This window comes from Gigantopelta aegis, chromosome 9, assembly GCF_016097555.1.
Source record: "Gigantopelta aegis isolate Gae_Host chromosome 9, Gae_host_genome, whole genome shotgun sequence".
NCBI classification, from domain to species: Eukaryota; Metazoa; Mollusca; class Gastropoda; order Neomphalida; family Peltospiridae; genus Gigantopelta; species Gigantopelta aegis.
Window position 1 is genome coordinate 46266381 of NC_054707.1, and position 144179 is coordinate 46410559.

Here is a 144179-nt window from a genome sequence, read left to right on the forward strand (position 1 = left end):
CATTCCTGTAGAACTGTTGATGAGGATACTGTATTATGATTATATTTATTTATTACACTTGGTATTTGGTGGTTATTCTATAGTTATTACAACTTATTAGTCTAGTAACTGATTATTGTTAACGTCTGTAAATTGCATATGCAAGAAATTGTGGGAAGTTATTTCCTGTCATTTTAACGCTTATGGCATTCTGTCTACAAGTGCTTGCCCTGTGAAGGAAACTGGAGTGAGCTAGACTCCCCTCTATGCACGAAGCACAGTTGTACCATAATTACTTGCATACCTTATTTTCAGATGTAAATATAATTTACAAATGCTGTATATTTGTTGAAAACGTTGTGTACAATTATACTAATGGCATTACACAATATTTGTGTATAATGCCTTTTTGCAATTTTGGTTGTTAATATTTTGATAATAAAAGATACTGATTTTTTACAATGTTGCTTTTTCTTCATTAAACGATTCCACATTGTGCTGTAACAGTGTCTGTTCTCTACTTGTTAGAAAGTTAGAAACAGCAGCAACAACAAACAAGAAACATTAACAAGTCCATATCCATGAGGGAATAGTGACTAAATAAGACAAAATTGTATAACCACTGTTCAATTTTAAGGGAGAACAATTTTTGCCATGTATGTTTTAGATGGTACATTATTTTATATGTACAACATGGGCAGATGTAGGACATTTTAAGTAGGGGACCAAGTGCAAAGGGGTACACAGAGCAACTCCTAAAAGGGTTTCACAGGAATCTCAAAGCAAATATTAGTAAGTCATGTTCTGGTGAGAAATGTTTGCATCAGATGAATTACTCAATCTCAGAAAGAAATTGTCTTGGTTCACAAAATTATTAAAAAATAAATAAACATCAGTCACATAATTTGTGTGCATATGCCCATTTATCACAGCAAGGTTGACATTTTGAACCACTTGGTCTATGTCATGCAATTTTACTTGTAAATATTTAAAAAAAATGGATTGGTACACTTTAAAACTTAGCAGTTGATTTCAATATGATTACATTAGGTGATGCAAAACAAAATTGACATATATCTGTTATGACTGCCATATTGGTAGCCATCTTCAATTCAATCAATGATAAATGTATATAGATATATTACAAAATGGATGCAATAATTGATTTCCTTGTGTCTTACATTCCTGTATTTGAAGTACAAATTATTATGTGGGTTAAACAATATAAGATGTGGTCACTTCTTTCTCTTGGTGGTCACTTTTGTATCCATCTTGGATTTAAATGATAATGCAATAACTTGGTTATAAAGTTTGTTATAAATTAATTCTTTGACACTTAAAATATAATCTCTAACATCAAAATATTACCCTTGTTGATGTGAAATGCATTAAATTGTAATTTTCTTCTGGCTGCTATTTTGGCAGCCATCTTGGATTGAAATGATGTTGCTGAGGATGGTTCAAAATGAAATTCTTGACCCCTAACACCTAGTCAAAGAAATCAACAGTTTTGTCATAAGTAAAGAGTATCCACAACATTGTCAGTTCTATTTGGCACATCGTGGATCTCCAGCATCTTTACTAAGATGCAAACATTTTTTTATAAAAAATAAAAATAAATAAACATTGTGAGCACCAACCTGCAAGGTTTGACGAAAAATGAATTTCTTAAATTCTATTTCAGTTTGATCTTTAACCTTGCACTTACCTTGACCACCCTTTCTCACCAATGTTGCCCAATTTAAGAAAATTATTGTCGCCATCGACTAGCCATTCTAAATATTGTTTTAGGATAACAAGTTATCATTTACTAAAAGCTATAAACCAGTACTAACGTCGACAATCAGAAACAGATTGGGTTCTTTAAAAAAACAAATCCCAATTTATCTATCGAAAGGCGTAATTTCGCGAATTTTACGTTGTCGCTTGGACAACATGCAAAATTAATACAGTCGTAACATAATATTTGCAACAGCTATTGCAATACATATGCGTTGCTAAGATTCTGTAATATTCAATAGTATTCATGTGAAAATTTTAAATAAATGTATTTTCACACAAAAAAGTTCTAGTATTTTGAACATTGTCGCCCAAATTCGAGTAATCTACGTTACATTTTCATTTGTTAATTCACTATGCTAATATAACGACGGAAAAAAAAAACGTGACACATTCATACTTCAGAGCTCTAACATCACCGAATCGATGACAAATACACTTGTTACATTTAATTCAAATTATTGTCTCCATATTGCAAAACAGTGTGTAATTTTGAAGAGTTGTGTTAAGCATGTAATCTACGTGACCGCCTATATCGTACAAATGTATAGCGCCAACCACCCACAGGTTTGTGTACGCAATGCAGTGATACCAAGTAATCTAAATGAACCATATATCTACATGTTACATTATTTTAATGTATTACTGGGAGTGTAGAAGCACTTGAAGTAATTTACGTGATGTAATCAACGTTACCAGTAAATGTTAACATTTTTATTAACACGACAGTTTGCCGTTTAATATGAAAGCTGGTATTTGGATGTACGACTATATTGAATCACACTAAACGTAGTAGTCTCCCTTGCCAAAAACACGTGTTTCCTGTGGAGAAAATATTTGCAAGTGACGAAATTTGAAAGCTGATATTAATCAGATGCATCGCACAAATTGTTCAAGATCTTGGACCAAATAAGGTAAGTCAGTGAATAAATGTAATCTTTTCTTAATAATTTAATATATTTATTTTAACACAACCGTACGTTTGTGTGAAATTGTACTATAATGGTTTCAACATAGGCTATCGTTTCCGAGTTTGTTCTTTTTTCTATTCATGATTATAACCGATTAGTCGTAAATAACAGACCAAAGACATTACCTTCGAAATTTTGACTTGATGATTTGAAAATAGTGTCAGACATAATTGCAGGCAGACAATTACTTTGAATATTACTAAATATGTGTGCAATGTATAGGTAACGTAGATTACATATATATTCTAAGTGTACTAAAATAATGTAGTCTTGGAATAAAATGTAATTGTTAGTTGACAAAAATCATATTACTAACAGTTGGCCTTAAGAACCAATGTATAGATATTAACTAACTGTTGAATTTGTCAGTGTGTAGTACTTGTTTCAATGGTAACGTAGATTACATATGTTGGTAACGTAGATTACTGTAAAGGACTTTTTTATTTTCAGGATGGGAAAATCAAGGGCAGAGATTCAGAGAGACTATAGACAGAGAAAATTGGAAAAGGAAGGTGACGGTTATCTAAAAAAGGAAAGAGAGAGAGTACAAACGTATTATGTACCTATAACGGAAAGAAACAACAAAAGATGTAAGAGAGAGGAGAGAGAAGGTCAGAACATGGGTAACAAAACACAGGAAACGATTAAAGGATGCTGAAAAGAACATTTCTGAAGGTGGTTCTAGTCCGTATATCAATGTGGATGTTATTCAGGAGGACGAGATCTCTTCAAGTACAGACCCAGCAAAGGCCAGACCATCCTTAATTGTTAAACTGCCATTTTCTGATAAAAAGCAGAGGACAAGGAAAAGAATAAGTCGTGCCACAGCCAAATCAAGAAGGCGCATCAATGTTCTTACATCACTTAACAATAACTTGATTAAAAAATATAAATGCGTATCGAAGAGATACGAGAGACTAGTTAAAAAGCAAAAAAATGCATCTGCCATTGTAAGTGTAAATTCCCACCCAAATGAACCAGAAATGCAAACTCCTAAAAAAAAGAGTTGTGGCAGAACTTCGTAAACATGGGATGAGTCCAAGGACTGTCCCAAAAAGCATCACCAAGAAGTTGATTTTAGCAAATGTTATTGGTGAAGAAATTAAACAAGCTCGAATATCAAATGGATATAAAGGAAATCAACTGGTTAAAAGGGTTGTATGTGGTGCAATAATAAAGAAATATCGTTTGCAAAATTATCTTGGAAACATGACAGGTTTTAGCCGTAAACGATTTTCAAAACAAAGCAAGGAGTGTAAAAAGAATTCCCCATATCACAAGATTACTTCAGCAACGCCAATGCCTTCAGAAAACGTTGACAACTTTTCTGGAAAGAGATGACAATAGTAGAGTGATGCCAGGAAAGAATGACACGAAAACAGTACATAAGGAAAAGAAACAGAAAAGAGTTTTGAATGACAACTGTTCATATCTGTACCTTAAATTTATGTCGGAGAATACAGTGAAGATGTCACTAGCAACCTTCTGCAGGATGCGACCGAAACATATCATCCTAACACAATACATTTCTCAAAACAAATGTCTTTGTCAAAGACACCAAAACATGGCATTATTATTGAAATCTATGAAATCTTCAGGTTGTAATGTGCCTCTCAGTCCTGATGAATATGGACGCAAGCTGAAGGATCAATCACCTGTAGATTTTCTGAAAGAACTGAACAGGGAGAAGATTGTTTATGGAAAATGGAAGAAGGTGGATATGCCAGATGGAAGGAAGAGGACAAGAATTGTAGAAGAAGAAATAGAGAAAGAACAATTTAGTAAACTTGTCTCAGAACAATCATGCGAGTTCTTGGCACATGCATCAAGGGTCAAGGACCAATATAAAGCCATTTCAGATCTGAAAAACAATTTGCCGAAAAACCACGTTCTTGTTCAAATGGATTTTGCCGAAAATTATAGCTGTAGCTCTCCAGATGAAGTGCAAAGTGCATACTGGAATAGTGTTGCTGTAACTTTGCATCCCGTGGTTGTCTATTTCAAGACAACTCCTGAAGATGGCCTGAAACACAAAAGCTACGTGTTTACCTCGGATGACTTGGGACACAATATAGGGACAGTGTATGCTATCCTGAAGAAGCTAGTTCCTAATATACAAGCGGATTTCGGGCCCATAGATTGGATACATTACTGGACGGACAGCCCATCCTCTCAGTATAGAAATAAAACAGCATTTTATATTGTCTCAGATCATAAATGCTTGATGGGTGTCCCTGCAACATGGAATTATTTTGAAAGTGGACATGGGAAGGGACCATGCGATGGTGTCGGGGGGCACTGCCAAACGCATGGCTGATTTATCAGTAAAGCAAGGCAAAATGAGAATTGAAAGTGCAAGAGAGTTTTACACATGGGGACAGAAGTATCACCATAGTGCTAAGTACATCTTCGTCAGTGCAGAAGAATGTGAAAAAGCTCGTTCAGAAATTACAGAATTCAATAAAATCCTAGTTCCTGTTAAAGGTACACTCCTACTGCATGCTGTGGTGCCTGTCAGTCGTGGAGTTGTAAAAACTCGAGTTGTTTCCTGCTATTGTGCACAATGTTTGGAAGGAAAGTATCATGCCGATTGGACTGTCACAACTGTACATGGTAAACACCAACTGCCTCCACCGGTTAATCCCGAGAAGACAGACCAACTGCCTGCAGATCTTACTCCTGAATGCTCTATTACAGCTGACGTTCCTCCACCCGGTACGTCCTCTGAAAATTCAATTGGAGCCGGTGATCTCTCTGAGGATATGTGGATTGCCTCAATATATAACAACGATTGGCACATTGGATGCGTGAAACAGATTGATGCAGATGATAAAGATTGGCTGGTTACCTTCATGAGACGTGAATCTTCGAGGCTAACCCAAAAACCAACTTTCAAATGGCCTAGTTCCTCGGATGAATTATGGATAAAGTTTGAAGACATCATCTGCGAAATAAATACACCAGAGCCGAAAGGGCGCAGCAAAAGAAGTTTCGAGATCACAGTTGATGAGGCTACGCGAATTTCTGAAGCGTTCAAAATTAGGATGAAAAAAAAATGAAATGAAATGAAATCTACGTTACTGTTGCTTTCTTACAAGCATTACCGTTCAATTAACGTTACATTCAAAGTTAGTTTAGTATTTTTTGTTCGATATATTGTGCTTCATATTATTTTAATAAGAATCCAATGATACATTGCAGTGCACATTTTAAAAGTTCATATTTCTGATGACAACATTCTACTTTATACCTTTTATGTACAGATTATTAAAAAACCCTAAGTTATTTAACTACTCTGAACATGTGACTACATGACAATAGAAAAAACAAACAAATAACTGAATGGTTTAATTAATGAAATATGTTCATGTTCATTGTTTACTATTCACATTGTGTGTTTTGTAATCTATTTTATTTTTATGTATTTTTTGTAATTTACGTTACATAATTATCAATCAGACTTGGTTACACAATTGGACAATGATCTTTTTGGTCTTTGGCTGTGATTGAGTACTTTTTCTAGCAAATACGATGATACACCAAATGCAGTTTCCAAGTAATCAAGTTTTTTGGCATGAGATACATTAAAGATGTATCATTGTAATTAGTAGTGAACAGACTTTAAAATTATCTTTAACACATAGATAGTTTATGTTACTTGATCAAATGCCTTATTGTGTTTAACTAATCAAAATCTATGAAATAACAATAAACAAGTGGAGTATGTCTGATTATATTGTGAATGACTGGGGATAACAGTTACATCAGATAATACCATTGACTGAGGTCACGTAGCTTACCTATAACAGTTTGTAGTGTTGTCGTAGAAGATGTAGAACTTTGAACTTTTTTAGTTCCGAGTTCTGAAATTTCAGATTTTTACCCTCTCAGTATTGCTCTTTTAATAAAATATGTTTTTATAAACATTCTAATGTTTTCCATTTTCATAATTTTGAGCTGTCAATTTGGGCAATATTGGTGAGAAATGGTGTGACTCTAAATGTTTTGTACATTCTTAGGGGTAAATATATGACCAAGTTGGTGCTTTAAAACAGCCTTTCTGGATATTGTCTAAATATTACCTTTGACCTTGATCGGGTAGCCCGCAAAATAAATTGTACTGGGCTAAAGAACAGATGCGCCAAATTTGGTGCTTTAAGCCATCGTGTCACCAAAGCCACTCCGGTGTCGTAACCCAAATAACGAGATCTATTATGACGTCATTCGATTGTTCGTTTCAGTGAACAGATAGGCTGCACCAAAAAAAATATGTTAGTTTATCTATTAAAGACATACGGGATTAATTCTTTTCTTCAACAGCAAGCATGGCCTGTTATGGGCGCATTATCAGCGGCAGTGACGGCAGCCAGTTTTGGATTATTAATGGTGTATAATAAGGACAAAGGGATACATGCTATTACAAATAAAGCGTCCTGTCGAAAACAAAAGATTGACGTAAGTATAATTAACAAAACAAAAACAGTTTCATTTGAAAAATGTCATGTAGCTTACATAGCCTTCAAACATTATAGGCATATGTGTACAAGACGGATAAACATAAACACCCATGATGGACATGGGCGTACATAGGATTTTGAAAAGGGGGGTTCCAATACATAGGATTTTGAAAAGGGGGGTTCCAAAATAGATTGCAGAGATATTGGGCATATATTTCTATGTTGAGTAAATATAATAATGTCAGATATATTAAATTATTTAAAAAAAGCGATTTCAGGGGGGGGGGGGGGGGGTTCGGTCGAACCCCCTATGTACGCCCATGAGGGAGCAAAAATCTTCACATTCGGACAAAAACGAGGATAAAATGAGCTGGCCATTTTTCACCACGTGCATTTCTATCATTCTAATCACAGTCCCTATATCATCCATGTAAAAATGTGTAGTTCTTCATTTGAACCCATTATCTGATTGGTAGTAATGAAAACTTCGATATGAATCAACGTTGTAATTCAGATTGGGGCATTTTTGTTTAATTCTGGCAACAATTAGCATGCCCTTTACCCCCGAAACAAAGTAGAAACAATATGCCTATGATTATACACATTAAACAGACACACGCACGCATGCACACATACTCTCTCTCCCTCTCCTCTCCTCTCTCTCTCTCTCTCTCTCTCTCTCTCTCTCTCTCTCTCCTCTCTCTCTCTCTCTCTCTCTCCCTCTCTCTCTCTCTCCCTCCCTCCCCCCCTCTCTCTCTCTCTCTCTCTCTCTCTGTCTCCCTCCCTCCCCTCTCTCTCGCTCTCTCTCTCTCCCTCTCTCTCTCCTCACATCCCTCCCCTCGCTCTCTCTCTCTCTCTCTCTCTCTCTCTCTCTCTCTCTCTCTCTCTCTCTCTCTCTCTCTCTCTCTCTCTCCTCCCTCCCCTCCTCTCCCTCTCTTCCTCCAATTCAATCTACGCTCTCTCCTCTCTCTCTCTCTCTCTCTCTCTCTCTCTCTCTCTCTCTCTCTCTCTCTCTCTCTCTCTCTCTCTCTCTCTCACACACATATACACACACAGACACCACACACAGGTAAATGCACGCACACAGGTTTGTTCCTAATTCAATCTACGCATTATTATTTTAAATGGCTAATATAATACATGCACGTGCTTATTTATACATTTATTATTAAACTTATATTGCAGATACAAAACCTTAAAAGGTGGAGGAAATATTACTATCGGATCCTTATTGAAACTGTACAAGAGGTAGGTTACTAATATTGCACGTTTTTCATCTCCAAGAACGAATCTATGTTTTAACTACACCCCAGCACAAACATAGAGATCGGCTATTTAGGTGTGAAACTAAGGTAAGTACACTGGCGTAGGAAAGGGTTTTTTTGTTTGTTGTTGTGGGGTTCTTTTTTTTTTGGGGGGGGGGGCACGCGCCCTCTTCCCCCCCCCCCCCACCAACACTTTTCTTGATCAAGTAGCAGCAGCGATATATATGTGTGTGTTCCCACCTTTTGGCACCTTCCTACGCCAGTGAAGTACATCAATCTTAAAGATGCTCTGTCATAGTCGCTAGTGCCATGTTTCGCTCCTTAGTCGTCCGGTAAAATCTTTCCCAAATGTTACATATTTTTGTTTTTACAAGTAAATTAAATTATTTAATTGGATTTTTTGTTTATGGGTTCATACACCATGCAGGCGCGTGTGCAAAAATTTATGCAGGGTCAAATCATGCTCCGAAAAATAATATTTTTCAAAAGAAGAAAATTTGCACCTTAATAAGAACTGTATCGAAGTTGAATAATAAGATACAATATAAATATATCCATTTTTGTTTTAAAATGTAAAGATTATGCCTTGAATTGCATGAACATAAACAATTATGTACAGTGTACTTTTATTTCAAGTTAAAAAAAAAAAACACCCCTCCCCCACAAAACCCCACAAAAACATACAAACAAACCCACAAAAAAACCCCCAAAACACCAAAAAAAAACCCACACACCACCAAAACAAAACATACACCTATATAATTAATTGCAAACTTCATTTTACAATGATCGTCAGGTAACCTGATAGAATGAATTTATGTTGTGTCTCTACAGACATGGCTGCTATTGTGGTGGATGCGCTCAGTGCGTATGCAGGTGGAGGGGGTCGATACCCCTCAATGCTCAAGCAATTTCTTTTTTAATATATTTTCCGGGGGACCATGACTCGTCCACCTTCGCCCACCACATTCCGGACGCCCTCCTGCGGACATTCCTGCACACACGCCTGACGCTATCCAGAGTTTTTTGTTAGACTACATTTATTATTTCTGGTTAAGATCTTCGGGAAACTTGACTATTTATCCCAAGTGGAAGTATAGTATAATGTATTTCTTGAGTTAAGTATGCATAAATTATGCGTTGAATCGATTAATTACATATAAATACAAAAGATAGTGAAATATCGCATGTGCAATTAAAATTCTTCACTTTAATTTCACTTAACGTTTTTAACTTCGCACATTTTGTTTTTAAATCCAGGATATTTTTCAGGGGGTATATATATGTGTATGTATATATATATATATATATATATATATATATATATATATACACACACACATGTATATATATATAAGGGGTAGGGTATATGTATGTATGTATGTATGTATGTATGTATTGATGTATGAATATCTATATATTGTATGTATGTCGAGGTTGACTATTACATACATAGATATTAACGCACTGGCGCAGGGGATAATTAAATCCTTTCTGGCCTCACAAATTGTCCCATGCCGTTGCTGGGACTCGAACCTGTGGCACCGATTCGCCCGCAAATTGCAAGACTAACCACGATACGCTCTGAGCTATCGAAGCTTCCATAAAAAGGAAGCTCTTTTAACTCAACCATATGCATGGGGCCTACAATCTACGCGGTCGATCCCGCTTACGTGTATGAAACAGTGGGCAGACCTGACACTGGCTAGTATGTATTGATGTATGAATATCTATATATTGTATGTATGTCGAGGTTGACTATTACATACATAGATATTAACGCACTGGCGCAGGGGATAATTAAATCCTTTCTGGCCTCACAAATTGTCCCATGCCGTTGCTGGGACTCGAACCTGTGGCACCGATTCGCCCGCAAATTGCAAGACTAACCACGATACGCTCTGAGCTATCGAAGCTTCCATAAAAAGGAAGCTCTTTTAACTCAACCATATGCATAGGGCCTACAATCTACGCGGTCGATCCCGCTTACGTGCATGTATGTATGTATGTATGTATGTATGTATGTATGTATGTATGCATGTATGTATGTATGTATGTATACATGGCTGTAGCTAGGATTTTTTGTTGGGGGGGGGGGGGGCAACTGAGTAGTTAATAGTCTAAAACTCCTTAAACAGTTAAGAAGAGAATTTTCTTTAAGTTTCTATAATGCTTTCCGGATTTTTTTCTGGGCTTACCTCCCCCCCCCCCCCCTCCGCTAGCTACGGCCCTGGTATATATATATATATATATATATATATATATATATATATATATATATATATATATATATATATATATATGCCTACTCTAGTCCGACGCCATATAACCGTAAATAAAATGTGTTGTGTGCGTTGTGAAATAAAACATTACCCATTTCCTGCCTACTCTAACCATTGTTTGACACCCAATAGCCGATGTATTTTGTGGTAGGGTGTCATGAAACATTCATTCATTCATTCATTATATAGGGGCCTAGCTCGAGACATCTCCAACCCTACCCCTTATTGATATTGATATGTGGGGTATAAATATCAATAAGGGATGACCCAGGCCTACTCATGCATGTTTGTACATTATCCGTTTCCTTCAGGTTATCCGTTATTTCAGGGCCGTAGCTAGCGGATAAAATCCGGGGGAAAAGTATAGAAACTTAAAGAAAATTTTCTTCTTAACCGTGTTAGGAGTTTTAGACTATTAACTACTCAGTTGACACCCCCCCCCCCCCCAAAAAAAAAAAAAATATCCTAGCTACGGCCCTGTATTTAAAGCCGCAATCTCACCCTACCCCCATCATGTAACATCGATCGTTTCCTAATGCACAATATAATTAAACACGAGAGAGAGAGAGAGAGAGAGAGAGAGAGAGAGAGAGAGAGAGAGAGAGAGAGAGAGAGAGAGAGAGAGAGAGAGAGAGAGAGAGAGAGAGAGAGAGACACACACACACACACACACACACACACACTGCAGTTTTAAAGCTACTCCGCCTGCATCAGTTTACTGGGCTGCATTTCATGTATAAAGAAATAAAGATTGATTAATTGACTACGTCGCTAAATCTGACTCTGAGTTGGAGCCACTGCTGGGATGCGAACCCGTTACTACGCGAAAGAGACCGTTCTCCGACTGTCGTAATCAGCCGAAACGTTCCGAATGACTCCCACAGCAGAGGGAATCCTTCGCCAGCTCATGTCGTACTTGAATTCCTTATTTGGAAACACACCCATGTCTACAACAAAGATAGCTGGTTTCATATTTCAGGGATTTCCTACAAATATTTTATAACAACATTATTTAAGCCATTTCTCTGGAACTCACAAATTTAATTAAAACTTCATAAACCTATTTTATCCATTAGTTTTATTTTGATAACAGTTTGAAGCGATCGGAATAAATAAACTAACTTGACAAGTGTGTAGTACTACTAACTATACCACCAATTTGATGTATAACAAACATTTAATTATTGTTGTTTTCGAAATTAAATCAAATAATTTATGAATATTCACCACATATTATGGTAATTATTAAATACACACAAAATTGTGAAAATTAATGTTACTACCAACGATTCAAATATATTTATATTGGTGGTTAGTGACTAAGTGTTTAGATAGTAGTACATGTGATTCTACGAGGTCAGTTGAACTGCGGCTGGTCGTAGACAGTAGACACATGTTTTAACGTTTTTATCATCAATTTTTAGAATTTTATAGACCTATTAGATAGTCAAAATGCCTGTCTTTCATACGAAGACGATTGAAAGCATTTTGGAGCCCGTAGCCCAACAGGTAAGCAATTTATTTCCATGTAATTAGGCCGTTCTGCTTCCAAGTAGATACCTTTTCGGTACCTTGCTCAGTCTGTATAGTTAATTTGCACAGATGAGATGCTGTCGATGTTATGACTGTTACATTCAATGATTCATGAATGATGACAAAACAAAATTAATAATCGACCGAGTCAGTGTCAGTGTTTCTGCCAGAAAGAAATTTTTGGGTATGGTACTATGGAATTAAATGCAACCACAGACAATGGGGTACTATTTGGGGCCATTCCCTAGAAAGAAAATGGGTTAAGTTTAGGGTTACGGTTAAGAAAATAACACAGTAATGATCATAAAAGTAATTAATTTTGTCAAAAGGTTAATTTAAAAAAAAAAATATGCAAAAAAGTTTTTGGTATGGCGCAATACCCGTTTTACAGTCTGGCATTAATTTTATTTTATTAAACATGGATTTAGAACATATTATATTTTCAAAATATATATAAATATAAGAATATCTAGACAACACTGGCTTTGAGGGGTGGGGGAGGCATAAGCATACGAGACAGGGAGCAGTTTTGGAGAAAATCATAAAATTTGTGCAAAAACGATAGACACATTTAGGCAAAATGAGCTGGCCTGAACTATTTTTACTATATATTTCCTTCATTTTACCCACAATAATCATTATATTGGTTATTTTCCATGTAAAAATGTATACTATATATAGTGATTCGTTTGCCACCGGATTTAGCCATTTAACAGTATTCGTAATGCTAATACAATATTAATGTTATACAGATTTGGACATTTTCATTGAATTCAGGAAAAAATCAGCCTCCCATCCCCCTAAAAAAAATTGGGGTTGGGGTAGGGGGGCAACCTGTTATAGGGTGACAGAAAAATCTATAATGTTGTGTGGGAAATAAAGGTGTGATTTGTTTTAGTGATGGGGAATGCATGACCCCCAGCTGCCTGGCTAAACCAGTGATAGAAAAGGGGTTGTTGGGTGGGATCTTTTTCAATTGCTAGAGTGTATGTGTAGGATAGAACCATGGTTGTTTTTTGTGCCCCACGTCTGGTGTATCAAAGGCTGAGGTATGTGTTGTCCTGTCTGTGGGAAAGTACATTTAAAAAATCCCTTGCAAGAAACATTTTGTTTTCAAAATCTAGATTAGCGATATTTCTTAGTATTCTAGTTAATTGAAAATTGATTAGCAATTACTGTTTAATGTTTTAAAATTGTGTTGCGATCTCTGAAGCTTGCCAAGTTCCCTGCCTTGCTGCTAAATACAAATGCTAATGGGAAAATGTAGCAGGTTTCCTATGAAGACTGTCAAATGTTTGACATCCAATAGCCACTGGTTAATAACGGGGCTAGTTTTGGTTCCGCAGAATATTTCGCCAAATTACATGTGTCTATGAAATGGCAAAAAATAGTTATTTTCCAACAAAATATTAATTATTTCCTGAAATTATTTCACCAGATTAAAATACAATTCGCCAGTTTTAGAATTTCACAATTGCCAAATCTGGTGAGTGACAGAGCCCTGAATAAATCAGTGTGCTCTAGTGATGTTGTTTAAATGAAACAACCTTTAAACAACATTGAATTCTTGAGCTAGGTACGTGTTATAAAGGTACTGTACATGTTATTTTACAGTGAAAGCTCACCTCATCATATTTTAACATCTACTAAATTCCAAATACACATTCTAATTAAGTCTACATCTACTTAAAATAAGAAATTTGATTAGCTAATCAAATCTGTTTGCAGAAATTTTGGGGATTTCCAAGAGCCTATTAACATATTCATATATGCTACTTCTGGCTGTTTAGTTGAACGTACTTTTAAAATATCACCATTGCATCTTTTTTTAAGCAAAATGTGGGTTCCTCTAAATTTATAATGTAAATTTATGCAGTTTAAAAACATTTGTTTGATATCATGTGTGTGATGCTGACAGGAATTCTGGTAAATAACAGCAACTATGCCGAATTATGAATCGTCGTGATGAGTATTTCACAGTACATGTAAGTGAAATCGATAATAATGGTTGGCATTGTCGTTAATATTAAAACAATAATATACAAAAACTGAATGAGGAGCAACAGTTAAATTATTACATGTGAAAACATTATTTTAATTTGCTTGCCCTATAATTGTTTTATATATCAGTTGACTTGAAACATGATAGTAGTGACCAGGTTTTTGTTAATGCTGCATTTTCCAAAAAATTGTTATTTTCATGAATCTTTTTTAAAATGGATTTATTGAATAGGGATGGGGATAACTATGTTGTATTTGACTATTTGTGGATGTTAAAGTGAAGGACAAGTCAAGCATGAGCCTTATGTGTTGGAAAGATGCATACCTGGACCACCAACATATACTGACACTTTAAGAAATGAAAAATGCATAGAGTTAATAAATGTGATTATTCTTGCTAACTGGGGGAAGCCATTTTGTTTTGTTTTCATTGTGTCCGGTACTCTAGTTTGGGACAAAGTGACGTCATTTCTGCTGTCTGCTCTGCCAATAGTCTTAGTAGTAGGTGCCCATATTTTGGGGAGGTTGTCATATACTGACCCCAATATTTGCCATTCCCACATTAGTCTTTTTTTTACATATATCAGATGTTAGGTTAGCATGTTTTCAAACATATAAAATGATATAAAATGACTAATATCGAAAAACTATATTAAAATACCTCTAAATAATTAACATTTGTAGGACAGTATGGCAGCCATATTTAAAAATGGCCGTCATATTGAAAATTCAAGTGGTTCATTGATTGGATGTGACGAATGCCCCATGGAGATCATCTATGCCAAGTTTCTGTTGCTATCATCATTTGTAAAGTTCTCCCACTTATCTGCTCTCCCAGTAGTGTTATTAGTGGTTGACCCTGTTTTTGTGAGGGGTACTGGTGGGGGGGGGGGGGGGGGGCTACTTCGACCCCTATATTTGCCACACTCACCACCAGAAGCCTGTCTGCATAATGTCCACTCCGGGTGGCATGTAGCTCATTCTGAAGCCAGTGTAAAGCAAGAGAAAGTGAAATCAAACGAGAACACAAAATGAGACAGGACTTAGCATGCTGAGAATGAATAACCCAGATTTTAAAGAAAGAATATGGGTTATTTACAATCTGTACCTTATTGCCATCAATTTGTTATAAAGCATTTGGTTCAGCTCAGTCATTTGGTAAACCATGAGAAGTGGATGGAGTATATATACTTAAAAATTGCAAAAAGAAATCACTACACTATCAAGATGTATATGTAACTTAAGCTGTTGTCTCATTATTAAGGCACGTGTGCTGGAACATTTTACTGGCTGGCTGAGATCGAGCGTGTAAGTGCCCGAGTTATTGGGGGGAGGGGATTGTGAAATCTGAAGTCCTAAAATGCAAGTTCTTGCATTCTACAAGTAAAATTCATTGTGACAAATGCATATTAAAATAATAACAATAATTTGCTTTGAGCAGGAATGGGGGGTCGACCTCCCAACCCACCCCTAAACATCTCCCTGTTCATTTTTTTAAATTCCCTTTTGAAATTTACGTATTTGTTACAATTTAGATGAACCAGTTGCCAAAGACAAATGTTTCATTTTTAAAATATGCTCCTATAAGTTTTTATTATTCACAGATGTTACATCAGTTACTTTTATTGTCAAGTCGGTTACCCAGTTTTAAAAAACAGTTATTAGACAATTCCTTGTAGATAACATTTGTCTGTTGTCATTGTGATCATAGATTACTTGTGCACTACACATTTTTGTATGTAACTGAAAGCTTGATGCTTCAGATTCAGACAATTTTGGCAGGTTCAAAAGACATGTTAAATACAAGTGACTTATTGTGTTGCATCAGTTACCCACACTTTACTTTTGATTATAGTTGCTCTAAGATTGTATACAATGAAATATTCTTTTGACATGGCTTTGACTCGACATTTATTGCAGTCAAAAAGAGTCCTAAGAATTTTATTAAATACTTTCAAAGAAATAAAATAATCAAGATGTTAAAAATTGTCTACATGTTGCGTCAGTTACCGTGGAATTGTCCTGTAATTAAACTGAACATTTCCGTGGTTTTGAGGTGATATATTTTGAGGTCAGCATGTTCGTACTGAATTTGGGCATGATTATTTGGGGCACATTGTTTATCAACTCGACTTTGATGCACTCTAAAGCCCCATGTGCTATCCTGTCTGTGAGATGTTGCATGTATATAAATAATTTCTTAATACTAATGGAAAAATGTAGTGGGTTTCCTCTCTAAGACTATGTCAAAATTGCCTCCAAAAATTACATGCGATAGCCGATGATTAATGAATCAATGTGCTCTGATGGTGTTGTAAAACAACTTCTGTTTGTACAACACTTACTTTTCAGGACTTTTTTTAGCATTGCCTCAAGATATTGAACTGCCATTTTGCGTATATAATTATATACTGTTATACTATAACTTATAGGTCACGTTTTACTTTCGTGTCGATTTATCCATTTTTGAAAGCATTTTAACATGAATTGATTTTTCGTAGAACATTACATAATTCAGTGTTATTATTAATTATTGAATGACCCCAAACTCCCATGTCATTTTGTTTTTGCAAAAACATTTTATTTGGAGAAAACGTATAAAATTTCAGGTTGAGGAAATTATTATATATATATAGGACATGATGTCATGTATAACATGTATACCTAGGGCTGTGTATTGTCTAAATGTATCGATTTGAGCTATCTCTCATATCAGTAGAATATATAATGTGAATGTAATACATACAAACCCATCCCAGTTTAGAGCATTGATCTTTTTTTTCTTTTTTTTTAAAGAGTTAAAAGTTAAGTTTGTTTTGTTTAATGACACCACTGGAGCACATTTATTTATTAATTATTGACTACTGGATGTCAAACATTTAGTAATTCTGACAAATAGTCTTAGAGAGGAAACCTGCTACATTTTTCCATTAACTAGTAGCAAAGGATCTTTTATATGTACAGGATCCCACAGACAGGATAGCAAATACATCAGCCTTTACATGTAATATGTACCAGTCATGGTGCAATGGCTGGGAAAAAAATTTGGGGGGCAGGGGGCAATGGCCGGGGATCGATCCGAGACAGACTGCATCAGGCGAGTGCTTTATCAGTGGATTATGACCTGGAAAAAAAAGAGTGATTCATGTGAGGTTTTTTTACTATGGTTTTCTAACATTTTGGAGCAGAACATTTCAAGTGTGGCTGCTCGGTGTGACAGTTGATGCTATGAGCTTCACCTAAAAAACATGTAGATCACATTAACAGCCAACCCATCCTTGAAGTATTGGATTGGGTTACATCAATTCAGGGATTGATGAAGGTGGGCTTGTAATAATGTGCATGCATGTTCGTGTATTAATCACACGGGCTTGTGAGCATGTGCAGGAAGTAATGCAGGTTTATTCGCTACCGCCAGTAAGCACATGTACAATGAGAAGGAAGGAAACACTCTTCCTCTCCAGTTTATTATCTCTAACCTCTGTCAGCCAACATTTGACCTTTTCATGCATTTCATCTATGGTATACTTTAGCTGAGAATGTATTGTACACACATGTGTGTCATTTATCCCCAGACCATTGTTAGATAATCCCCCCTCCCCCCCCCCCAAAAAGAAAACCCCACACTCATCCCCCTGTCCCCCCAAAATCCTAAATATTTCTTGCAATTTAAGTGGATTTAATATAAACAACAACAACAAACACCACCATCTCCCAACCCCCCCCCCAAAAAAAAAACCCCACCCCACACAAACCCCAACAATAAAAATTAATTAAATAAAATGCTCTGCTTTCATGTGGTGAAAACCTATTTCTTACTTTATTAGTCACGTTGTTTTCTGTTAAATGCCTACTTGATGGTTAAACAAGGTTACATGTACTTAATAAAACATTTAGTGCATAATCTTTTTAAATTACAGTGTAGTATAAGGAGATGGATCTAGTTTAGTTGGTAGAGTGCTTGCCAGGGTGCTTTGGTCGCAGGATCGAACCTCCTCATTGGACCCATTCTCTGATTGTGTTTTTCCCCATCCCAACCAGTGGCTCACGACTGGACTATCAAAGGCTATTAGGCTATTATATGTGCTGTTCAGTCTGTGGGAAGTGTATATAAAAGATTCCTTGCTGCTATTATATGTGCTGTTCAGTCTGTGGGAAGTGTATATAAAAGATTCCTTGCTGCTATTATATGTGCTCTTCAGTCTGTGGGAAGTGTATATAAAAGATTCCTTGCTGCTATTATATGTGCTGTTCAGTCTGTGGGAAGTGTATATAAAAGATTCCTTGCTGCTATTATATGTGCTGTTCAGTCTGTGGGAAGTGTATATAAAAGATTCCTTGCTGCTATTATATGTGCTGTTCAGTCTGTGGGAAGTGGATATAAAAGATTCCTTGCTGCTAATGGAAAAATGTACCAAGTTTCCTTTGTAAACTACAAGTACAAATTACCAAATGTTTGATATCAAGTAGCCGATGATTAATAAAATCAATGTGCTCTAGTGGTGTCGTCTTCTGTGTAGTGTAACATTCAGTCGTGTATGTGTTGAAAAGATATATTTTTGAAAAGTTATATTCACATCTGAGTCATCAGCATAATGTTTCAGTTGTATCTGAAATAAGTGATGTAAATCTGACATTCCACGGTTAAAAACTCGACTACACCCTAGCTGTGTCATAATTATACAGACGTGTGTAGGTGCTGACTTCACATAATGAACTCGTTGTGTGCACACACAAACAGAAGGGAGCATGTTTTATAAAAGCAGGGATAGCTCTATTTGGTGACATTTAGCCATATTGTCTGTGAAACTTCAAAAATTGTGGAAACCCACAGTTATCTTGCAACAAAACTTTAATCATTACAATGTCAGGTGTAGCCCTGGCACTCGACAAATTCTCCAATTGCAAATTGTTTAAGCAACAGGCAAATTTATTTTCAGTTTGGTGAAATAAATACATGTAATAGTTGATATTTTGCTAGAAAATAATTGGATTTCTGCTATTTTAAGTTTAAGAGATAATTTGGTGAAATCGTCTTTGCACCCAGAGATAACCCTGAATGTATTTACAATTCATGAAATTATTTTGTTTTTCAAATTCACATTTGGTAAATTTGACGAGTGATGCATGGTGCTATCCCTGATAAAAGATACTTTAATGAACTTCATATAGTATACTATTTACACTCTTTACAATTACATGATGTACATTTACTAATTAATTAATACAGAAATATTCAGGTTTTCACTCAAGGGATTATCATATCATGTACATGTATGAAATAATCAAAGAATGGTTAGCTTTAATTTAATTTGGACTTTGTAAAACAAATCTGTTATGACTCCTTGCTTTCAAAACAAATCTTTTGGCAATGGTTAGGGTAGTTTCAGATGTAGGGTTAGGATTAGTATTTAGAGCCTTTGATATAGAGGGGTACAGGTCAAATTCTTTCCAATATTTGTTTCCATTTTACAAATTTACTGTATCCACCCCAGCTTACAATACAAGGCATAGCAGGACGAAAACAGCTCACTGTTTGCTTGGATCAGTTCCCAGCTGTGTAGTTTGTGTTTGTGTACTATTTTGCAGGACACTGCCACACAATGAGGGCTTGGCAGCTGTTAAGACTTTTCACTAAGTGACAGTGAGCCCTTTGACATTCTTGCTGCTCAGAAAACACACACACACATACACTGTACAGAGGGTGTGTTAAAATGGACGTGTAAACACTTTTATATGTCACCAGCATGTTCCTGTTTCTGTATCAAGCCTGACAGTTGTGGCAAACAATATCCAGAGGACAGCTTACACGGAGAATGAGCTAATCCTGTCAGTTGTCCAATAATCCAACTGCTAATTATTATTACAGATATGTATAGCAGTCAGGTCAGGTCAGGTCAGGTCAGGTCAGGTCAGGTCAGGTTCCACATGCCCATATCCACTCAAGGTCCAGGCGTGTCCACTCTGGGCCTGATCTCTGGTATGACTAGTGGTCAATCCCTGGGCAGTAGCTCAAATCTTGTATACATTTATATAGACTTTTCAGTGATTTTCTAAAGCACTTGTATTTTAATATTCAGAGTTTTAAAGATGTTATGTCAAAGTTACAATAATGGTGGTTCCTGCCAAAAATATTTTGTTTTAAAACAGTTTATCAGGGGTGGGAATTCTCCTTGGATCAGCTGTTTTCCTCTCATGGAACATTGCGTTTCCTCGCATTTTAATCTTCCTTTCCTCCAAAATGTGTCAGATGGCATAGATTTTAACGTAGGATTTCAAGATAAATTTCCTCTTTTTTATAGTTCACCAATTCCCACCCCTGGTTTATAACGTCAGCTACATGTAAATGCCTATTAAAAAAATACAACTAAATCATTCTATTTACTAGTAGAAATACAATTATTTTAGGGGGGAATCTTGAGAGTGTCACATGCATTAACTATGTGATATCACTGTTTTATGTGTACACATTCAACACACTTAAGTTTACCCAGAATTCTTTGTGGTCAGCTGACAAAAGAAACAATAATGGTGACCATGCTATATTTAGCCACAAATTATTTGGGAAACCCGTCTTGTCATCCACTGCAAGACTTTTTACAATTATTATACTAGAGTTAACTATGGAAAGATTATGCTTGAGATCGATTCATTTGTAGTTATTTATTACAAATAATGTGAAAATAACAAAATATTATACTTTCAACTTTGACATAGGACCTTTAAGCAAATTAAAGTAGAACTTTGTGAATATATACTAGTGGAAAAAAGTAACTGTGTATGGTTATCATGTTGATAAAAAGATAATTTCAAGACATAAAACGATAAAATTATCATATAGCATTATTTATTAGGCAATTAAGCAAAACGTCAATTCATTTAAAATGTCACAGCATCCGACATTTCATCGGTATTGGGGATGAAAGACATGGGGGGTAAAAAAACAGTTCACAAAGTTAATAGCGCGTATGGCCACCGTTTGCGTCGATGCAGGCCTGGCACCGTCGCCTCATAGAGCCTACCAAATTGTTGAAGAATGCCTGGGGAATGCCGTTCCAGATCTGTACTAACGTCTGACCAAGCGCTCTCAACGTCAGCGGCTGGTTAGGCAGTGCACGTACACGACGTTGCATCTCATCCCAGACGTGCTCGATTGGTGCAAGATCGGGTGAGACCGCAGGCCACTGCAACACATCGATGTTCTGCTGTGCTAGAAAATCCATTACCACCCGGGCGACGTGAGGTCTAGCATTGTCATGCTGAAGCGTGATGTGACGTTGTTGTCCTTGCACAAATGGGATGACGTGAGCCTGAATAATGTCGTCACGGTAGCGTACAGCGTTCAAATTGCCATCGATGACCACAAGAGGTGTTCGTCCAGTTGACGTGATGCCACCCCAAACCATGACACTGCCTCCGCCAAATGCACGTCGTTCTCCAACACGACGATACACTCTTGAACGGCCGTCACTGCTGTCCAAGTGAAACCTGGGCTCGTCCGTAAACAGTATACCCGCCCAGTCACGGCGATTAAAGTGCAAGTGTCTTCTACACCAAGCCAAACGTGCTACACGATGACGTCTTAGCAAAACTGAACGGACAGCCGGGCGTTGCGGACGGATACCATGTTCACGTAATCGATTCCGTACAGTTCTGGGATTAATGGCACGCAATCCAGGAATGGTCCGCGCTGTCGATGGCGCATACCAGCCTGGATCATGCCAATTGCGCGAAGGCGGTCATTTTCGTTTAGCCTGGGCATTGCTCTGCTACAATTTTCAACAGAAATAACCTGCTTTTTTGTACCCCCGGTTGGCATGCAATGACCCGACAGTTGAAAAGTCGACAAAAACTTGAAAAGTAACATGTTGGGAGAAAAAAATGGGAAAAACATGTTCATGTCCCAGAAGCAAAACTGCACGTGCAAATACGGCATTGACCCAGCTATTGTGTGGCGGTGCGTTCACTGGTAACATGTACAAAACATCAGGCTAAAATATTGAGCGGTTTTATTTTCATCCGATTTTTTAGGTTACACAGTTACTTTTTTCCACTAGTATATATAAAATTTTGTATTTCATTGCGGTATTAAAGGGCCAAAAACTTAATAAGAAATCAAATAAATACTGTTAGGAATATGCCAGTGCTGGGTGTGTTATGTTCACAAACTGCTTGAAAGCTATCTTCCTTATTATCTCCGATCAACTAACACAGGCACCTGCATTTACAAGTAGGGTACAGCCTTTTCTTAGATAACTTTTTCAAACTCTTTACACGTAAACACAAAATATTATACATTATACTAATCAAGGAATATTTAGTTTTCAATTTTTTTATTATCAGCTATGTTTAACACTTTAAAATTGTGTAAAGGTCTGAAACGTGCATAGTAAAACACGATACGATACTGAACAAAATGTTGCCTGTTGATTGATTGTGCACTTCAAATTATGTTGGAAATGCATAGCAATTGAATGTCATAACAATAATGTGCATCCGAGGCAGATGAGGCTGTTACATGTGTTAAACTTGTTACAACCATTTAGATGATTAGTGTCCTATGACCTGCACACTATGCACTATTACATGTGTTAAACTTGTTACAACCATTTAGATGATTAGTGTCCTATGACCTGCACACTATGCACTGTTACATGTGTTAAACTTGTTACAACCATTTAGATGATTAGTGTCCTATGACCTGCACACTATGCACTGTTACATGTGTTAAACTTGTTACAACCATTTAGATGATTAGTGTCCTATGACCTGCACACTATGCACTGTTACATGTGTTAAACTTGTTACAGCCATTTAGATGATTAGTGTCCTATGACCTGCACACTATGCACTATTACATCATGTGTTAAACTTGTTACAGCCATTTAGATGATTAGTGTCCTATGACCTGCACACTATGCACTATTACATGTGAGAGGCGAGACGTAGCCCAGTGGTAAAGCGCTTGCTTGATGTGCGGTCGGTCTGGAATAGATCTTGTCGGTGGACCCATTGAGCTATTTCTCGCTCCAGCCACAGCACCACAACTGGTATATCAAAGGCCGTGGCATGTGCTAACCTGTCTATGGGATGGTGCATATAAAAGATCCCTTGCTACTAATGAAACAATTTAGCGGCTTTCATTTCTAAGAATGTATATCAAAATTACCATATGTTTGACATCCAACAGCCGATGATTAATAAATCAATGTGTGCTCTAGTGGTGTTGTTAAACAAAACAAAGTTTTAAAAACTATTACATGTATTTGTCTAGATCTGCGTGACAAACCATATTGCCAAATTATTTTTTATTACTAATATTAGTAGTATTAAACTTGAAAAATTGCAGAAACAGTTATTTTCCAACAAAATCAATTATTAAATGAAATTATTTTGTTAAATTAAAATAAAATGTGTCAGGTGTTTTTAAAATTAGCAACTGGCATATTTAGTGAGTGGTAGGACCAGCCCTGTTTTGTTTATGATGAGTGATTATTGTGATTGTGTCAACCATAGAAATAGCCATTCTCAATTGGTATTCACTGTGATATAATGATGGATGATATGGGCAGTAAAACATTCTTTCAGCATTAGTAACCATAGCAGTTTCCATGGATACACGTAACAACGTATATGAACCTCATACTGTGTAGATAGCGCACATGATTACAAGCAGAATTGACAGGCAATAAAAATCATATGTCTTGGTATCTCTCCGTCTCATATTGTTCAGGTGGTTTCAGAAACATGAAAGCGTTGCAGCTATCTGGCGGTTTGGAGGGTCAGTTGCTGTTAATTAAATGACTACCAGCTATCAGCACACAGGGTGTGCACACTGCCATCTTCAAAGGTCACTGCCAAACTAACACAAGTTGGCATGAGTATTGGCCTTGATAGCATTCAGAGCTAATTCTGACAGGCCCAGTCTGTGTTTAACTTGATCCAGGTGTTGGTTACAGATCTCTACATTATATACAATGTTTAGATGTTGAAATGACAGTTCTTCTTGGACTCTGTTAGTACCTGTGTGGGTTATATAATAGCTGATGTGTATGGGCCTTGATAGTGTTCTAAGCTAACTCTTGACATGCCTGATCTGTATTTGACTGGATCCAGGTGCTAACTATACTTTCTTGTGTTAGCTACAGAGCTCTACATATACAGAGTTTACCATGTTGAAATGACAGTTAATTTTGGACTCTATTAGTCCTTGTGTGTGTATTGGCCGTGACATGTTCTTTTTGGACTGTTAGTACTTGTATGGGTTACATAATATTTGGTATGTATGATTTATGTAACCCATACAAGTATTAACAGTCCAAGAAAAATATATCAAATGGGTTACATAATATTTGGTGTGTATTGGCCTCAATATATTCTTGTACTGTTAGTACTTGTATAAGTTGCATAATATTTGGTTTGTATTGGCCTCAATATATTCTTGGACTCATTAGTACTTGTTGGATTGCATTATATTTGGTGTGTATTGGCCCTGTAAGAAAACATTCTTTACACTGCTCACAACACTTGCTTTCTACCTGTTGTGTGTAAAATTGCTGACATTCAGGTTGTATCTTGAGTTAACAGGCTGCTGCTGTCTTCCTGCAGGATGCTAGATAAACATTGTGTTATGGGGTCATGATACCTTGTGTACACAGCCCATGCTGAAATACTATTATTGTGTAGGTTGCCTTGAATGAGTTGGAGGTAGGGGTGGCTTGCATGTAGTAGCAGTGGCATAGGAAGGTGTCAGAAAGTGTGTGTGTGGGGGGGGGGGGGGGGGGGCACATTTTTATATTTACACACTTTTACACTATTATAAAGCAAATATAAAGCAAAATATCTGAAAAGTGCCTTCCTCAAGCTTCCTACGCCAGTGAGTAGTTCAAGTTTGCTTTGTTTAACGACACCACTAGAGCACATTGATTTATTGATCATCGAGTTCAAGATGCACCATCTTAACATTTATGAGCTACTGCAGCTTGGTTGTCCAAAACTTGAAAATAAACCCTCAGTGAGTTAATGAAAACTAACACTTAGTTTGCTAACTCAGATTTGTGTGTTTCAAAAACAGTTTTTAACCAGTTGTTAGCCAACTCTTAGTAAAGGAATTTAACTCAGTTAGTGTTAACCCGTGGCTACATTAAAGGAGAGGACAATTAAGGCATTTGGCCTGGTATGCATATTCAATGATATATAATGCACATTATTGCTTAATATCAATACGTATAATCGTATAGTTAATTAATAAAACGGTTAAATGTGACGGCTATTATATATAACGGGCGCAGCCATTTTGTACCATCTCAGTGAGTACGCCCTCTGGCGAGCTGGTGGTTACGTAATACTTAACATGTAACATCAGGAATGAGCCTTAGAACTAGAGAAACACAATCTACCTGTTTTTTGCGGGATGATAAATAGTCATACATTGCAATGTTCTGTAATAATTCATATCCCAGTAAGCTAGCAATAAGTATATCCAGCACTATATATATTATTTTTCAATATAAAATAAAATACCATTGTCAAAGTGGCTACACAACAAGTCGAAACAATTAACAATGTTTTGCCCATGCATTAACCTATGTACTGAAATGATACACAGTGTTTTCTTAGTTAATTGGTCTATGCTGTTAGTTGCTTCTACCTGTGATTCCTGATTGGCAGGCGTGTATTTGATTGGTAACCAGACGAGCCAATTATATGACACTGTCTATCCACAAAAATACATACCGGTATTGTGGAATATTACCTGTCGCCCCTAAAATTGTAATGGACATGGTTTATTACTGTAAATAGTTCTGTAAAACTATTGATTAAGTAGACTTTTCCATCTAAAACCACAGAACTGACCAATTACGTAGTCACAAAAAAAGAGAAAATTATCACTTGGGTATCGTGGGTTGTTGTTTTTGCTCCAACGTAGCATATCAATAGGCCTAATAGTGTACATTTTTCCTTTGGATTATTAAACAGAGAAAAATACTATAACCCCATTTTGTTCCGTTAATGCAACTTGAAATATATTTAGTTAAATAGTTTATTATATTATTACATCATTTATGCTGTTTTACAAGTCAGGTTGATCAAAGAGAAGCACCTTGTCGAAAATTACTGCTTTTGTTTACACTGTACATACAGGAGATGGTCAGGAGCTGATGTCACTTCGCCCCAAGCTATCCCACCGGACGTCACAAAAACGAAACAAAATGTCTGCCCCCAGTTGGCAGGAATAATCATGGTTAACTCTCAAATTATGCATTTTTCATTTGCTAAAGTGTCAGTATGTGTTGGTGGTCCGGGTATGCATCTTTCCAACACATGAGGCTCTTGTTTGAGTTGACCCTACCTTTAACATAGGTATCGAACAACTGGACAAATGGATCATTGTTGGGTGAACAAAAAAAAATGAAAAGAAAGATTAAATGTAATGTGAACTGTTCTTTTATATTTGTGTGTTGCTTCTTCATACCTGTAGGTGGGTTGATAAACTGCCTGTATCAGTTTTATTACAAGCTGTTCACATCTCATATATGTGTATTCATTTACATATATCTATTACAGTGGTATTTATAAATAAAAGGCTAGCATGGATGTCGGTCACAGTCTAATGTATGTTGTATTTATAATTCATCAGTTTAGTATTTAAAGTGGCTGGGTATCAATCACATATGGGTAATGCTTTTCAACATATATTTTCTATACAAATAACATACTGAAAACTCTCTTCCTCAGTATCTGTTTATGTGTTAGTAACTGTTGCCTAATTGTTGAATGAACTCAAGCATATTAAATTTTGTTCTCTATACTTCACTGGTCAGACATGTAGACTGTAATTTCATTAGATCCGACAAGCTAATCAAGTTTTTCACGGTGATGGACAGCAAGACACCAAGAATGTCTTGTTAAGAAGAGAAAAGCCAGCCGGGTACGGTGAACCCGAGTTGAACTGAAGCAAAAATCAAAGTATTAAATATAAAAATTAAAAGTATTACATATATGTTATATCATAAAGGTATTCCATATATGTTATATCATAAAGGTATTACATATATGTTATATCATAAAGGTATTCCATATATGTTATATCATAAAGGTATTCCATATATGTTATATCATAAAAGTATTCCATATATGTTATATCATAAAGGTATTCCATATATGTTATATCATAAAGGTATTCCATATGTGTTATATCATAAAAGTATTCCATATATGTTATATCATAAAGGTATTCCATATATGTTATATGTTATATCATAGAGGTATTCCATATGTGTTATATCATAAAAGTATTCCATATGTGTTATATCATAAAAGTATTCCATATATGTTATATCATAAAGGTATTCCATATATGTTATATCATAAAGGTATTCCATATGTGTTATATCATAAAGGTATTACATATGTGTTATATCATAAAAGTATTACATGTGTGTTATAACATAAAGGTATTACATATGTTATATCATAAAGGTATTACATATGTGTTATATCATAAAAGTATTACATATGTGTTATATCATAAAAGTATTAAATATATGTTATATCATAAAAGTATTAAATATATGTTATATCATAAAGGTATTACATATATGTTATATCATAAAGGTATTACATATATGTTATATCATAAAGGTATTACATATGTGTTATATCGTGAAAGTATTACATATATGTTATATTATAAAAGTATTATATATGTGCTATATCATAAAAAGTATTACATTTATGTTTTATCATAAAAATATTACATATGTGTTATATCATAAAGGTATTATATTATATCATAGTTACAAGTGCCATATTTTACTGTTTACATTTATTTGTAATATATAACTTCAAATTAATAATTAAATTAATCCCATGTATAATCCTTGCAAATGAAAAACTCTGGTATATCTAATGAGTAATGTGGTCACACACAATATACATTTAAAAAAAAAAAAAAAAATTGCATTCAGGACAACTAGATTCCATACCGTAACTAGATTGTTAATTAACAAATCGTAACAAATCTTAAGAAATCTGCAAATCCATAGAATCTGGCAAGTTAAATTTATAGGGCCATATGATACAGATGAGTTGCACAAAGATAGCATATTTGTCGGCAGAATCTGCCTAGCATAACATTATGAAGTGTTCTTCTCAACTGGATGTGCCCAGTTCCGTTGGTTTATCCAATAAACAAAATGTCTACTCTTAAAATTAAATTATTCAGGTGTAAATTTTTTTATGAGTATATCTGTATATATAGTTGAAAGTATAATGCCTATATTTTAAATTAAAAAGTTATTGTTAAATTTACTATTTGCATGCTAACGTGCTGTGATTCTTTGCAGGTGTCCCGGCTGGTTATTCTCCATGAAGAAGCGGAAGATGGAAACGCGATGCCGGATTTGGCTCAACCTGTACGAGTTGTCAAGCTGGCCGTTGATAACCTAGTCAGAGTGAGTTATTAATTATAACGGTGTTTACTGATAGTGCAAGTGCTATTTACAGTTCCAACTACATTGTTGATGATAATACTGATAAATTACATTGAGACTTCCTTATTGGAATGTAAAAACATGGTTTTTAGTTGCACCTATGGATGTTTACCACAATGCATGTGAAAAAAACTGAAACATAAATTAATTTTTAAATTTTAATTTAAATTGAATGTTTGTAATTATTTTTTGTTTTAAAGTTTAATTTGTTTTAAAGTTTATTTTATTATTATTTTTTAACATGCATTGAGATCAACTATTGGCGACACTGAATATAGTGGGCACAAATTTTAATATCGCAGAATTCTTGTTCCTAGTCTATCCAGTTTTCCACAGCTGATATATCAAAACCCATGGCATGTACTATTGCGCCTGAGATTAAAATAGATATAAAAGATGTCTTGCTGCTGTCTGGTAGGAGTAATCCTTCTTATAGCTGCAGGTTTCTTATCTCACTATTTTAATCAGTCAGGCATTTTTGTAACCATATATATTATGCAATGTATGTTAGAAAGCAAATAGCTACTGGTCTAGGTTAAATTTGAGTTGAGATGTAGTTATACATTTCTTTTCCTTGTTCCCACCACCAACGTAGCCCAGTGGTCGGTGGACCCGTTGAGCTATTCCTTGTTCCCACCACCAACGTAGCCCAGTGGTCGGTGGACCCATTGAGCTATTCCTTGTTCCCACCACCAACGTAGCCCAGTGGTCGGTGAACCCATTGAGCTATTTCTTGTTCCCACCACCAACGTAGCCCAGTGGTCGGTGGACCCATTGAGCTATTCCTTGTTCCCGCCACCAACATAGCCCAGTGGTCGGTGGACCCATTGAGCTATTCCATGTTCCCGCCACCAACATAGTCCAGTGGTCGGTGGACCCATTGAGCTATTTCTTGGACCCATTGAGCTATTCCTTGTTCCCACCACCAACGTAGCCCAGTGGTCGGTGGACCCATTGAGCTATTTCTTGGACCCATTGAGCTATTCCTTGTTCCCGCCACCAACGTAGCCCAGTGGTCGGTGGACCCATTGAGCTATTCCTTGTTCCCGCCACCAACATAGCCCAGTGGTCGGTGGACCCATTGAGCTATTTCTTGGACCCATTGAGCTATTCCTTGTTCCACCACCAACGTAGCCCAGTGGTCGGTGGACCCATTGAGCTATTTCTTGGACCCATTGAGCTATTCCTTGTTCCCGCCACCAACGTAGCCCAGTGGTCGGTGGACCCATTGAGCTATTCCTTGTTCCCACCACCAACATATCCCAGTGGTCGGTGGACCCATTGAGCTATTCCTTGTTCCCACCACCAATGTAGCCCAGTGGTCGGTGGACCCATTAAGCTATTTCTTGGACCCATTGAGCTATTCCTTGTTCCCGCCACACCGGCCTCGGTGGCGTCGTGGCAGGCCATCGGTCTACAGGCTGGTAGGTACTGGGTTCGGATCCCAGTCGAGGCATGGGATTTTTAATCCAGATACCGACTCCAAACAATGAGTGAGTGCTCTGCAAGGCTCAATGGGTAGGTGTAAACCACTTGCACCGACCAGTGATCCATAACTGGTTCAACAAAGGCCATGGTTTGTGCTATCCTGCCTGTGGGAAGTGCAAATAAAAGATCCCTTGCTGCTAATCGGAAGAGTAGCCCATGTTGTGGCGACAGCGGGTTTCCTCTCAAAATCTGTGTGGTCCTTAACCATATGTCTGACGCCATATAACCGTAAATAAAATGTGTTGAGTGCATCGTTAAATAAAACACTTATTTCTTTTTTTTTGTTCCCGCCACCAATGTAGCCCAGTGGTCGGTGGACCCATTGAGCTATTTCTTGGACCCATTGAGCTATTCCTTGTTCCCGCCACCAACGTAGCCCAGTGGTCGGTGGAGAGAGAGAGAGAGAGAGAGAGAGAGAGAGAGAGAGAGAGAGAGAGAGAGAGAGAGAGAGAGAGAGAGAGAGAGAGAGAGAGAGAGAGAGAGAGAGAGAGAGAGAGAGATTTGATAGATAGATACATAGATACATAGATACATACATAGATAGATACATACATAGATACATAGATAGATACATACATACATAGATAGATATATACATACATAGATAGATACATACATACATACATACATAGATACATACATACATACATACATAGATACATACATACATACATACATAGATACATACATACATAGATACATAGATACATAGATAGATACATAGATACATAGATAGATACATAGATACATACATACATACATACATACATACATACATAGATACATAGATGGCAGGTGGTACCAATATTATAGCAATATGATGCTGAATGTGAAGGTAAAAATGGATATATCAAATGCCAAGTTATATACATGTAATATATATGGTTGCCATGGCTAACAAGGCATTAACTAAAAGGTGATTGACATGATGGATGGATGAATTGATTGATCAGTTTGAGGGATAGATGAACTGATTGATCAGTTGGAGGGATGGATGAATTGATTGGTCAGTTGATGGATAGATGGATGAATTGATTGATCAGTTGATGGATAGATGGATGAATTGATTGATCAGTTGATGGATAGATGGATGAATTGATTAATCAGTTGATGGATGAATTGATTGATCAGCTGATGCATGGATGAATTGATTGATCAGTTGATGGATGGATGGGTGAATTGATCGATCAGTTGATGGATGGATGAATTGATGGATCAGTTGATGGATGGATGGATGAATTGATTGATCAGTTGATGGATGAATTGATTGATCAGTTGATGGATGGATGGATGAATTGATTGATCAGTTGATGGATGGATGAATTGATTGATCAGTTGATGAATGGATGAATTGATGGATCAGTTGATCGATCAGTTGATGGATGAATTGATAGATAGTTGATAAATGGATGAATTGATTGATCAGTTGATGGATGAATTGATGGGTGAATTGATTGATCAGTTGATGGATGAATTGATTGATCAGTTGATGGATGAATTGATTGATCAGTTGATGGATGGATGAATTGATTGATCAGCTGATGGATGAATGAATTGATTGATGAGTTGATGGATGGATGAATGGATTGATTGATCAGTTGATGAATGGATGGATGAATTGATCGATCAGTTGATGGATGGATGAATTGATTGATCAGTGGATGGATGGATGAATTGATTGATCAGTGGATGGATGGATGAATTGATTGATCAATTAAGGGATGGCTGAATTGATTAATCAGTGGATGGATGAATTGATTGATCAGTTGATGGATGGATGGATGAATTGATTGATCAGTTGATGGATGAATTGATTGATCATTTGATTGATGGATGAATTGATTGATCATTTGATTGATGGATGAATTGATCTATTAATTGAGGGATGGATAGATGGATGAATTGATCTATTAATTGAGGGATGGATAGATGGATGAATTGATCGATCAGTTGAAAGATGGATGAATTGATTGATCAGCTGATGGATTAATGAATTGATTGATCAGTGGATGGATAGATGAATGGATTGATTGATCAGTTGATGGGTGGATGAATTGATTGATCAGTTGATGGATGGATGGATTGATTGATCAGTGAAGGGATGGATGAATTGATTGATCAGTTGATGGATGAATTGATTGATCAGTTGATGGATGAATTGATTGATCATTTGGATGAATTGATTGATCAGTTGATGGATGAATTGATTGATCAGTTGATGGATGAATTGATTGATCAGTTGATGAATGGATGGATGAATTGATTGATCAGTTGATGGATGGATGGATGAATTGATTGATCAGTTAAGGTATGGATAAATTTAACTATTAATTGAGGGATGAATGGATGGATTGAGCAATCAATTGAGGGACGGATTGATGTTAACACTGCATCAAACAAAAAATTCACACAAAGCTTCAAATAAAAAGTATTAAATTATTTTTTAAAAATCATTGGAAGGCAATTAAATTGTCAATCCTAGAACTTTCCAGGCTAGTGTGGAATGGAGTGATCAATCTCCTTTCCTGATGAAAACTGTATAATAATAACATGTACAGTGTATAATTTACATTTAGTGTGTGAAAACCTTACTCCGTTTTCCTTTTAAATAATGCAATAAACATGTACCAAATTTACCCATATACATGTACCCTAGTATATGTACATGTATTTCTTATTGCACAAATCAGAAATTGTAACAGTGTTTGTAGGCTGGCTATGACAAATTAACAGCAGTGAAAACCACATTTTAAAACATTATAATGCTGTTTTCAGGTTGGCTATGACACGATTAACAGCAGTGAAGACCACATTTTAAAACAAGACATGCCGCCTGCGCTTGTCAGAGTCGAAGAGTCGTCCATGTTTTTAATACAAGCTTCTGACCTCCTAAGATCTGACCCTTTCTCAGGGCCTGCCAGAAAAAAACTTATTGAAGGGTCAAGAGGTAGGACAACTTTATTTTGTTTTTATTTTGTTTTTAAAATGTTTTTTTTACTATGCAGCATTTCTTATTATGAGTATCAAATGTTTATGCTAGAATTTGAACTACCGTATTTTCCCGTGTATTATGCGCACCTTTTGTTTCAGAAAATACAGGTTAGAAATGGGGGTGCGCACTATACATAGCAATAGAAAAAATATCTTTTAAAAATGTCCAGCGATCACCCATGAAAAATCGCCGATCGGTAGTTTATGGTACTTTACAGGTTATTGATAGTGTTCATTACAACGAAATGCCAAAACCCTCTTAAAAATCGCTTTTCACTTGTGATGGTTGTAATAAATGCAAAATAAATCTACAAAAGTATCCATACCTCACCAAAAAGTGCACAAAAATGACAAAACTGGACTGTAAATATTTTTAATTTCCATGAGATTTAATTCGGCCATTTCCGGCAAACCGGAAATATACCACACTATTATAAATTTAGAAATCTCGCGCATTCATGTTAGCCACGAGAACCAAATGTAATATGCTATATTTTTGTTTTCATTTATTTATTAGTCATTTACAGTGTATGGGTATATAACTTTGTTTTCATTTATGCACGTGTAAGTCTGTGACATGTAAGTACGCAAGTACTAGCCTTTGTTTAATGTGACATGTAGGTCTATGTACTCAAATACCTAACTTAAGTTTTGTTTCTTGGTTTCTTGAATACACCGATTCTTTCGACTTTTGCTTTTTGTTAATTTTGGTGACGGGGGGGAAAATGGTACATCTTGTATTCACTGTCGATTTTGTGGTTTAAAGAAATGGTGCGCATTATATTGTGGTTCATGGTTTTTTTCTTTCTTGGAATAAGCATTCAAAGTGGGGGGTGCGCATTATACACCGGTGCGCATAATACATGGGGAAATACAGTACTAAGCATCCATTATCACTGATATAATTTATCATATTTTCTTATTTTGACAAGATTTACTTTGCTATTTATTTATATCAAATCTGTTATAGACCCAGTTTTTCTTTTTAAGTCATTTTTTCTTTTTCACAGAGCCCTCATAAGTTTGTTAATCTGTGACACAGTGCTCCTATTTTTCGCCACTTTTTTTTTTTATTATTATTATTTTTTTTTTTTACATACAGTAAGCTTTGACAACATTTCCCAGTGTCTCAATGCACGTCATTAAAATAGTCTCACAAACCCCTTGGGATAGATCCCTTCCTTCCCTAACAACAATGTTCACATGCAGTAATCCCAGGCTAAGATTGTGTTTTAATGATATTATGTTATGGACCGCGTGGATCAGATTTGCTACCTTTTTGGAATGTTACAGTCTGTAGTCGTTAGAATGTAATCATAGAACATTTTTTTCAGTATCGCATTACGAATCACTGTAAGCTTCACAAATCACAACACAATTCTAACACATTAAATACTAGTTGATAATCAATTTGCATAGCAACTGTTGCTAATAAAATGTTTAAAAAGAAAATGTTTCCTGGTAATATTCACTTTAAATTGATGACATAGATTCTTTTTGAATCCTCTACACAAAATGGATGCAGTCTTGTGGAATATTTTACAATATTTGTTTGTAGTATTGTACGTGGTTTTATTATCCATGTGGTTCAACACAACCGGGTTAATAATAATCTTACGAAGCACACACGTGTAATAACAAGTGTAATTGGGAAGCAACGTCATTTATAACATGATGTTGCTTCCCCAGTCCTAGCCCAAACTGTGCGTGTGAAATATGACGTCATTTCGTCATCTCCTCCTAGTTGTGGTTGAAACATTTTCAAATAGCCCTTAGGCCATGATATTCATAAAACAAAATTTAATAATAATATTGATAATAAAGAAATTATTACTCACATGTGTCATACTGATGTACTCATAGATACACTATTAATTTGATGCAATTATAATGAAGGTTTCATTAATGTTTTGTTTTCCAGGTATTTTACAGGGCACGTCTGCATTACTTTTAGCATTTGATGAATCTGAAGTGAGAAAGATTATTCGTGTTTGTAAGAATGTTCTTGAGTACTTGGCAATAACTGAAGTTGTAGATAGGATGGAGGATCTTGTAACGTTTGTAAAGGTGAGAAATAAAAACACATGCAGGATTTGTGAAAATAGTTTCCATTAAAAAAAAAAAATGTGTATGAAATATCATGAATCAGCATTTTATTAGTCCCCTACCGGTCCATCCGAACAGGACTATAGGTTTCATCTCTGTCCGTCTATCTCTGTACGTCTGTCAGTCTGAACCACATATAGTTTTACGGATGTTTTTTTCACAATGCCTTGAGGTATTGAGCTGAAATGTGTGTTTAGCCATATCATGTTCTGCTCAAAATCAAGTTTGACTTTCGTGACGATTTACCCATTTTTATACACCCATCTATGATGGGTCGTATTATGGTATGGTGTTGTCCGTCTATCCGTCTGTCAATGTTTTCTTCTCTGGACCATATCTTGCATACAGATCTATACAGGACCATCAAACCTCACATGTAGGAACAACTTCGGATGGCGGTGTGTCATGTACTATTACTAGATCACTGTGACCTACTTTTCACGGTCTACTGCACATAACAGTAAATTCTTGTCCGGATCTTATCTTGCATATAGATCCATACAGGACCATCAAACCTCACATATAGGATCCACTTAGGATGGCGGGTGTGTCGCGTACTATTACTAGGTCACTGTGACCTACTTTTCATGGTTTACTGCGTACTATATCTTGCATACAGGACCATCAAACCTCACATGTAGAAACAACGTGGGATGGTGGTGTATCACCTACTATAACTAGGTCACTGTGACCTACTTTTCACGGTCTACTGCGCAAAACAGTAAAATACTTGTCCGGAACATATCTTGCATACAGATGCATACAGGACCATCAAACCTCGCATGCATCCTAAATGCCCACCTATGGTTTAAAAATAAAGAAAGATACAGGTATTTTTAGTCTCAAGGAAATTATAAAAAGGGTCATAATTATAAAGAGGACTTATGTTAAGTATTTTCAGTTAATTATTTGTGTTACTTTCATCATAAGGTGTCCAAACTGCATGATTTTTGGGTGCATTTGTGACAATGTTCATATCCATACAAACCACACCCAAGTGGGAGTTGGCGGATATCACACATATATTTATGGAAACCTTACAAAAACCCTCATTTGAATAAAGGTTTAGCTATGCAATTTTTCACAAAATCAGCTTGTTTGAAAATTACCCAAAATGATTGTGCCCCACTTTTGTCACAAGGAAAACCAGGTGTATGAATACCAAGCCTCATTACAGCTAGAACCGCCTCAGTGGCGTCGTGATTAGACCATCGGTCTACAGGCTGGTAGGTACTGGGTTCGGATCCCAGTCGAGGATTGGGATTTTTAATTCAAATACCGACTCCAAACCCTGAGTGAGTGCTCTGCAAGGCTCAGTGGGTAGGTGTAAACCACTTGCACTAACCAGTGATCCATAACTGGTTCAACAAAGGCCATGGTTTGTGCTATCCTGTCTGTGGGAAGCGCAAATAAAAGCCTGTCGTAAAAGAGTAGCCTACATGTATGTGGCGACAGCGGGTTTCCTCTAAAAAACAGTGTCAGAATGACCATATGTTTGACGTCCAATAGCTGATGATAAGATAAAAAATCAATGTGCTCTAGTGGCGTCGTTAAATAAAACAAACTTTACTTTTCATTACAGCTAAACTGTTTGTACTGCTGGTGACAAACCAATCTCCATTTTTAAAAGTACCTACTTGGCTATCACTAAGCTTAAGAATTTACTTACTGTTCCAAACAATTACATGTAGCCTTTAAACATGGATCTGTACAAAACCAAGAAGTGAACTCTTTGTGTGCCTGGGTACACAAGGGAGCTAACTGTATACTGCTACCATAGGACATATCTATATATAATTTTCCTGAATTATTGCCATTTAAAATATGAGTGTAAGATAAAATAAACTCCCAACAAAACATTTACAATTTTTTCATAAAGAATTGAATATTTACTTATTTTGACGAAGGAGGTGTGTTATATAACTCTGTATTTTCTTTAAGAATTTAAATCCATTTAAAAAAACAAATTCATGCAAGATGAGTACAATATAATCGGTCGTATTTTATTTCAGAATTTGAGCCCTGTTCCAACGAAGATGATGAAGGTCGTGTGTAATATAATCAATCCTATTTTCCTTTCAGAATTTGAGCCATGTCCTAATGCAGATAATGCAGGAGGTAATATAATCCGTTGAATTTCCTTTCAGAATTTGAGCCCTGTCCTAACAAAGATGACGAAGGAGGTGGACAACCGCGAGAAGGAGCTGACCCACCAGGTGCACCGCGACATGCTGATCCGGTCGCTGGAGCAGGTGAAGAACTACACGCCGGTGCTGATCAGTGGCGTCAAGATCTACATCACTGCCAAGCAGGCCGGCGGCCAGGCCATCGTCGACGCGCAGAGCAACCGTGACTACATTGTGCGCAAGATGTCGGACGAGATCCACGAGATCATCCGCGTGCTGCAGCTGACGGTGTACGACGAGGAGGAGTGGGACGCTGATGACCTCACTGTCATGAAGAAATGCCAGGTTTGTGAGGTTGTGTTAGTGATGAAGAAATGCCAGGTTTGAGATTTGTGTTAGTAAATGATGTGCAAGCAATGTGGGGTAAAACAGTGTTCAAATTTGTTTTGACAAAGTCCCTATCTCTCACAAAAGTCTTCATTAGTGTCCTATGTATTATAGTAATACAGTAGATAATTTCCACTAGCTCAGACCAAAGTTTCATTAACCGGGGCCAAGGGCTAGTGGATTTGTCCGAACTGGTCAAAACCATGTATAAGCTAGGGTGGTCTACGGTCATGCCTGTGTCATTTATTTATTAAAAAATTAATATGTATACAGGTCAATACTGGAATTGGTAACAGCTATGCCCTTCGATGGATTAATATTAAAATGCCTTATATGTAAATAATCAATTCTTACTTATTTTCACATCCATTAAGATGTATGATAATAAATTTGACTAGGTTTTTTTTCAGTGGGGGTAGGAGGAGAGGGGAAGAAAGGGAAAAAAAAAAAAAAAATTGTTAGGAACATAATCTCAGCAATAATGGCCTGTCCCCGGTAAGTAGTATTTCTAATGACCTACAAATATTAAATAAAACGTTTGCCCCATATACCTCACCTCCATTGTGAAAACAATTTCAGTGAAAAGCTACTATTAAATTCTTAATGACCTAAACAATAAATTTTCCCCTGGAAGCAGAGAAAATCTTAAACCATTGACACGTTGTGTTTGTTTTTCAGAACACCATGGAAGGCAAAATGCAGCAAGCCCAGGACTGGCTAGCCGACACGTCTGCTTTGATAGGAAGTGCAGGTAATTAGTTCAGTATTGAAAGCAGACCAATGGATTTCTAATTTCATAAGAAACACTTTTACAGTTCTGTGCCCTGTGGCCATTAAAAACCATTAAGGTTTAAAAGTTGTTAATAATAAAAAAAATCTGTGGGATAAAACTTTCTTGACGACCAGTATATGAAGATAAAGCAATTAAAAATTCAGTTTACTAGTTTTATGACATTAAGATGCATCTAATTTTAATCCAGGATATTTGTATCTTGAAGTCAAACTAAAAGTTACAAACAAGTGCCTTTATCCCATTTTTGAGGGGGCAGTATGTAGCCCAGTGGTAAAGCGCCCGCTTGATGCGGTCCGTGTGGGATCGGTCCCTGTCGGTGGGCCCATTGGGCTATTGCTCGTTCCAGCCTGTGCACCACAACTGTATATCAAAGGTCGTGGTATGTACTATACAGTCTGTGGGATGGTGCATATAAGAGATCCCTTGCTGCTAGCCCATGAAGTGGCGACAGTGGGTTTCCTCTCTCAATATCTGTGTGGTCCTTAACCATATGTCTGATGCCATATAACTGTAAAGTAAAATGTGTTGAGTGCGTCATTAAATAAAACATTTTCTTATCCCATTTTTGAAGTACATTTGTGAATTTCTATATTATAATGAAAATATTTTGCTATTCAACACTTAATAGTTTGTTATGAGCCGTTCATCCCTTATTTCATACATCTTGCTGATATTTACTGATTTTTAAAATGTTGTTTTGCCTTCAGGTGACAAAGCGTTGCGGCAGGTGATAGAGGATGCTAAGAAGATTGGTGAGAGGTGTTCCAATCCGGGGGAGAGAGACGCTATCCTGAAGAAAGTGGGAGATGTTGAGTCAATGGTGAACGCTCTGTCGGAACTTCGATCCCAGGGAAAGGTATCACTGACATTGTGTAGTTAGGTGTGCTAATGGTACTCCGAGCCCAGGGAAAGGTATCACTGACATTGTGTAGTTAGGTGTGATAATGGGACTTCAAGCCCAGGGAAAGGTATCACTGACATTGTGTAGTTAGGTGTGATAATGGGACTGTGAGCCCAGGGAAAGGTATCACTGACATTGTGTAGTTAGGTGTGATAATGGGACTCCGAGCCCAGGGAAAGGTATCACTGACATTGTATAGTTACGTGTGATAATGGGACTTCGAACCCAGGGAAAGGTATCACTGACATTGTGTAGTTAGGTGTGATAATGGTACTCCGAGCCCAGGGAAAGGTATCACTGATATTGTGTAGTTAAGTGTGATAATGGGACTTCAAGCCCAGGGAAAGGTATCACTGACATTGTGTAGTTAGGTGTGATAATGGGACTGCGAGCCCAGGGAAAGGTATCACTGACATTGTGTAGTTAAGTGTGATAATGGTACTCCGAGCCCAGGGAAAGGTATCACCGACATTGTGTAGTTAGGTGTGATAATGGGATTCCGAGCCCAGGGAAAGGTATCACTGACATTGTGTAGTTAGGTGTGATAATGGGACTGCGAGCCCAGGGAAAGGTATCACTGACATTGTGTAGTTAAGTGTGATAATGGTACTCCGAGCCCAGGGAAAGGTATCACCGACATTGTGTAGTTAGGTGTGATAATGGGATTCCGAGCCCAGGGAAAGGTATCACTGACATTGTGTAGTTAGGTGTGATAATGGGACTCCGAGCCCAGGGAAAGGTATCACTGACATTGTGTAGTTAGGTGTGATAATAGGAGTCACTAGAACAACAATTAGGGGTGGGATGTAGCCCAGTGGTAAAGCGTCTGTTTGATGCACGGTGGGTTTGATATTGAGCCCTGTCAGTGGGCGCATTGGGCTATTTCTCATTCTAGCCAGTGCACAACTGGTACATCAAAGGCCATGGTATGTGCTATCATATCTGTGAGATGGTGGGGTTTCCTCTCTTAGACTATATGTCAAAATTACCAAATGTTTGACATCCAGTAGCCGATGATTAATAATCAATGTGTTCTAGTGGTGTCATTAAACAAAACAAATTTTAGAACAATTAGTAGTGTGGTATTTATTGACTTCGGGATTCATTTCGACATCCATTGGCGAAACCTAGTAACTTGATTTTATTTGTTTTTAGAAAAAGTAGAAATAGTAAAAGACTGATATAATGTCACAACAAGATTTCTTGTTTACAAATGTCTCGTTAGTTATTTTAAGAAATTTAGTTTTTTCATTTATGAATATGCTATTTTTGGGTTGATGTTGATTTTGTGATGATGAAAATGTCTGCTAAATTAAACTAAGTGTAGTTAGTTTGCAATAATTTATAGAAATGAAATATGGGCACAACCAAATAATTTGGAAAATCATATCTCAGTTTTTACCAAAATGTGAGTACAAGGTTTGTACTAGGCCATGTTAAAATTACACAAACATCAGTAAAGATTGTCTACAGTATTTGCACACATTTACAGTCATGTGTTCAATAAGCATCTTCCTTTATTCTCTAACATTCTGTAGGAGGCTTCAAACATCAGAGGCTTAATATATATCCATCATTGTAATTCATCTTCCAACTTATCTCTTTTAAATTTTGCAAAAAAACCCAACAACAAAACCTGTAAAAGAAATGCAACTATTTATTTAAGTTTTTTTATCCTGGTAAAATTAATTTGATAAAGAAATGGTCAAAATGGGCCTAAAATATATCATTACGGTATTGGTAATATTAATAAACACAAAAACTAATGTTATTCAAACTGATTAATTTAAAATAAATTACAAAAAAATACTAAACGAATGTTGTTTAATATACGCCTGTATATTGTTTCCCAGGGTAACAGCCCTCAGGCCATGTCGTTGGCGCGTGAGATTCAAGGCAAACTGCGCGAGTTGAAGACCATGACCCAGAACGCCATCATGAACACGGAACGTAGTGGAATTCGCAAACCTGCACCCACCGTGGAGGGAAAGGTGGAACAGGCGCGGCAGTGGCTGGCCAACCCAGGACTAGACGACAAGGGGCTTGGTATAAATTAACACTGTATAAATCAGTCTGTGTCCTATAGTGGTTATGTTTCATGTTATAATGAGGACACGGGGCTTGGTATAAATTAACACTGTATAAATCAGTATGTGTCCTATAGTGGTTATGTTTCATGTTATAATGACGACAAGGGGCTTGGTATAAATTAACACTGTATAAATCAGTATGTGTCCTATAGTGGTTATGGTTCATGTTATAATGAGGACACAGGACTGTACTTACATACATAAATCAGTCTGTGTCCTATAGTGGTTATGGTTCATGTTATAATGAGGACACGGGACTGTACTTACATACATAAATCAGTCTGTCTTCCTGCAATGATTATTCTTTTTTTCATATTGTATTGTAATGTACTAATTAAAATTTTTTTATATTGATTTGTCCAGTTTAGTTTAGTTTTAGGCTACCTAATAATGCATTACAATTTAGTTATTATTTAATACAAATAAATAAATAAATAAATTACATGGAATTCAAGGCACACTGTTGAATTTATGAATTGTCACAGGGCTGTGCATTAACCACATTAATTGATGTAGATTAATCAAATTCTAAAAGCATTTTTATTCAAATTCTAAAAGCATTTTTGTTTCGATTTACTTAGACCTATTTTGAATGTTTAAAAAAAAAAAATTATGGTTGTCCCTAAGGTCATAAGCTTTCTGTTTTTAAGTATGAGATTGTACAAATTCTAAAAGTTCTGTAACAGTTTGTGATTTGACCATCTTGTTTGTTTTTTAGGCGAGACGGCAACTCGTATGGTGGTTGCCGAGGGTCGCCGGGTGGCACAAAACTGTCAGGGCCCGGCCAGGCAGGAACTGCTTCGTCTGTGTGATGAGACGGAAATTCAGACCAATCAGCTGGCAGATCTCTGCAAGCGAGGACAGGTGTGTATATAGTCTATAAACAGTGTTAACGTCTACAGTATTATATCATCATGATCACAGGGTGTTAAGCAGATATAGTTTATATATAGGTTTAATATCAACACTTTATATATGGCCGTGACCTAGCTCAGTCAGTGAGGTGCTTGCATCATAGAATTGAATCACTTAAGTAGATCCGTTATCTGACAGATTTATTTTTACAATCCTAACCAGTTCACCACAACTGGTATATCACATTGGTATAAAGGCTGTGGTATATGCTGTCCTGTCTGTGGAAAAATGCATATAATAAGATTCGTTGCTACTAATGAAAAAATGTAACAGGTTTTCTCTAGACTATATAATTATATTAGCGTTATATTCATTACACTATAACGTCATCTCATTAGTCAAGCCATAGCAATGCAGGTTTGTTTGTTTCTCGATGAACGTAAACATTATGTCGTCAGATGATGTCATTTTATATGTGTACTTTGTCTTATTGAATGTTATTGTTTAAGAACAAACAAAAAAATTCAAAATAACATATGACCTTTTAGCATTATTATTAATAAAGTATGTTTTTAATTTAATTGTAAGGATTGTCTTTTTTCTTTTATATTCACCTGGGTATGAACAAAAAAATATCGTCCGCATATTTATGCGTGAACGGCTTCACCGATTTACACCATTTGTGGATTATTTTTTGTTCATACCCCAGTGAAGGTAAAGGAAATAACAGACAATGTTTAAATGTCAGAATTACCCAATATTTCCAATAGCCGGTGATTAATAAATAACAGACGTTTAAATGTGAGAATTACCCAATGTTTCCAATAGTCGGTGATTAATAAATCAATTTGCTTTAGTGGTGTCATTAAACAAAACAAACTTTATCTTTAATATGACCAGCATCGGTGGCGTCGTGGTTAGGCCATTGGTCTACAGGCTGGTAGGTACTAGGTTCAAATCCCAGTCGAGGCATGGGATTTTTAATCCAGATACCGACTCCAAACCCTGAGTGAGTGTTCCGCAAGGCTCAATGGGTAGGTGTAAACCACTTGCACTGACCAGTGATCCATAACTGGTTCAACAAAGGCTATGGTTTGTGTTATCCTGCCTGTGGGAAGCGCAAATAAAAGATCCCTTGCTGCCTGTCATAAAAGAGTAGCCTATATGGTGACAGTGGGTTTCCTCTTAAAAACAGTATCAGAATGACCATATGTTTGACGTCCAATAGCCGATGATAAGATAAAAAAATCAATGTGCTCTAGTGGCCTCGTTAAATAAAACAAAGTTTATTTTATTTTTATCTTTAATATATACTTAACTCCAAAAGAAACGCGAATACGTAGATTGGAGGTTTTGAGTGCACTCATTGAAATACGTCCCAAAGTTCTTAAAATAATCGTTTCTATGAAAAACTTAAACAATTCGTAAAGATGAGATTTCATGTTATTGACATGTTAAAAATCGAGGTCGCATTGTCATTTGAAATGTCAAGGCCATGGCGCTTCTTCAATGGCGTCACATGCCACTCAAACATGTCCACTAATAGCGGGTTTGTCCGCCATTGCTGGCCATGACCGCCGCACACCTCCTACCCATGGAGAGGAAGAGGTTCCTGATGAAGGCCCTGGGCACGTTGTTGTAGGTGTCCACGACGGCCTGGCGGAGCTGCTGCTGTGTCACCACGGGAGCAGGGCGTTGGTTCATCATGCGCTGAACCTCGTCCCACAAGTGCTCGATGGGGTTCAGATCCGGGCTTAAAGCTGGCCAGTCCATTGTGATGATGTTGTGCTGTGCCAGGAATGCCTGGGTGGCCCGTGCTGTGTGTGGCCTGGCGTTGTCATGCTGGTAAACCATCTGACGGTGACCCGCGAAAAAAGGCACCACCACAGGCGTGAGCACTTCGTCGATGTAGCGCTGTGCTGTGATGCCCCTGCCGCGTCCTCGGCCGTTGTTGTCGAAGATGACAGGTTGTACACGACGTCCCCAGGATATGGCACCCCACAGCATGACGGAAGGCCCTCCCCAACGGTCCCTCTCCATAACACACGCATCTGTGAAGCGCTCACCTCGACGCCTCCACACCCTCATACGACCGTCGGCCCTATCTAAGCAGTAGCGGCTTTCGTCGGAGAAGACGATGTTCTGCCACTGTCGGTTCCGCCACTGTCGATGCAGAACAGCCCAATTGTGTCGTGCAAGGCGGTGTCGCTGTGTGAGATGTTGTCCAATGTACGGTCGATGACAGTTCAGATGGATGGCGATCAGACGACGTCGTACCGTGGTGTAGGAAACGGGGCGGTTGTGGGTTCCCACTGTCTGCCGGGCTGTTGTGGTGGCTGGTACGAACCGATCACGCATGTGAGTTCGGACGATGTAACGGTCCTGGCGCTGTGACGTCACTCTGGGACGGCCGCTACGTGGACGGTCGACGACGTTGTTGTTCTGTAGAAATCGGTCTATGAGACGGTAGATTGTCGAGACATGGACACCGAAAGCACGTGCAACCTGCCTGGCATCCATTCCGGCCTCCAAATTCCCCAAAGCTCTATGTCTGGAATCAGCGTTAAGTCGTGGCATCGTTGTATCGCTACTCGTAAAATGAGTTGAACATTGCTGTCTGGCGTTTCTTTTATACCCAGGCCTGGTAGTGTTTCATGTGCAATTCGCATCTTTCATGATCCACCCGTTTTGCATTCCAGATCGATTTTGGTCGTCAATTTCAGCACGTGCGTGACGTAACACTGTACTCGTTTTTTTCATGCGTTATGTGGAATTGGATACGCTGACAAGATGGCTATTGGTCAACTTAATCGATTTGTACATAGTTTATTCAAATGTGGGTTTTTTAATATTTTAAAATTTTCGCGTTTCTTTTGGAGTTAAGTATATCACCAAGATTACAAGGTGGTAGTTAGATGTCAGCATTGGCTCATCATGTGTGTATGTACATGTATGTATACCCACCAAGAGACTGTCAGGTAAAATGTCGGGAATTAACGTGCTTATATCAAATAAATGTTCAAGCACACTTGTTGCGGATACAGCATCCAACTCAGGCCAGGCATTGTACCCAAAACAAGATTTGTTGGGGGGGGGGGGGGGGGGGGGAGTATATTAAAAAAAGGTAATTGCAAATTACAATAAAAAATAATTAAAGTAAAAAAAAAAAAAAAAATTCTGGAATTTTAAATAATGCCAAATAAATAATTTGTGTGCAATAAGCCAAAAAATGTAAAGAAAATTGGACACAATTTTGACTCGTCTCTAATAATAAATACTGTAAATTGTGTAATTAGGACTTGAAAATTAAATAATTTTGAACGAGAAATAAAAACAAGAGTCCTAAACTAGAAACATGGGATACCTACCTCTAAGGTGGGTGACTAATCATGTAGCAGATGTTAAATAACTAAAAGAAATATTCATATTAATTAGGATTGGACACTTTCATGTTGGAGGGATTTGTTTGGTTTCATTTACTTTCAGCTATGCATTTAAAAAGCAGACATACATTTATAAATATAACTTTGGTTTATACTGTAAACAAAAAGGTAAACTTTTTTAAAACCCTATAACCAAAGCATAAAATTTTTACTGAGAAAATCTTGACGATAATGTATAGAATATTTAAAAAAATGATTTAAAAAAAGAAGAAAAAGTAACAGTGAATAGCCAATAATGAAAGGCCATTGCAGAAAAAGTTTGCAATAGCTTTTTACAGCTGTACTGCTGAATGTTGTCATGAATTTCAAGGGCTATGTTGTTAAACTTATTAATTTTAAGAAATATTCCTCACCGGGTCACATCAATAGATGCAGTTGCTTGTTGACTATAGTTGTGTCATGTGTTCCTAGCTGTACCTATATTTGTCAAACACAAACCTTTTTTCAGTTGCTAATAGTGGTACTTTCCATCGACATGTACTGCTGAGTAATACTAATACTTAATATTTTAATTTTGATCCAGCTCATACTGAAGTGTTGTTAAATGTTCATCATTCATTAACTCATCCATCCATCCATCCATCCATCCATCCATCCATCCATCCATCCATCCATCCATCCATCCATCCATCCATCTCATCCCATTCCATCCATCTCATCCCATTCCATCCATTCCATCTCATCCCATTCCATCCATCTCATCCATCCATCCATCTCATCCATCCATCCATCCATCCATCCATCCATCCATCCATCCATCCATCCATCCATCCCAATAATGACCAAGTAGCCCATCATAATAATGTTGCTTTACATTATAGGAAGAGTCGGTATCACATGTTGACTGGGTATGGCATCATTTGTCATTTAACGCATTACAAGAATGGTTACATTCTAAGAGAGAACGATTCATCTGAAATCTTTCTGCTTTATGTGTTGATCATTTCCATTTCTCAGCTTCATAAGTCATCAACATTCACTTGCATTGCTGCATGATCAATCCATTACAAGCTTTGAAACATTTGTTGACCAGTGGCTGACATTACTGAAGAACTAAACCTCAAAATAATACTAATATGTCTTGGTTGTTGTTATATGATAATAGTGCTTCCCTTTCTTGGCATTCTCTGTTCATGTGAATGAATAATTTCTACAAATATCTAGAACAAATAACTAAAAGTATGTGCTGCAAAATTTTAAAGAGTTTATGCCGTCTTTAACTGGACTATGTCAAAGTTTTTTAATTGTTTTTCATTGAACTAGTTTTCCCCATCAAGCATGCTGTCCCCCATTCTTACCATTTTGATTCATAATTTTACAATAATCTTTGTATTTACTAAAATGTCTTAGTTGGATTTTTATTGTGTACAAGACAGTGTAGAAAGATTTAACTGTAAATGTTGTTAGCCTAGTGATATGATTTATGTACTAGTTATAGCATAATAGTATGTAGTATTGCTTAGGTCACAGTATTTTTGTTTTCCCTTCTAGACTATTTGTATCGATGTGTTTTAAAGTACAATCTCAAGAGTTTTTCTGCAGTGTTTCATAACAGTACATACAAAGTACAAAGGTTGAACACAAATATCTAAGTAATTATTCAGCCACATAAATGAGCAGTTTAAATATTTTGAACTCGGTGGACAACTACTTTTACTTTATATTTGTTGTTTAGAAACATTTTGTCCAGTATTACATCACGATTCACAATGTACCCTTTACAGATTGCTCGGCAATTCTAAAATGTCAATTAAAATTAAAATGTGTACGATGAACATTTAAAAAAAAATCAGTCAGTTACAATGAAGTTAAAATGTGGGATAAAGGTATTACTTTTGTGGCGGTAATGGCATCAACTTTTGCGTTTAGCTGAATATTAAAGTTTTGAGTTTCTTCCAAACTCTTAAACCCTGCATTAGTGAAACTGGATATATAGTTTAGGTGCATATTTTAACATGCATTGAGATGTAGCCACATCGATTGTGTTTATGGTAGACAAGACATTTTTTAAACAGAATTCTTGTTTGTCATTTGGTGTTCATACACTAATGATAGTAGATGACAGTGTATTTGTAAACATTTTGATGCACAGTAGTTAATTTACTAATGTTTACTGACATCTGAAAGTTGTAATTCCTTTTTTTACAGTTACTTTTGATGTTTTATTGTAATAACTTCACAATAATAATCAAATAGCCTCATGTTCACCCTGTATAATTCAGTCATATTTTTAATACATGTTCTTATTCCATGAAATCCATTGTTGACATTTTTTCGTCACAAGTTACCTCATCATGTTTGTAATGTAATGTTTTTTGTATCATAATCATGTTTTGTAATATTGGTGGTGTTCTGTGTTGAAATGTCTCGTATTGTAATCATTTAAGTGTCACCATTAGAATATTCAAATTAACTGTGGTTAAAAATCAGTTATTAGTATTTGACTTTCCACTGTCACGAACGCTGTAATCTCAAAAGCTACTGATATTTCAAGTTTGAGAAATGATACCATGGCATCAAACTGCTAGGTTTGTCCTGAGCTTGTTGGTTCAGTGCCTTCTGTGTTTGAGAGAACATAGTTAGACTGTATTTTCATATTTAATAACTTCTCTTTCAGGGTAACACACCTCAAGCGAAGGCCGTTGCTCGTCACCTCTCAGAAAAGATTGATGCTCTTAAGATGAAGATTGAAGAGGCTCTAGTCAGCCAGGTGAGTGGATTTTTATTGATTTTCGGAGGTAGGTGTTTGGGTGTTTTTCTATTAAAAAAATCTTTCTCCTGTGAAGCACTTGTAACCAAGCAACCACATATCATGGAAGTAAAATTAAGGGGTGAAAGAGTTCAACTGTCTCTAATTAAAACCCCCCCACGTGGCTCAATTTCAAATATGAATCTGATTGTGGTAATATTCCTAAAACGAAATCACAGGGATCCATTTATTTTTGTGTAACATCATTCTTCAGAAATAAGATTCTAGTCTAGCCTCTTAATATTTTGGTAACATTTATTCTAAAATGTAATTTCCAAGTTGAGATAATAATTAACATGCATAAATAATTACTAGCATCAAAATCAGACTGAACCAGTCATGTAGAGCACGGTTAAAAATCCATGACAAAAGTGGATTCTCATAGGATTCCTGTGAATAAAATGTCCTGTTCTTGTACCTAGTCGTTTGGGTTTTGAATATGTTAGGTAGCAATAAATTTTGTCCTCAACGAAAATGCAGCTCAACGAAAATACATCACAGTGGCCATCTCTGTTGTCTTGAGTCACTTTTCTATTCACCTAAATGAGAGGAGAATTCTCTAGTGTGTGTTAAAAAAACCCATTAAAGAATCGGGCATCGAAATAGTCAAGAACGGTTGTTCGGGAGGTTACCACATGTAAGAACAACGGTAGTTTCGTTTCCAAATGTAAACCAGGCAATGCATTCCGGACTTCCGCGTTTCATTTTCTGGTAAAGAATTGCATCGATGTGCAATTGCAAGCAGTAATAGTCATTCTGCATTTAAGCTGCGTCCACTAGATGAATTTACTTCCGCGTTTCGTTTTCTCGTACGAAATGGCACCGATGTTTGTGTGCACTTGTGCAATTGCAAAGCAATTTCGGCAATCCGCGTTTAAGATAAATTTACTTCCAGATTTCGTTAGTCATACCGATAACAGGAATTCAATTCTAACTTTTATATATTTGTGGTAACCTATAGATTACCAGGCTATATTTTGTAGTAACCTGTAAATAGGTTACCAGACACAATGCTTATTTCGATGCCGGAAGAATGTGTTTGGAGGGAGGTGTATTATCTGTACCAGGCAATTGTTTTATGTGGAACTTACAATTTTAATGATATGGGATGTGTGCCAGAAATTTCTCTTCTGAAAAATGGCAAACTTAGAAATTACAGTATCAGTATTTACAACTTGTGGTTTATCACTCTCTTGAAACATGATTGTTTTGAAATGTGATAAAACTAATGGATGAAACGCGATAAAACTGACCTGTTATTGTTGTATTTTAAATGTTTCAGGTGGCAGATGACTTCCTAGATGTTTCAACACCTTTGAAGCAGTTGAGTGAAGCAGCAGTTGTCCCCCTTGGTAGGTACAGGGTTTAGAATATCATTAATTACATAACTGGTGTTGGTGGCATCGTGATTAAGCCATCGGACATAAGACTGGTAGGTACAGGGTTCGCAGCCCGGTACCACCTCCCACCCAGAGCGAGTTTTAACAACTCAGTGGGTAGATGTAAGACCACTACACCCTCATCTCTCTCACTAACCCCTGACTCACTGTCCTGGACAGACATCCCAGATAGCTGAGGTATGTGCCCAGGACAGCGTGCTTGAACCTTAATTGGATTGTAGCACAACAGAAATAAAAAGATTATATATACATATACAGAACTTATTCTCTGGCTGTTAACAAGTTGTATTGTGCAGTATATGTTGTTGGCTACATTTAAAGTTGGAATGATTTGTAAATAAGTAAAAAAAAGTCATGTGTATAGAATCATCTCAAATTTGTATTGTAAGTTAGTCGTGAGTAATGTAATGCCACGTACATTACACATACAGATTATATTACAGATTACTTGCACTGGTTAGAAAGATGCTCAAAATGGCTGCCTACTTTCAATAAGTGAGCTCCGACTTTGAAACACACTGAACACTTGGCTTAACAGTTTTCTTTCCATTCTCAGGCACTCCTGGTCGGGAGGCGAACTTCACTGAGAAGTGCAGGAATTTTGCCGCCCATGCTGCCAACGTGGCTGACACAGCAAATCTAGTGGCAACGGCCGGAGGTTGTCGCAACAAGAAGACTGTACAGGCCATATTCTCCAACTCTGCACAGGTCGGTTGGCTGGCTGGCTGGCCGGACTGGAAAATTTAATGTTAAATTTGTTTCAGTAATGGAGCAAAATCCACCGATGGATACTTTGTTTTTCATTCCAACCAGAACTCCATGACTGGTATATTTCAGTCTGTGGTATGTGAGGTTCTGCGTGTGGTATTTCATATATTAAAAGAATATCTTGTGTAATATTTTTTATTTTTTAACTTGGCAATTGCCTGTGCATTTTTTGAAAAAAAGGGATAATTACACCTAATTTACACTTTAAAAAATCTGTTTCCTTTTCAACATCATCTGTCCTGAAACAAGTGCACTCCCTCACTACAGCTAGTAGTCTGGTCCCAAATTCTACTTCTACTGTGTGCTCCCTCAATTTCCGGTCATGTGACTGTAATGTCCTTTTACCTTCGCTGTTTTGGTCTGGACATATTTTCCTTTTGCTCTTGTCTTAATTTGAGCAATGTATAATTTTCACTAGGTTTATTTGACACTTTTATATCAATACCTCAAGTTTTCTCCACATTTATTGCATTATTATTTTTACAAATAATCTATCCTTAAAATCCATGTTATAAACCCATTTGATAATTCCCTTTATTTATTACATTATTATTTTATTACATTATTGCAATACAAACCATAACAATAACAGCAATGTACTAAACAGAACTCATTTCACAGTTGATTACATTCATTCACTTTAACAGTTACACCTTCTTATTTGCCACTGTTTGATTATTTCATGTGCAAAAAGCATTTTTTTCCCCCCAAAAAAACATGTTTAAAATGTTATGGACTTAGCATAATTTTTTTTGTTTTCATCCCAGGTAGACTTTGCATAAATTATTTTGTTTTAATCCCAGGTAAATGATCTGACGCCACAACTGGTGCACGCTGCGAAAGTCGTCTTCAGTAACCCGAATAACCCAGCAGCCCTGGAGCACTTCGACCTGCTCAAAAAACACTGGACGGACAACATCGAGAGGCTGCGCAATCTGGTGGATGAAGCGGTCGACTCCTCTGCACTAATACGAGCCGAGGGTACGTTATTCACATACATGATACATAGGGCGAGGGAGGGAGGAAGAGAGAGAGAGAGAGACAGACACACAGAGAGAGAGAGAGAGAGAGAGAGAGAGAGTGAGTGTGAGTGAGTGAGTGAGTGAGTGAGTGAGTGAGTGAGTGAGTGAGTGAGTGAGTGAGTGAGTGAGTGAGTGAGTGAGTGAGTGAGTGAGTGAGTGAGAGTCGGTCGGTCGGTCGGTCGGTCGGACGGACGGACGGACGGACGGTGAGAGAGACAGAAAATCCTTTCTGGGTGACGTTTCCACCTCCATGGTCGACCAGTTCTTCTCTGACTGGAATATTAATGATAACATGTGTTATCCTGTCTGGGAAATAAATAAAGAATACTTGATTTTCATGCTTATATCTAAAATCCAAGCATGCTGTCCTGGGCTCAGCTGTCTAAGCTGTCAGTCCAGAACAGTGGGTTAATGGTTAGTTGTAAGTGGTTAATGACAGAGGCCTTGCACCTCCCCACAGAACTGTTAACATTCCCCAATGACTTGATCACCATGCCAACAAGGCTTGCCACTCACAAAACATGTGCAGAGTTGTTGCTAAACCAATAGTAACCATATTGAACATTATAACAGCCTTCAACTTTGAGTTTGGGTAAGAGAAGTTTTAACCCTTAATTTTCTTTACAAAATCTATGTTGAGAGTGTGCAGGTTTATAATTTTTACTTACATATTTTCACTAAACTTCTTAATTTTAAGTTCAAAGTTGAAAAATTATTTTCACCAAAATCTACTCAGTACTATGTTTAATTCTTGTTCAGTCCATCAAGATAATAAAGTTTCAATGAAAATTTGACAAAACATATTTTCTCAAAAGATATCTAACCTAATTCAGATTATTTTGATACTAATTCTTAAAATAACTTAATTGGTTACGATAGGATAAAAATACATCAAAATTATCATGTGTTGTTGAAAAAAAATTAAAGATATTTTTACTTCTTCATCGTTTCTCCCCAAAATTAGCATCTGTTTAATAAAATATGGATAATTTGTTGATGATTTTAATAAAATGCTAATTTTATTTTCTTGCAGAAGAGGGAATAATACGAGACACTGAGAAGATTGAAAACGGAATTCGTATGAATGACTCGCCACAGATAGTTACAAATGCGTCGAACATCGCGCGCCGGGCAAACCGAGTGCTGCAAGTGGCCCACAATGAGGCTGATAACAGTGAAGATCCGCAATTTGTCGACCGTGTTAACAGTGCATCAGAAAATCTTAAAGCCAGTGAGTATATTTGGTTGTTAAGTAGTGACAGTGCTGTATGTATCTGGGGCTTTGTAGTCCCTTACAGGTCCAGTTGAGGGAGACTAGCTTTCAACCCCATCTTTCTGTCTGTCCGACATATAGTTTTATGGATGTGTTTTTTCATGATGCCTTGAGATATTGAGCTGAAATTTTGTATATTGCTTTATCGTGTTCTGTTACAGATGAAGTTTGACTTTCATGGTAATTTTACCCATTGTTCACAGAGTTATGGTCCTTGAAGTTAGGAGATATAAAAATGTGTTTTCTGGACTTTTAATATTTTTTTTTTTGCAATGCCTGAAGATACTAAGATGAAATGTTGTATATAACTTTACCATGTTCTGTTACAGATGAAGTGTGACTTTCATGGCCATTTACTAATTTTTCAGTGTTATGTCCCTTGAACTTAAGACATATAAAAAATTGTTGGGCCCTGTTGAGGACATGTATTGCTTTAGCAGTACTCTCAGAATGTTTGCTGTTTCATGGTAAATGTTATAATATAACAATAATTATGTGTTATTAGATGTCTTCCCATCATAAAATGATTTGGTGAATACGTTCATTCCTATTGTGCTCTTTCATATCATATCTGTATTGCAAACCAATTGTACCTTTGTTTTCATCACTAATTCCAACGCCATACATGTATAATCGTAAATAACATTTTTGTTGAGTGCGTCATTAAATAAACCATTTCCTTCCTTCATCACTAATATTTCATCTTCCTTTCAGCGATTACTCCAATGGTCCAGAACGCCAAGGCTGTCTCGATGAACCCACGAGATTCCAACGCTGGTACCAACTGGAGGAAGGCCAATCAGTCGGTAGGCAAACTGAAATATTTCTAAACTCATAGCTTAGTGATATACTTAAATATACTTGGTCCATTGTAAGTTTACTCACTGCTTAAATTTGAAAACTTTAGACTACTTGATTAATTATTGACAAAACCACGACGAGATAACCAATTTATAACTTCTACACATATATTTTTCCTTAATGTTTTTATAAATACATCAAATAAAGTTCATATTTGAATGAGTTTTTCTAATTTTTATGATGTTTTAGATCGGTTGATTTTGATTAAAATTAGGCAAAAAATTTAAAAAGTTGTGTTTACTTCCGGGCATTTGTGGCCAGCTGTCCAGTATTTGTCCATTATTCTCAATAACAGTGGTTTTCTGACCAGAAGTGATTTTAAAAATGAGCTACGATTAATATCCCAATATTTTGTGATTTTCGTTGTTGGTAAAACAATCAAATTTATTATCAATTTAGTTGTCACAATCAGCTATCAATCCCTGGCGGGAAATATGAATTGGGGAATGTACTGTATACAGTTTACAGTATGTAGTCAGGTGGTCAGGTTAAGAACCAAAATAATTAATCAAAACATAATATGAACTTTTAATGCTATTATTATTAACTATGTTTCTAATTTAATTATGAGGATTGTCTGTTATTTCTTTTACGTTCATCGCAGTATGAACCCCCAAAATTATCTGCACTGATAAGAAATAACGGATAATCCTTAATTAATGTATCTCCTCCTCTACAGCTGATAACTGCCGTTGGTGGAGTGAGAACTGCTGTCACCGTCCAAGCGAAGGATAGTTACTACGGCCAGGGGGATCGCTTCCCGGAACCTCCCGACATGAGGCAGCTCCACATCTCAGGTAACCATAGCAACACGCTGTTCAAGTGTCAAGTGGTGGTGTTTGGTTTTTAATGTAGTTAGAAACTGTTTAAGGTTTGTTTGCTCCTGTATTGTTTACACCCGTAATTATATTTACACCATTCAGTTACTGTTTACACCTGTAATTTTAATCTTAAAACCTGTAATTAATGTAGAAATTTTGAGTGATTGTGCTGTTGTTTTAATATTTTATTATAATCCTCTCGTATTTATCCACAAGGTTTTACTTTAATATATATATATATATAAAATTATATTATTGTACTGTGCAGTGGGTTGTTTTGTTTACATGTTTACTTAGTAAATTTTTCATATTCCAGTTGTTGGCTGCGCCATATATCCAGCAATGTATACAGAACATTATATAGATTGTATATATCTTGTATTTCACAACAATATATATATATATATATATATATATATATATATATATTGTTGTGAAATATATAATGCATAGATTGTGTATAATGTATCTTGTATTTAACTGCTTCAGTAATTTTTTCTTTTTCTTTTTACAGTTAATTAAAAAAAAAAAATGAACACTTTTAAAAAAAACCCTATTTTTTCTGAATTTTTAGTACTCAAGGAATATATAATATATATAATATTTTAAGTTTAGGAGGCAGAAAAGGTTTGTGAAAACACTGTCCTAATTTTAATTGAGCAGTATAAACATTGTGAATGCTAGTGGTAGAATAGTGTGTTTGCTGATGGTGTATGATTGGATGTGGGTGTAAGTGGTTGTGTGTCGTCTTGTACGTCTAACAAACTTCATCGTTAACTCATCTCATCACTAGTTCAAGATGTTTTACTGACGAATTACATGTGCAGTTTATTAACTCAAAGTAGTAGGTTAGGGTTATTCCAGAAGTGATGGAGGAGGAGGTGGGGTTGAGGATTTTTGTTGTTGTTGGACTGTACCTGAAATGGGTTTAGGGGAAGTGGCAAGAGTAAATGCTGTTAAAGGCTGGCTTACATCGTAGTTGACCTACATTTGTTTCTTTGATTTTTTTTTTATTAATATGTATTTGAAAAGAGTACATATATTTTATTTTACCCAATATGAATAGAGTAAAAAAAATAATTACCCCCCCCCCCACAAAACCCCCCTTCCCCAAAACCCACAACAAAAAGCCCACACCTACCTGATCTAATTTTTTTAGCATCTTCACGTAATGACCATTCTTTTTCATTTTTTTTAGGCCTTAACTAAAAATTATTATTTTTAATTAATTGTTTTTTTGTCTCCAATTTATGGCTATCTAGATATAATTCAGTTACAATTATAGCAAAATTTCTATAACAACAAATATGGTAGCTACTTGAATAAGGTACATGTTCATTTAAATTAAATCTATATTTGTAGGCAGTACTTTATTGGTCATTGGGTACATCAACTTCCATGAGACCCTGTCTCTTTAATTCTTTTATCTGTATTTTCTAATACTCTTAGATCGATGGTCACAACTAAATGATGGAGATGCCGAATAGTCGCTGATTATACAATGAATTGAGGGGTGCAGGTGGCGGGTGTTAAACATTCTTTTCCTGTAAATCTTATTCAGTAAATAAATTGCTTTTGAAAGATCACTCAAATGAAAAATAAAATAAATTTCAAGACCCTCAACTCCTCATCTGTGATAAATTATTTCTGGAATAACCTGGATTAAATAATAACTAAAAAATTCTGTAGCTTTGTTGGAGGTTTTGTTTTCATTTATTTATTTATTTATTTATTTTATTTTTATTTTATTTTCTTTATTTTCTTTATTTATTCTTTATTTATTATTTTAGGTTTTTTTTGCTATACATAATTCCGTAAAACAAATTTCCCCAAAAATGTTTCTAGAAAATGTCACCTTCTGGTATATTCTAGTAAGATTTCCCTGTGATCCAATTTCTGGTTGACTTGACATAAATGATAAACGTGTGCATCCATTGTAGCACCGCTGTGTTTTGCCGACTGTGTGCCAGTGCATCACGAATCCCCGATTCACGAGATTAGCAGCGTCTACCACGCGCAGCCACACCAAGTGCTGTGTTCGCCGTACACGCTAGTCGTGGATAGCGATGTTGGTAGATCAGTGTTAGCCAGAGGTAGTCAGCGCTCAGGCAGCTTTTAAAGAGTTTTATTTTACTTTATTTTATTTTTTTGCAATGCTCTCTTGTTTGCAGTTTGTTTGCTTTCTGCATGGTGAAATTTCCCCAGTTATTGAAGGTTTAATGTTACGCTAGTATGTTTAAGAATGAAGTTTAAACATGTTTTCCATCACAGTTTCAACCATTTTTTTTTTAATGGGTTGACCTTTCTGATGGTGGTGCATATTTTACAGCAGAATTTGAATGATTCATTTTACCATCATTGCTTCTGTCATCTCAAAATACACCGGTGTATATACCGAGATCCTCTCACTGTTCCAAAAATAGAAATACGACATCACTGCTCTATGACTTATTGTGATTTTCAAGAAACTTCAAATCAGAATCAGAATCATGTATCAGATTTTAGAATCATGATATCTTGAATGAGTTCACACTTTGCCTCTGTTGAAGGTCAAGGTCACTATTACTAAAAGTAGAAAATTGACGTCACCTTGTATATGATATTATTTTTGAAAATAATAATAATGAAAAAAAAAAATGTTTTAGATAAAATCAAGAACAGTGTTACGTTTTTGGGCTGTTGCATGTGACTCTGACCTCCCAAATGTATGTGATTACCTTTAGTATAGCATCTGGGCACTTGGTAGAATTACTGTTATTAGTTTTTAAAAAACAATACTGGAGAACAATACATGAATAAAATTGTCTTTTCTTCTTTTCTAATCCTTAATAAGAAATAAAGCCATAATGTTACAAATGAGTACAGTTGTGATTGTAGGAAAAACTGATGCTATCAATTGGAATCTGGTCACAATAATAATTATAACATTTACTACCATCAGCCTCGCCGGTTAAGTGGAGCTGTCACTCTCACTGTCCATCTCTCACCTGAAACTAGGTAAAGGAGAGTAATTTTTAACTTCCATTAGCTTGTGAATTTATATGGCATCAAGGGGCGGGATTTAGCTCAGTTGGTTGATTGCTCGCCTTAGGTGCATGTGTCAGAGGATTGAATCATCTTGGTGGATCCATTCAACTGATTGGCATTTTTCTCATTCCAACCAATGCACCACAGTGCTGTCCTGTCTGTGAGAGAAAGTGTATATAAAAGATCCCTTGCTGGATTGGGAAAAAAATGTACCAGGTTTCCTCTGATGACTATGTGTCAGAATTACCAAATGTTTGACATCCAATAGCCGATGATTAATTAATGTGCTTTAGTGGTGTTGTTAAACAAAACAAATTTTAACTTTTAAGTTTTTGAAATTTCCATCAAAGGTTGATACTAAGTACTTTTAAGTAGTATCAGGAAGTAAATTTAGTAACTGGAGACATCGTACCACCAAACTAAACCAAACTGCTAGAAGATTAGTATTACAGTAATTGTAATCGCCTACAGTAATTGTAATCGCAGGCATGGTATTTCTCATGAAAATCTGCAACAAGCAAAGAAATACTCCCTCCAAAAACAATCTCCAGAAAAAAATAAAATTGATTGCATGTTTATGGGGGGTATTTTCCTTGTGTGAATGTGGTATAAGTGCATCACTGGCTATGCGAAAGGAAGAGAAAGTGTGGTGGCATCTGTGTATGATGGAATTATCATCCTCTTTGCTTGGCATGCGTATTCACACTAAAAAGGCACTTTCCTTGAATATATTAGTACCAAATCTCCAGTATCCTCGCAGTGGCAAGTTTAATTATGTGCTTCCAGCTTGAGATAATATAATTTTGACTGCATGTGCACGGATGAGGAGATCTCAAACGACTACATCTGACTGACCTGAAATCAAAACTACCAAACTAAACATGCTGTGATCACAGTCATTATGTCCAGTGGATATTCAAACAAAGCCATGGTACTTTAAATTTAGTCTGACCATGCTTAATTAAATCAGTAACTTAATTTAATTAATGTTTGTTTCCTGAAAGAGTACATGTATGTATTAATTGGTATGAATATCCATTGTGATAGTAACAGGAATATTCCTTCATTTTTTAGACCAAGTGTCACAACTGTCAAAATTTAGACCCTAATAACCACATTTAAAAATGTGCTGGGCTGTTTTTAAACCTTTTCTTTCCTTTGTACTTGTGCATTTAAACCTGCAGGTATTTGAATGGCTGACAAATCGGGATGGGTATTATAAGAATATTTATATCATGATATATCACAATTTTTATGTAGGGGTGGGACATAGCTCAGTGGTAAAGCACTCACTCGATGCGTGGTTGGTCTGGGATCGATCCCTATTGGAGGGCCCATTGGGCTATTTCTCATTCCAGCCAGTGCACCACGACTGGCATATCAAAGGCTGTGGTATGTACTACCCTGTATGTGGGATGGTGCATATAAAAGATCCCTTGCTGCTAATTGGAAAGAGTAGCCCATGAATTGGCAACAGTGGGTTTCCTCTCTTAATATATTTAATATCTGTGTGGTCCTTAACCATATGTCTGATGCCATATAACCATAAATAAAATGTGTTGAATGTGTCGTTAAATAAAACATTTCCTTTTTTTTTACTTTTCATGCATTACTGCACATTAAAAGATCTTGGTCATATCATATAGGATCATCAAACCTGACATGCAAGTACAACTGGGGATAGTGGTGTTTTGCGTACTATAACTAGGTCACTGCAACCTACTTCTGTCAGGCATATTATGTACATGTATGGTACTCTTTATTTCAATTCTATGAATACAGTTAAGAAAACATGTTGGATAAAACAGATTGGGGTTTCTGACAGACCATGAACTTGAAATATAGAAAATGCCAAGTGTATTGGGACAGATAAGTTGTATCTCAATACATATTATTTAAATTTTGATAATATATTGGTAATACCCATCATACCACGCATTCCTGCTAATAAAGACTCCAGATTCAGAAAGTGGATACCACTTCAAATTTGAGTGCATTGGTTTGGGGTTTAAATTCCAGTATTTTAGCTGTCATGATTAATGCTAACAATTATAGCAGAGATTAGACATTTTTTTTGGATCATTACACAACAGATTCACTGCTGTATTTTACCATGTTCCATTCTTTACCCTAATCTTGGTTTTCTTATCTTGTTTCCTGTCAGTTGAATTAACATACTAGTTTCCATTAACTAATATTGTCATTCTTCATTTTGTGTCGTCGTTAACAGAGTGAAATTCATGTTGTCATAACATCTCTCAAACTGCCTGGAATATCACATTTGAAGACCTAGTTTGTGTATTGGTTAAGTATATAATGTAACTAAGTTTGTAATCCATGTAACTACATGTGTATATGTGTACGTAGGCATATTGGTTATGTCTTGGGATTTTCAAACAACTGAACCTTGTAGGTTATTTTCTCACATATTTACGAGTATGGTATATTAATATTGCATGAATTGAAACATTGTATTAAGACTAAAAATTTACACTGTTAAAACTCAAAATTACTAAATTCAGTATCATTTTAATACATAAATAACTGTGTGCAGATTAATTTAGTTTCGTTTATTAAATAACATACCTGTATTTATACAACATATATGAAGAACCAATGAACCATTAAATTTGTTCATTAATATCAGCTACTCCTTAATAGTACTAAATATGGTGATGTTTGTACATATATTTTATAAACTTAACATGTTCATTAAATTGAGAGGAGGATTTTCCATGAATTATCGCCACATTAAATGGGTTTGTGTTTTTTAAGTTAGGGTTAAGTGGGGTTTTTAATTATATGCATCATCAAAAAGATACCAGTACCATACTTATTTCAACAATATTGTTTTGCTTCCAACCTGATACCTTTTTAAAGCTGTCTATTCAATTATGTTAGGTTGGGTTTTTTTTTTAATTAATTAATTAAAAAAATTAATTATTATTGTTTTTGTTTTGTTTTTAAAGCATGATTTTTAAAAGGAAAAAAACATTTATTTGAAAATCCCTGAGTGGTCATTGGGGTGGTTTGCTGGGTTTTGTGGAAAATCTTTTTCTCTCAATTTGAAAGTTCTGTGAAAGCATGTTGTGCTGAATTAAAGTTAAAATGTGAACGTGTCATTCATTGGATGAAATGTAGTGACCTGAAAGCTTGTGTTATTATGTATGAGGTTTTCTGATTGGTCATCATCATTTCTGCCAGTTCCAGATGAGTACAGCGCCAACGGCCCCATGTGCAACCAACAAGAAGGTACCCTTACTACGTGTCTCATGACATCACTCATTACATCACACCATTCAGTGCCAAGCTCAGTTTAAAACACACATTTCAGTCAGTTAGTTTTTACTTGCATTGAGAAAGTGATAAAACCTATAATAATATTGAATGGTTCATTTAATTATGTTTAAAATGAATGTGTATACAAGTGTCTTTAAGTTGGTAGTCTTTGAAATATGTTTTTCAGTTCCCACAACTGGTATATCAAAGGCCATGGTATGTGCTTTCCTGTCTGGAAAGTGCATAAAAAAGATCCCTTTGCTGCTGTTAAAAAAATGTAGCAGGTTTCTTCTGATGACTGATTATGTGTCACAACTATCAAATGTTTCATACCTAAAAGCCATTGATTAATTAATCAATGTGCTTTACTGGTGTTGTTAAACAACACACACGTTTAACTTTTTCTCTTGTAAAATTTGTCATTAAAGACATAAATAAAAAAAAAAAATTTAATATTTCAAATAATGTTTTCTTATTTTTCAATATGATTTATGACCTTGGCACTGAATACATACATGTATTATTTGTGATTTGATTTTTAATATTTATGCTTTACGTTATCTTAATTTTTTACCCCTTGACTTAATGTATTGGTTTGTTGCTTAATGATTATTTGTTATTTATTCCATTAAGAGGGTATCCCATGATGCATTTACGAAGTACCATGACAATAATACCGTATACATTCTCGTTAAATTGAACATTGTTTAACCTGTGAATTTGTTTTGAGGAAAATTAAAATTTGGTAATATCTTATTGTCAGTTCAGTCACACTGAAATATTTTTGATCAACACTTGTCTTTAGATGCAGAAATATTCAAATTTTAAATATCTGTTTATGCAAACTGACTGCAACTTCATGCGAAGTTATTCATTTTTTATTAGTACATGAAGACTTCCATTTTGATTGATTCCAGTACATGCAATTTGTAACTTAGTTTAATTATGCTTCTATATCTGTTATAAATTTTATTGATTTTAATAAAAGTCGGTATACATATATGTCATATTGTTATTTAAAACAAAGATGTTGATTAGCAAAATTTTCACAGGATTTTTCTCCCCCCCCCCCCTTCATATCTCAAAATAAAATACCACCTTAATGGAAATGAGTTAATGCATCTTTTATTTTATTTTACGTTTCAGTTTATTATTAATTTAGTGTTCCTATAAATTTAACATTATTTTTCTACATGTTTAATAATTATTATATATTGTACAATGTATATTTTTACATGTTCAACTGTATGAAGCAATACTATTCATACTGTTTCAAGCCATTAAATAAATGTTTGTGCTTTACACGTATATACATGTATTGTAACGTGATACTAGTATGACAAAAGCTTCTATATTTATATGCACAACTAATTCTAAATGATAAATGTGTATTTGAAAAATGTACACAACGTTGTAACCATACACCTTAATAATAATCTGTTAAGTGTTTTAACACATCAATGTACTTGTCACTGTATAGCTGCATAACATGTACCAGTATGTATTAAATGTATTAATATGGTGGTAGTTTGTTTCACGTTGTGGCTTCATATGTCTCTATGTATTCACAGCACATTCATCAGTAATGGTATCTGTTTTTTCAGCATCTCTGCGGCAGGACCACTTCACAGACCAGCAGCACTGTGCACCACCCATCCCCCCTCCACCAGTGCCCCCACCCCCCCAGGATCCGTTCAGCTATTATTCCTATGGCGGACGAGGTGCTCATTTCACTTTTGTTACAGTTCTGTTTTTATTTTCAGGCATGAGTTTCCCTGCATGTGAGGTAGGACTAACAAAACATTGCCTGATCCAAGAGTTGCCAATTTAGCCCCAACAGCGTCCAAGACAAGTTGCTAGTGCCCACTGCAATCCTTGTATCTGCATTTTGAAGAAGGGTTTCATAAAAGGAAAAAAATACGCACATATACTGACCTGGGCCCTGTTTAACGAAGTCATCTTAGCACTAACAACACCACAAAACAGTAATAGAAATAAGCAGAATTTTTCACTAGTCCACAGGACAAGTACATCTACAAATCTACTTGTCCATCAATATTTTTACTTGTCCAAATAAGTTGTTAGTTTTATTCAAAAGCAATGACAATGTTTTAGATTTTTTTAAATGAAACAGCATTATACATTCAGGGCTTCTAGAATTTTTATAAAATCCACTAGACATGGGAACATTGATTTTTTAAATTTACTAGCCACGATTAAAAATTAGCTAGCCCTACTTTACATTAAGTTAATACAATTTTACTGAATAATAATAATAATCAGATGTCACTTAAAGATGGTGATAGAGCTTAAGAACACTAACATTGTGGGTTTGGGGTTGGCAAAGGATATTCATACTTACAAAATAGACATAACTGCAACATTTGACAAAATGTTTTCACTAGCCGTCGGGCATGGCAATAGTAGTTATTTACTAGCCCCACTTTGAATATCACTAGCCATGGGAGTGGGGCTACCATAATCTAGAAGCCCTGACATTTTTATTTGTCCACTAGACAACCACCAAGGTACATTTTGCTTGTCCCAGCAGATTATCACTTGTCAGGACAAACGGACAAGTGCTTATTTCGAACACTGCATTAGGTACTTACGGTGACCTTAGTGCTCAGATTGCTTCATGGAACAGGGGCTTGGTGGCATATATTGTTTAGGCTTGCATGTTTAAAAAAAAAAAATGGGGTGGGGGGGGTGGGAGGTGGGGGAGGAGTATTGTGTATGGTTTCTTGGTGGGGTTAGAATACGAAACAAATTAATTTTAGGATTTTTTTCACTGGACCTGGAATTTAAAAAAATAATAATTCAGTTTTTTGGGGATAGAAATACACAAAAGGCCAAAAATGCAGATATGAGCTATGCAAAGGGCACTTGATCAATGAAATATTAATAGCTATGCAATGTCATGTATACATTTAACATATTTGAGCCCAATAATATTGAATGCCGAGCTGTAAATCCTTGAATGCAGGTGGTCTTGTATATCCTCAGATCGATATTCCAATTGAATGGAGGAATAATATTCTCATTTCATTGACGTAGAAATGAAAAGTTGTTTTGCAAACACAATCATGATTCCTTCTTACCGTTTGTGATCATTCGTTTACGACAATTTTCTTGAAAAAATATTTGTTAGTCATATTCATTGCTACAACTTGTTACACATGTACTTATGTGTAATATCAAGTTTTCTGCCACAGGGTATGGAGGGTAAAATTACGAACCCTAAAATCTGGAAAATTGATGGATACATTTTTATTATGTTTAGAAAAATTATAACAAGAGAACTGATACTTAAAATTTGTCAAATGACAATAAATACAGTGTCCAGTATCAAAAGATTTCAAACTCTTAGCCACCTACAAAGGCACTTTTGATCTGTTTTGTTTTTATTATGAACTCTTCAATTATTTTCTCTCATTTTCACATTATGTGCAATAAATGGCTGTCTGAAACAATGTGATATACATATAGCACCTAGTGATATTCAGTGATTTACAGCGTGTGTGGTAATTCCAGCTGGCTGGCAATAAAATGTGTACACCTATTACCTGTACCTGTCTGTGTATATAAATCTTACTAAAACAATGATCCTTTTCTTTTTAAACGAATGTCCCATTCCCAGGCTTGGATGGACTTTCATGCGTTAACATTGTCCTTGCAGATCATCCATAGTTATCAACATTGTCGCTGTTATTATTCATACTTGTAAACCACTGGATGGGAATATTGGTCATGTGCAATTGTAAATGTCCTATATTAGACCAGTGATGAACCATCACTAACGATGCTATGGGGGTGGGTGGGGGGGGGGGGGGGTGGTGGGTGTAACCTCAGCAAGACAGCAAAATCTGACTGACCATTTTGACTGAAATCATTGTGCTTATCCTATGTGAGATAGTATCTCTCATGTTATCTATAACTGCAAATAAAAATGGTGTGGATTATTATGGATGATTATCTCAGTTACTGTATTCTGTATACTGATGGACAAAACACTCTGTTACATGTCACTTTTGTGTCATCGTCACATTCAGAAAAAATGTCTAGATGTTCCCCTATTAACTTGAAAATTATTTTTGCCAAATGATTTGATTTCTGGCTATGTAATGAAACCAATAAATCAGTTTAATTCTCTAGACATGTTACATGTCTTTTGTCCATCAGCGTACATGTATATTTTATAGGTTAACCAGCATTGTAAATGTTTAATATTGTAACTAACACATTTTGTTTTGTTTTCAGAAGCTAATTGCATTGTTGATGGATGCTAATTAGTGAACTCATACTGTGTTAAACTTACTTCGATGATGTTTTTGTTTTTTTAATATATGCCTACAAACTATTGTGATGCTGATGTTGTTTTCTAAACTTTTGTGGAAAAGTATAACATACACATTAATATTTTGACATACAGCTTTTTGTTCACTTATTATTTGAGTATTAAAAACCAAAGGAAACACAATACTTATTAAAATACATTATTAAGAATGAATAATGGACCATTTGTTTACTTTTTGTTGCCGTTATGATCTTTCAAGAATGAATTGTGTTATCCTTTCATTTTTTTAAAATGTGCTTAATAATTCTGTTACTGTAATACTTGATACTATACATGTATAATTTGATGTACATCGAAATGAAAACAGAATTTCAGAACTTTTAAAAAGAAAGAAAAATTTGGTAATAAAATGATTAACTTGTGAAGGTACCGGTAAACTCAGTGCAACAGGTACATGTATTTGTACATCACCATAAAAAAAAATTAAGTGAAGTTTATTTTTCGTAGATATTTTTACATTGAAATTTTGCTTTTTTCTGTTCTATCTTATAACTAAAAAACACCTCATATAGCCATTATATTTCAAATGGACTATATACTGCATGGTATTATTAATATTGAATTGCTAATGATAACATGGAATACATTCAAGAGTGGCACAATGTAAAAAATAGTGGTATGGCTCAAGGTTGCCAGACTCTCCTTTCAAATTCACCTCTGAAGGAAATGTTCACAGATACAACAAATATCAAATATAACCCACCCACCCACAAAAAGTGGTATCTTTGAAAAGTGGTACGGCCATGGCCATACCATCTGCACTGCCTGTGACATCCTTATAAACACACACGCATGCATGCACATATGCACAGGCATGCACACACACATATATACACACAAGGCAACCACCACCATCCCCACAATCATACATAATTGCTAAATATGTTTCTAGACTTTTTAAGTTCACTTTATTTTTATATATAAGTAAATACATTTAACTTTTATTGAAAGACCACCTACCCTTAGATGCCACATTGTTTTTATTCCTTGTAGATACATTTCACCGTCAAAGAGAGCATATACTCCAAATACGCATACACCAAACTATATCTCGACAGTAAATAACGTATGCATGCATTTGCTACATGTATGTTATTTGGGCATGAATTGTTTAAGGGTACTAAACTAATGTACAACCTATATGTATGTATTCAAGTGCACATGCTCAGGACACACACATACATATGCATGCAGTGCATGCACACAGACTAATTTATACATATACATTCACACACGCATGCAGACACACATTGTTATATTGCATGGGTTTTTTCTATTTCCAACTTGTTTTTAACTATTTGGTTTTAGTATTTGCATTATTTAGTCGTCATATTACAATGTATTTTTAAGCTATATGTACATTGTTTTACAGATTTCTATTGACTACATTAATTAATGTTGTTACATGCAGGTTTTAAGATGGACAAACAATTGATCAATTGTTGTGTGATTTTAGTATGGTTAATATACTTTTTAAGTTCACTTTATTTTTATATATAAGTAAATACATTTAGTATGGTTGATATACATTGCTCCTACTGGTAATTAGCCAAATTCAGTTTATGAAATATTGCAACAAAAAGTCTCATTAAATAATAAATAAAAAATGAGTAATAAATGCAAACCACATTTAAAAAAAAATATTCTGTTTTATTACATAACAAGGATAATTATCTGCATGATTTAAAACAAAAACACAATTCCAATTACATTTTAAAAAACCCTGTCCAGTCAGGATAGTTTTAATCAAGCATATTTAAACATCAATCCCTCCATGTTTTATGTGTAATTAACTAAATCGGTCATGTGGATGGACTAATGTAAATATTCTCAATAAGTCCTAATCATTTTAAAGGGCATGGATTTTCATTGTCAGTAAACACATACGCAATGTATTCAGGATTACATTGTTTCATTTACATGGCAAACTAAATCTGGAGCGCTGATGTATTTCATAACATTTCAGTTGCACCTAGAAACTGAAAGAAATATGAATTGGGATACTGATTCCCTATTTTCTTAGAACAAAACAAATAAAATACTACAAGGTCTTGACCAGATCAGGGGCCTAATTCACAAAGCTCTCTTAGGCTCTCTGCTAGACAACAAAGCATCCTCTTTGCATGTCTTTTTGCATTGTCCTGCGATATTAGTGTTGCAAGAGTTTGGTGAATTAGGTTCCAGATGACTTCAACAAGTTGTGTCATTATACAGGGATCTTATATATCCTGAAACTCCTGGAATGTGATTTTAAAATCCAGGACTGGAATGTCCTTCAGTTTTGTGATTTTAAAATCCAGGCCTGGAATGTCCTGGAAATTTAAGCCAAAAAGTTAGTTAATTTTTTTCACATCTACTTTTGTTGTCCTCATAACCTGTCTAATTTCAGGCAACAATTTGTTATAAAAACATTAGCTGATTGAACATTCCATGTCTTGGAAAAAAAATTAAATGTCTCGGGGGGAAATCCCGAACATTTCCTTGAATTTTATGTTTTTTCAAGTGTAAGAACCCTGTTATAATACTTCACATCAGGTGTTATATATATGTGTGTGTGTGTGTTGAGTCTTCACATCAGGTGTTATACATGTATGTGTGTGTGTTGAGTCTTCACATCAGGTGTTATACATGTATGTGTGTGTGTTGAGTCTTCACATCAGGTATTATATATATGTGTGTGTGTTGAATTTTCACATCAGGTGTTATATATGTGTGTGTTGAGTCTTCACATCAGGTGTTATATATATGTGTGTGTGTTGAGTCTTCACATCAGGTGTTATATATATATATATATATATATGTGTGTGTGTGTTGTCTTCACATCAGGTGTTATATATGTGTGTGTTTTCAATCTTTACATCAGGTGTTATATATATGTGTGTGTTGAGTCTTTACATCAGGTGTTATATATGTGTGTGTGTTGAGTCTTCACATCAGGTGTTATAGATATATGTGTGTGTTGAGTCTTCACATCAGGTGTTATAGATATATGTGTGTGTTGAGTCTTCACATCTCGTGTTCTAATTTCAGAAGGAGCTCCTCCACGACCTCCCCTCCCCCACGAGATGGCTCCGCCCCGTCCTCCACCACCAGAGACGGACGATGAGGATGATTTCCCAATACCACAGGCCAACCAACCAATCATGGTATGTATGGATTTCTTCTTGTCTCACTTATTTTAACAGTTACTATACATCTAAATAAACCAACCAATCATGGTATGTGTGGAAATCTTCTTGTATCACCTATAACATGGAATCATTCAGGTGATATTTTATTGAGTTATTTTAACCGTTACTATACATCTAAATAAACCAACCAATCTTTATAAGTGTTCAATATAACACTGAATCATTTTAGACCCCTAAACAACACCAACAAACAAAATGTTTTAAAATAATTCCAATAGATTGTGTCATTGTAAGTGTTCAAAGGTTATTTCATGTTGCTTGTATCATTGAGTGATCAAGCCAAAGAGAGATATAAAACTAGTTCCATTTTAACAGGATCATCAATAAAACGGGATAGCTCTGGATGATCAGAAAATGTCGCCAAATTATGTCAAAACCTATAGCTATTTTCCAACACACTATCAATTATTACACAAATTGTTTTCGCCGAATTAAACTAAAATTCGCCATTTGTTCCTAAAATTTGCAATTGGTGAATTTGACGAGTGGCAGAACTAGCCCTGAATTATAAAACAGAAGCATTAAAAGTAGTTCCAGTAATACAGGCTAACCAATTAATAACGATACAGTGTCACATGAACATGGGGTTTCATATTGTGGACATCGGCAATTCACCTGTATTCAAATTGTTACTTATAATAAACATTTACATGTACTTTTTTGACAATGTAAACAAAAATCTGTATTTAACTGAGATGATCTCATTACTTTTTAGGTACATTTTTAAGGTCATAACAAGTCCCACTCTGGTTAATAAAATACAAAACTGTATAAGTAGCAACAGAAAAAACTAAAATATATAATATAGTTATGTCCACCATCTTGGTTTTTATTCTGTGAAGTGTGTACTAGGATAATGAACCCAGTACCACCCAGCCGTAAGACCACTGGCCTGACCATTGTCCCTCGAAAGTCGATTACAGTATTTGCTATAATAATGCAATTTGTGTCCTTTGTTTCTTGTGAAAATATTTGTAGCTTGTTAAGATTATTTCTAGAAAAGCTATAAGTGCAGTTTGGTGCTACTGTTTCTAGAGGTCGGGTGGGGAGAAAACTAGTCTGCTATCATTGTCTAGAGGGAGACAACTGTTGTTTGAAATGACTGCTTCTAGGGGAGATAACTGTTACTTGCTATGAAGCTAACATTTGAGTTGCCCGTTTTCCATGCTGCTCTTGCAAGGCTCTAGAGCTAGCCCTTCAGTTTCTGTCATCAGTAAGTGGCCGTTTGGTATCATTGTCATGCATGGTGCATGTTGCCATTGTTCATACCAGAGGCTCATCCTTATTTATAACACAAACTCTCCACTTGGTTGTTAACAGTTTTTGTCTGCTGTAATAATGTTATTGACTGGCTTCAGTGTTTTATTTTAAAACTTATTCTGACTTGCATAAAAATTATACATTTTAAGTCCACATCAATGGATCCGTAGTTTGACACCCAATAGCCAATCTATTTTTCGTGCTGGGGTGTCGTTAAACATTCATTCATTCATTCATTCATTCATTCATTCTTTCATTCTTTCATTCATTCATTCATTCATTCATTCATTCATTCAGTGGACCCATAGCATTATTTCCTGTTTTAAAGGTCTTGGTATATGTTGTGCCTAATGATTTGTATACCAAAGATCTTAGCATGTGATGTGCTGTCTGTTAAAAATATCATATAAAAGATGTTGTGCCATTAATTTTTAAAAAGTAACATTTTCTCTGGAATGTGTATAACAATCACCATTTGTATAGCTAACAGCAAAGAGTGGTAACATTTACCATACATGTTCAGTTGACATCTAATAGCAAGTGATCAAACATTATGCCAGAATATTGTTATTCCTTCCCTACTCTTTTACTTCCCCTCCTTCCCTTTCATTTCTTTCCATATTATTACTCCAGTAATATAATCTGCTCAGTTAAGAGTATCCATAGAAATAGCAAGACAATAGCTGGTGTTATATTCACCAGAAGTACAGTATGATCTGATATAGAAATAGCAAGACAATAGCTGGTGTTATATTCACCAGAAGTACAGTATGATCTGATATTTGGTTATATTGGCATGATCTGTGACTGTTTTGTGCCGTGAATGGAATGTTTGACATATATTGTCTATGTAAAAATTAGTTACAGACTCACTCACAGAACGATGTAGTCTTGTATTGTAACTAACATTGAATCAGGTCTAAGTGCATGCGGTAAACTTGAGGTTTCAGTGTGATGCTTATAGCCATTGATAATGAAATTTAGTCAACATCATTGTATTGGTGGGACATGCTTTAGAAGCAGTGTAGGTCAAAGCTTCTGAAATGTACTGTTTAACTTGTAAAGTGATCCTTCAGAGTCATACAAACTGGCTTCAGTCTCTAAAGAGGGTACGTTGATCTTTTGGTGGGTTGATGGAATTAATTGCTGGGAATGTTAAGAGGTACAATTAGAATAATGTATATTAAAGGGACAGACACTAGCTGTTTAAACACTTCAGCATATTTTTCACTATTAGAGCCAATTATGATCACTGAAATCAAACATTACTTGTATTTCATTCTTCAGATTATCCATTTCTGTAGAACTGAAGTGTTTCTGGTCATTCTGGTGTTTCTAATGCCAAACATTTTATTTTTCATATTTTAAAAACACACATGCGTCTGAGAAGTAGCAGTTTATTGATTCGAGTTCTAGTCTATTTTTAAGGATATTTCCCATTTTGACGTCACAGACTCTTCTTTCACTCTTATTGTAACTTTATCTAAATGAGTTACAAGTTCGTAAATTAACTAAACTTAGTGTCCATTCTTTATGGGTTAAAAACTAGGGTCTGCGCCTTTAAAGCTAAAACTGAGTTGAGAAGCAGGCACCACATTATTAACCCTGCTTTCTGTTACAAATTGCAGGATAAAGACCTCCCACATCTAGGTGCTCATTCACATGTACATTGAAATCTTGTAAAAAAAAGCTTTATGATCCTGTTTTTTCATGACCAGTAGTTTTATTCCCCCATTAAATCATATTACTTACGATTATGATTCTTGTTGGACATCTGCTGGCATCTTCTGTTCTAGAGGGAACATAGAGGATCAATGTGGTACACACCATGCAATGTTTTATTTGGGTCTTCATTTCTTACTATTGATATGCATTTGCCATCAGACTCCTGTGGAAGGCTGATGAACATCGGAGTGTAGGCCTCCACCACTTGTAAGAGCAACTGTTTCACATTCATGGATCTGTCATGCAGTATTATATGGCACCACTGATTGACCGTTTCAGTGGTTTGTGAAAAATGTACTCATTAATAACACCTAGCAATGGATATTTTATTTAGTTTTTCAGTAATACCAAAAAGTATTTTTATTAATCAAAATAGGTTATGCATATATTTTTGTTATAACCCTTTTTCAGGATATGCCAGTTTCGAAATTGTGGAGACTTGGAATGCATGCTCAAGTCAGATGTGTTACAGTGTTAAAACCTAACCCAATAGGGATACTCTTAGCGCTGCAAGTAACTCTTTACAACAGAACATGTTTTATTATTTTTAATCTGTTTTCTTAAGCATTCTACGAGCATAAATCCTGCAGTAGAAAATAGATCTACACTGTAGTATGCATACATAATATGTTAACAGTACTGTATAAACCATGAGTGAGTGTTAACATTTTATTATTATTTCTTGTAACAGATGGCAGCCCATGCACTGCACATGGAGGCGAAGCAGTGGTCGAGTAAAGACAACGAGATTATTTCCGCCGCTAAGAGAATGGCCTTGTTGATGGCCAAACTCAGCCAGCTAGTCAGGTTCGTCCTCCTTACGCTTTTCATACAGATGGCACAGAAACCAATGAAAGCAAAACGTTTATAGTCCATCCCACAGGGAACACCTTTTTTCATACTATGAAATTTACTATTAGTTATTTATATTTGAGCCGATTGTTTTCTAAATTGTACACAAAAATAGTATATTTTTGTTATTTCCAAAACACTTTTACTTTTCTTCTGACATCAAACCAAACTGAAATTATTTACATAAAACACTTTTATAGAAGGATGGGATGGACTATAAAATAAAACCTCTATGCCCCACCCCCAATCCATAAACTTGTAAATATACGTGAAAACGTTTTACGTAAGTAGAGTTGACGAGTTCACAAAGAAGTGCAATTAATTATGCCTTGTGTAAAAGGTCTTGTATTCAGTGCTATTTTGGATACTTAAGCTGAATTTATGAAGCCTGGGTTTTTATTTAAATGCAGGTGTTTATGCATTGTAAATGTATGTAGTTACATGTGTGTACGACATAAACAGGCTTTGTAAACTCGCCCTTAGTCTGTTATGGATTTGTACACCAAATAGATTTTTTTTTCAATAATAAAACTTCTCCATCTTTTTACATTCTTTAGGCTGTGCTTCTTATTAGTCTTCTTCAGTTTGCTTTTAATATAATATGCAATTTTATGTACAAGATAATTTTGCTTTTGCCATCATTTCTAGTTATTTTCTGCACTATCCAAGCTTATTCTTATTTTCTAATTAATATCTAGTGTTAAGGGTATATTTTTAAAATGTTATTTTGGAGAACCATAAACTACAATAATCCTTGTCAGGTGATCTCATGGATTTCAAACATCAAATTTCCTGTTTTTACCTCCTTTTAATGAGTGTATATGTAAATTAATTAAAGATAGAAAAATCTAACATTAATTGAATTTTACTAGCAGCAGCTCAAGATTGATATTTTGTAAAATAGTTAATAATCCTCTCTTTTTCTTTTTTTTTAAATACAATTTATTTAGGCCTTTTTTCATAGACAATTTTTTTTTTAATTTATTTATTGATTATTACAAACTATAACTTGTAAAGAAAGTACCATATAAACCAAAATTATTAACATTATACATGCATAGTGTTTGTTCCTTTTTAAAATATCTAGTTATTATTTCTAAACAGCATCAGCCTATACTTTACACCGTCTGTTTCTATGATAAAACACTGTATTTTAAATCTAAACGATTGCATTTCGAACTGTTTCGTAATTGTATGAGATCACCTGACCACAGCACATAACAACCCTTATTCATTTAATCTTCTGTCTTCAGGTGTGGTATTTGCTTATTATCTTTATTTTACATACACCTTCTTCATTCTTGTAAGAAAGGTATTATTTGAAAAAATTATTACTGTTAGTAGCTGAGCATGTCAGACTATGTTACAACCTTACTTACTTGTATACTGAGGAGATCCATTAGATGATTCCCCCCCCCCCCCCCCCCCCCCACATACACACACCTCCATTACCACCACTGCTTCATAACCAGTCAATCCGAGTATGTATTATTGACTATTTTGTCTGTGGCAAATGTATCGAAATGTGAGAATCCGTGCGGGTTTTTTTAAGAGTGGTGCTTGTACAATGTAGGTGTCTGTTCTTACTCTGGACTCTTGTCTTGCAATTGCCTTGGATATGTTAGAGCCGTAATAACTATTCTTAAGGATGATGAGTACGGCTGGATGTACTTCAGTGCCAGGGCAATGAGCAGTAGATTGTATTGACGATCACTGGTAAACACTTTCAGATCATGTACTGGTTCTGTCATGGTGGTTGGTGCTTGGCAGGACCAACTGGAACTTTAAACGTCTGACCAGCACTGTCACTGCGATCATGATGATTAATTACGTTTGTCAGTGTAATGAATTCGGAATTTCGCTCTGTATACTTCACCAACATGTTCTTTATGGCACTCATAAATCTGTAGGAACAATCCATTCGTTGGTATATCAAAATCTATTGTTTGTGCCTTATTCCATAAAAAATATATATCTCTGATTAGGTTTTTTCCTGTCCCAACCAGTGCACCACAACTGGTATACCAAATGCCATAGTATGTGTATTTAAAAGATCCCTTGCTGTTAATGGAAAAAGAAGAGGATTTCCTCAGACTACAAGTAAAAAATTATCAAATGTTTGACATCCAGTAGCCAATGGTAAACAAATCCATGTGCTCTAGTGGTGGTGTTAAACAAAACAAACTTAAACTTTAACACATCTAGTCTGACGTGCTGAGAACATTATGATTTTGCGCTGATCTTTTTACCCTAACTAGTCTGGATTCTAATGCTTCTATGGTTACAGCTCTGAAGCAAGGTGAGTGACCTTTGACCTGACTGACCATTGGTTGCTGATTATTTCCATTTGCTATGTACAGTGAATGTGCATCCAGTGGTTGTTTTCAAACAATAGATAGCTGACATTGTAGAAGAATTGTAGCCATTCTCAGAAGAATTGTAGCCATTCTCAGAAGAATTGTAGCCATTCTCTAATACTGTAATATTCAGTTATTAAAGACACAGAAGCAAGAGATACAGAGTGACACCCATAATCCTAATTTAGTGTCAGGGGTTCTAGATTTGTTTTTAAATTCACTTGCCATGAGACCAATGGATTTAAAAATTAACTGGGATTTTTCTTGTCCCCATTAATGTCCATTGACTGATATATCAAAGACTGTGGTATGTGTTATTCTGCCTATAAAAAAAGCTCCCTTGCTGCTAATGGAAAAATGTAGTTCAACTTTTTAAACTTTTAAAACTCTCCTATCACATTTGTTTAAAAACAGGCTAGGGAGCATTTCATAATACAGCTGAAAACATAGATGTAACTACACATTAAAAGTGTACTGAGGTGTCCTTCCGGATTCATTTGTCTGGGTGTTTTTTTGTTTGAAAGACCTGCTATATCTTAAAGTGGACATATTCTATAGAACTTTCATTGCCTATTTCGTTCCATTTTATATGGAAGATTTGAAATTGTCATGACAGTTAAGAGTTTGAAGAAACAACTGGATGTATTTGTTATGTTTGCATGCATTCTTGCTCACTGCTGCTTGAATATTTCTGTTCTTCCTCCCATCATTTGGCCATTTTACTCTTAGGTGGAAAAAATAAATAATTAAAATTCAGAAACTTCATCTATAAATGTGTGTGTTATGGTTGGGCTCATTATTTTCTTTTTTTAAGCATAAAAATCATGATTAAGTCATCCGTAAGTAATAGACATCATTACATGTATATATTTCTGTTTAAAAAATAAGATACAGGTAAAATTGTAATTGAATAAGTAATAAAAAAAAAAAATGTTTTATTTCTTTTTTGAGTTTCATTCCATCTTAATCAGTTTTGGTACAATTTTGCCTATAAATTATATGCAAAAAACAGCATTTTAATTTTCATTCATATTTGTTTCTGCCTGTTCAGTTTTCTGTTGCCCATAACAGTTATTTAAAATTTCGTCTTCAAAGTGTAAGCTACATCTCATGACTGTCAAATATTTTCAGGAATTAGTGTTTCGGTTTTGAGTTCATATTTGTTTTGCATGAGATGAGGGAAGGTGGATAGAGTTGTAATAAATCAGTTTTTGCATGATATATCAAACATGAAATCTACTTGTAAATAAGAATACAAGTAGATTTATTATTTATATTACAATTGAATCTGTGTATAAGCAGTTTTAGTTCTATAGAAATTGGCATTAACTGTACTAAAGCAATCTATGTATGAAAAAGATAAATTTTCAGAATTCTGTTCTTCCACATATCTTAGAGTTTGGGTCAGAAGCATGAGATAATGAGGTGGAATCCTAAACTATCTATTACCCACTATATTTCTATAACTGTAACCTCAGCGTTACCCGGTATATTTCTATAACTGTAACCTCAATGTTACCCGGTATATTTCTATAACTAACCTCAGCATTACCCAGTATATTTCTATAACTGTAACCTCAGCATTACCTGGTATATTTCTATAACTGTAACCTCAGCGTTACCCGGTATATTTCTATAACTGTAACCGCAGCGTTACCCAGTATCTTTCTATATAGTATAACTGTAACCTCAGCGGTACCCGGTATATTTCTATAACTGTAACCGCAGCATAACCCGGTATATTTCTATAACTGTAACCTCAATGTTACCCGGTATATTATTTTTATGATAATTGCCGATCCTAAAAGTATTTTCTATAACTGTAACCTCAGTGTTGCCCGGTATATTATTTTTATGATAATTGCCGATCCTAAAACGTTTCTATAACTGTAACCTCAGCGTTGCCCGGTATATTATTTTTATGATAATTGCCGATCTTAAAAGTATTTTCTATAACTGTAACCTCAGCGTTGCCCGGTATATTATTTTTATGATAATTGCCGATCCTAAAAGTATTTTCTATAACTGTAACTTCAGCGTTGCCTGGTATATTATTTTTATGATAATTGCCGATCCTAAAAGTATTTTCTATAACTGTGACCTCAGCGAGCGACAAGGAGCTGGACATAATCCATTGTGAGAACACTTGCCAGAGGGACAGTCAGTTGTCGATTGATCTCACACAGGTTTTTTTTATAAATTGTTTTATTGATTAACATGTAAAAGAATGATAAGACCCCTGTCCTGTGGCAGGTTATTATAAGTGTATGTGGCTTTAATTCAAGGGTTGCAGGTGGCATTTGACATGTGGTGTTGGGGGATGATGTGCTGTGGCAGGTTATTATAAGTGTATGTGGCCTTAATTGAACAGTTGTAGGTAGCATTTGACATGTGGTGTTGGGGGATGATGTGCTGTGGCAGGTTATTATAAGTGTATGTGGCTTTAATTGAACAGCTGTAGGTGGCATTTGACATGTGGTGTTGAGAGAATGTTCTATTGATTGTTCCGCTTGTGTTGACTTGGTTGATCCCCGTTTTGACCGTTTCCCCATCCCCCCTGGTTTTGTTTCTTAGTCTGTTCAGTATGTGGAAATGAGCATATTTAAAGTGAGAGAAACATACAGTACTTAATGTGGAGTGGCATAAAACATGAATCTTTTATTTCAGAATGAAACACGTGACTGTATATGATATACCATCATTATACATATGTACCTCCATTACTTTTAACTATTGTCAGTTTAACTTCATTTGTATATTTATTGTGACTCATTGTAATAATTAACTCCCAAGTGAAGTGTGTATTAAGTATTTGGTTATGCATCTACATGTTTAACAGGCAATTGTTGTTTTAATTATGTTGCTGGTGTCTTAACATAAATTAATTTACTTGTTAAATGGATATCTTATGGTCTGTTACGGTGACTAGCATTCCTGTATTTTTAAGTATAGAAATCATAGTGCGACTAGTCGTACTGAGAAATATCAACACATTATCAAATGATTTAAAATACATGTATCTGTATTACATGCAGGGCTTCTAGATTATGGTAGCCCACTTCCATGGCTAGTGATATTCAATGTTGGGCTAGTAAATAACTACTATTGTCATGCCCGACAGCTAGTGAAAACAAAGAGGTCAAATGTTGCAGTTAAGTTGATTTTGTAAATATGAATATCCTGCCCCCACCCCAACCCCCCAATGTTTGTGTTTTTAAGGTCAATTTCCTCCTTTAGGTGACATATCTGATTATTACTATTAGTAAAATTGTATTAACTTAAAGTAAAGTAGGGCTAGTGAATTTTTAATCATGGCTAGTAAATTTTTAAAATCACTGATCCCACGGCTTTTATAAAATTTTTGATTCCAGTGGATTTTATAAAAATTCTAGAAGCCTTGATGACATGTATATCTATTGTAATCAAACTGATTCATTTATAATGTGATGAAACAATAATTGCCAGTCTTGTACTCAAAAAGCTCTATTGGATACAAAAAGCCCATATTGGATACAAAAAGCCTATATTGGATGCTAAAAGTATATATTGGTTGCTAAAAATTAATATTGGACATACATGTGTATGTGCACATTGCTATGTTAAAGTAACATTATTTTTATTCATTTCTCAGCTGTGCTAACGCTGTGAGAGTGCCTCAGAAAAAACAAAATAATAATAAAATCTGATATACATGTATAATTACATGTAGGTAGGGAAAGACAAAAAACTGAAAATTTTACTCCATTTCAACTAAATTTAATAGTCATTCTGTAGTTTACACTTTGATAAGCATCTGCATTGTAATATGATGCCGTATATTTTGAGATATAATACAACATCGGTTCAAGTAACAGAATACATTTATCACATCAGCCAACGTACATGTAGCAGTGATGTTAGTAACAGGAGTATTATTTTAAAAGTAACCCACATATAAAACTTTAATATGAAACTAATAAATAAGTTGTGATACGTATAATAAAAATGTATTATTCAGTGTTGTTTCCAATATAAAATGTCATTGTACGCGTTCACATTGTGTTGAAAATACATATTGAACTCTCCAATACAGATATTCACAATGTGAGCTTGTAGAATGAAATCCCATATTGTAAAAAAAAAATAAAAAAATGCATTGAAATTTGTGTAGTAACCTTATAATATATGCTCAGAAGTGTACTGCACAAAACATCTGATATAATTTTATTTGCAAAATATTTAGAGAAATCATAGAAAAAATACAATCAAGTGCTGTAGACTACAAATTACTTTGCAGTGTGCTTTTTTCATGTTCCTTGTTTATTATTGACATTGACATATTAAGTATTGTTTCAAGATACTGTTATATCATTTTGTATTTGTATTTTATGGTTTCAGGGGTGAAGGTGGCACTAAGAAGGATCTGATTGCTACGGCTAAAGCAATTGCCGAGTCATCGGAGGAAGTCACTCGACTCGCCAAGAAACTCGCTTCAGACTGTACAGACAAGAAGATGAGAACAGTAAGATTTGCAAACACTGCATTAATTTCTGTTTTGTTTGTGTTTAAGAAGAGTGATTGGCTTTTTAATTTTTTAAAGTTTAAAATAATATTTTTAATTTTTAATTTTAAAAATTTTATGGACATGAATGATCAAATTCATAGTAATTTTAATAATATGACCCTGAGATACATGTCTGCATATCTTACGAAGGACTTTCAAATCAGAGATGATTCCTTTTTGGTACAAGTTTATCTTTAGAAGGAAAAATGTATCTGTTTTAATAATGTAGACATAACATGAGTTTGACACCCAATAGGCGATGTATTTTACATGCTGGGGTGTTGTTAAACATTAATTTTTTCATTGAAACAACGTGATCCCCGACCTGGGTGCAGACCTTTCTTGGGTATAATATCAGGGTTCGCACAGGAGCTTGAAGTGCTTGAAAGTACTTTAATTTTGTTAATGTATTTTCAAGGCCTTGAAAACCTTGAAAAATCTTACTTTTGTGAAAAAATCTTTGAAAAGTCCTTAAATTTTATTTTCCCCTCTTGAAAAAAATAGGAAACATGCCTTTCCTAGCTTTAGTAAAAAAAATTGAATCACGTCCGTAGATTTATTTACACGTCAATCCCAAACTTCTTTGTCATTCCCGCCAAATATGTGCTTCGACTATCCACGGAAATTAAATATTAACAAATACTGCTGTCTAATTGGGTCAAAGTATTTGTGCATGCAGACATGTGGTCGTTGTGCATCATCGGAAGACGCCATTGTTTGATTGTTAAATTCACCGTGAAAATTCTTTCAACATGCCAGGCAAGTGTAAATTTAACAATACCTGGTTGCAAACTGGCTTTTGTGTGTGCCCGATGATGGACACAAAGCGCGATGCAGACTATGCTTTAAAGCATTCAGTGTAGCAAGCTTGGGCGAGGCAGCGTTACGAAATCTGTATGTTTGTAGTTTGAATAAATGATCAGGTGTGTACTTTGTTTTGTTTGTCAGGCTAGTTTAACATATTTAATGATGTGCGTTAGTATTTTGCAACTTGATAAATTTTGTGACTGGGATTTACTGGTGAGCGATAATAGGCGAACAGCCATAGCGCTCTTGGGAAATGACGTCACAGATTAGTTCAGCGACGCCCGCGCTCAAGATGCAGACATGCCGAGCTTGATATGTATACGGTGATGTCTGGTGAACCGGCGCACCTAAGCATTAAAATATAGTTTTTAGAATTAAAACTGGAGGGCAAAGCTGTAAAATTGGTTTGGGTGAAATAAGTAGTGCATCATCTGTAATACACTGTTAGTATCTGTGACATCTGTTGTAAAGAAACACATAAGTATCGTCAATAAATGTACTTACACACACACACACACACCTGTATTCAAAAGGACTTCGTGCTAAATTAAGGCTTGAAGCGGTGTATAATTATATGTGCAATGACAGTCTACTTTTTATTTCTAGGTAAATGTATTTAAAACATGTTTTGTGTCCTTGAAAAATTAATTTAAGTACTTGAAAAAGTCTGTATGACCTGTATGAACCCTGTAATATACATGCTTGTGATATGTATGTGAGTATATATACAATGGAACTCCTCTAAACCAGACACACAGGGGACCAAGTAAAAAGTCTGATTTTAACATGTATCCGGTTTACAGAGGTTCTTTTCTGCACAGATATTTAAAAAGGGACTATGAAAAACGTCCGGTTTTGAGGGATTGTCGGTTTACAGAGGGTCCGGTTTTGAGAGGTTTCACTATATATATAATCGTTTTTTAATGACATACATGTACATCACATAATATGATAATGATGGTGATAATTAATATAAAAACCAGAAACATTTGTTACGCTACCAGTAATTAATATTTTAAATAATATTTTCACAGAACCTGCTCCAAGTTTGTGAACGAATCCCAACAATCGGCACTCAACTTAAGATTCTGTCTACGGTGAAGGCCACTATGCTGGGAGCACAAGGTGAGTCCACTGATTTCTCTCTAGTTGAATATGATTCTCATCACTTGCTAGGTGTGGTAGAAATAATTCCAAGGCTTTTTGCAGCAGGTTTGTTTTAATAGAAATTCTCTTCTTTCCATTGTAATCTTTGTTATTAAACAGAATTTATACAGAATAAAGTAATCTTGAAAGCCTTAATATCAAATGTATTTTGAATATTTAATTATTTAAATTTCATCCATTTTACTCCCATAATATCCTAATTTTCGATACTCTTTCACGTGTAAATGCAGTTTTTAAGAAACCAACTTTTGAAGTTGAGATGCTTCTAAAGGTTTTAAATAAAGCAGGACATGACATGTTTACTTCTGTATTATGTTACATTAGATTATGAGAAGCAACAGTATTTTAAAAATTCAAACGATCTTTGATGTATTATTTACTTCTACTTGATGTTACAAGATGGTGGCAAGATTATAAGTTTCAACAACTATGATCAAGACATGCCTATGTCTCAACAGAGTTTAAAAATAAAACATGCATTGACCTATTTACTTCTACTTGATGTTACAAGATGGTGACAAGATTATAAGTTGCATCAAGACATGTTTAAAAATAAAACATGCATTCATTTATTTACTTCTACATTACGTTACAAGATGGTGACAAGATTATAAGTTGCATCAAGACATGTTTAAAAATAAAACAAGCATTGATCTATTTACTTCTGTATTGTGTTCCAAGATGGTGACTAAACTGTTTTACATGAGTAAATTATGAAATCATTGGCAGGTGAGAGTTGGGCATTAAGAAAACATGAACAAAAATGTCTCGACTTTCACCCAGAATTTTATTGTCAACTGTTAGGGAATATTTACATGTATCTTACATGAAACAGCATTAGTCACAAAAACCTGCCTACTCTTATAACTGAAGCTCCATTCTAAATGTTTTGAATTTTTTTTTTAAAAAGACAAAAAACCTCAGCTGTTTGATGTAAAACAAAAATGAAAGGAGATAAAAAAAAATCACATTTGCTCAGACTGTATCGACTTTTGGCTTTGTTATGAATGTAATGCATTAACATTTACCTCTAATTAAAACGTGTTAAGATTGATTTAAAAAAATCAATACAAACAAGTTTAAGTCACGTTTGGTTTATTCTTTTCAATTTAATTTGTAAGTGATTTAAAAAAATCAATACAAACAAGTTTAAGTCACATTTGGTTTATTCTTTTCAATTTAATTTGTAGGTTTTTTTTATTCTTTGATCATTGGATTTGTGATATTTATTGACACTGTATCTGAATGTAGAACCCGTGCCGAGCCCAGACGGAAGTGAAATAGCGTGTGGTAAACTGATTTTACGCATGTTTGATCTTGCATTGTGTTAACTTCCTCTTGGTAGTTAACCGTTGGTTTGCCGTGAACACAGATGCTGTAGTGATTCATCTACATTATAAAACTAACCGTCTTCTGAATTTCGTAAATGGTTATTATGTATTTCAAACAAGCAACAAAATATTTGTATTTGCATGTATTTTACTGCTTACGTCCTGTTTTGTAGTCGACAGTTGATTTGCTGTAACTTGAGATATAGTAGCTATTCAAGCTCATTAATGTCAGGTTTTTTTCTTTCTTTTAAGGTGTTTTGTTTATTTTTTATTTTTTTATCTTTATTTTATTTTTTATTTTTTTAAATTGTTAAAAAAGTTCTATATGGAGTAAGAAAACAATTGTTGGTGTTGATTACATTTTTGTGGTTAACAAAATTTATTCTTTACTCAGCAGAAATTGTTAAAAGAGTTTGATAATTTTTCTCTTCTATTTCTTGTTTAGTTTTTTTGTTTTGTTTTCTAAAACCTTGCATGTTTATGATTTGTAACTTGATCTAGATTTTATCTATAGATAATCAGTAGATGATTACATGTTAAGTAAGATTTTGTGTTGTGCATACGTTTTTGTATAAATTGTATTCTTTTTTTTAAATATTTTTTTTTAATAACTGAACAAGTGTTTTATCTGAAACTAAACATAGAAGTATTTACCGATTTATTGATATTAACAATGACATTGAAAATTATAACAAATTAAATTATTATATTGTATGTAAGTACTCTGGTTTTACATTCAGATTTTAATCTAGTCTAGATTTAAAAAAATATATAATAATATGATTACCTTTAATATTAAAATGAATTGTGAAATACCAAGCAAAGTGGTAACGGTAAACACCATTCCTACCACCCCATCCTTTATTTAAAGGTGCATTTACTCAAATCTGACTATTAAAAAAGAAAAAGAAATTGTTGGCCAAGTTGACAATAGTAGATGTTAATTTAAATGGCTGCTGGGTGAAAATGAAAAAATCTGTACCAAGTAATGCTGGAAATATTGATCTTTAACCCCCTTCCCCCAACAGTTAACAACTGGGGTTTTCCACGTTCTAATCTGTGTAGATTGTGAATATTTGCTTTTACTGATTGCATGTCGTGTTTGGAACCATACAGTTGTTTGATACACAAGCCATGTCGTGTGTAGAGGAATTTAATATTTTAATAGTGTGGATGGAGGTAGTACACATTTAGTTTTAATCTGTGAATGGTGGGTGTTAAATGGTGGGATTGGGTATTCAGATTTAGTTTTATTCTGTGAATGGTGGGTGTTCATTGGTTGAACTGGGTATTAAAATTTAATTTTATTAGAACTGAACAGTGGGTGTAACGATCGGTGTAACGGTGGGTGTTACGGTGGGTGTTACATAGTAGGACTGGGTATCAAAACTGATTCATCTCTTGATTATTGTTTTAACTTGGCAGCGAAACGACAGCAACTGTATCAATTTTTGCATTTACCACCAACTAAGTTTTGGCATTTAGTTTTTTTCTAGATTGATAATGAAACTTGGTTTATAGTTGCATCTACGAATGCTCATCTCAATGCATTTTTAAAAGAAAAAGTATTTTTTTAAAATTGCAATAAAAATTTATTCATTTTATTATTATTTAAAAAAAAAAAATATATATATATATATATTGCTTTTTCTTATTTTCTTTCTTAAAGAAGTACATTAATTCTGAATGTTAACTCACAAATTGTTTTTATTCACTGAAGTAGGTGCGATGTTTAATTCTGCAGCATTCGTTGACAAATAATTTTAAAGCCCACGTGTATGGATCAAGTTATTGAAAAATAAGACTTGCCTTGTAAGAACAAAGAAAACTAAAATATTGAGCTTCCACTTTAATTATCAATAAGAATATAACAAAGAATAACCTACATACACAAAAAAAACCATCAGCTGTTGGGTTATAATAAACATTTCCAACCATGAGTGTATTCAAGCATTGGATACAGCATATTTATCCTATAACTTATCCATTATATCCATGTTATAAACCCATGTGATAATTTAGTGTATTAACCTTGTTAAAGGGACATTCCTGAGTTTGCTGCAATGTTTGAGACGATATCGACTAACAAAGACTTTTTAACGATTGTAATTAAATATCAAAGATATTTTTCTGCATAAAATATTAGTGGCTGGATATTAAATATGTTTCTGATCGTTCTAATATTTGTACTGGGTTAAATTTTGTTTTATTTCTGAAAATATATTTTTTCGTATGTACGAAATTATTTGAAGACGAAATCCAGTTTGGGCTTCTTACAACTAGTAAGACGACCAGAAACACATTAAATAGACAGACACTGATATTCTAAACAAGAAAATATATTTAATATGTAAGTTTAATTGTAGAAATATTTTATTAGTCGGAAACATCTTACTATGCAGCAAACTCAGGAATGTCCCTTTAATAATGGTATGCAGATTTTCAAGGTGTGTCGGTAATAATGTTTTGCTGTGAATTGGTCATTTGTTTACAAGCCATCAAGACATGTATATCTGAGCCTAACGTTTTCATAATATTTAGGATATGACGTCAAAGTAATTTGTGCTAATCGTGATGATGTTATATTATCAATGGAGGCGACTTTAGTACTGTAATGTACTAAATATCGAATGAAGATGTTATTTTATAATTTTTAGCAGAGCCGCGACAAATACCAATTAAAGGGAGAGTAAACTCAAACATGAGCCTTATGTGTTGGAAAGATGCATACCTGGACCACCAACACATACTGACACTTTAAAGGGAGATTAAACTCAAACGTGAGCCTTATGTGTTGGAAAGATGCATACCTGGACCACCAACACATACTGACACTTAAGAAATAAAAAATGCGTAATTTTAGAGTTAAAAAAAGCGTGATTATTCCTTTTAATTGGGGGCAGCCATTTTCTTTTGTTTTTGGTGCATCGGGAATTCTAGCTTGGGGCGAAGTAACGTCAGCTCCGACCAACTCCTGTATGCACAGTGTAAACAAAATTGATGGATAAAGCAAATGCAGTCATTTACGACAAAGCACTTCAACCTGACTTGCAAAACAACATAAATGACTTGATAATATAATAAACTATTTAACTAAATATATATCAATTTGCATTAATAGAACAAAATGGGGTTATAGTATTTTTCTCTCTCAAAAAATCCAAAGAAAAAATGCATATTATTAGACCTATTGGTAGGGTATGTTGGAGCAAAAATGACCACTCACGGTTTCCAAGTGATAATTTTCTTTTCTTTGGGACTACGTAATTGATCAGTTTTGTGATTTTAGATGGGAAAAGTCTACATAATCAAGGGTTTTACGGAATTATTTACAGTAATAAAGCAGGACAGCTGATAATGTCCATTACAATTTTAGCGGTTTTCTTATAATACTTTGTGATCTCAAGAAAACAGGCACATATTTTTTTTTGTGTGTCTAGACACCGTGACTGGTGACCATCCAAAATATACACCTGCCAATCAGGAACCACAGGTACAGGCCACAGAAAGAAAAGACCAATTAACTAAAAAAAACCCACTCTTGATTATCATTTCAGTACGTGGGTTAATGTATGGACAAAATATAATAGTTATTTTGACACTTTGACAATGGTGGTTTATTTTGTATTGAAAGATAATATATAGTTATTGGTGGCTTACTGGGATGGATATTATTACAGAACATTGCGATGCATCCAGTTCTAAGACTAATTCCTGACATGACACGTTATGTATTACGTAAACACCGACTCGCCAGAGGGCGTATTCACTGGGATGGTACAAAATGGCTGCTCCCATTTTATATAATAGCCGTCACATTTAACTGTTTTATTGATTAAATATAAGATTATACTTTTTGATATTAAACAATAATGTGCATTATATAACGATGAATATACAAACCAGGCCAAAAGCCTTACTTAAGCATTCCTTTAACACAGACTCGGTTGATAATTTCCATATTAAAAGACACTTGTGTCGAATCCTCTATATACACTATACACAAAACAGATAAGAAATAAATGAGTTAAAACTGATCAATACTTACATGGATGGGCATGTGAACCCTGCTGCTGTTGGTATTTTTCCTTAAGCCACAGCTAAATATTTTTATAATATATTTGATACATTTGTGTGTGTGTATATTTGTGCATGTTGTAGTAAATATTACATGTAGTTGCTTAATGGCATGCCCACTTAACGATGGAAACATTTTCCAACTGTTTTGAATAATTACCTGGTAGTGGTACTTGTGATAAAATAACAAAGTTTTTCTGTACATTTGTTTTGAGATCTATATTGGAAACAAAAGCTCTCAAGTATCTCAATACTATTGAAATGTGGTATGGTGTTGAGAATTAAAGACTGTAGTTGTCTGTATTGAGCTCAAATTGTCTGGCTATGATGTTAGATCTGTTTACTTGCATTTTTTTTTTTTTTTATTCCTTTTGATCATAAGCAATGTTGTTTTCATTTTTATTCTTTTTTGTTCTTATTTTGTCGTAAATTAAATGTTATGCCTTTGCTGTCAAACTCATTTCATTTTAAAAACACTTTTTATCCAGAAATCTTTGAATTTGGAATGTAATTATTATTATGACTATAGTACTATCACTAGTCATTGATAGAAAACACCAGTTGTGTGGTGTTAATTATTATTCCAAATTCAAATACGTTTTAACTTCCGTTTGTCCACAGTTGTGTAACAAAATAATTGTATTTAATTATCAGTAATTGTTAAGCTTCTTTTTTTTTTTTTTACAATTGTAGATATACCTGCTTAATATTAATGAGACTATCGTAAGTTTGCAGCTATTGTAACATGTTTCGGACTAAGAGAGACTTAAAATTACATATTAAATACATTTCTTAATTTAGTTTATCAGAGTCTATATATACGAGATGTTTCTGGTCATCATAGTGTTTGTACTAGCCCAAACTGGATTTTACTGGCCTATAAATTTATATCTTAAAAAACCCTAAATACATACATATATATAAATATATATACCAGTGAAAAATAGTTCCTGTTTACTAATAAAATGGTCTCAAACCAACTGAAAATTTTGTAGTCAAAAGTTTAACACAGATGATGACATCAACCTAACTGCAAATTTTCTCATAATGTTTGTAAATATAATGACCAAAAATAATTTTTTGAAAAACAATTAGATTTTTCCTTTATTACCGTTAAACACATACCTTGTGCAGTACATGCACAGGAAATTTTTTCCATAGGTATATAAATGTATATTATATTAAGAAGTAAAAATGAAGTTTGAGCTAGTACCATGATTGAACTGACCAACAACAATGGGTACACGGATGCTGACATTCTAGACAAGACAATGTATTCAGTATGTAATTCCAGTCATTAAAACCGACTACCTAGTAAGAAATATGTTAGACTGGCAGCAAATGTTGAAATGATCCCTCTGACCCAAGCTGACCGGTTTACCAACCCAGGCTAACCGGTTTACTGACCCAAGCTGACCAGTTTACTGACCGGATTACTGATCCAGGCTGACCGGTTTACTAGTTTACTGATCCAGGCTGACCAGTTTACTGACCAGAGTTGACCGGTTTACTGACCCGGGCTAATCGGTTTACTGACCCGGGCTAATCGGTTTACTGACCCGGGCTAACCGGTTTACTTGCCCAGGCTGACTGGTTTACTGACCCAGCCAACCGGTTTACTGACCCAGGCCAACCGATTTACTAACCCAGGCCAACTGGTTTACTGACCCAAGCTGACTGGTTAACTGACCCGGGCCGACCGGTTTACTGACCCAGGCTAACTGGTTTACTTGCCCAGGCTAATCGGTTTACTGACCCAGGCTAACTGGTTTACTTGCCCAGGCTAATCGGTTTACTGACCCAGGCTAACTGGTTTACTTGCAGGGTCTGAAGAGGACCAAGAGGCCACAGAGATGCTGGTCGGTAATGCACAAAATCTGATGCAGGCCGTGAAGGAGACGGTCCGCGCGGCTGAGGCGGCGTCCATCAAGATCCGCATCGACGCAGGCTACACAATACGCTGGATGAGGAAGAGGCCGTGGTACACATAGTGGCGCAGTCCTCGGAAGGGTTATCTCCCTCGTGGGGAGTTGTTTTACTTGCAAGGAGTGATCTTCCTTGCAGAGAGTTGTCTCCCTTGTGGGGAGTTGTCTCCCTTGTGGGGAGTTGTCTCCCATGCAGAGTGATCTCCTTTTGCAGAAAATTGTCTCCCTTGTGAGGTGTGATCTCCCTTGCAAGGAGTTGTCTCCCTTGCTTGTATTGTATACTCTTTTATTAGAGAGAGTAATCTCCATCTCTCATGCTGGGAGGGTATACTCTATTTTTAATTAGGGAGAGTTGTCTCCCAAGCTGGGAGAGTATACTCCATTTGTATTAAGTGCCTACAGCATAGTCCGTGTATCGTATGGTGATGTATGGGAATGTATCGTGATCTCCAGACAAAATCTTGGCCCGTGGTGCCAAGAGCTCATTTTGTTGTCCAGTACAAAGAAACTCCAAAATGCATAAAAAAAAAAAAAATGAATGTTGGCTTCGTGATAATAAAACTGACCCATCTAGACTTAAATCAATATGACTTATCTGGGAATTGGAGAGTAATCTGGGAATTGGCAGTGGGTGATTTGTGAATTGATTGGTGATTTGCAAATTGGCAGTGGGTGATTTGTGAATTGATTGGTGATTTGCAAATTGGCAGTGGGTGATTTGGGAATTAGTAGTGGATGAGCTGGGAATTGGTGGGTGGTATAACTGAAATGAAATCAACAGTCTATACATGCTAAGTCTCTGGGTCTCTAAATTTTTCTTAAAGATCCTTGGGACTCATGATGATTTTCAATGTGGATCTGTCTCTAGTCTAGACATCAGTTTTATTATCAGTGGCCCATGTTGTTTCATTGCAATTCTTTGTGCATTTATTTCTAAACTAGTTGTTACAACTTACACGGTTTTTGTTTTATTCAAACACTTACATCTTAACTAGTAATTCAGATCATGTGGTTTTAATTATGCCAAAGATAATTTATATAAAGACTTGAAATTATTGTATGCAGTTGACCGTGAATGTTGGGCCAGTTGTTAACTTTGTTGAGATTTTATTAATAAATTTTACATTTTAAAATAGTAAGAATTTTTAGCACAATCCATAATGCTTAAATGTAAGCAGAAAGATTTTAAATATATCATAAATATTAAATTAGTGAGAATTTGTGAAATATGGTGTTGGAGACCCAATTTGATTTAACAAATGCTGTGAAACATCTGGAGTTTATAAGTTCACTGACCTTCAGAAAAGTTCATTTTGGAACTTTTTTTTAAATGCATAATTTGAGGGTAAAAGTTGCATAAAAAGAGCTTTACCCATCTCTGTATAATGTCTCACAGTTAGAATCAACAATTAGTCTGTCCTTATTGTGACGGAGTTATCAAAACATTGTTTTTATCAGTCTACTACTGACCACGCTCTTTCATTTTTACATTTTTAGTGCATTACAACATAGCACACATTTTTACTGCTGAATTCATCATTTTACAAACACATTTTTAAGAACATTTTGCATCTTCCTAGGTGATGTTTTGGCACTGTGTATTTTAAAATAAAGTAATTTTAACAAATTTTATCTGGAATGATAGTCCACTTCGCTAAAATGAAAAATATTTTGTTTTGTACAAAAGAGAAATACAAAATTGGTATTTAAAAAATAATTATGAATTTCAAATATTAATTTATAATTGTATAATATTACCCTGCTGTTAAGTGGTGATGGCAGATTTAATTGAAAGAAAGATTCAAATTTTTGGCTGAAGAATAGTATATCAAGATTGGATAAATGGATTATTAACAATTTTACATGTTTGAGCAGTGATTCTTGTAGCTAATTATCATTTCAGACTTGTGCAGTTGTAAAGCAACACTTATAAAATCATATTTGTACTGAATGAGGAACAGTGTTTCTTAATCAAGTGATCATAGCATTGTACATGAACAAAATCAGAATCTAGTGGAAGTAAAAAAAACTTATTATGTTGATCATGATTGTAATAATACCATACAGCCACATTCAGCTGTATATTGCTAGCTCACACATTTATTATGCACAAAAGAACTAGGCTATAATTATCCCATAAAATTGCTTCTCATTTAAAGTTTGAAGGCTTCTTAACTGCACACTGAAAATAATTTCCCCTCGTCTATTTTGCCCCCCAATGTTCTATTATCTGTACATAATGAAAACATTTGGATTAAGTACAGTATCGATATGTGCCAAGTGTGATGTTATATATGACTAAGGAAATACACATCGATTAAAATGGTGCTAGTTTTGAAACTGTTTTGTTTGGAACATTTTTAAACATCCTATTTGTGCTTTGTTACCTCTGTTGCTGTTATGACCTGAAATGAATGCCGTATTTTTAGTTTTAGTACCCTGCCGAGATGCATTAAAATATATTTTACAAAACCAGTTTTATTGTTTTTAGAATTTTTCATTTCATTGACATTATATTACTTGCAGTATGATTTTTTAAAGTTATTATTACCTCTATTGGTTCCAACGTTTGATGAAGCAATTGTTTTAGAAAATGCCCATTTTATTTCATCATTATCGGATTCTCTGGGGGGGGTTTTCTTGTTGCTTTGATTTTCAAGTTTTTCAAGTTTTACAAAAGGGATGTGAAGTATGTTTAGAGCATGGTTTAATTACCATGTTTGTTGCTAAATTAGGTTTACTTTTAGGTTTGTTTTTGTTTCATTTCATAGTTAACTTGTTTTTAAATATGTTGGCATTGATTTTTTTTTTTAAATAATAAAATCATGAAAATGTTATTTTAAATTGTACGTTATTTTATGACGTAGCAAAATATACGGTGTTCATAATATGTGTTAACTTTATTTACTATTAATATTGTATTTTTACTATAGTAATTTCTCTGTGGTTTTAACTGTATTAGTGAAATTGTAGTAACTTATATATATGTACCTGTATGTAGAAGTATCAAATCTATGTATTGAATGCATTTTTAATTGTAGACTGCATGCACATATTTATTATTTTATCATTTTTTTTCAATAAACTGTGATTTTCATACAGAATTGTTGGTTATGTAATTTGATTTGAACTAGTATCATTTGACCGCAGGACTTCTAGATTATGGTAGCTCCACTCCCATGGCTAATGATATTCAATGTTGGGCTAGTAAATAATTACTATTGCTATGCCCGATGGCTAGTGAATGTTTTTGGTCAAATGTTGCAGTTAAGTCTATTTTGTAAATATAAATATCCTGCCCACACCCAGCCCCTCATTGTTAGTGTTTTAAGCTCTATCTCCCTCTTTAGGTAACATATTTGATTATTTCTAGTATTTAGTAAAATTGTATTAACTTTTAAGTAAAGTAGGGCTTGTGAATTTTTAATCGTGGCTAGTAAATTTTTTAAATCACTTATTCCATGGCTAGTGGATTTTATGAAAATTTTAGAAGCCCTGCAAGTTGATCTATATTACAGTATATCAAACATTTGGGAGATACCAGTAAAATAGGCATGACCATTTTTTGCAGAAATACGGTAGCCAATGAGCAATAATAAGGTTCCATTTTATTCCATTTATTTTGAAGTCGTGTTGTAGTATGTATTTTGATTGAATAGTGGCATATAACATCTGGAGCCATACAGTTACCATTGTTCTAGATTACATGCACTGGCATAGCCAAAATTTTATTGGGGGGGGGGGAGGGCGGGCAACAAACACTTTGCAGGGGCTTAGTGTGATCTGGACCTTGGAGAGGGGGGGGTGCTCGAATATGAACCAACTGGACCCTTTTTCTATTTTGTTTTTGCAGAAACTCCATATATATAAACCTGTATATGTCTGAAAGCAGACCATTTGCTTCGTCCGAACCCCCCCCCCCCCCCCCCCCCCCCCCATCCTATGCCCGTTTTGTATGCATACATGTATGATTTTATAAAAAATGATAGTTTTAAAAACAAAGTTTGATGGGGCGACACAGGCTACTTTGTTAGATATGGGTGTTGTATGTACCATTCAGTTTGTGTCATAAGTACCTTTGTTCTTACTCAACTCTTTTACACCCCCCCCCCCCCCCCCCCCCCCCCCCCCCCCCCCCCCCCCCCCCCCCCCCAGCCCCCGCCTTCTCTCTTTAATAGTATAATATGACTATAAGTGTACTGCAAAGTTGTGTTTGTAGGGGTTAGAGGATAACTGCTCGATGTTAAAAATCTTAACCATCTATCCTGGTCCCTCACATTGGTCAAAATATAAAAAATTTGGCTACATTTCAGCGATTTTAGTTATTATTATGATAGTCTGACTCTGGTGACATTAATTTAAATGTGGATTGACATAAGGGTTTTCCACTGGGCAGCAAATCCTGATAGCAGTTGTTCAGGGTGACTTAACATCGTGCTGTATGCAAAGAGGTTAACTGGCTTTAACATGGGTGGGTGTCTGATGCTTTTAGGTTCAGCATCCAAGTTCTTTAGGCAATCTTTATGAATATAGCCATTGTTTCGGCAAGTCCATATCCTGAAATTAGAATAAAAGTGAGTTTTAAATAACGCTATTGGGGCAAAATGAGCTGGCTTGAAACCTTTTCATGATGTAGTTCTATCATTCTACCCAAAACATCAGTTGTAATCCACGTAAATTTCGGTCTCAGATATCCAGAATCGGTCCCAGACCGGGAAAAAAGGGCTTTTCCCCACTCCTGGGGGGGGGGGGGGGGGGGGGTATATACTATATATATATTAGTCAAAGTTTGCTAAGGATCATGAATTCCAGATCGCCTAGATGTGTTGGACATTAATCACCTAATAATATGCAATGTTTGATTGTTTCACAGATAGGAAATTTTAAGAAATTGGTTTCGTGGTAGGGCCTATAACTTGTGACTATGAGTTAGAATTACCAAATGTTTGACACCTAATAGCAAATTATGGTAACAGAGGAGAACTGGAAAATATAGCCCATTTAATTTTTACAGACTGGACAACTGTAGTTTGTGAAAGAAGACGCCCCCCCCCCAAAAAAAAAAAAAAAAAAAAAAACAACAAAAAAACCCCAAACCCCCCCCCCCCCCCCCCCCCCCCCCAAAAAACAAAAAACATCCAATAGCCAGTTATTAATTAATCACTATGCTCTAGTTGAGTTGTTAAACAAAAGCTGTAACTTTGGTGGTATAATTCCTGCAACTCGTGTTCTTTTCACCTAGACACATGGCGTTGTGTATTATCGGGGCGGGACGTAGTCCAGTGGTAAAGCGTTCGCTTGATGCACGGTGGGTCTAGGATCGATTCTCGTTGGTGGACCCATTGGGCTATTTCACGTTCCAGCCAGTGCTCCACAACTGGTGTAACAAAGGCCGTGGTATGTACTATCTTGTCTGTGGGATGGTGCATATAAAAGATCCATTGCTGCTAATCGAAAAGAGTAGCCCATGAAGTGGAGACAGCAGGTTTTCTCTCTCAATATCTGTGTGGTCCTTAACCATATGCCTGACGCCAAATAACCGTAAATAAAATGTGTTGAATGTGTTGAGTGCGTCGTTAAATAAAACATTTTTTTCTTTATTTGTGCATTACCTACCTCCATTTTCGAAGTCTGAGCTGGTTGTACCAGTTGAGTACAAAAACTGCGGGCCATCGTATTTCTCGAAGGTACACATGTTCGCTTGTGTGCTGAGCACGAGGAGCCATTTGTTGTCGTGGCAGTCAAAATAACTGGCCGAAGTGCTGATGTAAAACTTGCGCATTATCTGTCTGCAAGGAAAATTAGTGTGTAAATTTACCTAGCTGTACTTAACGGGGGAGCACGCATAGCAAGCGGGGGCATGGGTGGTGGGGGGGCAATACCCCCTCCCCCCAACAAAAACAAACTCCACCACCTGTTATATTTGCCTGTTGTCCCAGTAACACGAACCATAGACAGTGTGAGTGCCCCTGCCCCCGCCACCTTCCCCATCTCCCGCGAATAAAATGCTGGCTATGCCAATATGGGGGATGTTTGGTTTCCATAATATCTGCAAACAGATGTGCAAAGTTTAACCGGGTTTAAGTTCCACGACTCGACGCCGACCGCCTAGCTAGTTCATCAGGATTAACCTCGAATGCATGAACTAACCGCCTAGCCTACGACTGTTTCCATAATGCCGGGAATATGTCTTTGCGATTTCATCATATGATTGATGTTAGCCTACGATAAAATCTGATTATTAATTATAATAATAGATGGTTGATAAACCCACTAAGGTCTCACTACACAGTTGATTTCTTGGTGAGAGTTCATTGATCACGGTCCGGTATAGTTCCTAACTGTGAAACATGTTATGGTTCACATGTTCACTTCTAGGAAACGGTGAAGAATTAAAACAATATGTATGTTTAATGGTAAGCCTTCTGGCTGTATTTTGCCCATGTCATTTTGTAATATTGTGCATCGACCTTTTGGGACATGGGTATACAGCGCAAGTGACAGCCGGAGTGAATCGGTTAATGAACCACCTGTTCGGACCGGTACTACAGCCAGATGCGGTCATATAGCAAAAAACGGAGACGGAAATGTTCTCAATTTTGGAGTGAAGATAAATGCTTATATAATGTATGTTCGCAATGGTGTATGTTGTTAGTGACAACGAGAACCCGTTCTATTGGCAATCTTCGTTTGAAGTTGGGCAATTTAACATGGGTTTCAATGGCAGATGATATCTGTGTAGTGAGACTTAAGCTCAATATTACCATTATGTTAAAATGACAAATGACGTCACGCAATTGTTTGACGCTTTCAAGCGAACCGACTTCCAGAGCATAAACAACGAAGCTCAACGTCACAATTATGTCACAATGTCAAATGACGTCACGCAAAACCTGTGGGTTGTGTTGTGTTGTGTTGTGTTTATATAAAAGAATTTAAGGGTCAAACATTTATAACCAAATAAGTTTCAGTGTGTATTAGATTGATGATGTAAACTACACCAAATTTTTTATTTATTGTTCCATATTTACAAAAAACCACAAATAAACGTCACTGTATACAAGAAAGTCACATGACATGCTGTCAAAGTTGAAGGTTGTCAAACATGGATTTTACACATTAGAACATTCGTTTAATAGTGTGTGAATCCACCCCTGGCGCGAATACACTCGACACATCGTTGCCTCATGCTGTTGATCAGACGTCTGAAGAACTCTTGGGGAATGGCCTGCCACTCTGCCATAAGAAGTTGACCCAGATCATGAAGGTTGGCCGGAGGGGCATGGTTATCCCGAACTCTCCTGCCTAATTCGTCCAAGGCGTCCTCTATTGGGACCAAGTCAGGCGAATATGCTGGCCAATCCATCCTGGCGATACCTTGTTGTCTGAGAAAGTCCGTTACCACCCTGGCGCGGTGGGGTCTGGCATTGTTATCCTGCAGAACTGCCCCGCCGCCAATCTGCTGAAGGCCTGGGAGAACCAACGGCCGGATAATCTCATTCAGATAGCGGATTCCATTCAGATTGCCATCCACCACATAGAGGGGGGTCCTGTGGTGGATAGAGATGCCGCCCCAGACCATGACGCTGCCACCACCGAACCGGTGACGTTGTCTAACGTTAACGTGAGCGAAGCGCTCCCCAGGACGTCTGTAGACACGAACCCGACCGTCGTTGAACTGGAGACTAAACCTGGACTCATCAGTGAATATCACTCGACCCCACTGAACACGTTGCCACCGCAGATGAAGCGTGCACCAGTGACGTCTGGCCGTTCTGTGACGTGGTAGGAGTGGTGGTCGAACAGCCTGGCGACGGCAGCGTAGATTATTGGCTCTCAGACGATTGCGTATGGTTTGATCAGACACTCGAGTTCCAGTCGCAGTCCGCAGATTGTCACGTAATCGGCGTGCAGTGGTTGTGCGTTGATGTAGAGCCATATTGGTGATGTAGCGGTCCTCTCTATTTATAGTGCTTCGGGGTCTTCCCGAACATGGACGATTTCGAACAGAATTCGTTGCTTGGTACCGTTGCCACAGTCGGCCAACGACACTCTGACTGACACCAAGTCTCAGAGCAACATTTCTTTGCGTATTGCCATCCTGAAGCCAAACAATAGCCCTTCCTCGATCTTCGATAGTCAGTTGAAGTCGTACCATTGTCGAATTTGGAGTGTGCACCGTACACGAACGCAAGCTCCAATTATACGGAAATTCAGTATTGGGAACATGGAATACACGTGCAAAGCGTGTAAATGAAGCGCTTTGTGAAAAAGCAAGTTATGGGCACTTAGCAGACCTTTCGCTTTCGCCCTAATTTACGTGCAAATGTAAGCATGTTTTCGCCATTAGAACTAGTCGACAGTGTCAACGACAGTGGATTTTAATTCATGTATGGGTTGCTTAGATCCACTTTCGACAAAATGGAACAATACCATGCGTGACATTATGGTCTAGCTAATATAATTGACATTCAGAAAATAATGTCCAAAATATCGTCTGACCCTTAAATTCTTTTGAGTAGTATATATAGATTCAAACTTGGAGACCACACTGACTTGTGCACGAGGCGTTTATTGCCAACTCAAAACCAACTAAACAGAGTTACCGTTCTTGGTCATACTATTAACCAAACATATATCATGACTCTACACCTCCCCTTTAAGTTTATCTTACACCTCCCCTTTAAGATTTGTTTATGTTACTACGTATAATAACTTTACTTATAAAACAGTGTCATTGTTTTTGTCTTCTGTGTCCATAGACAGTCGTATATACCTAATGAATATTGAAACTGTTGCCCGTATAAAGGACTTCAAATAAACACTCTCACCATCTATACTGCCTGTATAAAGGACTTACGTGTAAGGTAAGCTATCAAATAAACATTAATCCTAAACAACACTATAATTATCATTAATAGTGAGTGTGTATACCTATATTGTTAATGTTACTTTTAACCTACGACATTAAAGGGACACGCCACAGTTACGGTTAGTTGTTAACCATTACGGCGTTGTTTTTCGCTATTAAACCCATTTTTTTCACAAATAAAATTGCACTTTACTTACATTTTATTATTTAGAATACACATTTCCATTCACCTGAAGTGCTTTTTGGTAATCCTGGTAATCCTGATATTTGTAAAACCACGAAATGCATTTTTTTTATTTCTTAAAAATCCGCGTGCACTCGAGAAAAAACCGTTAAGCAAGCGAGGTCCAATCTATTTTTAGAGAGAATCTTCCTGTGTAAACGTCACAGACGTTGGTATACCACGTGACCGTTATCATTTTGGTTCGGTTTGTTTTCTCGTGAACGGTTCGCGCAATCAACATCCGATTTGTTGTCGTTTGCTTGTTCATTTGTGAGATTTTTCTTCACAGTTCGTGAACATTTTCAAAACAATAAACTTCAGACAAGTATCTCAATACAAAACGTTACAAACCCTTAAAACCAATAATTTTGCTAAGTCTTACGATATCTGGAGAGGGGATACAACCAGGACAGAACAGTTGGAACATGTCCAGGAGAGGTGAAAGGAACGCACCCCAAGTCTGTGCGCACTCTGTGAAATTTGTTGTGACGTAGGCATTGTTGTGCTTCGAGCGACATCTACCGGTGATAGAATATTAAGTTTCAAAATTATTTCAAGCAATTGGGACATGGGGATTCCCATGGTATTTATCGATATAAAACCTGCTTTTTCACTCCATTTGATAAAAACGTGATCTAAGTGTGTTACAGGTTTGTAGATTAACCAAATTATAATTTATTTTCGCTGGATGGAACTAGGGCGTGCGGATTTAACTTATACTATAGGTTAAGTTTGTCAGGTTTCTTCACAGGTCTACCCGACCGAGTAAACACTTTCTCCAAGTTGGTTGATGGTATCGGAGTGTCAACAAAGGTAGGTGCTGACATAGGTATAATACGTGGCTGTTGTTCAGTGCTTGGAGTTGGATCACTGTTCAAATGGTGATGTGATGGTGTTTGCATTGCCATTGATGGTCGTTACGAAGTAGCTACAATATGACAACGATTGCGACGAATGTTGCCAGAGTCCGTCTTGTAATATAAGAACGGGGATTGTGATGTTTTCCAATTACTTCCCCTGCTTTGTTCATGTCTTTGATGAAGACATTTTGACCGCATTATAGTGGTGTCGCTTCTCGAACGCCATGTCAATGGTTGTAGTGTTGACGTTGTTTTTCCCTGTTATTTTCTTCCTTGTTTCTTATTTGTGTCATGTTGTAAGACTTTGGGTACAGATTTCTTGGAAGGACTGGGACTTTAGTTTTTAGTTTTCTACCCATTAACATTTCGCTTGGGGATAAGCCGTTGTCTAGCGGTGTTGCTCTATACATCAACAGTGTTAAGTGGGGATCTTTGGCCTTTTTGAGAAGTTTCTTCACTGTCTGAACAGCTCTTTCTGCTTCTCCGTTAGTTTGAGGATACCTAGGTGAACTTGTTGTGTGTGTGAAATTGTACTGCACTGCAAATTCTTGAAATTCCTGGCTGGAGAATTGCGGCCCATTGTCTTGAGACGACAGCATCTGGTATTCCATGGACAGCAAATATGTTTTTTAATTTAGCAATCGTCACTGCACTTGTTTGTGTTTTCAAGTGTCGAAATTCAACCCATCTGGAGTAGTAGTCCGCTACCACAACATAAGTTTTCCCCTTAAAATCAAAGAGATCGATACCTACTCTAGCCCGTGGTCGTTCTGGAAAGGAGGAAGGCAGAAGAGGTTCCTTTCGTTCTGGTCGGTATTTTGCACACGTCCAGCATTTGTTCACCATTTCCTCAACTTCTGCGGAAACGTATGGCCACCAAACCAATGAGCGTGCCAAGGCTCGACATTTTGTAATTCCGGGATGTCCTTCATGGAGTCGATCAAGTATTTCCAGTCTCATTTCCCTCGGGATTACAATCCGATCATCGTACAGCAGTAGATCATCTACAATTGTGAGATGAGGCCTGTTTATCCAATATTGTCCCAGGATTGGAGACTGTGGCATGTAGTCAGGCCAACCATTAATACAGTATTTTCTGATTTGTGTGATTTCGATGTCAGTTTTCTTTGTATCTCTGATTTCCATCAGCTTTTTGTGTGATGCAGGTAAGATTTCGATGGTTTGTTTAGCATATGCTGCTGTGTCATTGATGAGGTCGATATCCGTCTCACAGAGTTCACCAACGGTGGCACGTGACAGTGCATCTGCTGCAATTTGGTTCTTTCTTGGAACATGAATGATTTTCGGGTTAAATCGCATCAACCGAAGTCGGAAACGTTGTATGCGAGGTGGCATTTTATGAAGTTCTGTAGTGCTGAGGAATGGCACAAGTGGTTTCTGATCAGTTTCAATCAGATAGTCAAGTCCAAGCACATAATCACTTAATCTCTCACTTGCCCATGTAACCGCCAGTGCTTCCTTTTCAATCACTGCATAGTTCTTTTCCGTCTCACTTAGTGATCTGGATATGAAGCAGACTGGATGGCGTCTTCCATCGTATTGTTCTTGCATGAGAACAGCACCGATGCCATTTGCTGAAGCGTCAGCTGCAATAATAGTTTCCTTTCTCATATCATAATGAGCGAGAACTGGTGTGGATGTTAGCAACTTCTTTATTGCTTGAAATGCCGATTTCTGAGGTTCATTCCACACCCACTGGGTGTCCTTGTGTAGTAACTGTCTCAATGGTTCATTGATATCGGCCAGATCAGGAGTGAATTTTGCGAGTTGATTTACCATCCCCATAAATCGCCGTAGTTCAGTTACCGTCGTCGGCTCATGGAATTTTGTTATGCCTTCAATTTTCTTTGGGTCTGCATGAACACCTTTTTCGTCAATTACGTGTCCAAGTAAAGTCACAGATGACTTTGAAAACTCACACTTTTCGTTGAGTGTAATTCCTGCTTCCTGCAGTCGTTGCAAGACCAACCGGACATGATGATCATGAGTATCTTAATCAGCTGCATGAATAAGAATGTCGTCAATGTGACAAATGACACCCTCGGGATCCACCAGAATTGCTAACATAGTTCGTTGGAACACTTCACTTGCCGAACTAATGCCAAAGGGAAGACGATTAAAGCAGTATCGTCCAAATGGTGTGATAAACGTAGTGAGGAGTCGAGAATCTTCACTTAAGGGTATCTGCCAAAATCCACTTTTAGCATCAAATTTTGAAAAGATGGTGCTTCCTGCCAATTTTGCCAAGCAAGTTGAACAGCTTTATTCAACTGAGTTAAATCAACGCAGATCCTTACCGATCCACTAGGTTTGGGAACGACGACTATGCCTGAGCACCAACTGGTAGGTTCTGTAACAGGTGAGATAACTCCTTCTTTCAGCATTCGGTCAATTTCCTTTTTCACTTTAGGCACAAGTGGATGCGCAATTTTCCGTGGAGTATATATGCAAGCTGGACGAGCATCTGGTCGAAGAGAAATCCTGTATGACTTCTTTAGTTTCCCAAGGCCTTTGAATAGTTGAGGGAATTCTTTAGAGAAGTCTGTGTGTCGTTGACCCGATATGTCATTAATGCGTGAAATTAACACAAGTGTTACACACGCTGATCTGCTTAGAAGGGAGCAGGTTTGATGGTCTATAACATACAGCTTTTCATTTATCTTTCTTTTCTTGTGTTTAAGAGTTGCCTCGAATGTTCCTAGGACTTTGAGAGTCGTGCCTCCTGGACCACGGAGTATTCTATCCGATTTTGTAAGAGCATGCTTTCTTGCCCATGAGCTTTCTACAACTGAAACAGCTGCACCGGTGTCTAGTTTGAACACTTTGGGTTCCCCATCAACTTTTATTTCTGCAGTCCAAAGGTCATCTTTTTGGACAGTATTGATATAACCAAGGACGTCTTCATTAAGAGTCTGAGTCATCTGGGTTTTCTGAGAAACTGTAATCCAACTGATTTACAGATTTTCTACCATTTATTCTGCTACTTCTGCAGACAACTTTGAAGTGGCCCCTCTTCTTGCAATTGTTGGAAACTGCATTCTTAGCCAGGCATCTATCTCTATCATGTGGTTCTCTCCCACAGTATTTGCAATTTCTTCTGTAATTGGTTACCTCAGACCGAGGACTTGAATGCGCATGCGAACCTGTGTGGGCTTTACCCGTTTATCTTTTCGATGGATTAGAGGGAGAGGCTGGTCCCGAGTGACCTTGACGTTTAACATATTGGATCTCTGTTCCAACATGAGTTTTGTTCCTTATAGTACAGCTGATAATCTCTCATATCATAAGAATTGTGCAAATTAAGACTAAAGCATGAACTTTCTACCAGTGTTAGTACATGCCATAAGCTTCATTTTCAGATCGGGAGGTAAGGCAGATTTGATCTCTGAGGGCCGTGAGAGGTCAATGACCTCAAAGTATCAGAATATTGATGTTTGGCGTCATTGGTTAATGGTAAACATGTTTATGATGTACAAACCATGCATTTGTGTTACAATAAAAGTGTCTACATATTCCACAGAGCGTTGGTCATTATTTACAGGTGTCTAACTTTGACCTCTGAAGACAGTGAGAGGTCAATTACCTCAAAATATCAAACACTGATGCCAATGAATGCAAACGACCTCTGAAGACAGTGAGAGGTCAATTACCTCAAAATATCAAACACTGATGCCAATGAATGCAAACTGTGGTGGCTGGTACTAACACAATTGTTGTTCTTGTGTGTTGCAGGATCCCTGCCTGATGGTCGAAGCGAAGATACAAGCATCCCAGACCTGATCGTCACTATGGCAAAGCGTCATATCCTCATAGACCGAGCACAGCCCTCTACGTCCAAGCAATCAAGTCCACCCCCAAGAACTAACTGGGAGCTTTGTATTCTTTGCCAAGCAGAGACAGATGAACCTTTGCAGTGCCCACTAAGATCTACCATGAAACCGAGTGGTGTTGGCTATGCATCATTGACAGAAGACCTCGTCCAGTTCAAGGGACTTAGCCACATGCCAATGGAACTCAACGTGAACAGACTGGATGATGGCGATGGCGTAGAAGCTACCTTGAGGAGACACAGTGCTCAGTGGCACAAGAAATGTCGTTTAAACTTTAACAAAAAAATGTTTGCCCAGCAGAGCAGAGCAGAATCAGCTTCAGGACAACAATCTAGTACCGGTACTCCAACCCTGCGCACACGATCAGCAGCTGCCCACAGGCTTCCACAGTCAACCGAGCCTATCTGTTTCTTCTGCAATAAGCCAGCTGGCACTGCAGACTTGCACCAAGCAGCTACAATGGAAATTGACAAGAACGTTCAGAGATGTGCCACTGAATTGGGGGACACTGAACTGCTGGCCAAGCTGTCTGCAGGAGACATTGTTGCCATCGAGGCAAAATACCATCGCAACTGTCTCCGTGCATTATACAACAAAATCAGACCAGCCGCACTCAAGGACGAGGATGAGGATCGTCTGCATGGCATAGCCTTTTCTGAGCTGGTGGTATTCATGGAGGACATGCATGCAGACAATGCCCCTGTATTTAAACTCTCAGATGTGGTTAACCTCTACAAGACGAGACTGGAGCAGCTGGGTGCCACAGTAACCAACAGAATACACACACCCAGACTGAAGGACAGACTTCTTTCTGTGCTTCCTGATCTGAGAGCCCATTCTCAGGGCCGAGACACACTTCTCTTGTTTGAGAAAGATATAGGTCCCGCCCTGATGAAGGCCTGTGATCATGACAGTGATGCCATGCACCTAGTAAGAGCAGCACAGGTAGTCCGTAGAGAAATGTTTGAGACCAGGTTTACCTTTGACGGTGTGTTCCAAGCTGATTCCCAGAAAGATTCTGTGACACCATCCCTCCTTGCTCTGGTGAACATGATCCTCGATGGGGCGAACATCAAGCACCAGACTCAGTTGGCCAACACAAGCACCACAACTGCTGCTCTTACACTATCGCAGCTACTGGTGTTCAACAGTGTTAAGCATGCACGCAGCGTGTTTCAAGAGATGGGGAATCCCTTCCTAGAGAACACTCAAGATCTACTGGTCCTTGACACGAGAGACATCATGGAAACCCCAGTGGCAGAAACTGTGAAAAAGATTGAGTCCCTTGGTGAGGAGCAATACACAATGTTTGTTGAAGAAAGACTGGAACTATGCACAAAGCCAGTTACAGACACACTGCCCAAGAACAAGTTGCCACTCTTCAGTCGGTCACAGACCAAGATGCAGTCAAAGCAGCAGATGCAACTCGCCGCAGTGAAGAGTGACTGTAGTCTCTTCTCGAGGCTGTATATTGCATGTCAATCACGTGATGGGGATCTTGACCAGTTCTTCTCCCACGAGAACCAGGCAGCCACACCTGCATTATTAACAGGAGGAAAACTGCGCCTTGCAGTCAAAGCAGATCTACTACACTGCCTGAAATCAGTCCAAACCGAAACCACAAGCGCACCTGTGGTTGATGCCACAATCCTTGACGGAGCAGCTATTGTTCAAATGCTCAATCCTGTAGTGGAAAAGACCTTTCAAGAGTATGTGAACATAGTTTTTGCACCTTACATCTCCACTCAACTGGAAAAGGTCCACAGACTGGACGTCATCTGGGATGTATAACTACCTGATAGCCTGAAAGGCACGACCAGACAGAAGAGGGGCAAGGGCGTCAGGAAAAGAGTGGCTCCCTCTACCGTCATGCCTAAGAACTGGAAGGACTTCCTTCGTGTTGATCAAAACAAGACTGAGCTCTTTGGTTTCCTGTCACGAGAGGCCATTCGTCTTCCAATAGCTGATGGCAAGGAAATGTATGCAACATGTGGAACTGAGGTCCTGTGCTCTCCTGCTGAGTCCGACTTGACCAGCCTCGCTCCATGTTCACACGAGGAGGCGGACACTCGCATGCTTCTACATGTGGCAGATGCTGTGCAGAAGGGGATGAGGAAGGTGGCCATACGCACTGTGGATACTGATGTTGTGGTACTGGCTGTGGCTTCTTTCAACAACATCAATCCTGACGAGCTGTGGATAGCTCTTGGTACTGGATCCAGCTTCCGGTACATAGCTGTTCACCAAATGGCTGCCGTCATGAACCCAAGACAATGTGCTACTCTCCCCATCTTCCATGCCCTCACAGGGTGCGACACTGTGTCTTCATTCGCTGGCAGAGGGAAGAAGACTGCCTGGGAGATTTGGAAAGTGTTCCCAGAGGTGACTGATGCCTTTGAAGAACTCTTACGCATGCCAAGTGATGTCAGTGAGGAGTCAATGTCACTGCTGGAGCGCTTCGTTGTGCTGATGTATGACCACACCAGTGACATCATGGAAGTGAACGATGCTAGGAAACAGCTCTTCGCACACAAGTCTAAGGCTCTAGATAACATTCCCCCAACGCAGGCAGCACTCCAGCAGCACATCAAGCGTGCATCTCTCCAGGCCAACTGCTGGAACCAAACTCTGGTCCTGAATCCTGAGTTACCAAGCCCATCTGACTGGGGCTGGACAAAGGAGGCCTCTGGGTGGCAGCCTCTTTGGACGACACTGCCAGGAGCATCAAAATTTTGCCACGAACTGATCCACTGCAACTGCAAGAAGGGATGTACCGGCCGCTGCATATTTCCCCCTTAGGTCCCCCCCCCCCCCCCCCAGTCATTTCCCCCCTATTATAAAGAATTACTAATACTATTAGCGATCAAAACAGCCCTGTCTTTCATGTCAGCTCTGACTTTCAGTGCTTCAGGCCTGCCTACCACTGGAGCATGTGTATGTTCGTTAACATAACCAACAATGTCCCCACATAAAACTTTAATTTTCGCCTTGCACTGCCCACTGTTGTGTTTTCCATTTTTGAGTAACTCGCATTCATACGAAATGACTCCATTTGCAAGATTCTTCTGTTTTACATAAATGTATCCTTCATGGACTATTTTAGTTTTACCCGTGGTGGATTTCAAGTTATCCATGGTCTGCAGTAAATGATATTTTTAATGTTTGTACTTTATTATTCAGGGTACTGGACAGCTACAGTCACACTAATTACCTAGGTTGATTTAACAACTAACATCTTGATTGTTTCTTTACTGTTGTTCCTTACTTGCTAATTGGATTAAGAGGATTAGCAAGTAACATATCACTACTTCAAACATTGTTCTTTTAGTAGAGAATATAATCTGTTGATCTAAGAAAAAAAGGAATAGGTGGCTATGAGGGCTTCTTCACCGGCAATTAAATCAAGAGGATTAGAAAGGATTAGAGGATTAGAAAGTAACTCTACTACTGCAAGGCAACCATTTTAGTGTCTGTTAAAACAGTCAATTTAAGTATTGAAGGGGTGGAGGGGAACTATTTTAGTGTCTGTTAAAACTGTCAATTTAAGTATTGAAGGGGAGAATTTACCAGGGGGGATATGTACCAGGGGGGATATGTACCAGGGGGGAAATGACCAGGGGGGAAATGACCGGGGGGAATTTACCAGGGGGGAAATGCCCGGGGGGGGGGGGGGGGGGGAATGCCCTAGAACCAGTTGCACTATCTTATCCACTACACTACGAGAGAAGGCTGCCAGACTCAAATTTCAATCGTGCCTTGCAGATAACTCGTGCATATTGCCGAAGGTAATATAAATACATCTATTAATATGTCGGACTTGTATTTATGTCGGACTTGTAAGTTTGTCACTGCTGTAAAAGGAATTTAAGTCCGATAGGAATACAAGTCCTAGGCTTACTATAACAAAAACAGAAAAATATATCCGGAATGTAAGTCTGGGAAGGATTTACATTTGTAGGAATGGAGGTCCGATAGGACTTGCATTCCTTTTACACCGATCGTGACTGCAGATCTTCAGAAAGTGTGTCATCTAATACACCTACAACAATTCTGTCTCGAATTAACTCTTCTTTCAGATTTCCATAATCACAGTCATCTGCCTTCCTATACAAGTCTTGTATAAAGCTATCACTATTTTCTCCTGGTTTTTGATTTCTTTTGTTAAACTTAGCTCGCTCAAAAATAATGTTTTTCCTGGCGCAAAAATAATTGTTGAGTGCACCTTTAATTTCATCGTAAGTTGCTGTGTTTTCGTCTATAGTCAGTGTATATAGAATATAGTCAGTGTGTACATAACCCCTCGTGCAACTGTTTAGGAAAATATTTAGGGTACCAAGACAAAGGAGGCGGCACCATGGCTGCTGAGGATAGACCAAGGCAGATGAGGACGTAAAAAAATAATTTTATACCCACAAAAAATAAAAAAGCCGCATCACTGCATCTATTCTTGAACTTTGGTCTGACCAGAGATCGACGTGGGTTTTTTTTTTAAAGTTTTTTTGCCTTATACAGGGCCGTAGCTAGGATTTTTTGTTGGGGGGGGGGGGGGGGGGGGGCAACTGAGTAGTTAATAGTCTAAAAACTCCTTAAACGGTTAAGAAGATAATTTTCTTTAAGTTTCTATAATACTTTCCGGATTTTTTTCGCGGGGGGGGGAGGGGGGCAACTGCCTCCCTTCCCCCCACCCCCACCCACCCCCCGCTAGCTACGGCCCTGTTATATTATAGTAAATAAGAAATGTGAAACGTACCCACTAACAGAGAAGACTGCCGGAGAAACCCCAGTCAGATCGCTCCAGGGCGAAGAGATGAGTCGAGGTTTGGAAAACCAGTCGTCTTTTGTGCTTCCATTTCCGTCAAACAACAGGCTGACAACCTCGATACCATTCTTGTACAACACCAGCCGCACCTGCATAACGTAGAAATACACCAATCAGGCGGCTCGATGGCGGGGGGGGGGGGGGGGGGGGGGGGGGGGAGAGAGAGAGAGAGAGAGAGAGAGAGCGAGAGAGCGAGAGCGTTTTGTTGCTACTATTCGGCAGGACTATTCTTTAGACACAAGTGTGACAATAACCACAAGTTAGACACCAAACAGCCGTAGTTTATAACATGCCGATATGTCATTCAATGAATATTTATTTTCTTATCACATTGTGCGCAACTGCAATGCCATAAGTAACCTTTATGAAAAGAGAGAGAGAGAGAGAGAGAGAGAGAGAGAGAAAGAGAGAAAGAGAGTCGGTGTCAGTAAAACAAAAACAGGGCACATGTTCCAGTGATCGATTATAATCTAAAATTGATCGGTTTGGCTCTACCGATGCGATGAAAATTCATAATCGATTGTGTATGGGACTGTTACCTGTGATTATACCTCCAGTGTAGATTGTGGAATTGATGCAAATATGTTGGCGTTGGGTTTTTATTGCATGATATTAAATAGTTATGAAACGTAAAATTAGCGATTTGTAGGATCTGTCTCCGTGCACACGACAGTAGGTACACAATGCTTATAATTCAAATCCTTCTTATCGTCGTATACTTTTAACCGATTTTGTAATTGAAAGTTGATCGGTTGGTACACACCAATTATAAACGATGATCGATGTTTAAATTGCAACCGATTCCCATCACTAATAGACACTTCTAATGTAGTAGGCCCTAGTGCATTTCTAGTGATTTCTCTGTGGGCGACAACTGCCCCTGCCCGCCTCCCTCATGTATATCCCCATCTTCATAAATCAAGGCTAATATTCGTTCCTCGTATTCAGCCTTGATACATGTCGTCAAGAAATCGTGCAACAAAATGCTTAAATTTCATTGGATGCGATGAGATTTGATTGCAACGAATCGCCACGCTCCTTATAGATTCCCTTGTTATTGTAAACAAAGATGGCAGCGTCAGCGTCCGAGTGCGAGTGCGAATAATTTTAACATGCTCATATACCACTAGAGTTTCGAGCATGTCTGTCCCGGGGCCTGTCTCTGGATAGCCAGTGACTTGCTCCGGGACAGAACAAAATTAAGGGGACAATTTTGAAATTTACATCCAAAAATTAAATAGTGGGCCTTTAAAATTTTGATGCGCAGCTCTAATTAATATAATTAATAAAGAAAATACTACTCTTTAAATTTGGTTGCTAGATTAGACTGGGCGGTCAAAATGAAATTAGATAACACGCCTGATTTGGGATGGGGGGGGGGGGGGATGGACAGAATTTTGAAAATAGCAATTAGTAAAAGAAATTAGTAGGATTAAAATTAGAAAGAAAAAAGTTACAAGCCAAAAATAAAAAGAATTGACTGCTCGGTCGAATATTTATATAATTTGGAGCATTTTGGAAGGACAGTCCAAAAATAAATAAGAGAAAGAAGAGAGGATCGGACTATTTAATAATATTTAAAAAAAAAAAAAAGAGAAGTAATTTCGAAATGAACTTTTGAACGAAGGTCTAAAAGTTTTTAAGTCCGATCTATACGTTCACGTGAGTGGCCTCGTTAAGGCCGTTAAGTTGTTACGTCGGTGAGGCTGGAGTGTCCCGGAGGTTCGGCAGCAGATGTTGGCGTCGTAACAGGGTACTGACTACCGTACCGTAGTCGGGGCCGCAGACCGCTCGGATCATCTTATGTAGATTCCGGTTGTCCAACTTGTTCGAAAGTATGGCCTGTCTATAGGTCTGCTCCCTCCGGTGCGTCACGACTACGGTGTGGTGAGTACCGAACATCTTGCTGTGAAGTTCGTACTCGCTGCCGTCCTCCAGGGGTCTCCAGTCCGCGTTGAGGTAACTGCCACGGAGCTTGGTCGGGTCTGTCGTGTCCCCCTGCATGTACTGATGAAGGTGTTTCTTCAGTCTGCTCACTGCGACGGTCCACTCGGACTCTTCGGGGGGGGGGGGGGGGGGGGGGGGCGACTACCGGCGCTGGTCTCTCGGTCTTGGCTGGCGGGTTGGTTGGTGATGTTGCCTTCCTCTTGCCAACGGCGGCTGATCGGGCCTCTGGCGTGGCGACTGGCTGTACCGGCAATACCGGCCAGTTCTGCCTGGGCCGCGTGACGGTCGGCGATAGAGGGTCGTCGTGGGGTGTCTCACACATCGCGGTTTTGAGTCGGTCCCTCTCGGTGGTCGACGGTTCCCGCAGGGCTGGTCTCGTCAACTCAGGCTGGGCTGGGGGCGGCGCCAGCTTTGGTCCCCCCCCCCCCCCACCGTGCCGTTCCTGGCGCGCTTTTCCTCTTCCTCCATCTCCTCTTCTTCGTCGGTACGATCGCGTCACCGTACACCAAAGTCACGGAAGCCCGTGACCCAGTGTACGAGACGCGATACTCCAAAAGTTTTCCATAACTGCATAAGATGGGGGGGGGGGGGGGGGGGGGCAACTCGAGAGTACAAGGCGACACGTCTGTTCTCATCGTGAATCACTTCGGAAGTCGTCAGCGTCCGCCGGTTAATTTTTGATATTGCTTTCAAGATTGTCACATGTTACCGATGCTGTGATTGGTCAGCGATATCATCGTGTAAGGGACATAATCGGTGTTACAAATGTTCTTCCAATAGAGGGCGCTACTAGTGGATGTCAGTAATCTTGACTACATATATCAAGGCTGAATACGAGGAACGAATATTAGCCTTGATTTATGAAGATGGTATATCCCTGACTAGTACAAACCTGCAGAATAGACGTGCTGCCCCACACGTCCAGCCAGTGGGAGCGGTAGTGGGTGCTGCTGTTGGCCACGTACTTGGAGAACAGCGCCGGATCTTGGCTGCCGAGGTCAAGGTCGTGTGCCAGGCCGTTGGCGTTCCAGACGTCCATGATGGGGACTTTTATTCCACTTTTGGCCAGAAACGCAAGGATCCAGTCATCGTCTTTTACTGTAATCATAGACAGAATGATGACCCAGATTTCACCTGAAATCGTTTCTTCATTATTACATGATGGAAAATTCACTACCGGCTTCGGTGGCGTCGTGGTTAAGCCATCGGACTACAGGCTGGTAGGTACAGGGTTCACAGCCCGGTACCGGCTCCAACCCAGAGCGAGTTCTTAAGGGCTCAGTGGGTATGTGTAAGGCCACTACACCCTCTTTTCTCTCACTAACCATTAACCAACTAACATCTAACCCACTGTCCTGGACAGACAGCCCAGATAGCTGAGGTATGTGCCCAGGACAGCGTGCTTGAACCTTAATTGGATATAAGCACGAAAATAAGTTTAAATGAATGAATGAACATTCACTAGCTGTGAAGTTTGAAACATGTTTCTAGATTTTATTTATTTATTTAAAAAAAAAAAAAATGTGTGTCTCAAACTGAAGTCTTGTTTTACCGGGACACTACTATGAACAGATTTCATTTGCGTATGACCTATCCGTTGTACCGCTGGACTTGAACAAGGCTATACCACACCACAAGACTTGAGGATACACTTTGTTTCTATTAATTTTCATCCAAAACGTTTTCAAAATGTGGGATGGGGATGAAATTAATAATAATAATAATAATAATAAAAATAATAGCAAAAACAAAAGCCTGAAGAGTGGATGAAAGTTTAGGATTCCTTTTATATTGGCCATAGTATTATTACTATTACTCATTTACTGCTTTAATTACTGTATAGTGTTATTACTATTACTCGTTTACTGCTTTAAACATTGTATAGTGTTATTACTATTACTCGTTTACTGCTTTATTTATTGTATAGTGTTATTACTATTACTCGTTTACTGCTTTAATTATTTTATAGTATTATTACTATTACTCTCGTTTACTGCTTTAATTATTGTATAGTATTATTACTATTACTCGTTTACTGCTTTAATTATTGTATAGTATTATTACTATTACTCGTTTACTGCTTTAATTATTGTATAGTATTATTACTATTACTCTCGTTTACTGCTTTAATTATTGTCATAGAAAGGAAGAAAAAACGAAAACAATACCTCCACAAATTCGCAAAACAACCAAACGATATTTATGAAATCACTAATTTATCCATTAGAGTTTTCAGGACGGTCTTTTTTTCTTTCTTTTTTCTCAGAATGCCTTGCGATATTGAGCTGTCGGTATTTTTGCCAGAAAGAAATGTTTGGGTATGGCACTATGCAATTGAATTCAACCACAGTCAATAGGGGGTATGGAGGGGGGCTCCCCCAGAAACAAAATGGGTTAAGCTTATCATCCAGTAATAATAAGAGTAATTAATTTTGTCAAAAGGTTAACTAAAAAACCCCACAACAAATCAGCAAAAATATTTGGGAATGGCGCCATACTCGTTTTACCCTCTGGCAGAAACCATGGTTGTGTATAGGTCTCACTACACTGATCACTTCCGGGTGAGAGTTCATTGATCACGGTCCGCTATAGTTCCTAATCGTGGCACATGTTATGGTTCATATATTCACTTCTAGGAAATGGTGAAGAATTAAAACAATATGTATGTTTAATGGTAAGCCTTCTGGCTGTATTTTGCCCATGTTATTTTGTAATATTGTGCATCGACCTTTTGGGACATGGGTATATAGCGCAAGTGACAGCAGGAGTGAATCGGTTAATGAACCACCTGTTCGGACCGGTACTACAGCCAGATGCGGTCATATAGCAAAAAACTGAGACGGAAATGTTCACAATTTTGGAGTGAATATAAATGCTTATATAATGTATGTTCGCAATGGTGTATGTTGTTAGTGCCAACGAGAACCCGTTCTATGGGCAATCTTCGCTTGAAGTTGGGCAGTTTAACATGGGTTTCAATGGCAGATGACATCTGTGTAGTGAGACCATAGCTTTACCGTGTACTGTTAAAGATCATTGATGGCGATTTACCCATTTTTGACAGTTATGACCCTTGAACTTATGCGATATGAAAATGTGTTTTGCGGACGTTTTGTTTTCAATGCCTAAAAATATTGAGATGAAATTGTGTATATAGCTTTATCGTGTACTGTTACAGATCAAGTTTAACTTTCATGGCGATTTATACATTTTTTCACACGGTTATGACCCTTGAATTTTGGAGATACGAAAAATTGTTGGGCCCAATAGAGGACATGTATTGCTTTAGCAGTAATCTCTGAATGCTTGTTATGTTCTATATTAAGATACTAATCTGTGAATAAATGCCTATTTAGACGAAACAGTCATATATTCTTTGTAACAGTGTAATACTCAGTTACCATCATCTTCATAAATCAAGGCTAATATTCGTTCCTCGTATTCAGCCTTGATACGTGTCGTCAAGAAATCGTGCCACAAAGTGCTTAAATTTCATTGGATGCGATGAGATCTGATTGCAACGAATCGCAACGTTCCTTATAGATTCCCTTGTTATTGTAAACAAAGATGGCAGCGTCAGCGTCCGGCGGTTAATTTTTGATATTGCTTTCAAGATTGTCACATGTTACCGATGCTGTGTTTGGTCAGCGATGTCATCGTGTAAGGGACATAATCGGTGTTACAAATTTTCTTCTAATAGAGGGCGCTAGTAGTAGATATCAATAATCTTGACTACATGTATCAAGGCTGAATACGAGGAACGAATATTAGCCTTGATTTATGAAGATGAGTTACCATGTGCGTCTATTGTATGACCATGTGGCCAGTCTACCGTTTAAGTTGTATTACGAAACTAGGGACTGACTCTGTTCATTGTTCTACAATTACAACATGTGCGCGCACTGAAGCGCGACAATCACTGCATGCATGTATGTATGCCCACAAATGACTGTCAGGTCAGATGTCGGGAATTAACGTGCTTATATCAATTTAATGTTCAAGCACGCTCGTTGCGAGCACGATTTCTGACTAGGGCCAGAAACTGTGCTCACAACGAGAGGGGTGGGGAGAGTGTTAGTAAAAAAAAAAAAAAAAAAAAAATTAAAAACGTTTCTACATTTGATTAAATAAAAATACTAATTAATGGTTAAATAAACTTTATTTACAAGGAAGTTAAAAAGTGTTTATACAAAGGGTTAAAAAGGGTTTCTACAAATGATTACGTAAAAAGTAGAATATTGACAAAATATGTCTGGTTAATCTGGTATTTATGTCGGAGGAGAGTAGACGGGAAGGTCTGCCCCATTTTAATTAATTTCGCTAGGCCGTCCAGTCCATCACCTCCAGCATAATGGACATGTTAAGAATAATCACTGCAGCCAAGGGATGCGTCTTTCAATAAACCTTTGACGGAATACAGTCGGTTATTTGTTAAAAAAATCACCAGTGTTATACAAATAACATTTCAACTATAAAATATGAGTTATGACCGATATATTAAAACATATATATATATATATATATATATATATATATATATATATATATATATATATATATATATATATATATCCACCACCACCACCCCCCCCCCCCCCCAATCTAATTTCGCCATTGCAAATAACAGTCGCGCGCCTGTGGTTTGAGCACAAGAAACGTAATTAAGGAATTTTTTATGTTTGCCAATCTGCATAGGATTTTGCCGATTCATATCAATGGCAGTGAGAGACATTTCCATTTGACCGTGCAGTCAAACGGTGGATGGAACAAAAAACAAAACAAAAAAAAATTCCATTAATGTGCTATTTGTACTGTTCCCACTACATTATCATATACAAATTACTACAGAATAAAATTTGCTTGTTGTATTAGTTGTTGTTAGTGATTATTTATAGTTACTTTTATTCATTTAATGGTTCCAGCTTTGTTAGTTAGAGATGTAAATATTTCTGCCCTGGAAATGGTGAAAGTGCCCCCAAAATGTTTAGTTTACCATGCCTTGCAACATTCCTAGGGAAAACACTATGTATGTTTATTGTCGTATAATATTTGGTAAAACTAGTAACTATTTCTTAAATGCAGAAACATTACTATCACTGTTTGATACATATGTTAGTAGTATTTTAAATTATGGCTGTGAAGTTTGGGGTTTTAACAAAGCAAATAGTCACGAGATCCTACATTTACAATTCTGTAAACGTATTTTAGGCGTGAAAAGGAGCATTACTAATATGATGGTCTATTTTGAATTAGGTAGATCACCTTTGTACATAAGTAGGAACATCCGTATGGTTAAATATTGGATAAATTTGTTGAATACAGATAACTGTATTTTGAAAGAGTGTTATAACACCCTATATGACGAGTGCATAAGAAAACCACGTTCTGTTAACTGGGTTAGTCAAATAAGAGACCTGCTTCTCCCTAATGGTTTTGGTTACATATGGTATAATCAAAATGTAGAAAATCGCAATACATTTATATCACTATTCAAACAGAGAATGACTGATCAATTTATCCAATCTATGTACGCTGTATTCAACAATTCTCCAAAATGTCTGTTATAGAAATTCGTTGTTAATAATTATTGCTTACAACCTATTGCCTTGAAATACAAACATATTTTGAGTAAATATAGATTATCTTCCCATAATCTCTTTATAAAAACGGGCAGATACCACAATATTGACAGGAATAATAGAATTTGTCGTCTGTGCAATATGAATGTAGTAGAAGACGAATCACTTTGTCCTAGTGTGTCCTTTCTTCAGTAACATAAGAGATAAATATATTAAACCTTTTTATTACAATAAACCATCAACATTTAAATTAACGCAACTACTGTCCAGCGACAATTCAAAATAGCTAATTAAATTGTGTAAATATTTGAAAACTGCTACCACGCATAGAACTGACAACATTGATACATGACATATGTTATTATTGTATATTATTGCTATGTTCCCATTTCATTCATTTCAACTTATTTTCGTGCTTATATCCAATTAAGGTTCAAGCACGCTGTCCTGGGCACACACCTCAGCTATCTGGGCTGTCTGTCCAGGACAGTAGGTTAATTGTTAGTTGGTTAGTAGTTAGTGAGAGAGAAGAGGGTGTAGTGGCCTTACACCTACCCACTGAGCCCTTAAGAACTCGTATATTATTGCTATGTTCCCAAAACTGGCAGTCTCCAGATTAGGTAAGCGGTGAGGTGTTCTAATCCGCTTCCAGAAATGGGAAAACTGGCGTGAGCAATTAAGGCCAATTTAGAAGCATGGGGATAACGAGATGTGTGAAGAACAGAGGGGGCGATTAACGAGATTAACCTTAATGAGCAGTGAAGAGCGGAGGTGATCCGGAATAGAGATTGCAAGAAAATTAATGTTTGTTATATCTCAGTAAAATTTGGAGACAGGAAATACTACCAATTTAGACGTGTGGGGTGTGAAGGTTACAACAGCAGGTTGGCCAAGAGAGCAGTGAAATCACACCTGAACATATACGAGCTGATTCTCCTGTTCAAGTCCGAGAACGCCAACAAGGAAGCCCATCTGCTGCAGCTGGAAGGTGGACAGAAACCAAGGAAGTCCCGCCGCACCGAAGAAGACAAGCACGGCTTCCTACTTGTCAGCTTGCGGTGGAGTGCTTTCTGGGACATTTCGTGTGTAAAGTGTGACTGAATGTGCTTTCAAATTGTGGACAAAATACTGTTTAACAAAAGTACATAATAAATATATTGTCGTAATTAATTGCTTTTGTTATTGCTTTGATCACCGATCAATAGTCAACCGTCAATGGTACGATTTTGTTCGTTTGTCCGGGGTTTTTTTTTCTCCCCCCCCCCCTTCTTTATAATTGTATATGTATATATGCTGTGTGTGTGTGTGTGTGTGTGTGTGTGTGTGTGTGTGTGTGTGTGTGTGTGTGTGTGTGTGTGTGTGTGTCTGTGTGTGTGTGTGTGTGTGTGTGTGTGTGTGTGTGTGTGTGTGTGTGTGTGTGTGTGTGTGTGTGTGTGTGTGTGTGTGTGTGTGTGTGTGTGTGTGTGTGTGTGTGTGTGTGTGTGTGTGTGTGTGTGTGTGTGTGTGTGTGTGTGTGTGTGTGTGTGTGTGTGTGTGTGTGTGTGTGTGTGTGTGTGTGTGTGTGTGTGTGTGTGTGTGTGTGTGTGTGTGTGTGTGTGTGTGTGTGTGTGTGTGTGTGTGTGTGTGTGTGTGTGTGTGTGTGTGTGTGTGTGTGTGTGTGTGTGTGTGTGTGTGTGTGTGTGTGTGTGTGTGTGTGTGTGTGTGTGTGTGTGTGTGTGTGTGTGTGTGTGTGTGTGTGTGTGTGTGTGTGTGTGTGTGTGTGTGTGTGTGTGTGTGTGTGTGTGTGTGTGTGTGTGTGTGTGTGTGTGTGTGTGTGTGTGTGTGTGTGTGTGTGTGTGTGTGTGTGTGTGTGTGTGTGTGTGTGTGTGTGTGTGTGTGTGTGTGTGTGTGTGTGTGTGTGTGTGTGTGTGTGTGTGTGTGTGTGTGTGTGTGTGTGTGTGTGTGTGTGTGTGTGTGTGTGTGTGTGTGTGTGTGTGTGTGTGTGTGTGTGTGTGTGTGTGTGTGTGTGTGTGTGTGTGTGTGTGTGTGTGTGTGTGTGTGTGTGTGTGTGTGTGTGTGTGTGTGTGTGTGTGTGTGTGTGTGTGTGTGTGTGTGTGTGTGTGTGTGTGTGTGTGTGTGTGTGTGTGTGTGTGTGTGTGTGTGTGTGTGTGTGTGTGTGTGTGTGTGTGTGTGTGTGTGTGTGTGTGTGTGTGTGTGTGTGTGTGTGTGGTGTGTGTGTGTGTGTGTGTGTGTGTGTGTGTGTGTGTGTGTGTGTGTGTGTGTGTGTGTGTGTCTGTGTCTGTGTGTGTTTGTAATTGTTATATTCTATGTTTTATGCTGTGTTTTATACGTTTTATACGTTTAATTTATTAAGGGTTACACTGCGTCTAATCTCTCTGGCAGGAGTAATACGCTGTATATTAGTAATCCTTATACGTTTAATTTATTAAGGGTTACACTGCGTCTAATCTCTCTGGCAGGAGTAATACGCTGTATATTAGTAATCCTTATACGTTTAATTTATTAAGGGTTACACTGCGTCTAATCTCTCTGGCAGGAGTAATACGCTGTATATTAGTAATCCTTATACGTTTAATTTATTAAGGGTTACACTGCGTCTAATCTCTCTGGCAGGAGTAATACGCTGTATATTAGTAATCCTTATACGTTTAATTTATTAAGGGTTACACTGCGTCTAATCTCTCTGGCAGGAGTAATACGCTGTATATTAGTAATCCTTATACGTTTAATTTATTAAGGGTTACACTGCGTCTAATCTCTCTGGCAGGAGTAATACGCTGTATATTAGTAATCCTTATACGTTTAATTTATTAAGGGTTACACTGCGTCTAATCTCTCTGGCAGGAGTAATACGCTGTATATTAGTAATCCTTATACGTTTAATTTATTAAGGGTTACACTGCGTCTAATCTCTCTGGCAGGAGTAATACGCTGTATATTAGTAATCCTTATACGTTTAATTTATTAAGGGTTACACTGCGTCTAATCTCTCTGGCAGGAGTAATACGCTGTATATTAGTAATCCTTATACGTTTAATTTATTAAGGGTTACACTGCGTCTAATCTCTCTGGCAGGAGTAATACGCTGTATATTAGTAATCCTTATACGTTTAATTTATTAAGGGTTACACTGCGTCTAATCTCTCTGGCAGGAGTAATACGCTGTATATTAGTAATCCTTATACGTTTAATTTATTAAGGGTTACACTGCGTCTAATCTCTCTGGCAGGAGTAATACGCTGTATATTAGTAATCCTTATACGTTTAATTTATTAAGGGTTACACTGCGTCTAATCTCTCTGGCAGGAGTAATACGCTGTATATTAGTAATCCTTATACGTTTAATTTATTAAGGGTTACACTGCGTCTAATCTCTCTGGCAGGAGTAATACGCTGTATATTAGTAATCCTTATACGTTTAATTTATTAAGGGTTACACTGCGTCTAATCTCTCTGGCAGGAGTAATACGCTGTATATTAGTAATCCTTATACGTTTAATTTATTAAGGGTTACACTGCGTCTAATCTCTCTGGCAGGAGTAATACGCTGTATATTAGTAATCCTTATACGTTTAATTTATTAAGGGTTACACTGCGTCTAATCTCTCTGGCAGGAGTAATACGCTGTATATTAGTAATCCTTATACGTTTAATTTATTAAGGGTTACACTGCGTCTAATCTCTCTGGCAGGAGTAATACGCTGTATATTAGTAATCCTTATACGTTTTAACTTTTTGACTTTTGTTCTTAACCATATTATGTGATTAATAAAAACAAAATTATTTTAGGTATTTTAATAATTATGTGACCCCTACTGGAACTACATCTCGTATGGATTGGTATCCTTATTGGGATTCCAGAGGGGGTTTAACATTAATATTGCCCACAATTTTACTTTACTTTTATACGACTGGACACTAAAATATAATCCACCTTTTCCCTTTCTACTTACATTAACACCTTTTAATTTACTACTATGACATGTTTATATAAAAAATATATTTTATTTTATTATTTTTTTTATTTTTTTATTTTCTTATTATTATTATTGTTTTATTGTTATGTTATTATTTTTTTTTTTATCCTTCTCATTGTTTTAAATGGATGTTAAAAGTTAGGTGATAGCTCTTTTGACTTAAGTTAAGCACAGCACCAATCACATAGTTTTATGCGGGTTCATGTTATGGTTAATATGGAGATATCATTCATCAATCTCCACTTTCCAATTCTTAACATTTCCATTATGCTGGAGGTGGTGGACGGGACGGCCTAGGGAAATTAATTAAAATGGGGCAGACCTTCCCGTCTACTCTCCTCCGACATAAATACCAGATTAACCAGACATATTTTATTGTCAATATTCTACTTTTTACGTAATCATTTGTAGAAACCCTTTTTAACCCTTTGTATAAACACTTTTTAACTTCCTTGTAAATAAAGTTTATTTAAACATTAATTAGTATTTTTATCTAATCAAATGTATAAACGTTTTTAATTTTAATTTTTTTTTTTTTTTTTTTTTTTTTTTTTTTTACTAACACTCTCCCCACCCCTCTCGTTGTGAGCACAGTTTCTGGCCCTAGTCAGAAATCGTGCTCGCAACGAGCGTGCTTGAACATTAAATTGATATAAGCATGTTAATTCCCGACATCTGACCTGACAGTCATTTGTGGGCATACATACATGCATACGATTAATCGTCAATGGTACCGGGAACATCAGCTAAGGTGATGGGCCATCAATTAAGGTGATGGGACATCAATTAAGGTGACGGAACACCAATTAGTAAGGGTGAGCAATAAACTGCCAGAAATGGAACAACTGGCGTGTCCAATTAAGAGGTGTTATAATCTCATTGCCAGATTCGGGAATGCCAGAATCGGGAATAAACCCATGCATTACCCATTTACTATAGAATTTGATCGATTGTAACCCGATGCTACATACCATTCCCCGCAGTGTGCACATTATATTATTTTATATATAAATATGTATGTATGCCTACAAAATGTATATTTTTTGGCAAAATAAAATAAAATGTGTATTTAAAATATTTAAACAAATATTATTGAGATAGTGGAGAAGATTGTTATTGTATCGTTCATGACTCATTTTTACTTTTATATTAACACAATCCCTTTAACCGATCAGGTGTTTTACTCAGACGACACTTTATATAAAAACAACATAACTACCATTATCATTTCCAGCAGCAAAATTGTTATTACTGTGGTTTGTAAACACGACGGCGTAACTAATTAACTTTACAAAGAACAAGCTTGAATAGGTTAATTTAAGTTAAACCGTGCGGCATTTCAATGAAATGTAGACCTATCGCTGACAATCTATATGGGCAGCGGTGATTAAAAGCTTTCGCAATCAAATGCGCGTTGACATACACTTAATCAATGTTTGTTCACTAAAGATATGTCCCGGCTATTATGTGTATTAATTAACACAATGCTGACTTTACTTGACAATCCATCAGTCTTGTTTTTTGTCAGCAGCAATGACTTTTATGTCGGTTTCTGATGGTTCAATATAGTTTTTGTAGCAAGATCGGGCGGAGTCGATAGAGTGCTCGCCTAGAGTGGTTTGATCGTAGAATGAAACCTCGGTGAACTCATATTCTAATTGTTGTTTTTAACCCACGAAAGGCCGTGAAATGTGATGTCCTGTCTGTGAGAAAGTGCATATAAAGGATCTTTTTCTGGTAACTGAAACCGGCCTCGGTGGCGCAGTGGTTAAGCCATCGGAATACAGGCTGGTAGGTACAAGGTTCGCAGCCCGGTACCGGCTCTAACCCAGAGTGAGTTCTTAAGGGCTCAATGGGTAGGTGTAAGGCCACTACACCATCTTCTCTCTCACTAACCACTAACCAACTAACAACTAACCCACTGTCCTGGACAGACATACCAGATAGCTGAGGTGTGTGCCCAGGACAGCGTGCTTGAATGTTAATTGGATATAAGCACGAAAATAAAGTTGAAATGAATGAAAAAATGGTAACTGAAATTACAGGCTTCGTGATGTCGTGGTTAAACCATTGGAAATAAGGATGGTATGTACTGGGTTCGCAGACCGGTACCGGCTCCCGCTCGGAGCGAGTTTTAACGACTCGATGGGTAGGTGAGAGACCACTACACCGACATCTCTCTCACTATCCAGTAACCCGCTGTCCTGGAGAGACAGCCCAGACAGCTAAGGTTTGTTCCCAGAACAGCGTGCTTGAACCTTAATTGGATAAAAGCACGAAAATAAGTTGAAATGAATGAATGCATGCTAATGACAAAATCCAGAGGACTTCGTCTGAAAACGACGTATCAGAATTAGCGAATGTTTGACATCCACCAAGCAAAAGTAAATTCATGCGAAGTAGTATGCAAATGCAAACACGAACCGTTAGGAACACCCAAATCATTCACTCCTGTTTTGCGATTCTTTTTTGTAGCAAATTTACTAAAAGAAATATGTTTTACTTTCTTGGTTCTGAAAATATGAAATGGCAAATGTCACGGGGATCCTATAATACCCGTAACTGAATGAAACACACGATTATCCAAATATCTCTCCTAACTGTATATCTATTAGATCTCTCTGTAACGGGCAGTTATACCCGCGTGGCTCGTCTAGGTATGATCAGAGATAAGATCTTATATAAAGTATGTATTATTATAGCACGTTTAGTTCACTAGAAAAGACAACAAAAACACAATACACTTTGGAATCTGTATTAACCTACGCTGACAAATGTACTGCCGCAGTAGTTAATTAACAACAACAAATAATCACAACCCAGAACTGATCACTTAATTAGTTAATCTCTAGGCGTCTAGTTTACACAATATTGTAATCACTTCACCGTGACACAACACCCACACGTGTGATAATTGAGAAACGCTTCCAGGGGAACTTAATTAATAAAGGAATTACAACTCTATTCCTAACTGGTTAATTTTTAATTAACCCTTAACTACTCATTCAGTAACCTTGTAATACCGAATTAATACTGGTACCTATCACAATAAAGACAATAACCTACAGTTTACCTAGGTCCTCTAGGATGACTGGTTAAGCTTTATATATATTAGAACAGTGAGCCTACAGTTTACTGCGTCAGATTACCGGCAGCACCGTCTAAATAATATTGGTATAATACAGTATTAAAATATTTAAAGTCACATCAATCACATCAAGGTTATACAACAGAACAGAAACGGACACGTTCCCTGGAAGCCTTCCAATATGTTTCTCCTGATATCTCTAAAATCCTAGCTATTTATCAAAAACCCGAATATCGCCTGGGGGCACATCGCGGCACCGAATACCTACAAGTGATATTTCCACAGCGACCAAGACGGCATCTCTTTCTTAGAAGCCTAGACTTGTCGTCGCCTAGTTCGCCAAATCACGGTCGTAAAAACCGCACTCGCGGAGGTATTACGTAACTACTGGCCACATGGCCTCCGCATCTGGTCTGGGTTTGTATTGAAAACAGCTCGACCACTGTCGCGCAGAGGTATTACGTAACAAAGTGCCTATCTGGGCTTAAGCGCATATTGGAACTGCACACGGCCCTCTAAAACAATTAATATCGCCACAGGCGAAAACAAAATTAAGAGCATGGTCCGTCACACACCCCCACCTCAAAAAGGATATTTCCTCTACTCTAGGAATAGGGAAATATACTACATTAAAACAAAATGTGCGTTAACCGACGCATCCGGGCATTTATAATACATAGTAATAAGGTGACTACCAGTAATCACACTGAGTCTCTGAGTCCCTGGTATACAATAAAATATATAAAAACAAAACAGAAATCAAGAATGTCAACACATTATCATAACGTTCAACTTCGGGACAGGGCATCAGCGATTACATTGGATGTGCCCTTGATATATTCAATGATAATTGGGAATTCCTGCAGAAGACTCCATCTCAAAACTCTCTGGTTGGTGGCTTTCATTCTGTGAATGAAGGTAAGCGGATTATGATGCACTGCCGATTTCACGTAGATCTGAAAATGCTTCAGAGCTTGTACCATGGCCAAAGCTTCCTTCTCTATAGTGGAATAGTTCACCTGGTGTTTGTCAAACTTTTTGGAGAAGAAACTTACAGGATGGTCCAGTCCATTTTCGTCTTCTTGGAACAGCACAGCTCCAGCTCCCACGTCACTGGCATCCACAGCCAGCTTGAAAGGCATTCGGTAGTCTGGTGCTGCCATCACGGGAGACGAGGAGCGCATCTGCTTGAGACGGTTGAATGACTTCTCGCATTCTTCTGACCACTGAAACTTCGTTTCCTTCTTTTTCAGTGTCGCACGTTTTCCAGGTTTTGTCCGATAGGCATGCTATCGAATCGGTGTAGCGTTGGGTTCCAAGCGCACATCCTGGATTAAGGTATTGGTAACCGTTGGAAGGTCCTGACAAATGGAAACGTTGTCTTGTATCAATGTAGTCAGCTTTGCTCGCTGAGGGCTCAAGTCTGCTAGAATCTGGCTGTTGGTTAATTTTCTCTCTGCAGTCTTGACGTCATCACAGGAAATTGAGTGACTCTCAATTTGGACCGGTAACTCGGGAACTATCGGCAGTCTGTCAAAATAACTTTTTAGCAAATTGATGTCACTATACCTACTTTTCCTAACCCTATCAGGAGTGTTTATCACATACCCTGTCTCATTAACCCGTTTGTGCACAACATAGGGCCCGAAACACCTGTTCTGCAATGAACCCCGTTTAATGGGAAGGTACAGCAGCACGTTATCCCCTAGTTTAAATTCCCGACTCCTAGTCTTCCTATCAAACACTGATTTTATTTTGCTCTGAGCATGGCTCAGTTGCTTCCTAGCTAGTTCGGTCGCCTGCCACCTCCTATCTCTAACTCTCTTATTCATTAATACTCTCTTGTCCATATCATAACCTGACATCTGATCCTCCTTCTCACCCTCTGTTAACAATGTAGTGCGAGCTGCCAACAAATTTGGATCAGCCCCCTGCTCTAGAATTAACTCTTGTCTATTACAAGGTAAGGCCCCTCTATCAAACACAACTGGTTCATTAACCCTCTGCGGGAGGTCAACAGGTTCCTCAGCATTTAGTTCCTCAGTTGACTTATCTACCATTTTACTGATAACCTCATCCACTCCAATTTCATGGCTCACACACGTATCAGACAAATCACAAATATCCTCTGGGTCTCATGTTACCCTTCTAGCCATAGCCCTAGTCTTTACACACGCAGGATATCTAATCTCATCAACCTCACTCTCTTCTATTGGTAAAGGGCTGTCTTTAATTAACAATTGGTCACATTTCGGCTGACAACACTGACTAGTCAAATCATTACCCAACAAAACTCCTATGTTTTCAACAGGCAAGTCCTTTACAACACCCATAATGACTGGTCCCGTCACAAACTTCGAACACAAGAAAACGTTATGTAACCGGACAACCATTTTTTCTCCAGTAACCGAGGTTAAGGCCAAACTACGTCCTGTATCTGAATTCTTAATACCAGCTAAACACTCCGACGTTATAAGAGACTGACTACACCCGGTATCTCGATAGATTGATATTGCCTTAGGACTCAATTCTTGTTTCACATCACAAACCATACCAGTGGACACATACGGGTTTACTTTCTCTGCCATGGGACTAACCATTAACTATCTCGCTAACGGAGCTGACCTCACTAAACCGAACACGTGCGCATTATCGCGTTTCCTTTTAAAACAGTCCCCGACAAGGTGGTTATCCTTTTTACAGTAACTGCAATGTGGACGAAAAGTTCGTGCATTGGCTGATAATGCAGGCTTATCCTTACTTTGCCCACAAGGTGCATTCCTTGCCTGACTAGCTGACCAACTAGATGACTCTCCCCGATAGTTACTTTCCCGGGAAAAAACTGGCTGAAATTTCTTCTTATCACCCTGTTGTAAAGAGCTACCCTGTACTGCCTGAGCTTTGTGTATTAACACGTAGTCATCTGCCACTATGCCTGCCTCCTCTATCTTTTTGACATCACGATCCTCTAAATGAATACGTAAGCTAACTGGTAATCCATTTTTAATGTCCTGTAAGATCAACAACTCCCGTAACTCGGTATATGATTCTACCTGATGAGAAACAACCCATTTATCAAACATCCCTGCCTTCTTAGCCACAAACTCACTATAAGACTGACCCTGCGTTTTTCTCAACTCGCTATACCGTAAACGATAATCCTCAGGTCGTAATTCATAAGCCCTCAACACTGCAGCCTTAACTAGGTCGTACTAACTTGCTCGCTCATCACTCATTGATTATAAGCTACACTAGCCTTCCCCTTAAACTTATACACGGCTAACAATGTCCACTTAGACTGCGGCCAATTTAGCTGCTTAGCTGCACGTTCAAAAAGTTGGAAGAACATATCTACCTCCTGGTCTTCAAATACAGGCACTGATCTATAAGCCTCCGACATGTTAAACCCATTTCCTACTTCTCGTCTGACTTCTTCAGTATTCAACTTTAACTCATGTTCCACCTTTAATTTTGCTAACTGGAATTCTCTATCTCTATCTTCTCTATACATCTCTCTTCTCTCTCTCTCTCTCTCTCTCTCTCTCTCTCTCTCTCTCTCTCTCTCTCTCTCTCTCTCTCCCTTTCTCTCTCTTCTCTATCTCTATCTTCTTTCTCTCTATCCCTCTCTTCTCTCTCTCTCTCTCTCTCTCTCTCTCTCTCTCTCTCTCTCTCTCTCTCTCTCTCTCTCTCTCTCTCTCTCTCTCTCTCTCTCTCTCTCTCTCTCTCTCTCTCTCTCTCTCTCTATCTATCTAATGCACGTTCTTCTCTTTCGTACTCAAGCTTTTAAAAAGCTAACTGTTGTTCTATACTCAAGTCACTTATCTCTATCTCTGGAACAATCTCACTTTCTTCCATAACAGGCCTATCACCAAAAACTTCCTGGATAATAATTGTCTTTATATTACCTAAGGTTTTAGCTGATGTTAAATCAATTTCCCGCTCACTTGATATTTCAACTAACTCGGCCTTACGTGCTCGCTTAATCTCCACTACACTGAGCGTAGGCCTATCCAGCAAATTCTTATCCATTTTTAGATATGACGCACTTATTATTAATTAATTTTCTAGAGAACAACGTTGCTACTTCTAGTAAATTTGTAAAAATAATTTATAAAGCCCCCATTTACAAACAATACTTTTTTAAATATGCATGTCCCGTTTCAGATCCGGGACGAGCGCCCCAATTTTCACTCCTGTCACGGGGATCCTATAATACCCGTAACTGAATGAAACACACGATTATCCAAATATCTCTCCTAACTGTATATCTATTAGATCTCTCTGTAACGGGCAGTTATACCCGCGTGGCTCGTCTAGGTATGATCAGAGATAAGATCTTATATAAAGTATGTATTATTATAGCACGTTTAGTTCACTAGAAAAGACAACAAAAACACAATACACTTTGGAATCTGTATTATTCTACGCTGACAAATGTACTGCCGCAGTAGTTAATTAACAACAACAAATAATCACAACCCAGAACTGATCACTTAATTAGTTAATCTCTAGGTGTCTAGTTTACACAATATTGTAATCACTTCACCGTGACACAACACCCACACGTGTGATAATTGAGAAACGCTTCCAGGGGAACTTAATTAATAAAGGATTACAACTCTATTCCTAACTGGTTAATTTTTAATTAACCCTTAACTACTCATTCAGTAACCTTCTAATACCGAATTAATACTGGTACCTATCACAATAAAGACAATAACCTACAGTTTACCTAGGTCCTCTAGGATGACTGGTTAAGCTTTATATATATTAGAACAGTGAGCCTACAGTTTACTGCGTCAGATTACCGGCAGCACCGTCTAAATAATATTGGTATAATACAGTATTAAAATATTTAAAGTCACATCAATCACATCAAGGTTATATAACAGAGCAGAAATATATATTTACCAAGTCCAAACGGACGCGTTGCCTGGAAACCTTCCAATATGTTTCTCATGATATCTCTAAAACCCTAGCTATTTATCATAAAACCCAAATATCGCCTGGGGGCACATCGCGGCACCGAATACCTACAAGTGATATTTCCACAGCGACCAAGACGACATCTCTTTCTTAGAAGCCTAGACTTGTCGTCGCCTAGTTCGCCAAAATACCCCGTAAAAACCGCACTCGCGGAGGTATTACGTAACTACTGGCCACATGGCCTCCGCATCTGGTCTGGGTTTGTATTGAAAACAGCTCGACCACTGTCGCGCAGAGGTATTACGTAACAAAGTGCCCATCTGGGCTTAAGCGCATATTGGAACTGCACACGGCCCTCTAAAACAATTAATATCGCCACAGGCGAAAACAAAATTAAGAGCATGGTCCGTCACACACCCCCACCTCAAAAAGGATATTTCCTCTACTCTAGGAATAGGGAAATATACTACATTAAAACAAAATGTGCGTTTAACCGACGCATCCGGGCATTTATAATACATAGTAATAAGGTGACTACCAGTAATCACACTGAGTCTCTGAGTCCCTGGTATACAATAAAATATATAAAAACAAAACAGAAATCAAGAATGTCAACACATTATCATAACGTTCAACTTCGGGACAGGGCATCAGCGATTACATTGGATGTGCCCTTGATATATTCAATGATAATTGGGAATTCCTGCAGAAGACTCCATCTCAAAACTCTCTGGTTGGTGGCTTTCATTCTGTGAATGAAGGTAAGCGGATTATGGTCCGTGCACTGCCGATTTCACGTAGATCTGAAAATGCTTCAGAGCTTGTACCATGGCCAAAGCTTCCTTCTCTATAGTGGAATAGTTCACCTGGTGTTTGTCAAACTTTTTGGAGAAGAAACTTACAGGATGGTCCAGTCCATTTTCGTCTTCTTGGAACAGCACAGCTCCAGCTCCCACGTCACTGGCATCCACAGCCAGCTTGAAAGGCATTCGGTAGTCTGGTGCTGCCATCACGGGAGACGAGGAGCGCATCTGCTTGAGACGGTTGAATGACTTCTCGCATTCTTCTGACCACTGAAACTTCGTTTCCTTCTTTTTCAGTGTCGCACGTTTTCCAGGTTTTGTCCGATAGGCATGCTATCGAATCGGTGTAGCGTTGGGTTCCAAGCGCACATCCTGGATTAAGGTATTGGTAACCGTTGGAAGGTCCTGACAAATGGAAACGTTGTCTTGTATCAATGTAGTCAGCTTTGCTCGCTGAGGGCTCAAGTCTGCTAGAATCTGGCTGTTGGTTAATTTTCTCTCTGCAGTCTTGACGTCATCACAGGAAATTGAGTGACTCTCAATTTGGACCGGTAACTCGGGAACTATCGGCAGTCTGTCAAAATAACTTTTTAGCAAATTGATGTCACTATACCTACTTTTCCTAACCCTATCAGGAGTGTTTATCACATACCCTGTCTCATTAACCCGTTTGTGCACAACATAGGGCCCGAAACACCTGTTCTGCAATGAACCCCGTTTAATGGGAAGGTACAGCAGCACCTTATCCCCTAGTTTAAATTCCCGACTCCTAGTCTTCCTATCAAACACTGATTTTATTTTGCTCTGAGCATGGCTCAGTTGCTTCCTAGCTAGTTCGGTCGCCTGCCACCTCCTATCTCTAACTCTCTTATTCATTAATACTCTCTTGTCCATATCATAACCTGACATCTGATCCTCCTTCTCACCCTCTGTTAACAATGTAGTGCGAGCTGCCAACAAATTTGGATCAGCCCCCTGCTCTAGAATTAACTCTTGTCTATTACAAGGTAAGGCCCCTCTATCAAACACAACTGGTTCATTAACCCTCTGCGGGAGGTCAACAGGTTCCTCAACATTTAGTTCCTCAGTTGACTTATCTACCATTTTACTGATAACCTCATCCACTCCAATTTCATGGCTCACACACGTATCAGACAAATCACAAATATCCTCTGGGTCTCATGTTACCCTTCTAGCTATAGCCCTAGTCTTTACACACGCAGGATATCTAATCTCATCAACCTCACTCTCTTCTATTGGTAAAGGGCTGTCTTTAATTAACAATTGGTCACATTTCGGCTGACAACACTGACTAGTCAAATCATTACCCAACAAAACTCCTATGTTTTCAACAGGCAAGTCCTTTACAACACCCATAATGACTGGTCCCGTCACAAACTTCGAACACAAGAAAACGTTATGTAACCGGACAACCATTTTTTCTCCAGTAACCGAGGTTAAGGCCAAACTACGTCCTGTATCTGAATTCTTAATACCAGCTAAACACTCCGACGTTATAAGAGACTGACTACACCCGGTATCTCGATAGATTGATATTGCCTTAGGACTCAATTCTTGTTTCACATCACAAACCATACCAGTGGACACATACGGGTTTACTTTCTCTGCCATGGGACTAACCATTAACTATCTCGCTAACGGAGCTGACCTCACTAAACCGAACACGTGCGCATTATCGCGTTTCCTTTTAAAACAGTCCCCGACAAGGTGGTTATCCTTTTTACAGTAACTGCAATGTGGACGAAAAGTTCGTGCATTGGCTGATAATGCAGGCTTATCCTTACTTTGCCCACAAGGTGCATTCCTTGCCTGACTAGCTGACCAACTAGATGACTCTCCCCGATAGATACTTTCCCGGGAAAAAACTGGCTGAAATTTCTTCTTATCACCCTGTTGTAAAGAGCTACCCTGTACTGCCTGAGCTTTGTGTATTAACACGTAGTCATCTGCCACTATGCCTGCCTCCTCTATCTTTTTGACATCACGATCCTCTAAATGAATACGTAAGCTAACTGGTAATCCATTTTTAATGTCCTGTAAGATCAACAACTCCCGTAACTCGGTATATGATTCTACCTGATGAGAAACAACCCATTTATCAAACATCCCTGCCTTCTTAGCCACAAACTCACTATAAGACTGACCCTGCGTTTTTCTCAACTCGCTATACCGTAAACGATAATCCTCAGGTCGTAATTCATAAGCCCTCAACACTGCAGCCTTAACTAGGTCGTACTAACTTGCTCGCTCATCACTCATTGAATTATAAGCTACACTAGCCTTCCCCTTAAACTTATACACGGCTAACAATGTCCACTTAGACTGCGGCCAATTTAGCTGCTTAGCTGCACGTTCAAAAAGTTGGAAGAACATATCTACCTCCTGGTCTTCAAATACAGGCACTGATCTATAAGCCTCCGACATGTTAAACCCATTTCCTACTTCTCGTCTGACTTCTTCAGTATTCAACTTTAACTCATGTTCCACCTTTAATTTTGCTAACTGGAATTCTCTATCTCTATCTTCTCTATACATCTCTCTTCTCTCTCTCTCTCTCTCTCTCTCTCTCTCTCTCTCTCTCCTTCTTCTCTCTCTCTCTCTCTCTATCTTCTTTCTCTCTATCCCTCTCTTCTCTCTCTCTCTCTCTCTCTCTCTCTCTCTCTCTCTCTCTCTCTCTCTCTCTCTCTCTCTCTCTCTCTCTCTCTCTCTATCTAATGCACGTTCTTCTCTTTCGTACTCAAGCTTTTAAAAAGCTAACTGTTGTTCTATACTCAAGTCACTTATCTCTATCTCTGGAACAATCTCACTTTCTTCCATAACAGGCCTATCACCAAAAACTTCCTGGATAATAATTGTCTTTATATTACCTAAGGTTTTAGCTGATGTTAAATCAATTTCCCGCTCACTTGATATTTCAACTAACTCGGCCTTACGTGCTCGCTTAATCTCCACTACACTGAGCGTAGGCCTATCCAGCAAATTCTTATCCATTTTTAGATATGACGCACTTATTATTAATTAATTTTCTAGAGAACAACGTTGCTACTTCTAGTAAATTTGTAAAAATAATTTATAAAGCCCCCATTTACAAACAATACTTTTTTAAATATGCATGTCCCGTTTCAGATCCGGGACGAGCGCCCCAATTTTCACTCCTGTCACGGGGATCCTATAATACCCGTAACTGAATGAAACACACGATTATCCAAATATCTCTCCTAACTGTATATCTATTAGATCTCTCTGTAACGGGCAGTTATACCCGCGTGGCTCGTCTAGGTATGATCAGAGATAAGATCTTATATAAAGTATGTATTATTATAGCACGTTTAGTTCACTAGAAAAGACAACAAAAACACAATACACTTTGGAATCTGTATTATTCTACGCTGACAAATGTACTGCCGCAGTAGTTAATTAACAACAACAAATAATCACAACCCAGAACTGATCACTTAATTAGTTAATCTCTAGGTGTCTAGTTTACACAATATTGTAATCACTTCACCGTGACACAACACCCACACGTGTGATAATTGAGAAACGCTTCCAGGGGAACTTAATTAATAAAGGATTACAACTCTATTCCTAACTGGTTAATTTTTAATTAACCCTTAACTACTCATTCAGTAACCTTCTAATACCGAATTAATACTGGTACCTATCACAATAAAGACAATAACCTACAGTTTACCTAGGTCCTCTAGGATGACTGGTTAAGCTTTATATATATTAGAACAGTGAGCCTACAGTTTACTGCGTCAGATTACCGGCAGCACCGTCTAAATAATATTGGTATAATACAGTATTAAAATATTTAAAGTCACATCAATCACATCAAGGTTATATAACAGAGCAGAAATAATATTTACCAAGTCCAAACGGACGCGTTGCCTGGAAACCTTCCAATATGTTTCTCATGATATCTCTAAAACCCTAGCTATTTATCATAAAACCCAAATATCGCCTGGGGGCACATCGCGGCACCGAATACCTACAAGTGATATTTCCACAGCGACCAAGACGGCATCTCTTTCTTAGAAGCCTAGACTTGTCGTCGCCTAGTTCGCCAAATCACGGTCGTAAAAACCGCACTCGCGGAGGTATTACGTAACTACTGGCCACATGGCCTCCGCATCTGGTCTGGGTTTGTATTGAAAACAGCTCGACCACTGTCGCGCAGAGGTATTACGTAACAAAGTGCCTATCTGGGCTTAAGCGCATATTGGAACTGCACACGGCCCTCTAAAACAATTAATATCGCCACAGGCGAAAACAAAATTAAGAGCATGTTCCGTCACAGCAAATAAACTACATTTCCAAAACTCACCATGCGTTACCGTAGCGATATGTGTATTTTCATTCTAGTATACACCGACAGGCAGTGCGTGTTTATGAATGTTTATTTTACTGATTTATTGATTTATTAATTTGATTTGATTTGATTTTTGGGAGGGGTAGGGTGTGTACATTTTATAAATGATAATAATAAACGGATACTAAGAAAACGTTATCTCGTGGTGCGGAATCTTGTTACTTGTACTATTATTATACTGTCATCACTTACCAGTTGGGCGATCTGAGAAGATAAAATGTTAATAATGAATACTGTTAAACGATCGTTTACTTCTATTTTTTTTCTTTTCCTTTTCTGTCCTTTCAGGTTATTCAGTGGTTTGTCACACATGTTTACTTTGAGTGATTGATTGATTGATTGATAGATTTATTTATTGAAAATTGCAATCGCCATTATTTGTATATGTATATTATATGCAATAAAATATGTTTTCAATCAAATAATAACAAATGGAGAACATTACTGGGGATGTAGCTGGCCCTGCCCCTTTTCTATTGAATTGAATACATTCCCCACTAATTTTTGACGCAAAAGGTCCTGGAAATTGGCTGCGGAACGGTCGTTCGCGTTTGCTTCGGATCCAGGATTTGTAATAGAGTGGACCCAAAACCCGTTGTTTGTTTTGAAAATAGAATTTAAAGGTCCTTGAGTGGTGGACGGGATAAGTTTGCATTTTGGGGGGTATATGCTGTAATATATATTATGTTTGGATGGGGGGGGGGGGGGGGGGGAGAGGGTGCTTGGCCCCTCGGGCCCAGCCTGAATCCGCGCCTGATAAAAGCACCATAAATGTATGGCACACAAAAAACCCAACCCAAAACAACACCCCCCCCAGAAAAAAACCCAAAACAAACAAAAAAACAAAAAAGCCCCACACCATGTTAGTAAGCATTTCGTAAGATTACCTTTCCCAATAGTATGGATTAGACACAATTAAAACTTAACAGTTAGTTTCAAAATGAATGTTTTACTTGATGCATATAACGGGGACATTTCTTTGGTTTTGCAGCTCTTTTGGAAGCTATCTGAAATGAATCTGTGATCAAATTAATATGTATTAGAAAGTGAATGCGATATCTGAATTCCTTTCTCCTAGAAAACCATGTGCTGAAGACAAAATTAGTGTTTTGGGATAAAATAAAATGTATGATATAGCCATTGCTTACTCGTGGCGGAAATTTTAAATCATGATACAATATATCAGTTAACCAAATGTTGTAACTGAATTTTGTTATTAATAAAAGTCAATCACTAGCTAGCATCACAGTGTTGCCTAGTTGGTGAAAAATAGGATAAAATACTATTTCCTTATTCTGGCCACTTTTGTGGTGGCCGTCCGGGATTTAAATGATGTTGCAATATCTTGATTAGCTGGGGTTAGTTCAAAATAATTAACCCTTAAACACCATCATAGACATCAAAATTTTTCTCATATGTGATAAAGTATCCAATATATTGCCAGTTATATGTTTTGGCAGTCATTGTGGACGCCATCTCGAATATTTCAAAATGCTTTAAGATTACCAAGCTTTCACCCCTCAGATCTTCAATCAGCACCTTCCAAATATGTCAAAAAAAAAAAAAAAAAAAAAAAAAAAAAAAAAAACCCCACAAAAAACAACAACCCACAAACAACAATAAACCTCTTTCGCATTCCTATTGCACATGCGCGCAAAAAGTATCGTCCCTTGCCGAATTCGACTATATCGAGGCTATTTACAACTTGTGGGGCATGATAGACAGTTGTCATGAGCGACGTGAGTAGATTCGTAGGAGATGGGAATCTCTGGCGACTAACGTACAGATGGTACAATGACAGCGGAAAACGGTCTACTCAAGTTTACAGTGGAATGGTTTAAGACCAAAAGCAGTGAAACATTAACTTAGACGAAGTCTCTGGAGCCGCCTCTCAAGGCTTTTAACAAAACAAAATTAACATATTTATACAATAAAATGAACTTAATTGGAATGTAATTGCTACTTTTAACAATTAGAAGTATAGTTATATTCACGCGGATTTCTAGTGATGTTTAATTCTCCACATGTATCAGTATTTGAAATTTAATAAAAAAATATACCTCCCCTTCCGCCTAAAACCCCCAGCAAAATCCATACCTCACATAGACATTTATCACAGCTATATTTTCACCTTATCGTTTCATTAAAAAAGACAGTCATATAACTACTAACCAATGCTACATGTCTTATCTTCAATTTATATATTTTTTTTTTTTTTTTTTTTTTTTTTTATGTTTTTCTTGTATTTACTTTTCACTATCATTTATATGTGACACTAACCGGCCTCGGTGGCGTCGTGGTTAGGCCATCGGTCAACAGGCTGGTAGGTACTGGGTTCAAATCTCAGTCGAGGCATAAAGGCCATGGTTTGTGCTATCCTGCCTGTGGGAAGCGCAAATAAAAGATCCATTGCTGCTAATCGGAAAGAGCAGCCAATGTAGTGGCGACAGCGGGTTTCCTCTCAAAATCTGTGTGGTCCTTAACCATATGTCTGACGCCATATAACCGTAAATAATATATTATGTTTATTCCTAATCTATGATATTGACGATACCGAAACACACGAGGGTAATAACCTCTTTGTCATATAATCTTAAACTTAATACAACGTATTTTTGTAAACTGTTGCAATTAACCATCGATCGATATATTCAAATGACGTATGGATATGCGATGCGGTGTTATTTTGAATGGGAACGACGTCGGATATCCTTACATCAAAATAAACTAGCGCATGACGTTTTTTGTTTGTTTTCTGAACGCTGTACAACTTTCAAAGTAAAGCTGCTATTGACGTGTTTTTGTTTGACGACTGTTTATGCATACGTCACTTCTGGAGTGTAACCATAGTACGTTTGCTTAAATGTCAATAAACGTAGCGCCGATAACTTGATTAAAACTACATTCCCTGGAATATTTTTATTATTTAAGCATATAGAACAGAAAATCCAATTACGTTTGGTGCATATATGACGCCGCACTCCGCATTGGTTTCACTACGCTGGCTTATCCAGGTCAAAAACAAAGCCAGTATTTTGAAAGTGGGACACATTTGACGGGCTCGTACCGATCTCGGTTTTCATTGGCTTATCACAAGTATAGAATTCCCCAACAAGAGATCACGTGAGATTTCGCAATTTTTGAACAAATTTAACTGTCTTGATTGAGGGGTCGTCTCATATCTCCAAAACATATTTATATCCATAGAGGTATGGTACAACGCCTTTCTAAGGGTCGGTGAGTGGGAGATTTGCCTTGAAATTTTGACAGTGGCCAGCTGTTGGCATACGCGTTACATGTAAGGGAGTGTTACTAATTACGTAACGCTCTAGGGGTAGAGGAAGAGGGTACTGTGTTCGATTTACGTAACATTTTTCAAGACTATATGTTATTTTTATTCATTACTTAGACCTAAAAAGGTGTTTTATGGAAATGCGCGGTCAGTCTAGGATCGATCCCCATCGGCGGGTATACAAAAAGACCATGGTATGTGATATCCTGTCTGTGGGATAGTACATATTAACGATCCCTTGCTTTTTCCAAGGCGCCTGTGCAGGAATTTCGGCGGGGTTGGGGTTATAAACTGTGTTGAACGAAGTTTATATGGGGCCATGCTCCCCCCAAAAATACATTTCAATTTTTGTTTAAGCTTGGGCAAGTAAGGGTTTCGACCTCCAATACATGAAACCCGATTCCTCTCTAAGATTATATGTAAAAATTACCAAATGTTAGACATCCAACAGCAGATGGAAGGAAGGATAGGATATGTTTTTTTTAACGACGCACTCCAACACATTTTATTTACGATTGTATGGGGTCGGATGATTATTAAATCAATATGCTTTATCTTTGATGTCGTTAAACACCCCCCCCCCCCCCAACTTTACCCTTTCCACACGAAATAATATTTATTTGAATTTGTCGATTTTAACACGTAAAATTAAGAAGTGAAAACGTTCATTGTCTACTTTAGTATATTTTATTTAAAAAATATATACATGATTAATGTGTTACTAGTATACAAACTAAACTTTGAAAGTTCTACTAACACTTTATAAAATATGAATTCTGAAATAAGAAAGTACGACTGTGACTGTGTCGATAATACGTTGTCAAGATCAAACCGGTTTTAACTAAAGACTCTAGTACCGTATCCTCAACCGAACGTTCTTCGTACAGCGCAAGATTTCTCTTTTAATTTTTTGAGACGAACCCTACACTTTGAAATCGGCAAACGCACGTGTTAACTGAACCTGACAACAGGCTGTCGTTTGTGCTTTGCCGAGCTATGGCGGCACAGGCGACGAATCAAGCGTATACGTTTGACGATATCCGTTCATAGCCAACACACACGACTTTTTAAAAAAGTGCATTTGAGCTTGTATTTCACATTTGTACATGATGTTATAATATGGTAACCAGAGAATGTAACTTTAATTTACAGTTATCAAATTCTGAAAGAACATGTATGTGATCTGAAAAATATTTATTTATTTACTTATTTTATTGACCTAACTCTTCTTTTTCTTTCACCATTTTAATTATTTCGGCTTAAATTCAGGCTTGTCCGTCGTCCGAGGCGTAATACTTCATATGTTTGCTTCCAACATTCAAACGAATTATTTTTTGACTACGCATAATAAACCCTCTTGGGTATATAATAAAGGGACCATCCTGAGTTTATAGCCATATTATCAAGTTGTCGGCTAGTTTAATCTCTTATAAATAAACCTTACATGTTTCTTAGGCTACATATCGAGGGGTTAATGCAGAAAGGTGCTAAGTGCAGTTTTTGATGTTTGAATATAACATTATTTCACATTATGTTGTTCATGTTGTGACAAAGACTCACACTTGTATCTTAATTAGGTAATGATTATTTAGTGTATGTAAAAAGGTGCTAAGTCATTATCAATAAAATAGTGCAAGAAGGAGCCAAGTGCCCGTTAAATTGTGCAGAAAGGTGCTAAGTGGTACCTATCACCTTTCTGTACAGATCACTTTATACCCTGTTCAGGTTTTATAAGAGCAACACAGTGCCATGTGTGTCAGATAGAGCCCTACTGTCTCCAGGAATTAAGTCAAATAGATAAGATAGCATTAGCATCACTGAGTGTGGTAACCATTTCCTTTGAAACATCTGTGGAATGTGACCTTGGAGAAAATATTATTATCTATTGTTCACTCATTTGTATGCTCTTATTCCAGACGGTTGTTTTTGTATTGGCTGGAATTTTTTCTTTTGACTGTGACTTGTGCATGGCTAATCTGAAGGTAAGTTGACATTATAGAAATAAATTCACAATAATTATATTGGGTTTTTTAAAGGTTTTTTTTTTTTTATTTGCAATGTATTGCCGCTTTGAATGCATAAAACAGTATATTATCGTTAGCCTTACTTAATTTGAATTGAAAGTAAGATATGTATTAGTCACTGACTTGTGAAAAATAAAAGTAAACATAAATAATATAATTATAAAAAGTTCAAAATTAAAGGAAGGAAGGAAATGTTTTATTTAACGACGCACTCAACACATTTTATTTACGGTTATATGGCGTCAGACATATGGTTAAGGACTATACATATCTTGAGAGAGGAAACCCGCTGTCGCCACTTCATGGGCAACTCTTTTTCAATGAGCAGCAAGGGATCTTTTATATGCACCATCCCACAGACAGGATAGTACATACCACGGTCTTTGTTACACCATTTGTGGAGCACTGGCTGGAACGAGAAATATCCCAATGGGTCCACCGACGGGGATCGATCATGGACCGACCGCGCATCAAGCGAACGCTTTACCACTAGGCTACGTCCCGGCCCTCAAAATTAAAGATGTTAGTTCATAATTATAATACTAATTTCAATATAGATGCTAATTATGAATTACTTTTGTCCACACAGGCAAATGAAGATGAATGGAGTGATGACGAGGTACCGAACTGCAAGGTTTAGTGCCTGGCAAACAGACTTCAGTGACCATTGCATACCTTCTTACTAACACGCTGTAATACCACCAAATCAAATCTCATAGACGACAATAGTAACATATGTGGCTAAAACATCTACCTGCAGCGTATCAATCGACATAAACAACACGGATATAAATACTACCACCCCTCACCCTTAAAGTGAATCAGAAAAAAATGGGCGTGAATCTCATTTCAGAGATAATGGGTAGCGTCTATGACTATCGTAGTTCCGCACAGACTATGAGTATTTTTTTACGGGTACTAAATGAAATAAAATTTCATACATTTGTTTGCCCAGATGAAAACTATTTTTGTTTTTGCGTTCGGTGCATCTAAAGACATCAACTGTACATGTGGTTCGGTCGCAATTGGTAAAATCACTTTAGTCCCTTTTTATATTAAACGTATTAAAAGTTGAGCTGTGGACATGCTGTACATATAAATACATATTACTTAAAGGTCCACAATCATGGCACATAATTATTAATAAACAGTATATAAAACAAATACATAAATATTACAGTATTAAAAATAAAAAAACAAAAATACCATCTCAGTTATTAATAAAGTGACTTATTGTAAAACGCTTGTGGAAAACCCCACTGCTCAGTCGCTTTGACCCACATCAGACCTGTGACGTAGCATCAGGCGTTCTGTTAGTAGGTCAACATGCCGACAGCAGAGAATGATTGTTCGAAAAACAGCTGATTCTTAACAGATGCTAGTTTGGACATTTTGGTCTTAACACATTTGTACATCTACTCTAATGGCACCTCGATTGGTGAGGACGTGGTATATAAACACCTAGTTACCTACCTACATGTGAACAGGAGGACACAAGTTCAGTCCCGACTTTTGAAAGTGGAAAGGGACATTCCTGAGTTTGCTGCATTGTAAGATGTTTCCGACTAATAAAATATTTCTACGATTAAACTTACATATTAAATATATTTTCTTGTTTAGAATATCAGTGTCTGTATAATCAATGTGTTTCTGGTCATCTCAGTATTTGTAAGAAGCCCAAACTGGATTTTGTCTTCAAATAATTTCGTACGTATGTTTTATGCAGAAAAATATATTTGATATGTAATTACAATCGTTAAAAAGTCTCTGTTAGTCGATAGCATCTTAAAAATTGCAGCAAAATCAGGAATGTCCCTTTAACATTTGATTGTAATATAAATATGTGTTCAGATCAGAACGCATTTAAAACAACAAGCAGAACAAATAACATTATTTTATTGATTAATATCACATAAAATAGGGATCTGAATTTATTGTCTTAGACAGATCGGTATGATGCAATGCAGGTATGAACACACACAAATGATAATACGATTTATCTTGCTTCCTACACCCGGCCGTTACTACAGGTGTTGTTCATTGTTTGTTAAGCTTTAAAAGAGGCGCGATTATTTCATAACACTTTCTGTGGTGTCATAATTACTGGGAAAACTACCGTCATTGTTGAGAGGTGAACACCGGCAGACAGTAGGTATGATCGCGTGCCGGTGTAGACAATATAGGGGCAAGACCGCGCGCCGGTATAGACAGAGCTAATCACTACATGAAAGGTTCTTTTGTTCTTGAATTTGCATCCGAAGTCCGGAATAGAAGGCATCCGGTGTCGACAGATTTTTTGTTTCCTAATAAATTAACGGTAGCTGAACGGGACTTTAAAACTGTGCCGGTTTACACATAATGCCGGTTTAGATAGATGCCGGTTTGGACAGAGTCCACTCCGTGTGTGTGTGTGTGTGTGTGTGTGTGTGTGTGTGTGTGTGTGTGTGTATATAGATATATATGTATATATGTATATAGCTATATCTATGTCTATGTGTGTATGTGTATGTGTATATACATGTATATATATATATATATATATACCCTTTTGAGCTCTAGTTTAGCTCGTGCTCGTTGTGGTTTCTTGTTTGCTGTATTTTGCGCAATCGTAGAACATGTGGCGATGGGGATACAGGCTTGGAACAGATGTGTTTAAAAAAAAAAATAGGTGTCATATTTATCGACTATCTTAAATAATTGTCGTAATCCCTAGGGATGAAGTGGTCACTGCAGGTCCTTTCCATTACGCACGGCTTCTCTTTAAGAGCCACTTTCATGCAAACCCTGTGATTGTCGGTTTGTTTAAAGTTCGGAAAAACTGCTGCTTTGATACATCCAAACACTAAACAATGATTCACCATATTTTACAATTAAAAACTATCTCCAAAAGTATATTCCATTCATACAATTCAATTCAACATAATAAAAATTTTGCGTTTTAAAATACACGTGTTCCACCTTCCCAGTAAAATGTCTGAAAGGCTGCGAATTACGCTTTCATGTTATGCCGGTTAGCGCGTCACGGGGTCACGTGACTTGGCTCTTGGAGTCGACAGGCGTTTTGGCAAGCGATGGGAAAAACGCGACTTTTTATCGCGAATATATTAAAAACGGGTAAATTTTGAAAAAATTATTTTATTGATACTTCATATATATTGTACAAGATACCAAACAATAGTGAATTACGTATTGGATAAACGTTGACCGTTAACATTTAATTTAAAGAAATTTCCACTTGCCAAACATTTGTTTTTATTGATTGTGTTTGTGGGAAGACAAACATGTATTCCAGTTGACAGGAAATCCTTCGTTTGACTTCTATAAAATATTCATCATCCATTTGTAATCAATTCGTGTGCTTTAAAGCGTGTCATAATTATCACAAATACTATACATACGATCAGTTAGCCGCAAGCAATATAGTTTTTTCCTCTTTTCTTCCTTTTCTTTCTTTTTGTTTGTTTGTTTATTTGTTTGTTTGTTTATTAGCGTAGTTGTTAAGCGAAGTCAGTTTGCAGGTAACGGTTCAAAGCATATTTCACATTGCAATTATTACTTCTGACTCTACTGATTACGAATATTAAAGGATGCAAGATTTTATTTGTCATTTAAAATGAGATATTAGGGTTTAAAGTTTGTAAAGAGAAAATGACACGCGCTGCCATCCATAGACGTTCAACGTAAATTTCTTTGTTTTAGAATGGCGGTGCTTGTTTTGAACGTAAGTTTACCTGAAATGACGAGTAGTTTACTCCACATTTTCAATGAATCTACCATCTAAAGCCTGTGGTGTGCATTTTGTTTCAGCAGGTTACATTTTACGGCTTTGTAACATGGTAAATACAGTACTACCGATAATAAGACCAGTCAGCGGGAAAAAATCCCCTGTCACTCGACCCTCAACGTGTTTCCGGTCGGTTCGAACTTTATCTAGCGCGTACCGATAAAATCGAACTTTGTTCACTGTTTAGCTAACTGGAATATAATTATACTTCTGCATTTATCTGTTTCATGTTTGATCCATGTCAGTTGTTTTATTTCCACTAAATTATGCCAGAATTGGCGCTAACTGGGCGAAATTGTAATGTATATCAGAGGCGTAAATCTATGGCATACCGTTAGTGTCCAAAATCCACCGTTTTGTTGTTTCATTATAAATGTGCGATGCATACCTTTTAAATAGCCGGGTTTTAAAATATTTTTATGAATGAAAACAAGAAGAAAAGTATGTGCTTGTAGTAAGCATGGTGTGTCTGTGTGCGTGTCAGTGGCGGATCCAGAAAATTCATTAGGGGAATGAAATTTGCCTAACAAACGTTCCTGAAGGATTCTCTAACGTAAAAAAAAATGAAACAAATATAAATCGAAAAGATTTAGGTGGGCGGGCGCTTATATACGTCACTGTGTGTATTTGTGTGTATGTGGTATGTGTGTATGTGTGTGTGTTTGTGTTTGTGTGTGTGTGTGTGTGAGAGAGAGAGAGAGAGAGAGAGAGAGAGAGAGAGAGAGAGAGAGAGAGAGAGAGAGAGAGAGAGAGAGAGAGAGAGAGAGAGAGAGAGAGAGAGAGAGAGAGAGATACATACAGACAGACAGAATTTGTGTGCGAATGTACGTGTACAACTCTGTGTGTGTGTGTGTGTGTGTGTGTGTGTGTATCAGGGCATATAATCAAAGCTGGTACCGAACAGATGAATCCTGGACAAGTGCCAGTAATCGCGATGGATCAGCCATTATATGCTATAGCTAAGGAGATTCGATCAGTGGTCTTGGCCAGAGGAACTTGATGAAGACTATTTTGTAGTAATGTCAGGGGGACTTCACATTGAAATGTCTGCATTACGAGTCCTAGGCGATTGCTTAGATGGAAGCGGTTGGATCAGCACACAGGATTCTGCTGGAGTCACCAGAGGCGGTGTTGCAGACTCCCTGCTGAAGGTTTCAAATGTGACAAGGACAAGACTTGCTCATGAGATTACTGTAGCAGCACTCTATATATTAAAAGAAACCGCTTTCTGCAACAGACAAACAAGGATGAAACGTTTGAGGCATGGTGCATGACTGAGAAGCAGCTGGTGTTTGCTTACTGTAGCCAAGTTCTGCAATTAGCGCTGAGTGTACTTCAGTGTCCATTTAATGCCCTGGGTTTTTTTTGCCCTGGACCACGTTGGCTTTCTGTGCATTTGCGTGACCTGTGTCATCGCATCAGAAAACATCTATCTGTGCATCAAGCTTTTTGTCATGGTGCCTTTGCCAAAACTCGACGTCAATTTTCTGCAATAGCACTTGATCATGCACATGAGCAGTGCAATGCCATGGTAAAAGGTGATGGGGGTGCATTTGGACTGACAACCAACCCAGCAGCACTTCGCAGATGGATGGTGGCAGGACCAGAAATTGCACATCTTGTTCGCAACTTTGAACAGCAAACATCACATTCACAGTCAACAAAGCGAGAACACCATAAGCAATCAACAGCAGTTCAAAAGGCCTTTAAAAGAGATGTTTTGTTGCTTGTCACTGCTTTTGAGGAAGTAGGAAATCCATTTGATGATAGCGGAATTCTATTTTCCATGTACACCAAAATCGTCGTGGATACCAGAGCAGTAATCACAATTAATGACATTGTCACCGTTGGACAGAAACAATCTGATGATTTTGTGTGAGTGATATGTGCTAAGAACCACACCGGTAACGTCACCCCTGTCATGCAACAAAATGTGAGTCATTGTGCAGAAGAAAGACTCACAGAAGGCATGTATCCCTCCAAAATTGAGTTTGGACTTTGAATAATCACCCCATTGGTGGGCCCTTTGAGCTATTTCTCGTTCCAGCCAGTGCACCACGACTGGTATATTAATAGCCATGGTATGTACTATCCTGTCTATGGGATGGAGGATATAACATATCCCTTGCTACTAATGGAAAAATGTAGTGGGTTTCCTCTCTTTGACTGTCAGAATGACCTTATGTTTGACATCCAATAGCCGTAGATTAATAAATCAATGTGCTCTAGTGGTGTCGTTAAACAAAACAAACTTGTTGAATAATCATGATGAATGGAAACCTTTGTGGACAACCTTACGTCAGGCAGTGGACTCATGTTACGAGTTGATCCACTGTGGATGTAAGAAAGGGTGTAAGGAAGGTGCAAGTGCATCACAGCCAGTCTTCAGTGTACTGCCCTTTGTCACTGTGGGGGGGGGGGGGGGGGGGGGGACTGAGGTCAAGAGTAAGAAATCATTCAGAAAAGTCCATGATTAGTCCATTTTTGCATTTGTATTTTACTGTATTAACATAGTACATAATATTATGAAAATGTTTCATATGTTTTAAAATGTGTTGGAATAAGCCTTTGACAACATTGATGACCTAGTTTTCGTATCATAAGTAGGTCAAGATGATGACTTACTTTTGGTATAAGTAGGTCAAATTGAACTGAATGGCTTAGATCTTACTTGGTTTGATGGTTTGGGTGTGATTAATGATATTAAATGAATATATGTGAAGAAATCCTGAGATCAGTGTCAATTAAACAGGTATTTATAAAAAAAAAAAACCGATTCATGTCACGTGACATAACTTTGACAGGTCAAAATCCGAATAATATCACTAGAAAATCTTGCATCCTTTAAAAAATGTAATCTACATGCTTTCCCCAATATTTGGACAAAAGGAAGCGCTTTGAACCGAAAGTGCATAATTTAGGCTAATAATGTTGCTTAACAACTACGCTATATTTGTTTGTTTGTTTGTTGATAAACACAATTATCTTGTACCGCATCCAGTGT

General features: G+C 37.1%; 2 protein-coding genes across 11 annotated transcripts in view; one reads left to right on the forward strand and one right to left on the reverse strand.

The window, feature by feature from the left end:
* Positions 1 to 6970: 6970 nt before the first annotated feature.
* On the forward strand, positions 6971 to 91833 carry LOC121381142 (vinculin-like). 10 transcript variants are annotated; one of them, XM_041510293.1, is made up of 26 exons: positions 6971 to 7184; positions 8372 to 8434; positions 28616 to 28723; positions 33026 to 33197; positions 35163 to 35308; positions 37495 to 37818; positions 38539 to 38611; positions 39361 to 39509; positions 41408 to 41600; positions 42363 to 42508; positions 48560 to 48652; positions 49974 to 50043; positions 50648 to 50799; positions 51663 to 51840; positions 52915 to 53112; positions 53869 to 53960; positions 54695 to 54812; positions 56777 to 56929; positions 61068 to 61115; positions 62747 to 62863; positions 68530 to 68645; positions 72367 to 72482; positions 79262 to 79385; positions 81269 to 81359; positions 82653 to 82691; positions 88634 to 91833. In XM_041510293.1, the coding sequence occupies exons 1-26, from the start codon at positions 6999 to 7001 to the stop codon at positions 88798 to 88800; spliced, it is 3432 nt and encodes a 1143-aa protein (XP_041366227.1). In that variant the 5' UTR covers positions 6971 to 6998; the 3' UTR covers positions 88801 to 91833. The 10 variants fall into 10 exon arrangements, with proteins under 10 accessions (XP_041366227.1, XP_041366228.1, XP_041366229.1 ...); XM_041510294.1 differs by lacking the exon at positions 82653 to 82691; XM_041510295.1 differs by lacking the exon at positions 62747 to 62863.
* A 1039-nt stretch (positions 91834 to 92872) lies between these two features.
* LOC121382312 overlaps positions 92873 to 144179 on the reverse strand; it is a 66756-nt gene continuing 15449 nt past the window's right edge. Inside the window, exons 2-5 of the mRNA XM_041511890.1 lie at positions 110199 to 110404; positions 107291 to 107448; positions 94351 to 94523; positions 92873 to 93291 (exon numbers count right to left, since the gene is read on the reverse strand). Of these exons, the coding sequence (XP_041367824.1) occupies positions 93245 to 93291; positions 94351 to 94523; positions 107291 to 107448; positions 110199 to 110404 (584 nt within the window). The 3' untranslated portion in view covers positions 92873 to 93244. The remainder of the gene's footprint in view (positions 93292 to 94350; positions 94524 to 107290; positions 107449 to 110198; positions 110405 to 144179) is intronic.

Coding starts and splice junctions, on each gene's coding strand:
- LOC121381142 (XM_041510293.1), top strand. CDS start 6,999: ATGTTAGTTTATCTATTAAAGACATACGGGATTAATTCTTTTCTTCAA. Junction 28,724..33,025: donor CCGTTGATAACCTAGTCAGA/GTGAGTTATTAA, acceptor TGCTGTTTTCAG/GTTGGCTATGACACGATTAA. Junction 53,113..53,868: donor ATCAGAAAATCTTAAAGCCA/GTGAGTATATTT, acceptor TCTTCCTTTCAG/CGATTACTCCAATGGTCCAG.